This window comes from Labeo rohita, unplaced genomic scaffold (assembly GCF_022985175.1).
Source record: "Labeo rohita strain BAU-BD-2019 unplaced genomic scaffold, IGBB_LRoh.1.0 scaffold_82, whole genome shotgun sequence".
NCBI lineage: Eukaryota > Metazoa > Chordata > Actinopteri > Cypriniformes > Cyprinidae > Labeo > Labeo rohita.
Genome location: NW_026129766.1, coordinates 501,730 through 636,729, shown reverse-complemented (window position 1 = coordinate 636,729; position 135,000 = coordinate 501,730). Strand labels below are relative to the sequence as shown.

General features: G+C 38.4%; 4 protein-coding genes across 4 annotated transcripts in view; 1 reads left to right on the top strand and 3 right to left on the bottom strand.

Annotated features, from left to right (window-relative positions):
* LOC127162050 (NACHT, LRR and PYD domains-containing protein 3) overlaps positions 1–9,970 on the bottom strand; it is a gene marked incomplete at its 3' end in the record, with an annotated part of 21,651 nt that extends 11,681 nt beyond the window's left edge. Inside the window, exons 1-2 of the mRNA XM_051104824.1 lie at positions 9,827–9,970; positions 8,965–9,022 (exon numbers count right to left, since the gene is read on the bottom strand). The remainder of the gene's footprint in view (positions 1–8,964; positions 9,023–9,826) is intronic.
* Positions 4,098–5,420, bottom strand: LOC127162051 (E3 SUMO-protein ligase ZBED1). The gene is made up of 2 exons (XM_051104826.1): positions 4,785–5,420; positions 4,098–4,520 (listed from the first exon to the last, which is right to left on the bottom strand). Exons 1-2 carry the CDS (start codon positions 5,418–5,420, stop codon positions 4,098–4,100), a joined length of 1,059 nt encoding a protein of 352 aa, XP_050960783.1.
* A 58,503-nt stretch (positions 9,971–68,473) lies between the features above and the next one.
* Positions 68,474–69,744, bottom strand: LOC127162049 (uncharacterized). The gene is made up of 4 exons (XM_051104823.1): positions 69,414–69,744; positions 69,172–69,222; positions 68,953–69,084; positions 68,474–68,757 (listed from the first exon to the last, which is right to left on the bottom strand). Exons 1-4 carry the CDS (start codon positions 69,742–69,744, stop codon positions 68,474–68,476), a joined length of 798 nt encoding a protein of 265 aa, XP_050960780.1.
* A 9,903-nt stretch (positions 69,745–79,647) lies between these two features.
* On the top strand, positions 79,648–113,884 carry LOC127162044 (NLR family CARD domain-containing protein 3-like). Its single transcript, XM_051104817.1, is given in 9 exon segments — positions 79,648–79,670; positions 95,576–95,658; positions 95,806–95,916; positions 96,291–97,864; positions 97,867–98,074; positions 109,092–109,262; positions 111,111–111,284; positions 112,701–112,747; positions 112,842–113,884. Coding segments are annotated over 8 exon segments (2,880 nt in total). The 5' UTR covers positions 79,648–79,670; positions 95,576–95,608; the 3' UTR covers positions 113,387–113,884.
* The last annotated feature ends 21,116 nt before the right edge of the window (positions 113,885–135,000 follow it).

Sequence of the window (135,000 nt, the reverse complement as noted above, 5' to 3'; positions counted from 1 at the left end):
ATAGATAGATAGATAGTTAGATAGATAGATAGATAGATAGATTAGTTATTAGTTAGAAAGAACATAGATATCTTAAAGCTTAATTGAGTATCAATGGCTTCTAGCAGTTTACATTAAACATAGTTCAAACAGACATGGACTTTTGGTCAATGAAAGTCTATGGGACTTTTTATGATTTTTAATATTCATTTTTAAGAAAACCGTAACTCAAACCAGTCTGAAAAGATATAGCACACTAAGTCAGAACAGTATGAAGATCTGACCCGAGTTTGGAGTATGTAGCTTGAACGGTCTAGGAGGAGTTAGTGTCCAAAAAATTTGCGCTCAGAAAAATAAGAAGAAGAAGAAGTAAATACTATATAAGTATAAGAAACAAAAGAAGTATCTCCAATATTTAAACAGCTGTTAATAAGAACATTCTTTGTGTAGAATATGTACAGTAATGTATAGGGGTGTGACGAGACACTTGGTCCCACGAGAACGAGACGAGATAAGTTTAAATAAGAATTTCAGTTGTTCCAATAGCAGACTTTAAATATACTAGTTTAGGTTCAACTGCAGGATATTTTTTTCAATGTAAATTTATATCAACTGAAACAAATGCATTTGAAATACATTTTATACAAGCATTATATATATATATATATATATATATTTTTACTAGGGTATCTCCAATATTTAAACAGCTGTTAATAAGAACATTCTTTGTGTAGAATATGTACAGTAATGTATAGGGGTGTGACGAGACACTTATCCCACGAGAACGAGACGAGACGAGATTTTTTAACTTTTCTTAAGAATTCCTCAATGATGAAATATATAGGGAAAATAGTCTTTTATTCAACTGAACACAAGAATGCAAAAAAATTAAGGTGCATTTTGAACTTTAACAAAATTAAACTTCAATTTTAATGAACAATATGTAGTAATAAACAACATTTAAACAAGAGCTTCATGATTCGGGATAAATTGAGAATCCTAGTTGTTTTTAATAAACTGGAGACCACGATTCTCTCACGATTCTGGAGACAAAAAGGTTAGAAAACTAAACAAAATAACAATTTACTAGTGGTTCTGACAAACTGTTCATTGCTTAAGTCTTTTAAATACATATATATTCATTTAAATAAAAAAAAAACATTCAATGAAGGAGTCAGTGTCTCACTTCATTAAGACTTGTTTGATCATTGAAATCTCCTGAATGAATGATTCAATGACATGTTTTAAACGGGCAGTTGTCGCCACCTCCTGGCGGAAGAGGAGAAGCGTTACAATAGATACACGTGTTAAAATACTTTCGTTTTCATCGCTACTGAAGACAGTAAGTGTTTATACACAAACTATGAACTTTTATCCCAGTACTTCTATTATGTAAATGTCTGTAACACAGAAATAATGATTATAATGTGTTTGAAAAGACTGCTCTTTCTGCATTCACATTTACCCCGACCCTCTGATTCATTAACATGAGCAGCGACAAAACCGCCTTCTCACGCTCCACTAACACTCGAATAAGATCGCGTGGGTGTTTGAATCGACACCTCGATATTTTAAGGATTAATAGTGCAGCTCTAATGTAAACACAGCAAAATGTTTTGGGAGGATACTGTCACGAGATCTCGCGAGATTCGACTGGTCTCGCGAGACACATCGGATCTCGTCACATCCCTAGTAATGTAACACCCTTGAAGGTCTATACCATCTGACAGCAAGCCACTTGATTGCAGTTGAGCACATACTGTAGGATATCAGAGCGAATCAGACAATTTGAGATTAGATCAGAACAGCCCTTGTGAAAAAGAAGTCTGCTTAATTGTATTAAAGTGTAATTTTTGTGTACTACAAATCTTAAAAGTATACTTTTTTAAAAAGTGCACTTGCAGATAATATAATATAATTTAAATTAATTGCCACTTAAGTTTACTTAAAGAGTGCACTTTAATGACAATAGATCTTAACATACTTAAGTGCACTTTTTAAAAATGCACTTTATAATAATGTCTAATTAAGTATTACTTAAACATACATTTTACATACTTATGATTTTATTGTGTTTTAAATAAGTACACTTATTTTGATATATTATCAATATACTAAAGCTACTAAAAAAATAATTTATTTTAATTTCAACCTAAGTGTGTTGTCCAAAATTACATTTGTTAATGTATTTTAAATGTATTTAGTCTATAATATATACTATGTGCATTAATGGACTTGAAATGTATTTGTCTTGTAAATGTCAATACACTTTTTTACTATACAGTATACTCCAATAAAACATATTGTTGAAATTTTCATCACCAGCTCCTGCGCTATGAACTCAATGAAGTTTAATTTTCTACATAATATTTGACATACAGTGTCATTTGTGTAGAGTACTGTATTTGTATGTAATAGTACTTGTACTTAACATCTGTGTACAGAATACGTTCAATATCATTATGTTGTTTTAAGTCACTTAAACACACATTTAATTGCATTAATTGCAAGCAAAAGTTTAACAAATCTAAACACAATTAATTCGCATTCAAATACATTTGATTTTAATTAACTTATTAATATAATTAATTTATGTAACCACAAATCTCTTTTGTTTAATGCACATGTGCCAAAAATACTACGTCATGATGACGCACTACTTCAGCAGAGTCCGCAAGTTCGCTTGGGTTTGTGAAATCAACCATTTTGCGTGGCTCTGTGCACAGCATCTTGAGTGAACTGTTCGCGTCACCGCATTGATCACGAAAAATTTTAAAGCTGTTTTGGCTGAACAGGTACGCCTGTACAAACATCTCTATGATCCATCAATGCGTGATCATAGAAATAGATGGCAAATAACTCTTAGAAATCGCGACCAGCATTGAAAAAGATGAAAACTTTTGCAAGAAAGTTTGTGAAACTGCACATTTTAACACTATTGTGTTGGTTTTACTGTTGAAGAATGCTATAATAATATATTTATCATAATTGCTTGTGTTAGTGTTTCACATTACTTATTTTCATAGGCGTAATTTACAGGTGGGATGGGATGGTTTTCAAAACTGGATATTGTCCCACCACTTTTTTTGAACATACTTAATGCTGATTAAACATTCCTTTATGTTAAATAAGGTGCTGACGCTGGAATCTATATATTTTTTTTAATGTTAATTAGTGACGGAACCTTCTCAATGCGGCTCGTGCTCAGTGTTCACACACGAGTGCTTCAATCCATCACTTGTGACTCATTCTGGTTAAAAAAAAAACAAAACAAAATACACACAAATGTGTCTCTGATATAAACTTTTTTTTTTAAGCTAAGGTTTTCTCTTAAACCCTATTCACAAAGCTGCTAAGACAAACTTTTACTAAGGAATAGAGAGAAGTCTTAAGCTAAAAGTAAGGGCGGGGTTGACCTCGTTGTTATGAATGATGTCGACATGCTTACTAACTATGCACACAATGATTGGCTGATAGGGGAGGGGTCTCTGTCAGACATTTATTCATAGAAAAACTGTAACGTGCAATATTATATCATGTTCAAATAAAGGTTTTAAAATAAAAATGTTGGCATATTCAAATAAAGATTTTAAAATGCAGGCTAAGTGTCACTAATTAATAGGGCTATAACGATACACCAAACCCACGATTCGGTTCGTATCACGATTTTTGACCCATGATTTGGTTCATATCACGATTTTTTTTCGTGGGGGGGTGGGAGAAAAAAACTATTTTTAAAACAATATTTTTTTATTAAATAACATTTGAAAAATCTTTATAAACTGAACACCAAAGAACAAGATTAACTTTCCAAATTATTAACAATATAAATAGCCATATATAAAATAAATAAATAGCCAATGCTATAACACTTCTGTTTTCTTTGTAACAAAATACTGTTGAAAAACAAACAGAATTAAACTCCATTGTGGAGATGATTCGAGCATGTTGAAAATTCTTCTTCAATCAAGTTCTCTTACATTTACAAAATAAATTAAATGGCTACTGTTTCACACTGAGGTAACTGAGGCTTACTGCCTGTGCTGCAAACCACAAATCAAGTAAACATTAAACAAATAAACAACTTCTTTCTCTTAAGAAAACCAAACTTGTTTGATTTAAGGGAGTTGAAAATTCTTCTTCAGAAACACCATCATGTCAACATTGTCTGGTGAGAGGCGTGCTCTCTGTGCTGTGACAATGTCACCTGCAGTAGAAAATACTCTCTCACTGGGGACAGATGTGGCTGGGATTCCAAGGTAAATTTTAGCCAACTTGGCTAAATGGGGGAACTGGTTCTGGTTGTCCTTCCACCACACAAGTGGATTTGAGTCCACTGAGAGGCTCTGCACTGCTCTGTAATACTGCACCTCCTCATCCACCACTTCAGACAAAGACTTGGATGATGATGATGCCTGTTCAATTGGAAAGATGTCTCCAAACAGTTCAGCCATTGGTGCTCTTTTGGCTGGAGGAGGACAGTCACTGCTGCTGGAGGCTATCTCTGATTGCTCCTCTGTCTCATCCCTGGAAGTTTGGGCCTGTAAGACCAAATCCATAACATAATTGCAGCATAATGTTAGATACAATGAAGGATATGAAATCCAGGATGAATGAAACTAATTTAATAAAGTTAAGCATTATTATTATCTGACTATATTTAAATACTGACTTTAAATAAATAGGCCTAACTGATTTACACAGCACTTTATTTAATAAAGTTTTTATATTTTTTAATTATATTTTATAATTTAATATTTAAATTAAATTTATTTAATTATATTAATATTAAAACAATCAAATACCTGAACAGTCTGTGAACAATCGTCCAGAATTCTCTCAGTCAGACTCTTGAAGATTGTGTGCCGGGTGGTCTCATCAAGGAAAGGTAGAGATTTGAAACAGGGGTCAAGTGCAGTACTCATATGAAGAAACTGAATTAGTGCCCTATCCGTATCAGGGTATCTGTCCTCGAAGTCATGTGCAATAGCAGCTTTGATGTCTTTCACTACTGTTGAGTCAGAGCCACTGTGCTTCATGGAGGCCAGGATTCTGTGTTTCAATGGCAAGATCATTGAAATAGTTGGAATCTGCTCAATGCTCATGAGGGTTGTCACAGTTTTCAAAGGTTTAAGAACCTGGACCACGTCCTCAGCTAGTTTCACATCATCATCAGATAGAGTGACGATGTCTTTAATGTTCTTCTTGACACTCTTGTCTGTTAATGCCGAGAAAACAGCATCCTGCTGCTCAAGGTAGCACTCAAGCATGTCATGGCTAGAGTTCCACCTAGTAGCCACATCCTGGACCAGCTTGTGTAAGGGCAGCTGTAGCATCACCTGTTTCTCCTTCAACACAGCTGCAGCTGTTGTGTTGCGGTGACAAAACGTGACAACTTTCCTCACTCTGCCGAGGAGTCGGGACATCTGGTGAACGCCCATCCCTCTCTGCGCAGCCAGATTAACAGTGTGAGCAAAGCATCGTATATGCGGTGAAAATCCGGCCGCTTCGACAGCATTGGCAATGTTTCTGGCGTTGTCTGTTGTCACGGGAACGGGACGTTTGATCTGCTGATCTTCCAATCTATCACAGCCTCTTTAAGTATTCCCGATAAATGGTCGCTTGTATGGCTCTCATACACCGGGCGTGTTTGGAGGACGTGGTTTGCTATTTGCCAATTGCCCGTAATATAGTGTGTAGTTATGGTCACGTAGCTGTCTGTGGCACGGGACGTCCATCCATCTGTGGTGATTGCGATGGATTCAGCAGTACTCAACCCTTCCTCCACTTTAGCCTTCATTTTCTCTTGAAGTTTTGGTAGCACATTTTGCGAGAAATGCGCCCGGCTTGGTAATACATAACGGGGCTCGAGCACACTGAGTAAATACTTGAACCCCTCATTATCCACAACCGAAAATGGTCGCATATCCAGTGCCATAAAAATTGCAATTGCATTTGTAATTTTCTGTGCTCGATCTGAATTCGCTGGAAAATTTGCTTGGAAGAAACTAGGTAGCGTAGGCTGCTGCTGGGTTGTTTTCTGTGCTGCTGCTAAATTGATTTCTGGATGGTGCCGTAAGATATGCATCTGCATGTTGGTTGTGTTGCCTGCCACTTGGGGAAGCTTCTTAAAGCACTTACGGCAAATTGTGTGGGTCTTGTCGACTACACAATTGCCATCCTTTATCTCCACCGGGTAGCCGAAATGTTGCCATACTGCTGACTTAAATGAGCAGGGAGGGTCCGCAATCTCTGGGTTGGTTGCCATGTTTCCTCACATTCTTCTTCAACTAGCTCAACTTTTGCAGGCAGGCGTCACATGATTGGAAAGGTAGTCACGGGGTGTGTCGCGATTTTCCCTTATCACACCGGTTTCATATCGCGTATCGTTAGAGCCCTACTAATTAAACATTTATATCTTCAGCCTCTTACACAGCGCTCCTGTATACAGTTAGCGGATATGCATATAAACAGCCTTTTAATTAACTAGAATAATCATAGGTGATAGTAAGGCATGTAAACATAAAAGAAAACCAAACTGGATGCAAGAACAACTCTTACTTCTTGCTCAACTTGTTCATGAAAACAAGGATATAATCAAGGGAAAATTTGGAGTTATTGAAAAAAGATGTCTGGAAAATTACATGTGTGCAAATAAATGCAGCTTTCCCACTTTTGTCCAGATGACTGTGAAAAGCACGGGTATTCTTTGCAAAGTCAGAGAATTCAAGCGATAAACAAATGCCACAGGTGAACGGACATTATTTTCAAGTTGACCACAATGTTTTCATGAAACCTTGTTATGCTATTGCAGATTAAAATCCTTAGCCTCTTTAAAATATTAATTGCATTCATAAGGAGCTGCCATTCGAGGGTTGTCAAACCCTTGATCTGTGGCGTTGTTGGGTTGTTTCTATTTGTTGGTGAAGTGACTGCATCCCTGCAAGTTCTGCAACAGACATAATACCCCTCATTATTTTTAAGATTTTCTCCTACATCGCTAAGTTATGAGATAGGCTACTTTTATCCTTAAGATCTTTTAGGAACAGGGGCCCAGAATTTGGTGATGTGCGCGCGTGGTCAGCACAGGCTTGCGGCGCAGAAGAACGTGTCGAGTATAAATCAGCCTAAATCAGGCTTAAATCATTAAGATCAAATCTCAACTATCCTAATATTGCTGTTGCTGGCAATCTGCCTCAGAATGTAAACTTTTTAGAAACACTCCGCATTTTTTTGAACGTATATTCCCACACAATTTTTTTTTAGTCTTGGAGGTTATCCCAGCTCCAAATTTTAATTTGATTATATCCTTGTTTTCATTAATATGTTGGGCAAGAAGTAACAGCTGTTCTTGCATCCAGTTTGGTTTTGTTTTACGTTTGCATATCTCACTATCAGCCATGATTAATCTGTTAATAAAAAAGCTATTTACGTCAGCAGCGATTGCCCAGTGGTTAGTGCGCTGACATACAGCGTAACTGCGCTCACGGTGACTCGAGGTTGATTCCAGTTTCGAGGTGTTTTGCCGATCCCACCCCCCTCTCTTCACCCAACGATTTCGTGTCAGTTATCCGCTATTCTGTGTCATTAAAAGCATAAAAAGCCCTTTAAAAAAAAAGTCTGTTTAAATGCATATCAGCTAATTGTTTATTATAAGAAGCACACATGTAAAAGGCTGTCAATCATTTGAACATATACTTGTTTAATAAGTTACACTTAGCCTGCATTTTACGTTCTTTATTTGAATGTGGCAACATTTTTTACTAACTTTTTAAAACTTTATTTGAATATGGCAACATTTACAACAATATTTCTATGAATAAATGTCTGACAGAGATCCCTCCCCTATCAGCCAATCACTGTGTGCATGGTTAGTGAGCATGCTGACATCATCCATAGTAACGAGGTCAACCCCGCCCTTACTCTTAGCTTAAGACTTCTCTCTACTCCTTAATAAAGGTTTGTCTCAGCAGCTTTGTTAATAGGTTTTAAGAGAAAACTCTTAGCTAAATACTTTTACTGCTATTTAGGAGAACTCTTAGTGGTAAGATAAAATGTTTTGTGAATACAGGCCCAGAAGTGCTCTCTCTCACGCAGCCTCTTCTGTTCTCAGACAGCGTGCGATCAGTTCTCAGTGCTCAAATGCACACACAGTAGTTCAAATGTGAGTATCTCACGTAAATGATGTACGTTATGGCTTAAGCGAACTTAAACAGGTTGGTAAAAACTGAATGTGTCAGTATTACATTCACACCTCTGTCTTAAAAAACCAGCATTCCTAATGTTAACCAAAAGATTTTAAATAAATGTATAGCCTACATGTTAATAAAACTCATCTGAAAAATGAGTTTAATTTTTATCTCTAGTGTATTTCTCTTATTGTTCATATATATATATATATATATATATATATATAAATAATTATAACTATAACTATAATTATAATAATTATATAATAATAACTAAAAGTACAAGTATAATAAGTACTCTTTTTCCCATACTGTTAAAGGGATAGTACCAAAAAAAGAAAATTGTCAGAATTTATCCAAGTTTTCCCAAATTCAATCCTTGATTTAAATTTATCATAAGCTTTGATTTGGTCTAAAGAATTTATGATTATTTTCTTGAAGACTAAAATAGCTACCAAAATATATGTTGGTAACTGCAGCTTGACTAGAAGTTGACAAAAATGCAATGACTTTTCTTTAGCTAAGACTAGACTAAAACTATGAAAGATGGAATGTGATCAAATTTGGCTGCTGAAAATACTGTTTTATTTTAAATAAATGATTTAAAATTTAATTTAACACTACTGAACAAAATTCAAAGATCTTCATCTGTTTGATCACGATATAAAGAGATTTGAATTAAATCATCAAAATGACTTCAGCACAGCATTAGTCTCAGAAGCACAAAGTGACCAATGACACATCATAAGACAACACACATACCTAAAAAACAACTGGAGAAAGATGAAGCTCTCACCTCAGTGTTTGTACATCTGTCTTTTTCTTCCTCTGAACTGTCGTGTTGATCAACAGCTCTGGAAAAAAGAAGAGGAAGCTGAAGAGAAGAGATGTGATAATGAGAAGAATGAAAGTCAGTCATCTAAACTCTCATCTGCTTTGTTATTCAGTCAGTTAAAATGAAAGTTTCATTCTCAGGAAAGGCTGCTGAACTTACTTAGAAGTTGCTTTTTACAAGTTTGTGAATATGCTTTCAATGTTGGGAGTCAAGTGTCAGTCCCAGATGATGGAGAGGAAATGACACTGCTAGACTCTGGCTCTAACTATATATCAGTATACGCTGCTAAATATCTGTCAGGACACCAAAAACGAGGAGACTGGAGCTTTTTTCCCAAAATGTATTAAATGTTAGCCTAAAATAACAAAACATAATATTAGTATAAAATAAACAGGCGCATATTCACAAATGAGTCGGTCACTTCCTAGTCAAGAATACTAACAGTCAGTATCATCTGTAAATAACAGTTAAAGCTCTAAATATGCAGAGGATGAACAATTGAAGACTATGTAACTATTGGTCTAGTCACACAAAATGACTTAGTAACAGATATTACTAACTTAACGGACTAGGTAATTTACCAAATAACGTAATCAAAGGGCAATAATACTGGTTAATCTGTACGCAGCATCAAAATTGACAGATTACCGATGTTACAATGTATTTGCATAATCCAGCATAATTTAGTGCATCATAATTTAGCATCCTCTCAAGTGATCACACATGTATCATTACATGTCTGTGCTCGCCCATACAAATGTACAAAGTCAAATAATACATTTAAAACATGGTTAAAAATATATAGAAATAGAAGAAAACTTACTTTCTGGTCATGTACTAACACTCTGAACACCAAAACACCAACGAACATACAAACTACAGGCAGGAAGAAACCTCTAGGTACGCTGCTCATCTAGTTGTATATCTCTGTCACCTTAGATTTCCGGTCTAGCGTGTGTGTGCGTAGATGTTTCCTGTTTTGCTAAATACCCGTGTAGAGAACCCATGTTCAGCCCCCACAAAACGATGCAATTTTTTTTAAATGGAAACAATGGTGCGTTTAAGAATCATGTGACACTGAAGACTGGAGTAATGATGCTGAAAATTAAGCTTTGATCAAAGCAATAAATTACATTTTTAAGTATATTAAAATAGAAAACCATTATTTCAATACTTCACAATATGAGTACATACTGTAGGGTTTGGTGAAAAACCTTCATGTATCTTTATCAGTCTTTTCCATACAATGGCATTCAATAATTTTCAAGCTCAGAACGTAACAGCAGACCTGCACAAAGACTACATTTTCAAATTACACTTAAGCGAGCGAAAATATTTTGTATTTAAAAATACAATTACTCTGTCTTTGTTTCCTTTTTTTTGCATCCTAAGAGAGAGGAGCCAGGATGCAAGAAAAGGAAACAAGAATGCACAAATAATAAGGAACTGAGCAGCAACAAGACAGATAAAGAAGTATAGGTTTTTCTCACCCAAGGCTATCATATTTTTTTCAGAAGGCCTAGAATATAGCACATGAGTCATAAGGGTTAATTGTATCATGATTGTTATTCCTTTTAAAGCTTGGAATTTATTGGGCTTTATTGAATGCCATTACATGGAAAGAACAAACTGTGTTCCACAGAAAACAAGCAAAGCAAAAGTAACGCACGTTTGAAACAATGTGAGTAAAGATGACAGAATTACCAACTTTATAGATGTTTATCTATATTTAATTTGCATTGAAATTTGTTTGACAAAAGTTTTTTATAAATTTACTTACCACTAATGCAATTGAATTGCCAACAGAACAGGACAGGTCCTATACGGTAGGCTGCAAAAATAAAAAATAACATTTTAGAATCAAAAATGTGAGATATATGGAAGGTATTTTCTGCCAAATTTAAATAAATAAATTAAATGATAAAAATGAAAATGAAAACCAGATTAACAATTTCATTATAGAAAACTATATGCAAAATATGTGAAAATAAAAATTGAAAATAAAATGAAAAGATTTAACTTTCATTTTATTTTCACTGTGATAACGCATTGTCCCTGTCAAATAGAAAAATAAAATGCAGGTGGTGATTTGTCATTTCATTTTCACTGCAATCTCGAGGCAAGACTGCCAATATTAAAATGGAAAGGCAAACATGAAAAAGAAAATGCAAATACATTTTTTTCAAAGCCTTTTACTAATGCTCACGCAATAATAGTGACACAATTCAAATTAAAATGTAAAGTTTAGTTTTCGTTTTATTGTCTCTTTTGTTTCACAGTTTTCATTGTCGTTTTCATTTTCAAAGTCAACATGTATGCAAATTCTATGTTAATCAGTGGGCGGGGCTAAACTACACTGGAAAATGGTAGTGATGGGAAGTTCGGAACATTTTACCAACTCTGACCTTTGAGTCTCGTTCAGCAAAATGAACAAATTTTTTTTCGCGTCATTTCGTTCATTTTAGCAAAATATAATTAAAATGTTACCTGTTACCTCTCTAACACATCTACTGCTTACACAAACGTTGATCACACTTCAGACAAAACAAAACTATAAAAAGAAACAGAATATATTAATTAATTGTTTACCTGGGTCTTTAGTCTATGATTCGCTCACCTCGCCTCTTATCTGACAAATTTTCGCATTTGAGTCGTTCGTTCATCACCTGACAGCCCTATTAGCTTAACCAACGCAGTCTAAGCCGGAAAAAGAATTGATTAATTCATCTCTCGAGTCTTCGGGTTCGAGTCGTTCGTTCATCACGTGACAGCCCCATAAGATGAACGAATGACTCTAAAAACCGGAAGACTCAAAACAGGTGAACTAATTCCAGTACAGAACCTAATAGGATGTTGCGCATGCGCGACTGAACGAATCACTCCCCGAGACGACTCGTTCATCCCGAGTCACATTAAAGGTTCAAAATGAACGAATCGTTCAAGAACGACCCATCACTAGAAAATGGCTGTTATGACAAATATAGCGGCAGAATTACGTTCTTTCAGACGATGCCGATTTTATTTTACTTCGTGTTGAATCAATTTTAGATTCATTCGGGGACTACGCGGCTTTCACAAACACCCATATCCATCCAACAGTGTCACACAATTTACGTGAGGTTGTGCAGCGTCTTCAGTCAGAAAATTCGGTCGCTCCTCTTGGCCCTGGCTGTCCCACGTACGACAGAAGAATGGCATCTTTGTCAGGTGACGTCACACTCACGAGAATCGAATTGCATTTTGGGTACCGCCGCCATTTGTAAGGTATCAAAGCCGAGGTGTTCTGTAGTTGCAGAATTGTTTTTTTGATTTGCTTCAAAATGGTAACTACGTTTTTGTTGTGTTAAAGTCAGTGATGGTAAATTACATGACAGAAAAGGTTAAAAACTGACCATGAGGAAAGATATTTTAGGTCTCCTACTTGAAGGAAACATTAGACAACATGCAGCGGAAATAACCAAGAAGCGTCGATGGCCTGCATAGCAGCGGTGATATGCAGAATCATCATATTTGCCCTTGACATTTTCATAAAGGTGAGTAAGCGATTTTTTTAGTATGTGCTTATTCTCTATTTTCTTTAGTACTTGTTATATCCACATATTATATGTTATATCCACATGTTGTTTTGGGCTATCAATGCTATTCAGTGGTGTAGTGCAGGTATACAGCCTAATGACAAGTGTGGATAAATGCAAATATTCCCTAAAAGCACCCAGTAAAGACAGTGATGCGGTCAGGAACGTGGCGCCGGTGTTACGAGATTTTTGGTTTCTGAGATTTTCTGTTTCACTGGGTGGGGCATTCATGAATATTCAGAAGTTCCCGGACATTCGCGTGGAACTGAGAATATCAGTTTACGCTCCTTGTATCAACAGGTTTAACGGAATATTTCAAGAAAGGTAACGTTAATTATATTTTCAGCGTTGCACAAACATATGCATGAACTGCATTTGTTCATTATTTTGTGAGAGTTTATAATTTTTTTTTTAGTTTGTGTTTTGTTCACAAACCTTGCACGTTTTTTTTGTAGTCCTCCGTGACTAAATGATTGCAGGCATTCTGTGTAATGTTAGGATAAAGCACAGCAAATATCTGATGTCAGTTCGTTGTGCTGTTCATTTGTAGTGATGATTTAAAAATGTCTTAATTGTTATCATTTGTTGAAAACATCACTGGCTGCAACAAATGAAATAAACCTATATGAATGTATTTGTGGATATATTATTTGTATACTGGTGTGATGATCCATGTCTTAACTTACCCTGTTCAACATTCTCTTGTTTGGTTGTGAACTCTCTGCTTGTAAACTATGATAGTGTCATACACTGCTGCCAAAAATGTGGCTGAAATGTATATATATATATATATATATATATATAGATAGATTTTTCCATGTTTCCAATATATAATACTTAAACATTTGTGCAAACAAATATAAATTTATAAGTGGTGGCCTTGATCAGCTTTTGATAACTAGATGTTATTATAATGTGTGTTGGTGTGGAAGTTTGATATGAGACAGTGTTTTTAAAAAATCAAGAATTTATTTATCAAGATACTTCCGGTGGCGCTGCTCTGCGGGCGACACGGACACACTCAGTCGTTCTGCTGTTTGTTCGTTTGTTTGTTTGTTTGTTTGTATCGGGAGAGTGACTGGATGGCGGCGTATGTTTTGCTGCTTTTTTTGCTGGCGATGGCCCTGGCGCTGGCACTTCCGTATGAACTTCTCTCTACCAGCAAGATCAGTGGGGCTGGGGTTATAGCCTACTCGAGGGATGTGCTTTTGTCGTTGCGACGGTGTGGAGATGCAGGCGATCTTTCTCGATCGTCTATCGAAAGTTTGCCGGAGGGTGTGAGAATTCGGTGTCTGCGGCGACCGCGGAGGAGAGGCCGGCGAGGAGGGGTGCGGCAGCGGTTGAGGAGGAGAGGCAGTCGACCCCCATTGCCATCCATGATCCTAAGTAACGCGAGGTCGCTAAGGAATAAAATGGACGAACTCCGAATTTTATCAAGAGGATGTTTCGAGTATCGTGAGTCTTGCATTATGCTTTTTACTGAGACTTGGTTACATCCAGAGGTCCCCGATGGTTTAATTGAAATAGAGGGGTTCTCACACATTCGCTCCGATAGGAGTGTGACGTCAGGAAAAAGTAAAGGGGGTGGTCTTGTAAATGAAAAGTGGTGCAGACAGCACACTGTTCGGGAGAAAGTCTGCAGCTCTGATGTAGAACTGTTATGTGTAAGTCTCAGGCCATTCTACTTACCCCGTGAGTTTGGTAACATTCTTATCTGTTCTGTTTATGTACCCCTCAATGGCAACGCCTTACAGGCTGCGACACAGGTGGCAGACTGTGTTCATGAACAATTACAACGTACCCCAAATGCCCCTATTTTTATTCTGGGAGACTTCAATCATTGTGACTTAAATATTGCTTTGCCGGGTTTTGAACAGTATATTAACTGTTACACCAGGAAAAATCGGATTTTAGATAAATGCTATGGTAATTTAAAACATGCTTATACAGCCATAGCTAGACCACCCCTGTCTAATTCTGATCACAATACTGTTCATCTAATCCCTACTTACAAGATTGCCCTCAAGAGCTCTAAACCTCTGGTTAAATCTATTAATGTATGGTCAGAAGAGAGCATAGAAATGCTGAAAGGTTGTTTTCTATGCACGAACTGGGATCTATTCTCTGGGGAATCAAGCCTGGACAATGCCACAGAAGTCATTACAGATTACATCAAATACTGTGTTGATATGGTGATTCCTAAAAAGAAAGTCAAAATCTATCCTAATAATAAACCCTTTGTCACAAAGGAGTTGAAGGACTGTATTAAAAAGAAACATCAAGCATTTAAGAACAAGGATCACTTACAACTCAAAACTGTACAAAAGGAGTTAAACCAGAGGCTAAAAGAGGCAAAGGAACATCATAGGAGACTGATAGAGAAACATTTTCATACTATGAACTCTAAAAAACTATGGGACTCTATGAAAACAGCAACTAATATGAAATCAACGGAGAAGTCTTTGCATGTTACAGATGAACTGGCTAAAGCAAATGAGTTGAACTATTTCTATAAGAGATTTGATAATAATGATTTCTCTGCTGAATGTAATATGATGCTAGATAGTATGGTTATTGATGATGCTGATAGGTTGAAGATTGACCTTAAATCCATCAATAAGGTTTTTAAGCAAGTTAATGTAACTAAGGCCACAGGTCCAGATGGCATTTCTCCTTTTTTATTAAGAACTTGCGCAGATGAACTGACATCAGCTTGGTGCCCTATTTTCCAGAGGTCATTATACTCTCACATTGTACCAGCTTTATGGAAGAAGGCGATTATTACTCCTGTTCCTAAAAAATCTTGTCCACAGGAGAATAATGATTTTAGACCTATTGCCTTGACCTCTGTTGTAATGAAGTGCATGGAAAAGCTCATTATGAGCCAATTAATAAAGGAAGTAGGTTCACAGTTGGATCCCTACCAGTTTGCCTATAAACATCAGAGAGGCACTGATGATGCAATCAACAGTTTAGTGCACCTAGTGACTAAACATCTTGAGAATCCTATGGTATATGCTAGACTGTTGTTTGTAGACTTTAGTTCAGCCTTTAATACCTTACAGCCTCATATTCTTTTGAAAACAATGCAGAGGATGAACGTCAATCCCTCTATTATTAAGTGGCTCCATTCGTTTCTGACCAATCGTAGTCAGCAAGTCAGGGTGAATAAGACGTTGTCTGAATCTACGACTATTAGCACTGGTGTCCCACAGGGGTGTGTCAGTTCTCCAGTCCTGTTTACATTATATACTAACCAATGTACATGCAGTACTGGTAATAATTATATGATTAAGTTTTCTGATGACACAGCTATTTTAGGTCTCATATCCGGAACATCAGATGTTGCTATTTATAAAGATGAGGTTCAGAATTTTGTCCAGTGGTGTGATACACATTTTCTTAGCATCAATACGAAGAAAACAGTGGAGATTATTTTTGACCCTAAATCCATTGGAGATCACTTACCATTGGTCATCAGTGGTCAGAATATAGGCCAGGTAGATTCTTATAAATATCTGGGCATTCACATTGATAATAAATTGACATGGAGTGCTCAGGTGGAAAATGTCTGTATTAGGGTCCAACAGCGACTGTATTTTCTTCGTAGGTTGAGGGTCTTTGGTGTTAACCAGAAGGTGTTGCTTCTCTTTTATCACACTGTAATCGAGAGCATTCTCCGATATGGTATTTCAGCCTGGTTTGGCAATCTTAGTGTACATCTAAAGGCCAAAATCACACGGTTAATGCAGAGAGCCATGAAAATAGTGGGAGTTAAGCAGCATCCTGCACTTCAGGCTCTTTTTTGAGGAAACTGTTATTAGACAGGCTCAAAAAATTGTCTCAGATCCCACTCATGTCCTCAACTCTGAGTACCACTTATTACCTTCGGGAAGGCGGTTCAGAGTTCCTCAGTGTAGACTTAACCGTTTTAAGCAATCATTCGTCCCACTGTCCATTAAATTATTAAATGATAAGTTAGCCAGAGGTCAACAACACTAATTATTATTATTATTATTATTATTATTATTTTTTTTTTTTGAATAAAGGTGTGTTGATAATGGGTAGGGTGTAATTTAGTTGCTCACTATATATAGTGAGGTTAGTGATGGGCCACTGTATGTATGTATCACACGAATGTAATATGTTATTTGTATGAAACGGCAGATTATAATGTTCTGTGTGTGTCCAATACGAATTTCCTTCGGGACAATAAAGTTTATCTTATCTTATCTTATCTTAATTTAAGTCTTGTTACAAACAAAAAAGTTGTAAGCACCAAAACAAGACAACACAGGAGAAATGTCCTTGTTGAATATATAAAAATATGACACATAATAAAGTAATTCTAAGATCATATGTAAGATATGTTTAAAAAAAAAAAATACAATAATAAAAACTTGATTCTGGCCTTTGATTCATGACATTACCATTCAAAAGTGTTCCCTGTCTACCATTCCCTGAAGTATTAAACCAATAAACAATAACAGTAAAGGCATTTATAATGTTACAAAAGATTTCTATTTAAAATAAATGCTGTTTATCTGAACTTTTATTTATCAAGAATTCCTGTCACACTTCATTAAGCACAACCATTTTCACCTGTGATAATCAGAATTGTATCTTGAGCAGCAAATAGTTGTTCAATCAGCATATTGGAATGAATTCTGAAAGATCATATGACACTGAAGAGGAAAAATTAAAACTGAAAGTACAGACATAGTGCAGACATACATATATTTTGACTTATAATAAAATTACATTTAATGTATTAAATTATGCTTATTCTATTCCATAAAATGCTGTGATGTATTTGTCTTCTCATTTAAAGCGTACCAAATGTAGACTACTTTTTACATTTTTGTCCATATAATTTTGTTTAATCTAAAATTTTGCTTGTATTTAAGGAACATGTGTGTGCTCTTAAATTCCTGTTCATTTTGTACATACAAGCCAAACTGTTTGAACAATCACACCAGGATAGATAAAAATGATTAGTTCACGCTCCACAGATACAAGTTTATTTCAGCTGTTGCACTCAAAAGATTACAACTAATAACAGACCGTTTTAAAGGGTTGCAAGCTACAACACAACAAACTGAAATCAATGTATACAACTGCTGTGCTTTTTCCTAACATTACACAAAGAATGCCTGCAATCGTTCAGTGAGGGACGACTGCACAAAACGTGCAAACTAATAGAAACATTATAAAAACTTACAAAATATTAAACAAATGTAGTTTAGGCATAAGTCTGCACAACGTTGAAAATATTATTACCTTTTAATATTCCATTAAACCTTCTGATACAAGGAGCGTAAACTGAAATTCTCAGTTCAATGCACATGTCCGGGAACTCATGAATATTCATGTCTGCTCCGCCCACTGAAACCGAAAATCTCGGAAACCAAAAATATCGTAACACCGGGTATACTTGAAATAATAAGGTGATTAAAGATCAGTGTTGCAGATACTTACGTAGTTTTACACAGCTGATTTTCGATTCGATTTTATATAGCTTCAATTTTATTTTTAAATACTAAACATTTTGCTGAGGCCCGGACTTAATCTCTCCGTACATTGCGGATGACACTGTTAAGGTCTGGCAATTGTTTTACCAAGTTCCGAAGATTTCAGTACACACAATGGGTTGATATCACAAGTTAGTCTAAAACATGATTGAACTCGTCAATTATGGTCTAGTAGTGACATGGCCTATGCTGCACCGTTTCTCTGGCCAATGAAGATGCCCGCGACTCCTGAGGGACTGCTGTGGGACGACTGTTGGATCGCTCGATGCTCTGGGAGGTTCTTTGTTCTTGTTGTTCCAGTGCAGCAGCTGCTTCCCGCAAAAGTTGGTTGACAGATTTTGTCATGTTACCTCATTCGACTGAATGTTATATCAGATACATGCTATGCTATTCACTCATGCCCTCAGACACTACACCGCGCTTACGCAAGCCCCACCCACCGATTAACATAGAATTTGCATACACGTTGAATTTGAAAATGAAAACTGTGAAATAAAAGAGACAATCAAACGAAAACTAAACTTTACATTTTAATTTGAATTGTGTCACTATTATTGCGTGAGCATTAGTAAAAGGCTTTGAAAAAAATGTATTTGCATTTTCTTTTTCATGTTTGCCTTTCCATTTTAATATTGGCAGTCTTGCCTCGAGATTGCAGTGAAAATGAAATGACAAATCACCACCTGCATTTTATTTTTCCATTTGACAGGGACAATGCGTTATCACAGTGAAAATAAAATGAAAGTTTTTCAATTTTTCGCACATATTTTGCATATAGTTTTCTATAATGAAATTGTTAATCTGGTTTTCATTTTCATTTTTAGCATGTAATTTATTTATTTAAATTTGGCAGAAAATACCTTCCATATAAAAACATCATAAATAATATTGTTTGTAATAATAGTATTTTACAAATATGTTAAAAGGATTCAAATGAGTAGTAAATAAGAATAATATTTACAATGTACTACCAATAATAACGAAACAGTCACTAATGGCATGATTTGGACAATATATATTCTGAGATTTTTTTATTTTATTTTATTTATTTATTTATTTACCTCAGATTACATTATGAATGATTTTTAAGATGAAGAGACAGTATAACAGCATTATTTTCACATGATATCATCTGAGAAGCGTTTCTGTCAGGACAGTGTGTTTTAGGGTTGGGAATCGATTCCAAAAAGAATCAATTCCGAGACGCTGGGAAACGAGAGTTAAGTTTGGAGTCCGATTAATTTCCAGGAAAGGCTCCTTTTATGTAATTTGTTTCAACGAAATAGTTCAAAACGATTCAGAGGTTCGGTGAAACTGGCTTATAGATGCAGAATTATATATATATATACATATATATATGTATGTATGTATGTATGTATGTATGTATGAATGTGTGTGTGTGTGTGTGTGACTAACCAAATCATGTTTATTAATATTGATTTAGAATATAGACAAAGCCTATATTACGGTAATTGTCTAGATTTGTCTATATTAACCTATTCATTTTATTCTCTTTTTTTTTTTTTTTTTTGACGTAAAAATCATATGAACACTTCCATTCCATTCTTCTGCATTCGATTTTTCCAAGTCTAGAGAACATATTTTGTCAGGAAAGTCTCATTTTACTTTTCTACCCATTAAATTGGTGTTTAGAAGTTATTATTTCACAGCTACATTTTTCATTTTATATGATGTTTCTCTGTCTTCACTCTAATATGACATTTAAATGCAGTCTGTCATTAGCCCCTTTCACACAGCGATCCGGGTAAATTGGCATAAAATTATTAGTATGACTTTACCTGACAAAATTTACTGAACAAATTTACCAGTATTTTTGAAAAGGTTCTGCTCACACATGATTTCTTAATGGTAATTTATCAGTTATTTACCAGTAAAGACTGTATGTGTGAAAAGGGCTATTGATTGTGTCTTTATTAATTTCTGTTCATGACTGCATGTTAATGTAATGCCACATCCGCAATTTTTTTTTTTGTTTTGTTTTTTGTTTGGCTATAATGCTGATCACAGTCCAACCTGAAAATGTTTTAAAAAATCTATTATATAATTTGTTTCAAACATGTATTCTATATAATTCTACAAATGTATTAATTTTACTTTTAATTACAGTAGAGAACACAAATAACTTGTCAAAAGGATTGGTTTTATCATCCTTTAAATTAATTTCCTCTTAATATACAATCAGGTACCATTTCTGTGTGTGTTTGTGTGTGTGTGTGTGTGTAGATATATGTAAGAAGTAAATGTGAGCAATGTGGGAAGAGCAAGGGTAAAAAGGCAGTGCACAAGGGTTAATTGGATATAAACTGTACTTGCTTGATTGAAAATAGCTGCTTCAAAAGGGACATTTTTGCTTTTAGATGAACTAAAGACTGTAGAAACTGTGCATTAAATCAATGTTTATGGGTACTGTTATCATCAGGACAAACACCATTTTCCAGGCACCAACCAATGGGGTGAAGCCCTGTCTTCGATGAGGGCAGCACCTATGTCATCAAGAACTATACTCTCTCATTAAAATATGGGAGGGAGTGCCTCTTTCTGGGTCCAGGAAGCAAAAAGTTTCTGGCTCCTCCACTGGACCTAACGGAGGAGGCTGAAAGTAAGGCGAAGATAGCCCTTAGCCCCCCTTCTACAGAGATGACCGGAAGCGAGGAGGATCTCTATACCAAAGGAGGCTATATGACCCGAAAGGGTAAAATAGAAAAAGTAAGTGAATGTAACCCCTTAACTTTTTTACCATCCTGTAGGGCTGCACAAAATATATCTATAACAATCTAATTCTAAAACAAGAAAAGTAACATTAGCTAGCAATCAACAGATTTGTTTAAATTAATACTTTAATCTAGATTAATTTGTGATGTTATTTTCTCAACTATCTACTCCAAACCAGAGAAAAGCACAATAATTAACTTAATTCTTAAATAAGACAAACTCTGCACGTTAAAATAATTCGAGGTTTAATTAGGTAATACAACAAACTCACAAAATTGTTTGTGAAATGAAACGTTAGCCCAGTTTACCGTGGTAAAGGCAACGTCACCGAGCAAATGCTTACGTTATTTAACAACTGTTGGCAAGTTATTATCAATACACACACACCATTTTTTTTTTACCTTGATTATTGTCACGTTTGGTGTACGGGGAAAAGAGGTCAGGGTCCAAATGCAGGAAAGGAAAATTTTAATGAAACAAAACACAAAAGAACGTAAACCAGAAGGCCAACACGGCACAACACAAACTGGAAACAAGGATCAAAAATCAAAACCGAACCGAACACACACGAGGACAAAAGACAATGCAGACCTCAACAGGAGTGAGAAGTGAGAGTTCTTATACAATAGTCCAGAGTGTGAACAGCTGTGAGCGTAATCAGTGCAAATGACAAGACAGACGTGAACAATCAGGGGAGTGCAGTGCAAGGGGAACAGCGACCTCGAGAGGCTGAGGGAAGACCCACAGCCCCGATCATGACAGTACGCCCTCCCTACGGAACGGCTTCCAGACGTTCCCAAAGTCTGGAGGGAGGAGGTACGGAGGAAGGCAACTCAGGGGGAGGGACGGCGGGCCAGGCCCGTGCAGCGCAGTCACCGCCGCGTCAGGAACAGAGAGAGCGGTCACCGCCGCGTCCGGAACAGAGAGAGCGGTCACCGCCGCGTCCGGAACAGAAGGCACGGTGAGGGCCGCGTCCGGAACAGAGAGCGCGGTCGCCGCCGCGTCCGGAACAGAGAGAGCGGTCGCCGCCGCGTCCGGAACAGAGAGAGCGGTCGCCGCCGCGTCCGGAACAGAGAGAGCGGTCGCCGCCGCGTCCGGAACAGAGAGAGCGGTCGCCGCCGCGTCCGGAACAGAGAGCGCGGTCGCCGCCGCGTCCGGACAGGAGATAGCGGTCGCCGCCGCGTCCGGAACAGAGAGCGCGGTCACCGCCGCGTCCGGAACAGAGAGCGCGGTCACCGCCGCGTCAGGAACAGAGAGAGCGGTCGCCGCCGCCTGCCCGAGGAAGAGCGTCTCCGCCCCCGCCAGAAAGCAGGGCCGCATCTGCGCAGCCTCGGCCCTACAGGCGTCCATCCCTGCCAGACAGGCGTAGATGAGCTCGAAACGGGCGGCCGACGCCGCCTCAAAGGACATTCCCGCCGTGTCGGGAACAGAGCGGGTGGTCGCCGCCCCCAAACGCGCGTCCGCCGTCGCCAAACGGGGAAGCTTCGCCTCCCCGAAAAAAATCCTCCCCGCTGGACCCATCTTGGAGGTCTGCATTCTGTCACGTTCGAAATGCTAGAAATGAGGTGAGGGTCCAAAATGCAGGGAAGGGAAATTTTAATGAAACAAAACACAAAAGAACGTAAACCAGAAGGCCAACACGGCACAACACAAACTGGAAACAAGGATCAAAAATCAAAACCGAACCGAACACACACGAGGACAAAAGACAATGCAGACCTCAACAGGAGTGAGAAGTGAGAGTTCTTATACAATAGTCCAGAGTGTGAACAGCTGTGAGCGTAATCAGTGCAAATGACAAGACAGACGTGAACAATCAGGGGAGTGCAGTGCAAGGGGAACAGCGACCTCGAGAGGCTGAGGGAAGACCCACAGCCCCGATCATGACAGATTATATGCTGGTCTTTCATACTCTTTTAGGCACAAACTTTTCAGCTGTGTCCATCAAGATGTCCTTTTGAAACTCCCTCCTCCTCAGGCCAAACCTGAGGCCCTGCAGTGCTGGTTCCTATTGAAATCGCAAAATAAATCTAGTCAATTAATGTCAAAAATGAAAAAAAGAAATGAGTACTTTATGTCTGAATGAATTAAAAATCGTTCATTGGCATTTGGCACAAATTGACTGCTATGGTAAATACAATATACATTAATTGAAAAAAGAAATACAGTAAATCTCAAACTGCATAAAATGAATCTATAAAAATCTAACGTTAATGTTAAAACAACCACGATGGCTAATTATCAACAGGCTTATTTGAAGTACTAACAGTGTTAATAACCTATAACTCCAGATGTTAAATTTAAGTTAACAAAGTTAAACTTGGCTCATTTAAAATGATTTGGACTTTATTTTGGAAATTGAATAAACTCACAAAATCGTCTGTGAAATGAAATACTAACATTAACGTTACCTCAGTTTATCATAGTAAAGCTTACCCAATGTTGATGAGCACAAATCTAACAACCGCGGGTAACTTAACGTTACCTTAACTTAATGTCAGCATACACTCACACACACACACTTTTTACCTTGCTTGTTTGTTGGTCTTTTTTATTATCTCTGGCATATAAAAATGTTCGTTTGGTGTGTTGATAAAGATGTCCTCTGGAATTGCACCACCCTCCTCAGACAAAACCTAAACAAATCCTGTGGATCCAGATATCAAATCGCTGCTTTGGTGCTAAAGCCGCTGTGGAAAATACAGTATTATACATCCATTTGAAAAAAATAAAGTAAATCCCTGTATTTGATGTTTGACGTCACAGAAAATTCCCATGATGCAAAGGGAAATACAGTTTTTAACTGTAAATAGAATTTGCAGTATTATGCTGGATGAAATACAGTAAATAACTGCAAATTACAGAAATGTCTAACAGTGTGTCTAAAGAATAATTACGGCAGAAGACAGTTATTTTGGTCAAAATTAAATTGTAGCCTTAATTTAATAAATACCATTTAAATTTTAAAATGAATGTGTTTTGCTTGAGGAGTGTGTAAATACAAATGTGAAATCATTGTGTGTCACCTTTTGTCTTTATTGATTGTTGATGCTTCTGCTTCATTTCCTTTAATTTGTGTCTTTGTTCCTGTTAATCAATACCTGCGTTAAATGTGAATGCAGTGACTGAAGGTGAGACTTTTCCTGATTGCTGTGTTATAGTTATGCTGATTGGATTAGAGTTGCTGAAAATCTGGGAAATTTCCTGTAACTGCATCCTTATATTCTTTGCATCCTTTACATGACGACCCTGAAATCAGTATAAAACTACAGTGATTCACTGCTTTAGTCTTGATGAGTGCAGTGCCACACAGTACATCTCAATCAAGAATCTGCTGAAGATTCACTCTGTCTCCTGATCTTCACTTCCGAGTTTACTACAGCATAACTGGATATTGCAGGTATCTTTTTTTTTCTAAAACTGTTAACTTCACTAAACTCATGTAACACTAATATATCTACAACTTTTCTGGTGGACGTACTACCAAATTTTGAGTTTCTAAAAAATGGATATTGTGTCTTGTATTTATTAACTGAATGGTTCACTCTTAATAAGAGATGATGAGGAGTAACCATTCAAAATGTTGTCATACTTTTTGCCAATTAAAGAAACTGAAAATGTCATAATCACTTAACCAAATTCATTTATAAGTCAAAAACTGTAATTAATACGAAACTGCTTATATAAAAGAACATTACCACTGAAATCATTAAGATCAAATACAGACCACCTTTCCATCCAGTTCTTATAGACGACAGATTTGATTATTTTCAGTGTGTATCTGTTATTCATATAGGGCAGATATGGAATGATAAAAGAAAAACGAATTATTAAAAAAAAAAATGCATAAATTGATTATAGTAATGTGAAAACAAATTTGGGGAATCCCCATTAAGACCCTGGAAATCAATAGCGGCAGACAACTGCAGCACGTTAACAGTAGAACATGGGTCCAATATTGTATACAACTATTTTGGATTACAAAACTAAAGGGCAGTATCTGATAAACATTACAAAAAAAAAAAAAACAATGAAATTACACAAAAGACTTCAAAGTCCCGGAAGGTAAGTTTTGGTGAAGATTTAAGGTTTAGCCTAAGAATAGGCCAAGTGATTGTGTTCTGAATTTACATTTATAATTATTTAGCATACACTTTTATCCAAAGAGATTTACATGTTAGCCTAACGCACACGTTAGAACATTTTAGCCTAATGCAGTACATGTAGCAAGGTTTAAAAAGATAAAAAATAAAAAGTAGATAGAAAAGATGTAGTGTCTGAGGGTCATATTTATTTCATTGTATGTCTTAATGCTGATTCTGTGATGTTACATATTTGTTATATATAATATAGATGTTATATATAAATTAATCTTTTTTTTTTTTGTAGATGGAGCACTGTACTACCCAAAAGGCCCCAGAAAGGTCACCAAAACTAAAGTTGTGAGAGGGACAGAGGAGGTTAATGATATTTTCAGGGATTTTCACAACAGCCCAACAGGTGCTCACACAGGTCAGAAAAAAAAAGAGATGCCATTTCTAAAATGTTTTTCTGCCCTGGGATGTCTGCTGACATAGATAAATAGGTAAGGAAGCACTGTTCAGAATATTAATCCCTATAATGCACAAGGCTTGATTTTTATGGTACTGAATCAATTACATACTTAACTCTCTTAAATTCATTAAACTTTGCCACCATTTGAGATAAAGGCTTCAAACCATAATTTGTAAATATTCATAATATTATTTCCTATAATGCACAAGGATTGCACCTTTATTATTTTTATATGATACTGAATCAATAGTTTTTAAATGTTTTATGACCCACTTAAATTCATTAAACTCTGCCACCGTTTGAGATTGTAGTGAATTTTGCTTTTGCCAACCTAGGGAGGTGAAATAGGGTAATGATGGGTACTCATGTCACAGCTGACGTTATGATTCTTGGATCACGTGTCAATTAATGTGTGGTTATGAGTACATCACAAAAGAAAGATTGGTGGGATCTCTAACTTGTAGAACCTCTTCTGTATTATCAACACAAGGAAGACACAAGTTGTAATAAAATAAAATTTATTAACAAAAGATAGACAAGAGTAATCAACAGCTACTAAATGAATACCATGAATGAAGAAGGAATAAAGTGCATAACATGGATAAAATGCAAGTGATTATGTTGGGTGTTGCTATGTCAGAGCTACGTTATCTGCAAAGATAAACTGTTGCTTCTCTGAAACAAATAAGGTGAAGAACTCTATTATGCATCAAACAAATACGTGTAAGATTTGTTATCAACTGCAATCAGCTATATAATATCTAATGTAACTTAGAAAATCATATACTGATAATATACAACAATGCCAAAGTCTCTGGAAGAGGTTTGAAAGTGATATTCATGTTCGCTGCGGTTGAGTGAGCAGTCCGGTGGAGGTGACGACTTCCCCTTATTGCGCTGGTGGCAGTACAGTGGGGAAAGGAGCAGAAATCCGTTTCGACAGCCTTGAACATGAAGCGCTGTAGGATGCTGATCTCCTGGAGCACCAAGGGGTCCTAAGATCTGGAACATGCAAATGTGGCCCTGGAGTAGGTGCTGAAGGTCCTTAGCTTGGAACACACAAGCAAATGTACTTTGAAGTGAAGGTTTGCTCACCAGAGTAACCTTGTTGCAAATGTCTGTGCATCTTCTGCCTCTCTGGGCTAGAGACTCAGAACTTGGTCAATCCACTTAGGCTCTCTAGAATGGAGACCTGTGCTGCATCTGTTGTCTCGCTGGACAAAGACTCTAAACATAGAGTATCTCTTTCCTCACAGGTTGGAGGCTCAGAAAGTGGACGTATCTGTTGCTGCCTCAAAAGCTGTAGACTCAGACTTGGAATCTTTTGTTGTCTCACCCTTGTGGGTCACAGACTCAGAACTAGTGTAACTGTTGTTGTCCCTCCCCTCGCGGGACTCACACTCAGAACCAAAGTTGATCTGCTACCGGATGGGATGGGAATTTCCCACCGGATGGGAAACTTTGGGGAAAAATGGGGATCTTTGCTGATCTGTTATTGTCCTTTCCTCTACAGGACTCAGAACGGGGTGTTTCTGTTACAGTCCCTACTCTTGCGGGTAGCAGACTCAGAACATTGGTGTTTCTGCTATTGTCTTGCCTTCACAGGCTGGGGACTTTCTGAGTGTCTTTTGAAAGGGTACCTTTATCCATTTCCGATTAGGAGGACATTGCAATTTGGCGCTTCTTAATTTCCGTGCTATGATTGTCTGGTTCCATCAGAGCAGGGACACACGTGGTGGCCCACCCTTCTTTCCTCCTGTGGAATTTATTTGTCCAAACACAAAGCTAGAAAAGTGTCACTAAAGTTTTACCGGTGCATTTGGCAATGTTATGAACACAATAAATCCAAACATGATAGGAAAAGATTGAACTGTCATGCATTCATTTGTCCATCAACAACTGAGTTTGTTGCACTACACGTTGCTGTCACTAGGAATACTTATTTCTCTGAATAAGTATAAGATGTGTGTGTTGTAGTGTGCATCAGTTTTAAGGTTTGAAAACATAGTTATGAATGGATTTGGATGGATCTCCATGATTTCTCTTTGCTTCACCCACTGCTGCTGCATCTAGAGGTCCTAAGGAATTTTTATGGTCGGTCACAGGCCAAACCCTTAGGAATCAGTCTCAAGGTGGGTGAAGGGCAGAATTGCTCATACAATTAATTTGTATCCATATTGTATTCTGCTTTAAATTTGTGGGCTTGGCTCTGCACTGCCCTGTCACATAATGATATAACTGAAATCGCTTTCACACCTTGACCTCTCCTGGGGCCTAATTTATAAAATGTTGTGAAGAAACCATTGCAAATTTGATCTTATGATAATTTCTCAAATATGCGCATGTGTGATTCATAGATTGAACGTACGTACAGAAAACGCATGTACATGTCTCTTTCGGATTTGAATGTCTCATGTCCCTTTGGGATCCTTCATCCCAAATTCTTGACTTTGTTGGTGACTGACAAAAATCATGCAACAGATAATGTGTGTTTGTCTCTGTATAGACCAGGGGTGGCAAACTCCAGTCCTGGAGAGCCACAGCCCTGCAGAGTTCAGCTCCAACCCGAATTAAAACTCACCTGCCTGTATCTTTCTAGTAACGCTTAAGACCTTGATTAGCTTGTTCAGGTGCTTTTGATTAGGGTTGAAGCAAAACTGTGCAGGGCTGCGGCTCTCCAGGACCGACGTTCACCACCCCTCTTATAGACCCTTGGCACACTTCCGGGGTTCTCAGAAGTTAAAGTAATCATAGTTAGGTAAAGGAAACCGCAATAAATATATTTATTTGTTCTTATTTGCCACAATAGCAAAATGAAAAACAAACAAAGAAAAAAACAAAACAAAAACAAATTGCTTTCCAAGTGAGGAAAAAAGTGAATAAATAAATAACAAGATAACAAGCATTTAGTCAAAAGAATGAAAGACATCAAATTTGCGTATAGTGTTGTAATTATACATTAATTAAAAAAAAATAAAATATAAAAGTTTCTAAATCTACCATGCTAATAATTGTGGAAAAGCATTATCATATATATATAATAGACACCAATCTGTAAACGGGACTTTTATTTTGGTCGTGTGACTTGACGTCCTAAAGCTGCGCCCCTTCTAGCCCTGCATTTGTTGTGATTCGATTGAAGAAAGGTTTGTGGTTTTTATGTTTTTAAATCAACACAAACTGTTCTGTTTTACAAACTACGTAAAGTAAATGAATCAATCTTAAATACAAGGTTGTAATACTTTAGAGCACATTGTCATATTAATAACAGAAAATGTGCATCTCATTTCGCTCCGTATATGTGAATCAGTACATCGTTCAAGTACGGGAAAGAGTTGAGAGAAACTGTGAATCCGAATCATTTGAAACAAATGATTTGTAAAATGATTCAGTGACTCGTAGCGCTCAAATCAGCTCATGCTGACGACAAACTGTGAAAATGCAAAGAGAACAACAAACCAAAACATCTGTAATGTCAACTTTTACAAACCAACTGCAAATGTTTTCATGAAAGTGTAAGTCTGTTTCATGTTATGTACCAGTAATTTAAACCAAATATAAACAAATACTATTAACTTTATGTATAATTTGTAATATATTTTAATCAGGTCATTTAAGTCCAGTAACTCTCACTCTCACTCCCTTATTAAACACTAGTGTCTTTCATAATTATTACTAGAAACAATTTTTATCTTACTAGTCAGATCTGTTTTTTACTCGTCTTATGTTATGACTAGTCTGAATGGCCACAGTAGAGTACAATTAAACATTTTAATAAAAAATCTTACTAGTAACATTTCAAATAAGTACTAGTATCTAATAAATGTGTACTAGTATATTTTGAGTAATTACTTGTTGCTAATCAATAAGTACTACTATGTAACAAATAAGATCTAGTCAGCACACTCATAAGGGAGTCAGAGTGATAGATGTGCTTGAGAAGACAAAAAAACAACCAAAACTGGCATTCAAATAAACAGAAAGAGTCAAATTACCGAAAGGTTCACATTTGTATTAAGAGTTATATTTAGTATTAATTAAATATAATCTACAAAAAGACATTTGCAGTTTGTTTGTAAAAGTTGTCATTACACATGTTTGTTTTTGTTATTCTCGTTGCATTCCCAGCTAACAATTTTTGATTCCCAGAACGTTCTGGGAACGTTAGGTTTTAGTTCCCACAACGTTCCAAAGAACTTTCCCTATTGGTTAGCCAGGAAAGTTTTCTTAACGTAAATAGAACGTGCCCTGTAGGTTAGGGGAACGTTCTGGGAACCTATCGGGAACATTCCGGGACGGATGTGGACCTCAATAATCACTACTACAAACCATATCTTGTTTTAAACTATTGTTTAATCCTTACAGATATTTAGAGCACATTTAGCCACCATAAGGCGCATTAAATGACATTAAATTATCCTTTAATATCCTAGATTTGTTTTATTCGTTAATATATAAGATTAGAAGTACCATAACCCAGATTTTGTTTATTAAAGCACCAAATAACACTGACTTCAACAAAATATTGGATTTTAAAAATGTGAATTTTATTTTTACAGACATTGAAAACGAATAACATTTATTTGACTTTACTTAGAATAATATTACATTCGTTTCTTACCACTGAATTAACGACGATGTGCTTCTCTCTTTTGGTCAGTACACAAAAACTTCTCCGTTAACATCATATTCTCTTCAATTAGACGTGTTAAATTTCCCTGAAAACACAATATTTACTCTCGTATATATATATATATATATATATTAATTATAAGTAATTATTAAAGAGATCAATCAACGAATGTTAGTCAGTCAGTAAAACGAAATGACCGTTAATTTTTAAATTACGCGAGTGCGCGGCTTTCTGTGGAAGGCAGGATTGAGCGCGTGCTGGAGAAGCGTGTGCAGATCAGAGGCGCGCAGAAAAGAAATATACAGACAAACCCAGTGTTAATGATATGATTTTCTGACTACGCTAAACCTTTGCTTAATTGGAATTATATTATAATTATAACGCGATTTGACCACTTTGATGTCTACACTTTACTAAACGCTTATTTCAGACATGAAATTCTGCAGAAAATAGTTTGTTTATGATGAAAAAGAATACATTTCAGCATTAGAATGATCAGAAAGATCTGCCAAGTTTTTAATAGTTTACACGAATATGACAACTAAAAATAACCTGCAGGGAACGTTCTGGGAAGGTTGTTTTTAGGTTATAAAATTAAAACAAAAAATAACCTGCAGGGAACGTTCTGGGAACGTTCTTTTTAGGTTATAAAATGAAACCAAAAATAACCTGCAGGAAATGTTCTGGGAACGTTCTCTGTAGGTTATAAAAATAAAACCTAAAAATTACCTGCAGGGAACGTTTTGGGAAGGTTCTTTTTAGGTTATAAAATTAAACTAAAAAATAACCTACAGGGAACGTTCCTAGAACGTTCTCATTTGGTTCCCAAAAAAATAACCAAACGGGAACCATAGGGGAATGTTAGGGAAACGTTCTGTGTTTGCTAGATTTGAATTCATTGTAAAATGATGTTAATATTAATAACTTTCATTACTGCAAAAGAAAAAGTAACTTCTGTAATTCAAGATGTCATCAAATCACGAGTGTGTTTTCAGCATTTAAACATCAAAAAAACAAGATACACTTCAATAATGTAACTGACTGTAGACTACAATTAGGCCCTATGTATTCCACATACATAAATAAAATAAGGTTGAATCCCTGAAGAGTGATGAATGCAGCCAAGGAAAACATGACGAATAGAAAAGAAAGTGGAAAACACAGGTAAGACAAAAAAATTAATTCTTACTTTTTAATATTTACATATCAAACTGTTGGTAAGCTGACAAGAAAAGTTATTTAGGAAAATTATTTTTTTAGTTGTTGAATTTAAGACTGCTATAGGTGCAGCACAAAAATAAAAGTGTAATAGCCAATCAAATGAGCTCGTGATCGAGTGACATCACTTTAGGGTATGTGCATGTATCCATGGCAACACTGAGCCGCTGAGTGACAGTTAACGGTCTTACCGGTGATTTCCTCAAACACGGCCTGAGTTTTCGCTTTTGTCCGGTCCAAAAGGTATTTATACTTTCATATTTGTAGACATTAGCTACCGTAACCACTGCGTATCTCGTAATACTTGCATTTTATATATATAAAAAAAGTTTATCTTTTAAAACGTTTGCTGAGGCTGTCGGTCGTGTTCGGCTGCTGGCCGTTAGCCTAAACGCTTTCGAAACTAACGTTAACACGTAAAGTTGAAACGATTAAAGGTATATAATATTCACAGATATTTAACTTAAATATTGAATTTCCATATGGTAAAAACACACACTGAGACTCACACGCGGCAAAAAAAGCCCATTTGGTACAGATATCTTAGTTTGTGCGCTGAATTTCAGACCGCATGGTCTAAATCCAAATTGTCAGCAGTATTTACAAATCTTTTTCAATAGATAAACGATGGTAGACATATAAAATCATACTACTGCTGAATGAGTTCATTTTGTTGTTTTAGGTTAGAGGACAGCGGGAAGAATTGTCATCCTAGCAAACGGACGTTGCGAACATCCTATTAGGTCCACATTTGGTCCGCTTTGTAACATTCGCTGTCGGTACAAACAAACATAAAAACACCCTGAACTGAAATTGTAAAAAAAAAAAAAAGTAAAAAAATTATCAAAAGAAACTGTGTCTCTCCAGTGAGTCTGAGTCTGCAGTACCAAAATTCTACTGAGATATATCAGCATGCAATCTCTGTTAATCATCGGTTAATTTAACTGATCTATAATAGAGAACTGGATTGCTCATGACGTCATAGAAGTGAAGCCACTGCGCCGCCATATTGCTATTCCCTAGTACTCGCAAACATTCTATTGAATGAATAGGAAATTATACGACTTTAATGAGAAAATATCACCTAACAAGTCGGCTTTTTCATATCTGATGTCTCATTGTACATTCTCACAACCCAAACGTCCTAAGCATGTAAACGCTTATTGTTTAATGTCGGGAATTCCCTCTGTTTATTAAAAAGTTACATTCATAGTAGCGAACATCAGATGAACAGGATAAACATCGGACGTTCACCATGTTTACAAATGACAAAATGCTCATTCTGAAAACTGAAGATTTATGCTTTGTATACATATAATTTGCCTTGTACAGTTAATAATTGTTTATGCTGCTTTGTTATAGTGTTTTTATTCGTAACGTTACAGGCTAAATGGATGTTTCAACAATGACTTCGTTAACATAATTTTGAAGCAGGTAATGATTTAAACGTTTGTTAATTCAGCCTACATAACATTCATGTTGAGATAAATTTGAATAATAAACGTTAATAATGCAAAAATGTTAAATGTAACATTTTGAATATAGGAATATCAAATGATTTAAATAACTAGATAAAAAGATAAAATGAAAATGAAACTTTAAAAATGAAACTAAAACTGTCAGCAGATGGCGTTAAGTCACTGATTTTATCACTGAATCATTCATTCAAGAATGAAGCGACTCTCTTTACGAATGTGTAATTGAATCAATGACTCAGATTCGTTTAAAAACGCCCGTTCATTCATAAACGGAACAGCCATGTTTGAATAGAGATGCGGCTGACTTTGTTTCAGACTATTTTCATTGACGAAATTGAGCAAAATCAGGTAGTGTTATAGTCAGATAAATGTAATTTAAGGCATTTAATATAATATAATTTGCGCGAGTTTGAAATAGATGTTGCTTACTTAGGGACATTAAAATATTCACATCATAACATCATAACGCTGACTAATTACATCTGGTACGAATTTAAAGACATCAAGCTTTATTTCCAAGATTTGAATTTCAATTCAATCTATCAATACGTTGAATATGTTGAGCAATATAACAGGCTTGTATTGTATTATTTATTGTATATTCGAATCAATTTCAGATACTAATTCCAGATATATGTTCATGATTACTATTTCCTGCATAATTCCTTACGTTAAGAAATATATTTTGTGTTGGATCAGAACTGTGTTGGCAAGTGCTCAGCTGACACACCCACCTGAACGATTACAAAACATCACTTATCCTGCTCGAAAAGACGATAAACACTGCAAATAAGATTTTAAGTAAAAATTAATTTACATACACATTGCCTAAAAACTAGTCCTGTGTGACTGATACGCTTAAAATCGGGTGATTTTAGGTCAGCGGTTTAGCTGTGAGTCAATGGTGCTCTCTGCCGGTAGGGAATAGTAAGATGGCGGATCGAACACTTCCAGTGGCTTCACTGTCTGACGGCAGTTTAGAACGCGATAAGCAATCCAGTCATTATATATAGATCAGTGGTTAATTTACTTATTACATTGGGAAACTTTACGCAGGTCGCATTCGCACAGATAAAGTGTAGTCAGTTGATTCAGTTTTATAGAATATTATGTCATTATGTGAAAATGAAGTCAAGGTTTAAAACCATTGCTGATTTTTGTTCATTTATATATATATATATTTTTTTAGGTTTCAAACATACGGGTGGAATCAGACCTGGTTAACACCCAACATCTGGAACACAAGACAGACGACAGACAGACGCACACAAACCAAAAAAATAAAAATATTTTAACATAAAAAAGTATTGTTAATGTACTATTGCTTGTGTTTTTATTCCTTGGGTAGTTCAATTTTGTCTGATCTGACTAATGACATGTTTACATATGTTAAAATGACCTGTAGCGAATGTTCACAATAGGTCCCCACAATGTTTTCATGAATGTCCTGTGAACGTCCGTGGTATGTCTTGCGAACGTCTACGTTTTGTCCTTCGCACATTCTGCGAACGTCCCCGGTACGTCCCGCGAACGAACTTGCGACGTCCTCATGACGTCTAAGAAACCCTACACGATGATGTCCAGGGGACGTTCGCAGATGCCATTCAGGGGACGTTGTGGCGAACTTTTTTTGTTAGCTGGGTAGAACGTTCCCTATTGGTTAGCCAGGAAAGTTTTCTTAACGTAAATAGAACGTTCCCTGTAGGTTAGGGGAACGTTCTGGAAACCTACAGGGAACGTTCTCAGAACGTTGCGGGAACGTTCCCGACCTACAGGGAACGTTCTATTTACGTTAAGAAAACTTTCCTGGCTAACCAATAGGGAACAATTTTTGGTTCTGGAAACGTTAGGTTTTGGTTCCCAGAACGTTCTGGGAACCAAAAATTGTTAGCTGGGAAGTGGCTTGTAAACCTGCATCTGCGGTCAGGAGGAGAGTCAGATAATGCGTGTGTGAATGGTTAATAAAAGATACAATAATATTAAGATATAAAGAAATAAACATATACAGGAGTGATATAAAGTGAGTATAGTATATACGTGAGAATACACTCAATGCTTAATGCCACACGTAGATACAATGTAAATAAAATATTATATTTGCAGTTGATTACAATTGAACCTTGCGAGATTGCGATAAATTGAAGTGAGTGACAGCTTTTTAGTGATATGAAAGTGCTATTTGCTCGCTTTCTAGGCTGTAATCAATTCAGAGTTTGAAAAAAAATTTCACATTACATGCTGCTAACAGGACCAATGGCCAAAAACCCTGTACAGCAGTAGTTTTAGGAGTGACATATATCCTGCATCCTTCATATAAATGTGGGAATCACTTTCGAAAGAGTTTGTTTGCTATCAGGGTTACTTGCGTAGCTTATTTCCACCGCCTCGATGACAGGCAACTGAGGCAGGTATGTACATTTAGTTGAAAAATCACTCCTCTTCATAACATAAGGATCACATCCAACATATGTCATTTTATGTTTGTACGTTTTTCTTGTACAGTACAGACATTCCTCCATATCATCCGTTCTGCTTTTTCAGTCACTCCTGAAACTTTGCTGCATGTGCAGGGTTTTGTGGCTATTGGTCCTGTTAGCAACACGTAAAGCGAAACTTTTATTCAAATTCGAACTGATTATAGAAAGCAAGCAAATAGTGCTTCCATATGGTCACTAAAAAGCTCAACTCACTCACTTCAATTTATTGCAATCTCACATTCTTCCATTATAATCAATGACACTCTCGAAACTACAAATATAATAGCTTACATTGTGTCTACGTGTGATGTTTAGGATTAGGTGAATTCTCACTGTCTCACCCTGTATATATTTATACATTTCTTTATTAATATCTTAACATGTTATTATATCTTTTCTTAACCATTTGCACAAAGCATTATCCGACTCTCCTCCTGACCACAGGCGAAGGTTTACAAGCCACTTTTCCCTGCGCTTTTCAGTCAATTTATTGCCTTTCACCCCTTATGAAAAGCAAATTTTCAGACATGATAAAAGATATTTTGTGGTTTCTTGGTTTGACCGATTTGAGCATCCATAAACAACCTAAACATAGGCATTTTTGAGTTTCTGCTAGTGATTCCTATGGAGAAATATCACTTCCTGCCCTACAGCTGCATTTCGCGCCGCGCCACAGCAATGATGTCAGTGCAAACAACCTATTAGGATGGCCATAAGTTGCCTTTGTACAACAAGGTTTTTTTTAGTTATTTCATGTTTGTATGATTAAACTATGTTATCATTTAGTCTACATGTCGACTGCGAATATAGGCTATGCACAAGCAGAAAACAACGTTTATATTTCATACTTTCAGAATTATTCTGAAAGTATGAAATATTCAGTCTTTTGGAGAACTGTGACATTTTATGTCTGACATTTAAGAGACATATAAGAGACATTTTTAGCAATGCAAGATTTGGACAAACTGAATTCTTTTAATGATCATTTTCATGGCGGTAGTGAATCCACAGGAGATCTTGGTATGGGTTTAATTTAAGGTAGGATATCTGGGGGTGTGGCCATACTGTGGAAATAACAGTTAGACTCACTGGTTAAGGTGGTTAGACTGAATGTTAATTGATGTTAACATTATAGTAACAATTATTACAATACAGATTACAATACAGATTACTCATCAAGATAAGAAATGTATACACCTTACGAATGTCATCGTAATGAAGATAAATATTTAAATAGACTAACTTTTATAAGTTCTTTTATTGAAAGTTATCCAATTTCTAGTGTTTATGTCATTGGGGATATGAATGCGGACATTGCAGACAGTAATTCATTATTCTCTAGTCATATTGTTCAGTTTTGCCAAGATAATCTAATTTTGTCAAGTGAAGTGTTTTTGCCTGTAAATAGCTATACCGATGTTAGTGAGGCTTGCAACACAACATCATGGCTGGACCATTGTACTAGCACACCAGATGCACATGCGTCATTGAGGGGTATGAGTATTTTATATGATACAGTAACAACTAATCACATACCTGTTTCTATGGTGATAAATGTGAAGTATTTTATAGCATTGTCTAACAATGAAAATAATATTACTGCAGTAAAAATGGATTGGCCAGCACTTAAAAAGGTGGGCTTTTTAGCTTATTATGTAAGTACGGATAAATGTTTGAGTAATATTTATTTACCTAAGGATGCATTTATGTGTAGCGATGCTAATTGTAAAGATGCTAATCGTCAGAGGGATATCTGCTCAATGTGCAATGATATAGTTAATGCCCTGAACAGATGTAGTAACCCATTTTTTTCAACTGAAGGGTATAATGAATAAGACTAGGCCTGGCTGGAGTAAATATGTAGCTGAATATCATGCTGAAGCCCAGGAAACTTTTAAAACATGGGTTATGGCAGGTAGACTAAGGCAAGGGCCTGAGCTTGAGTTTAAGAAGCTTACAAATGCAAGATTCAAGTATGCCATTAATTTTTATCTGTAAAAATGAGCAAACTTTAAGGGCTGATTCTATGGCTATGAAGTTGTTAAATCATAATATTACTGATTTTTGGAAAGAAGCCAGAACTCTTAATAGTTGTAGAGTATCTCTTCCTTGTACTTTAGATGGAGTTTCTGGGGTAGAAAATATTGCAGAATTATGGAGACAGCATAATGCTAGTCTTTAATTGCACCCAAAATGAATTGTATAATGTGTAAATATTCAAGTTAATGATCCAATAGTAATTATGTCATGTGAAGTGGATCAAGCTATAAGCAAATTGCCTCAAAATAAAGCTAGTGGTCTAGATAATGTTTCTGCTGAACATCTTAAATATGGAAGTAAGAGGATAGCCCCTTTATTAGCCTTCTGTTTTATTAGTCTTTTGATTCATGTTGTGTTACCAGATTCAATGTTGTCGTTTTATTAGTATCAAATATTAAGAACAAAGAACAGAGTTCTGAGAGTGTGCTTCATTGCTGTGCATGTGCAATCTGTTCCAGTGCTGTTTATGGACTGCTATTAAAAGTTATGTAAGGATTATGCTAGTGTAAATTCATCTTATTAAGACACAACAGTAGGTAATTTAGTTAATTATAGACATATAGCTCTAGCTAGTATTCTGTCTAAAGTGTTGGAAAAAATCCTGTTGGATAGGATAGTTAACGAAGTTATCACTGTTTAAAGCATACTGTACAACACTTTATACTGCTCATCTGTGGTTTAACTATAGAACATCTAGTTTACAGAAGCTCCAAGTAGCTTATAATGATGCATTGAGAATTTTACCAAGAAGACCTAGATGGCATAGTGCAGAGTGCAAGAGTAATCACTTTTAAAGCATTATTACAAAATCTGATGTATAGATTTATCTGCCGGGTTAATGCTTCTAATAATGAGATTATTGTGGGTCTATCAAATATAAGGGTTAGTACTGACGGTATCAGTCAAAGTTGTGGAGACATTTAAAGACATCAAGCTTTATTTCCAAGATTTGAATTTCAATTCAATCTATCAATACGTTGAATATGTTGAGCAATATAACAGGCTTGTATTGTATTATTTATTGTATATTCGAATCAATTTCAGATACTAATTCCAGATATATGTTCATGATTACTATTTCCTGCATAATTCCTTACGTTAAGAAATATATTTTGTGTTGGATCAGAACTGTGTTGGCAAGTGCTCAGCTGACACACCCACCTGAACGATTACAAAACATCACTTATCCTGCTCGAAAAGACGATAAACACTGCAAATAAGATTTTAAGTAAAAATTAATTTACATACACATTGCCTAAAAACTAGTCCTGTGTGACTGATACGCTTAAAATCGGGTGATTTTAGGTCAGCGGTTTAGCTGTGAGTCAATGGTGCTCTCTGCCGGTAGGGAATAGTAAGATGGCGGATCGAACACTTCCAGTGGCTTCACTGTCTGACGGCAGTTTAGAACGCGATAAGCAATCCAGTCATTATATATAGATCAGTGGTTAATTTACTTATTACATTGGGAAACTTTACGCAGGTCGCATTCGCACAGATAAAGTGTAGTCAGTTGATTCAGTTTTATAGAATATTATGTCATTATGTGAAAATGAAGTCAAGGTTTAAAACCATTGCTGATTTTTGTTCATTTATATATATTTTTTAGGTTTCGAACATACGGATGGAATCAAACCTGGATAACACCCAACATCTGGAACACAAGACAGACGACAGACAGACGCACACAAACCAAAAAAATAAAAATATTTTAACATAAAAAGTATTGTTAATGTACTATTGCTTGTGTTTTTATTCCTTGGGTAGTTCAATTTTGTCTGATCTGACTAATGACATGTTTACATATGTTAAAATGACCTGTAGCGAATGTTCACAATAGGTCCCCACAATGTTTTCATGAATGTCCTGTGAACGTCCGTGGTATGTCTTGCGAACGTCTACGTTTTGTCCTTCGCACATTCTGCGAACGTCCCCGGTACGTCCCGCGAACGAACTTGCGACGTCCTCATGACGTCTAAGAAACCCTACACGATGATGTCCAGGGGACGTTCGCAGATGCCATTCAGGGACGTTGTGGCGAACTTTTTTGTTAGCTGGGTAGAACGTTCCCTATTGGTTAGCCAGGAAAGTTTTCTTAACGTAAATAGAACGTTCCCTGTAGGTTAGGGGAACGTTCTGAAACCTACAGGGAACGTTCTCAGAACGTTGCGGGAACGTTCCCGACCTACAGGGAACGTTCTATTTACGTTAAGAAAACTTTCCTGGCTAACCAATAGGGAACAATTTTTGGTTCTGGAAACGTTAGGTTTTGGTTCCCAGAACGTTCTGGGAACCAAAAATTGTTAGCTGGGAAGTGGCTTGTAAACCTGCATCTGCGGTCAGGAGGAGAGTCAGATAATGCGTGTGTGAATGGTTAATAAAAGATACAATAATATTAAGATATAAAGAAATAAACATATACAGGAGTGATATAAAGTGAGTATAGTATATACGTGAGAATACACTCAATGCTTAATGCCACACGTAGATACAATGTAAATAAAATATTATATTTGCAGTTGATTACAATTGAACCTTGCGAGATTGCGATAAATTGAAGTGAGTGACAGCTTTTTAGTGATATGAAAGTGCTATTTGCTCGCTTTCTAGGCTGTAATCAATTCAGAGTTTGAAAAAAATTTCACATTACATGCTGCTAACAGGACCAATGGCCAAAAACCCTGTACAGCAGTAGTTTTAGGAGTGACATATATCCTGCATCCTTCATATAAATGTGGGAATCACTTTCGAAAGAGTTTGTTTGCTATCAGGGTTACTTGCGTAGCTTATTTCCACCGCCTCGATGACAGGCAACTGAGGCAGGTATGTACATTTAGTTGAAAAATCACTCCTCTTCATAACATAAGGATCACATCCAACATATGTCATTTTATGTTTGTACGTTTTTCTTGTACAGTACAGACATTCCTCCATATCATCCGTTCTGCTTTTTCAGTCACTCCTGAAACTTTGCTGCATGTGCAGGGTTTTGTGGCTATTGGTCCTGTTAGCAACACGTAAAGCGAAACTTTTATTCAAATTCGAACTGATTATAGAAAGCAAGCAAATAGTGCTTCCATATGGTCACTAAAAAGCTCAACTCACTCACTTCAATTTATTGCAATCTCACATTCTTCCATTATAATCAATGACACTCTCGAAACTACAAATATAATAGCTTACATTGTGTCTACGTGTGATGTTTAGGATTAGGTGAATTCTCACTGTCTCACCCTGTATATATTTATACATTTCTTTATTAATATCTTAACATGTTATTATATCTTTTCTTAACCATTTGCACAAAGCATTATCCGACTCTCCTCCTGACCACAGGCGAAGGTTTACAAGCCACTTTTCCCTGCGCTTTTCAGTCAATTTATTGCCTTTCACCCCTTATGAAAAGCAAATTTTCAGACATGATAAAAGATATTTTGTGGTTTCTTGGTTTGACCGATTTGAGCATCCATAAACAACCTAAACATAGGCATTTTTGAGTTTCTGCTAGTGATTCCTATGGAGAAATATCACTTCCTGCCCTACAGCTGCATTTCGCGCCACAGCAATGATGTCAGTGCAAACAACCTATTAGGATGGCCATAAGTTGCCTTTGTACAACAAGGTTTTTTTTAGTTATTTCATGTTTGTATGATTAAACTATGTTATCATTTAGTCTACATGTCGACTGCGAATATAGGCTATGCACAAGCAGAAAACAACGTTTATATTTCATACTTTCAGAATTATTCTGAAAGTATGAAATATTCAGTCTTTTGGAGAACTGTGACATTTTATGTCTGACATTTAAGAGACATATAAGAGACATTTTTAGCAATGCAAGATTTGGACAAACTGAATTCTTTTAATGATCATTTTCATGGCGGTAGTGAATCCACAGGAGATCTTGGTATGGGTTTAATTTAAGGTAGGATATCTGGGGGTGTGGCCATACTGTGGAAATAACAGTTAGACTCACTGGTTAAGGTGGTTAGACTGAATGTTAATTGATGTTAACATTATAGTAACAATTATTACAATACAGATTACAATACAGATTACTCATCAAGATAAGAAATGTATACACCTTACGAATGTCATCGTAATGAAGATAAATATTTAAATAGACTAACTTTTATAAGTTCTTTTATTGAAAGTTATCCAATTTCTAGTGTTTATGTCATTGGGGATATGAATGCGGACATTGCAGACAGTAATTCATTATTCTCTAGTCATATTGTTCAGTTTTGCCAAGATAATCTAATTTTGTCAAGTGAAGTGTTTTTGCCTGTAAATAGCTATACCGATGTTAGTGAGGCTTGCAACACAACATCATGGCTGGACCATTGTACTAGCACACCAGATGCACATGCGTCATTGAGGGGTATGAGTATTTTATATGATACAGTAACAACTAATCACATACCTGTTTCTATGGTGATAAATGTGAAGTATTTTATAGCATTGTCTAACAATGAAAATAATATTACTGCAGTAAAAATGGATTGGCCAGCACTTAAAAAGGTGGGCTTTTTAGCTTATTATGTAAGTACGGATAAATGTTTGAGTAATATTTATTTACCTAAGGATGCATTTATGTGTAGCGATGCTAATTGTAAAGATGCTAATCGTCAGAGGGATATCTGCTCAATGTGCAATGATATAGTTAATGCCCTGAACAGATGTAGTAACCCATTTTTTCAACTGAAGGGTATAATGAATAAGACTAGGCCTGGCTGGAGTAAATATGTAGCTGAATATCATGCTGAAGCCCAGGAAACTTTTAAAACATGGGTTATGGCAGGTAGACTAAGGCAAGGGCCTGAGCTTGAGTTTAAGAAGCTTACAAATGCAAGATTCAAGTATGCCATTAATTTTTATCTGTAAAAATGAGCAAACTTTAAGGGCTGATTCTATGGCTATGAAGTTGTTAAATCATAATATTACTGATTTTTGGAAAGAAGCCAGAACTCTTAATAGTTGTAGAGTATCTCTTCCTTGTACTTTAGATGGAGTTTCTGGGGTAGAAAATATTGCAGAATTATGGAGACAGCATAATGCTAGTCTTTAATTGCACCCAAAATGAATTGTATAATGTGTAAATATTCAAGTTAATGATCCAATAGTAATTATGTCATGTGAAGTGGATCAAGCTATAAGCAAATTGCCTCAAAATAAAGCTAGTGGTCTAGATAATGTTTCTGCTGAACATCTTAAATATGGAAGTAAGAGGATAGCCCCTTTATTAGCCTTCTGTTTTATTAGTCTTTTGATTCATGTTGTGTTACCAGATTCAATGTTGTCGTTTTATTAGTATCAAATATTAAGAACAAAGAACAGAGTTCTGAGAGTGTGCTTCATTGCTGTGCATGTGCAATCTGTTCCAGTGCTGTTTATGGACTGCTATTAAAAGTTATGTAAGGATTATGCTAGTGTAAATTCATCTTATTAAGACACAACAGTAGGTAATTTAGTTAATTATAGACATATAGCTCTAGCTAGTATTCTGTCTAAAGTGTTGGAAAAAATCCTGTTGGATAGGATAGTTAACAGAAGTTATCACTGTTTAAAGCATACTGTACAACACTTTATACTGCTCATCTGTGGTTTAACTATAGAACATCTAGTTTACAGAAGCTCCAAGTAGCTTATAATGATGCATTGAGAATTTTACCAAGAAGACCTAGATGGCATAGTGCAAGTGAAATGTTTGTGAGTGCAAGAGTAATCACTTTTAAAGCATTATTACAAAATCTGATGTATAGATTTATCTGCCGGGTTAATGCTTCTAATAATGAGATTATTGTGGGTCTATCAAATATAAGGGTTAGTACTATACGGTATCAGTCAAAGTTGTGGAGACATTAGTATTGCTGTATTTTGTAAATGTTTTTTGTGTGTGATTGATGTTATGGGTTGTATTTGTTCAGTGGTCTTTTAAATTTGGACCTTGAGTCTATAATAAAAGATTGATTCATTGATATTCTGCTAGTGAACACAAGTCACAAAGTAACACATTACAACGTGCAGCATTAATATGCAGCTTTTCGACCACAGAAAAGGCTATATTTTATATAATGTTATGATCAAATAAAATACCAGCTATTGAACGCAAATTACAAGTTAACATGTTTATAAAGTAACATTCTAGTTGAAATGCTGCTTATGATTTGATTTCAATCAAGAAATCAAGTCACAAGTCTCAAGTATTTCTATGAGAAAAACAGAACAAGAACGTGGAAATAACATTAAATTTTTATATTAATCAAAGGATGACATCAGGTCTCATCGTACCATGTTTTTTTTTTTTTTTTTTTTTCCTTGCTTTATTTATACATTTTCAAGTATTACAAAATTTTCAAAAACATTTCAAAAATACAGTTTAAATAACTTTTTGCCAAAAATATATACAAAGAAAGGGGATCAGAATAAAAAAAAACAAACGTCTAGCCAGTAGGGATATGAAGGCCACAAAGTCTGCCTTGTAGCCTAGGTGATGAACTGGTAAGGGAAGTGCACCGAAAAGTGCTGTTATCGCTACAGGTTTGATTACTGTCCCAACCACCTGAGATATTGTGTCAAAAATTTGGACCCAATATCCATGTAAACTTGGGCAGGACCAGAACATATGTGTCAGGTTTGCTGGACCCTGACGACAGCGGTCACAGATGGGATCGATATCAGGGTAGATTTTGGAGAGCCTGACCTTAGTCCAGTGAATACGGTGGAGTATTTTGCATTGGATCCAACCATGATTGGCACATAAAGATGAAGAATGCACCCTATTTAGTATACTTTTCCATAGTTCGTCCGGAATATTTTCTGATAGGTCTTCTTCCCACTGTGTTTTTAAAGATGTCAGTGACCTACTATGTAGAGAACATATTTTTTCATAAATGTAGGAAATCATCCCTTTCCCAATAGACCTTGGTTCAAGGAATGAGTCCAAAGGAGTTGTAACCGGAAGACTAGGAAATTGAGGATGCATATCACGAATAAAACTGCGAACCTGCAAATACCGTAAAAAATTATTTCTGGGCATTGAAAACTTATCTGAAAGCTGTTGAAAGGATGCAAAAACATCATCTATATATAAATCTGTAAACTGATATGCCGTATGTTGCCCATTGGGAAAAGGTCCCATCCATCGTGGATCGTGGGAAAACAAAATTCGATGCTATAGGGGCAAACATAGAAAAAGCTTGTAAACCATTAAGTCGTCTAAACTGTCTCCAAATTCGCAGTGAAGTTTTTACAATTATATTTTTGGTAAAGGGAGAGTATGAACAGTTAATAGGGGAATGTAACAGGGCTGTTAATGTGGTGGGCGAACATGAGGTTATTTCCAAGGTAAGCCACATAGGTGAACACTGGGGCTGGAGTTGGTTTAACCAGTACTGAAAGACTCTGAAGTTAGCAGCCCAGTAGTAATACTGAAAGTTGGCAAGGCCATACCTCCAAGAGACTTAGGACGTTGAAGAAGTGATTTACGAATTCTAGCAGTTTTCTTATTCCATATAAACTCTGTGACTAATCCATCAAGTCTTCGAAAAAAGGACTGAGGTAGAAAAATAGGGATACACTGAAACAAATAAGAGAATTTTGGGAGGGTATTCATTTTTACGGTATTTATTCTGCCAGCTAAGGATAAAGGAAGCACTGACCATCTCTCAAAGTCTTTCTGAACTTGGGACAGTAAATTATCAAAGTTAGACTTCAGAAGATCTTTGAATCTATTGGTTATCCAAACCCCAAGATTTAAATTTACGCTGTGCCACTTTAAATGGCGAAGTGTGTAAGGGATATTTTTTGGCAGCCGAGTTTAGTGGGAAAAATTCACTTTTGGCTAGATTTAGTTTATAGCCCGAAATAGAGCCAAACGATTGCAAAATATTAATAACCGCAGGAACTGACACAGTAAAATCAGAAATATAAAGAAGAAGATCGTCTGCGTACAGCGAGACCTTCTGTTCTATACCTTTTCTTGTTATTCCTTTTATTAATGAGTTAACTTTCAAAGCAGCGGAAAGAGGTTCGATAGTGATAGCAAAAAGAAGCGGGCTCAAGGGGCATCCCTGACGAGTGGATCTATGGAGGTTGAAGTATTCAGAACGAGTATTATTAGTTCTGACTGAGGCTTGGCGAGCGGAATACAACAGTTTTACCCATGAAATGAATCTTTCACCAAAACCAAATTTCTTTAAAGTGTAAAAAAGGTATCCCCATTCTACCCGGTCAAAAACTTTCTCAGCATCTAATGATATTACAGCTTCCGGGGTAGAAAGGGAAGAAGAATTATATACCACATTACATAATCATCTAATATTAAAAAAAGAATGTCTATTCTTTATAAAACCGGTCTGATCTGGAGATATAATTGATGGCAATATAGATTCTAGTCGCATTGATAATGTAATGAGCAGGACTCGTAGGAAGCGTGTAAGATCAAATTGCGAGCTTTATATTCTAGATCGTAGTCAAACAGGCAGGGTCAATATCAAAACAAACAGTACATCCAGGGCAAAACAATAGAGTAATCCACAAAACAGGCAGAATGTCAAAAAACCGGAGTGAGCAGTCCAAAGTGACAAATAAACAAGGCTATGAAACTAGACAAAACTATGGCAGTGAACTAGGCAAAACTGTTCACGCCACCAAACAGGAAGTTACCAGTGAAGCAGCAGAGGGAGCAGCAACAGGCAGTCAATGGGTGAGGGCTCCCTCTGCTGGCGTGGCGTTACAGAATCCCCCCCCTAGGAGCGACCCCTGGCGCTCAAATAACAACAACAACAACAGTCCAGGAGGGTGGGGGAACAGAGGCAAAACAGGGGGTGGGATGGAGGGCCAGGTCCATGTAGAGGAGGTGGGCCTGGATCGTAGAGCAGGGACAGACAGTGAAGCACTGGAGGACCTGAACCATGGAGCAGTGGCAGACAGTGAAGCACTGGAGGACCTGGGCCATGGAGCAGTGGCAGACAGTGGAACCCTGGAGGACCAGGGCCGTGGAGTTGTGGCAGATAGTGGAACCTTGGAGGACCTGAACCGTGGAGCTGTGGCAGACAGTGGAACACTGGGGGTCCTGGGCCTTGGAGCAATAACAGACCGTGAAACACTGGAGGGCCTGGGCCGTAGAGCAATGGCAGAGTAGGAAGCCATGGTGAAGTAGGCACAGCAGGGATTCATGGCGAGGCAGGCAGAGTAGGCAGAGCAAGGAGCCATGGCGAGGCAGGCAGAGCAGGCATAACAGGGAGGCATTGCAGGGCAGTCAGAGCAAGGAGCCATGGCGAGGCAGGCAGAGCAGGCATAACAGGGAGCTATTGCAGGGTAGGCAGAGCAGACAGGAGCAGGGATATCCACAGTGGGATTAGTGACATTCATAGCAGAATGGTGTGTTCATGAATGATTTCTTTGGCCGTGGCATGACAGGCAGAGAGCTTATGATAGGCCTTCTTGGCTGTGACATGACAGGCAGAGAGTTTATGGGAGGACGCCACCCCCATGGGAGGATCTACAGCATGTGCTGACACCTCTGGAGGCATGGGCGCAGATTCTTGGGCAGACGTGGCAGTGAGTTCATTAATGGGTGCCACCTCCTTAGGAGGTTCTACAGCGTATGCTGACACCTCAGGAGGTACAGGCGCGAACTCATGGACAAACGAGTCCTCAGGAGCAGACTTGTGGTTAGATGAGGCCTCTGGGGCAGACTCGCAGTCAGCCAAGGCCTCTGGAGCAGACTCGTGGACAGACGAGGCCTCTAGAGCACAGTGTGCAGCCCACACACTGAAAATGGCGACAGCCAGTACAGGCAGCACAGTAGATAGTCGGGTGTCTGTTGGCCTTGAGGGTGTGGATGCTATGGACTTGTGGCTTGGGAGCGTGGGCTCTGCGGTTTCAGCTGATACGTGAGGTTCTGGTAAGACAGCCGTTTCTTGACTTAATTCATGGAGGTCTGCCGTAACTTGACTTGTATCAGGGAGGCCTGCCGTGATTTGACTTGACTCGTGAAGAACAGCGGTGACTTGACCTGGCTCATGCAGTCCAGCTGTGACTTGACTTGTCTCAGGGAGATCAACTCTGGCTTGACTTGGTTCATGAAGGTCAGCTGTGGCTTGACTTGGCTCATGAAGGTCAGCTGTGGCTTGACTTGGCTCGGGAATAACAGCAGCAACTTGACTTGGCTCATTAAAATCTGCTGTAACTTGGCTTGTTCTAACTTGGCTTGGCTCATGAAGATCAACTGTGGTTTGGCTTGGCTTGTGAAGATCGGTAGTGACTTTGCTTGACTTGAGGGCTACAGCTATAGCTTTACTTGACACAGGAGCAATAGCTGTAACTTGATTGGACTTCGGAAGAGCAGCTCTGACCTGACTTGACACAGGAAACACAGCTTTAACTTGACTTGATGCTGGAACAGCAACTGTAGCTTGACTTGACTCTGGAACAACAGCTGTAACGTGACTTGACTCAGGAACAACTGTGACTTGGCTTGACTCGTGGGACACAGCTGTGACTTGGCTTGACTCGTGGGACACAGCTGTGACTTGGCTTGACTCGTGGGACACAGCTGTGACTTGGCTTGACTCGTGGGACACAGCTGTGACTTGGCTTGACTCGTGGGACACAGCTGTGACTTGGCTTGACTCGTGGGGAACAACAGCTGTATCTTGGCTTGACTCGTGGAGAACAACGGCTGTATCTTGGCTTGACTCATGGAGAACAGCAGCTGTGTCGTGGCTTGATTCATGGAGAACAACCGCTGTATCTTGGCATGATTCATGGAGAACAACAGCTGTGTCTTGGCTTGACTCATGGAGAACAGGTGTATCTTGGCTTGGCTCATGGAGAACAGCTTTATCTTGACTTGGCACAGAAAGTGTAGCCCTGACTTGACTTGACACTGGAGGATCAGGCATCACTTGATTTGTTTTGGGTGCAGCAGACATGGCGAGATGAGATTTGGGTGAGATGATTTTGATTTGATGAGGCTCAGGCGTGGCAGCCATCTTGGCCGGGGACTCAGATGGGGCAGCCATCTTGTGAACAGGCTTAGGGATAGCGGCCATCTTGTGGACTGGCTCTGGGATGGCGGCCATCTTGTGAACAGGCTTAGGGATAGCGGCCATCTTGTGGACTGGCTCTGGGATGGCGGCCATGACAGGTGCAGATTCTGGACGGGTGGCCATGACAGGTGCAGACTCTGGATGGGCGGCCAAGACAGGTGCAGTCCCTGGAGCGGCAGGCATGGCGTGAGCAGGCCCTGGAGCGGCAGGCATGGCGTGAGCAGGCCCTGGAGCGGCAGGCATGGCGTGAGCAAACTGTGACTTGGTAGATGTAACGAGTGCAGGCTTTGACTTGGTAGACATGACTTGAGCAGGCTTTGGCTTGGCAGGCTTGGCTTGAGAGGTCTCTGGCTTGGTAGACATGACATGAGCAGGTCTTGGTTTAGCGGGCATGACATGAGCAGGCTTTGAAATTGCGGCCATCTTGCAATGGGGCTCTGGAGTGGTTGGCACAACGTGAACCACTCCAGACATGAAAGTTGGGGTGTGAAAATGTTCTGATTTAATTGGTACAGTAGGATTGCAGGGTTCCTCATCTGCAATCCCCACAGTAAATGAGGATCCACTTAGCCTGAGCGCATAATCAATATACTGTTCCAGAGACCAGTTAATTTTACCTCCAGGCAGGTAGAAACGAATATGTTTATTTAATCCGTGGCGAAAAATGTCCTTAAGCGCCACATCATTGAAAGGTACCAAATAGCACAGGTCACAAAAATCAGTCACATAATTCTCAATGGGCCGGTTACCTTGGTGGAGGTGGAGGAGGCGTGATGCTGCATCCATGGTGATCTGTGTTTTTGAAAGCCGGTGGATCTTTGGGAGGCGAAGTATTCTGTAATGAGCAGGACTCGTAGGAAGCATGTAAGATCCAATTGCGAGCTTTATATTCTAGATCGTAGTCAAACAGGCAGGGTCAATATCCAAACAAACAGTACATCCAGGGCAAAACAATAGAGTAATCCACAAAACAGGCAGAATGTCAAAAAAACGGAGTGAGCAGTCCAAAGTGACAAATAAACAAGGCTATGAAACTAGACAAAACTATGGCAGTGAACTAGGCAAAACTATGGCAGAAAACAAAGACAAAACTATGACCATATAACAAAACCGTGACAACAAACAAGGCAATGAAATCAGAAAAACACTTGGTAGAGCCCACAAGAGCAAAACAATACTTCATGAAGCCTGTTTGGTTTAGGCCTCCTTAAATGGCCACCAAACAGGAAGTTACCAGTGAAGCAGCAGAGGGAGCAGCAACAGGCAGTCAATGGGTGAGGGCTCCCTCTGCTGGCGTGGCGTTACAGATAATAGTTTTGATAACAACTTAAAGTCGACATTAAGCAAACTAACAGGCCTATATAAGGAACATTCCAGAGGGTCTTTATTCTTTTTTAGGATCAGGGAGATTGAGGCTTGATTAAGTGTTTGAGGAAGTTTTAGTGACTTAAATGATTCATTATACATTTCTATTAATATGGGAGCCAATTTACTCATGAACTTCTTATAAAATTCTACTGGATATCCATCTGGTCCAGGACATTTGCCACACTGTAAAGAGGTAGCAGCTTGGGTAAGTTCTACTATGCTAATGGGTGATTCAAGTTGATCGACTGAATCAGAATTAACTGATGGGATATTAAAGGCACTGAAAAAATGATCAAAATCAGAGGAGTTAGCAGTTTGCTCAGAAGTATAAAGCGAAGTATAATAATCCTTAAAATGATCATTGATTAATCTAGGATCTGTTGTTATTCCTGAAGGCGTTCAGATCTGGGGGATAAGGTGGGCAGTTAATTCCTGCCTTATTTGTAGGGCTAATAACCTATCTGCTTTGTCACCCTTTTCATAATACCTAGACTTAGTTCTCAGTAGTAAATTCTCCGCATGACTTGTTGAAAGAATATCAAACTCTGCCTGTAATGACTGCCGCTCCTTATATATATCTGAAGATGGAGTGACTGCATATATATTATCTAACTGAATTATTTTCTGTGTTATCTCAGAATGCCTCCTTTTGTTTAACTTTGTCTTGTGACTAATATTTGAAATGATTTCCCCCCCTAAGGAATGCCTTCAAAGCCTCCCAAAAAAAGAGATGCAGATATCTCTGGACTGCTATTTGTAGATATGAAAAAATCTATTTTATTAGAGACAAACTCCACAAAGCTTTGGTCTAATAGCATACAAGTATTCAGCCTCCATAATGGATGTGTACCATCATGCCCCCCAAACTAAATATTCATGGTACTGGTGCATGGTCTGATATTAAAATAGTGTTATAATCGCATGATTCTACTGACTGAATAAGTCTATTGTCTATTAGAAAATAATCAATGCGTGTGAATGTTTGGTGTACATGGGAAAAAAAAGAGAATGCTTTACCATGTGGACACCAAGGATCTGAGACTGAAAACTCCTCCATAAAAGCTTGAATTGCACGAGCCGATTTTGAGGGCGAATTACGTTTGAGAGACGAACGATCAAGATCCGGGTTAAGCCAACAATTGAAATCCCCTCCCAAAATAAGAGAATATAAAGATATATCTGGCAGAGAGGAAAATAAATGTCTAAAGAATTTGTCATCGTCCCAATTAGGGGCATAAATATTAACCAAGAGAAGTGCAGTATTTCCAATTTTCCCTGTGACAATAACATACCTGCCATTTGGATCTGTTTTAACATCTGAACATACGAATTTCACAGATTTATGTATAAGGATTGCTGTCCCTCTAGCTTTGCCCTGAAATGTGGAATGGTAGACTTGACCGACCCATCTTCTTTTTAATAATAACTGATCTTTGGCTTTAAGATGAGTCTCCTGGAGGTAGACAATATGTGCCCCTAAGTGTTGAAGATGGTGTAACACCTTGCTCCGTTTCACTGGTTCATTTACCCCCTTACAGTTCCAACTTACAAATCTTAGGTTATTACCCCCTGGCCTAGGCTGCACCATATTCACAGTGATTACGTAAAATCAAATGTAAAGAAAGAATAATGATATAATAAAATATAATAAAATAATACTGGTGAAAGCATCTGAAACCAAATAAAATATATCTGTAATTGGCACATCCATAGAACAAGAGAAAGAAAAAAAGAAAAGAAAAAAAAAGCATCCCCCCAAACACGACACATGCATGACCCTTCCTTAACGTTAACTCTCTTACTGAACACATTGAGGCAATGCAAGCTTTAACTGACTCGCAACATGTTGCCCCCAGAGAAGGCAGCAGTATTTGAAATTTAACAGGGAACAATACACAGAACAGTACTCGTAAAATTATGTCAAGCCTGGTCCATCCTTAACATAAAATGTTCCACTTAAATGACAGTAGAAAGACCATTAATAAAAATAAAAAAAAAAAAAAAAACTGAGAAAAAAATTTAACCCTCAGACTACACTTGACAGCTTTTGTGAATTACCTTTAACAGAAGGTCAGTACCACAAGTAGGCATAATGATGTCCAGTAAAGGTACTCAGGTCAGATCAGTCTATGAACTATGTATCATTACCTACAGTTTCTGTAGATTTCACGTTTTTGCGAATGAAGTCTAGTGCCACGGACGGTTCCACAAACTTATGTGAAACTCCATCAGCTGTAGTGATCCTCAGCACCGCGGGGAAGAGTAATCCAAACCTGACTCCAGGACACGAGTGGAGCACACGTTTGAAATCTCTGAATGCAGACCTCTTCTTGGCCACCGCTGTAGTGTAATCAGCAAAGATAGACAGTCTCTTTCCGTCGTAATTAAGAGGAGAGAGTTCCGCAGCCCTTTGAAGAATCTCAGTACGAACGTGAAAGTAATGCACTCTAATGACGAGAGGACGAGGAGGCTGCCCTTTCTTTGGTTTGTCACGCAGTGTACGATTCGCGCGATCTAACAAGGGCTTATCCCGAAGCTGTAGCACCTCCTGCAGAAGTCGGGCGACATATTCAGTCGGACGGGAACCCTCGCTGCCTTCAGGGAGGCCCACTAGGCGAATATTGTTCCTCCTAGAACGACCCTCCAAATCTTTGCACTTGGCATCAAAATGAGTTAGGCGATCGTTGAGAGTCGAAATCAAATTCTCCAGTTCTGTTATGCGATCGCTATGATCAGAAGAAGAGCGCTCCAATTCTTTGATGGTACTAGTGTTGGATTCGACCATCTGTTGTAAAGGTTCCAGCCAGCCTTTAACGTCTGATCGCACTGTGACAATCTCCGAGCGTAAGTCAGTAGATAATGAGTCTATTTTCTGACAGATCTCATTCTTGACAGAGTCCAGCATCATCTGAAGACAAGTAATATTCCCGGATGGGTTATCCGCAGCACCTTCATTCCTCGGGGATCTGTTAGCGTCGTCTGTAGAGATCGGGGCTTTGTTGCGGCTTCCCCTACCCGTATCGACCTTGGAGCGGGACGTCGCCATGTTTACCGCTTATGATTAATGCAAGTGTAATCCTAGAGTCTCTGAATCTAGTTTTAAATCATTTTACGAGAAAAAAACAAATTGTACTGTTAAATAACTGAACAAATCTGCTGCCTTCACTGGAAGCGGTCGAAAACACGTCTTACATGCTTAATGCGCAACCCCCCCCCAAACATGATTTTCAAAAGAAATAAAATACAATAAAATAAAAACACTGAATAATATGATTTTAAATAACTATCTATGATATAAGCCTACAACTTAACTGCATAAGTAGGTTTACATTAATGGCAAGTTAGCTAATGAGCTGACTATAAAAGTAGTGTTTACAGCTATATGAAAGCTTTCAAGTTATTTTCATTCTTTATTTTGTGATGTTTAAGTAAAACGTTCAGTTTCAGGATCACTATATACTCATATATTTCATTCATAATTGTTAATTTATAGAAAATAATGTTTGCACTGCCAGCAGCAATCAATCTGCAGCTCTTGCCTGGTCACCCACTGAAACTAAACAGGATTGAGCCTTATTAGTACCTGTATGGGTCTCCGGTGCATCTACCAACCCAGAAAACATGAAAAAGGACAACCCAGTAATTTTGTTTTGGGAAATCTTTCTCTGCAAACTTGTGATAAAAATGAGTGTGTCAGATTTCGTTCCTCCTGTAACGGAGAAAGGAGATCTTATGTAATATTACCGCCCCATAATCTGCATGTTTCCACCCACAGCACTGCCACTGTGTTTTTCCCAGCCTCAGAGTAGACAAGAGAGGAGTGGATTTATTGATTTATTTACTGTGTATTACGCTGCTGCCACACAGATCTAATATAAACATGCAATTTCTTTCCTAGCTGTTTGCCTTTACAGACATAACCAACTGATTTTGTAACCAGGGCTTGACATTAACACCCGCCAACCCACCAAATGCAGGTGGTTTTCAGCAGTGCTGGGTAAAGCAGTCACTCCCACTAGACACTTTGGCGGGTTGAATTTTATAACAGAGATCGACATTAATGCTTGTCTGGGACACATAAATTCTTTTGAAGTGGCATGTGAAAGAGAATTTTACTATTTACAACTGATCTGATCAAAACATCTAATTAGGGAAGCACTGACATTTTGTCGAGAATGATTCTGATTTTATTACCTTTGGTGTAAACGACGATTGATAATGAATAATGTATTGACAGTAATAAGGTCACGCCGGTTGAGGATCACACAGCCTGTCTGTGTGTGAGACAATCTCTTGGAGAAATCAACACAAGTAAACACAACTGCACACAGAAGAAACAAATATATTTATATTATAACATATAGCCTAGTTATACAATGTGTCATGACCAAGACAGTGCAGTTTTCCCTGAAAACCACACTTGTATATGTGACATTGATTTTGGATAACAAAACTAGTTAAAAACAAAGATCACAACTGAACAGTCACATATCGCTGAGCAACATAGAGCAGTTTCGCTACTGAATGATTCAACGTTTCTGAATCACTTGCGTCAATGATTCAATGGTCCATTCACGAAGACAGGCACTTGCTTCATTCTTTAATGAATCAGTCTGTGCTTGAAGGCATGATACAGTGACTCATTCATTAAAACAGTCACTTGCTGCCACCTATTGGTGGTTTACTTTCATATTTAAAAGTAGTTTTCTTTGTATTTTTATTTCAATATTTCATATTTTTATAATACAAACTGATTTTAAACACCAAGCTCATAACATTATTTATACTGTTGCAATTTTACAATGTAAATTCTTTCATTAAACGTGTAAATGCTTTTAAATGGCACATCAGCTACTTCTGTTTTTCTGCAGTGGAAAGATTGGTTACATTTAATATGGTTAGGGGAAAATGCCCATTAAATAGGCAAAAAAAGAGACCTGGAAATCAATTTAAATACATTTTAGTGTGTAGTAACTTTAGTCATATTAAAGATAATTTCACAACAAAAATGTGTGGCCAGTGAAAATGCTGAGTGGCTAGTACTTATGAAAAGCCACTAGCCACAGTGGCTGGTGAGCAAAAAAGTTAATGTCAAGCCCTGTTTGTAACTCCTGTATTTTTAACATAAACTTGTGTATCTTTGACAGTTTAAACAATGAGACATTAAAGAGAACTTAGTTTAGTACTCACATGCCATGTGACAGATGCTTTCTGTCTGTGTGCTGCAGATTTGTGCACTCAGAAAACCATATATCATAAGTTTAAAAAAGGGAAAGGAAAGAATGGAAAGGACATGACATGTGGCCAAGTATGGTGACCCATACTCGGAATTTGTGCTCTGCATTTAATCCATCCAAGTGCACACACACAGTAGTGTGTAGTGAACAAACACGCGCACACACACACACCCGGAGCAGTGGGCAGCCATATTGCTATCACTGCGGCGCCCGGGGAGGTTCGGTGCCTTGCTCAAGGGACTCGCCTCAGTCGTGGTATCAGTCAAGAGAGTGCTAGTTATTCACTCCCCTCCTCCTTTTACTTCAAACTCGCTAAATTCCAGCCTCAATCAGAAGTACCAGTACTTACATAGAAACCTATACAAAGTAGCCAGAAAGAAATGCTACCTTAAAAGAAATACGTCGAGGGATTTAGAGGCTTTTGCATCTAAACTCTTCATATAGTTCTGATGTGCAGCAAAAGATTGTTAAGCCTCACAAATTAGAATGTGGCTATAGGAAAAGAGCTCCAATCTATAGAAAAATATAGAAAAATCCCCAATAATTAAGTTCTAATCAGCTAAAGATGTTACAAATCTGCCTGGAAGAGGATGTGTGTCTGTATCATCCTAATGCATGATGAGAAGGAGAGTTTGTACCAAAGATCAAATGAATAAACAATGCAGATTTATTTTTACAGCCTTTTTGATCATATTTACTGAGGGTACCAACAATTCTGACCACGACTGTATATTTTTCTCATATTGTAGTTGTGATGACGGAAGTTTCAGGAATGTTTAATATTGTGTGCAAAACAATCCTGCAACATTATCATGTGTGTTGTTGTACAGTGAACACAAACAGTCGCCTGTTAGTTTGTTTTGTCTGTAAAGTTAGTATATTACTGCCTTGAAACCAATAATGGCATCTCTTTTGATGATAAGTGCGTTTTGCTCTCGTCCAGGTTCTAAGTACAAAGTACAAAGTAGCTGCACAACCAAATAATCAGTAATAGCTCACAGCGCCTCTGCTGGTGAAGAAAATCACAATCACACGATTACCAGCTGCTGATATTGGTCGAGCTTTTACAGAGCATTTGCAGGTTGTTTTGAACGTGCTGTAAAACAGGGACATTTCTTGGGACAGATCCAGTTAGGGACAGGAAAACAAAAACGGGATGTCTGGTCACCCTACTGAATGTGAGATATATGGAGATACACAGCCCTACTAGCAACCACCCCATGTACCCTAGCAACTGCAGAACAACACCATAGCAACCACCTTGTGTACCTTGGCAACAACATAGCAGCAGCCTATCCACCACCACCCAAGTACCCTGGCGACTGCATAGCAACAGTCTAGCAACCACCGTAAGTATCTTAGCAACTTCATAACAACCACATCCAGGACTTTAGCGACAGCCTAGCAACCACCCTGAGCAACACCATGGCAACAGTTAGTTGACTGTCTGAATGCGTGTGTGTGTGTGTGTGTGTGCACCTGGTATTCATCACGTTATGGGGACCAAATGTCCCCACAAGGATAGTAATACCAGTAAATTTTGACCTTGTGGGGACATTTGTGAGGTCCCCATGAGGAAACAGGCTTATAAATCATGCAGAATGAGTTTTTTTGAGAAAGTAAAAGTGTGCACAGTCTCCTGTGAGGGCTAGGTTTAGGTGTAGGGTAGGTGTAGGGTGATAGAAAATATGGTTTGTACAGTATAAAAACCATCACGCCTATGGAATGTCCCCATAAAACATGTAAACTCAACATGTGTGTGTGTGTGTGTGTGTGTTTTCTAGTGTGGATCATGGAGGAGAATCCAGGATTACAGCAGGACCGAAGAAATGTACGTCTACAAACACACACACACACACACACACACACACACACAGCTGTAGTGATTGTTGTTGTGTTATAAATGTGTCTGTTCTTGTGTTCAGATGCCTGTTTTCTCACACTGGATCCAAACACACAAACACTGAACTCAGACTGTCTGAAGAGAATAGAATGGTGACACGTGTGGAAGAGTATCAGTCGTATCCTGATCATCCAGACAGATTTGGTGTGTATCATCAGGTGTTGTGTAGAGAGAGTGTGTGTGGACGCTGTTACTGGGAGATTGAGTGGAGTGGAGATTTTGGGGTGTGTATATCAATGTCATATAAGAGCATCAGGAGGAAGGGACAAGGTGATGAGTGTGAGTTTGGATCTAATGATCAGTCCTGGAGTTTGATCTGCACTTTCTTAGGTTACTCATTCATGCACAATAACATAGTGACTGTTCTCCCTGTGAAGCCCATCAGCAGGAGAGTAGGAGTGTATGTGGATGTGAGTGCAGGAACTCTGTCCTTCTACAGCGTCTCTGACACAATGAGTCTCATCCACACAGTCCAGACTACATTCACTCAGCTGCTCTATCCTGGGTTTAGGGTTTGGTCTGGATCAGTGAAACTGTGTTGATGAATCAGAATAGACTGATGAGACTGATTTTTCTACCCAAAATCCCAACTTAAAAAAGTTAGGAGCACCAAAAATTTTTTAGAAGCACCAAATGAATATTAAGGAGCACCACAACTGCCAACTGAGGAGAATAGCCAGTACTCGGCCGATCTTTTTTAGTACTTTTTTAGTAATGCACCGATCTTGATTCTTCATGGCCGATTCTGATTGCCTATGTTTTTTACAAGCAAAGGGCTGATTCTGAAAGCCTTTTATATATATATATATATATATATATATATATATATATATATATATATATATATATATATATATATATATATATATATTACGCCTTAAGCAAGGGACAAGAATGAATGAAAATATGAGTACATGAATAAGATGTTTATTTTCTCGATTACATGTAGAGCCTTTTTTTATTAGAGGCAACCACTGCATTTTTAAACAATCTACAGTATAAATAACAAAAAATAAACGACACGTATTATTAAGTGCAAACAATAAATGCAGTCATAATCAAAGTAGGCTAGTCTCTCATTCAAAGTCTAAATAGAGACCAAAATTTTTCAAGCATGATACAGAGCTATAGACAACTTCACAACCTATTATAGCCTGCAGCCTAGATATGTTATGTAGCCTAATTTGCGCACATCTCTGAACGTGTGGTATTAAATTTGCTTTTGAAGGCGCGTGCACGTTTTACTTTCGGTTTCGTTTTAAGATGGCGCGAAACTCTCGGCGGTGCTGAGCGTGCATTCTACAATACAATACGTTAATTTAACAAAACAAATATAGTATATTCTTCAAAAGCACATTGTGGAGATATTTTAATTGTCCACAATCAAAAATCGTCATATCACACACCCCTAATTTCAATGTAGTTTTTAAAAGACTCTTAGGACGAGGCTTATAGTTGTAAAAAGTATCTTCAGTAACGTATAGAACAATTTGTTTTAATGTAAATATATACATATATATATATATATATATTTACAGGACAAAAAAATAAATAAACGTATATAGAAGAGTGTTGTGAAAAAAATATGAGCTGCATTACAAAAAATTACACATTGTAATGTACAAATTGTACATAATTACCTCTTTTATTTACATGTGAATATACAATACAAAATGTACAAAAATTATTAATTTCATTCTTATCTTACATTACAAATATAAACTAATAAACTGTTTCATTGATAAAGTGACAAAAAAAAGATATAAAAAATTTGTAATGTACGTATTTTTTCTACTGGTTTTTCCAGTGTTTTTTTTTTTTTTTTTTTTTTTACTTGCCCGGTCAAAATTTTCACTGGCCCTGAATAAAAAAAAAAGTTGCTGTTATCTTTATTTTTAACCCATGTTATCTTTTATTTGAATAAATAAGCTTATATGACATCAACATTTTACATACCAATGAAATTGTACAATTCTCGATTCCAATTTCGATATCACAGCAAAACCTACTAGCCTAACCAATATAAAGTTCAAACATTATTTGTTTGTTCAAAAATTATTTTATTATTATTTTTATTACAAATGAAAATACGCTTTAGGGGAAAACAGCAGACTGACTGAATGAACGCAAATCCAGCCTCTTCCAGCAGGTGGTGCTTATGGAATAATGATACAGCGTTTCCCTGCTTACCACTGTAAACAAAGCAGTGCAGTGCTTATGAACGCAACTTCAAATGCATTATAAACAGAAGCAAATTAAAAGAAAACACATTGTAAACATTTCTTAAAACAGTCAGTTCCCCTCAGAGATACATTCATATAATCCCCATTTCAGTATTTAGCATAATATTTCCAATATATTTTGCGCATTGTGAACCGTGATCTTGTTCTGCCTACTACAGTATTTTTTCCTGTTTGCATTTGTCTTCAGTGTCTTTGGTCTTTGTTAACAGGCGTTTAAAGAGTTTGTTTCCACAGGCATGACATTTTGAAAAAAAAAAAAAAAAAACTACTTGTTGTAACACTTGTTTTCGCTAGGTGAAATGAAAAACACAATACTTACATTTCAGTGTGAATTCCCCTACAGAACTCTCACCCCTCATGTTCTTTGAATATAAATTCCATGGTCGTCTGTGCGCAAGTGATGCTGGGATATGGTAGGGTGCGAAGTGTCCATCAGATGTACACTTCATTTTCCTGGGAATCGGAGACCGCATTTGAAGTCGGTTTCGATTTACGGCAGCATTCGTCGCGCCGCGGTGACGCATTGGGCCTTGGAATGCGCACTTCGGAGTCCACGCACTTCAGTTTGGGACACAGCTTATGTCAGAGAGATTTTCAAAATTTGTTTGTTGCAAACGTTTGTGCAAATCCGGAACAGAGGTTGGTTGAGAGAGAGAGAGAGAAAAAAACGGCCTGTTCCGAGTTTCAGCGGAGCACAGTGTCATTGACAGGGAGTGACTGAAGGGTAATATCTAAAATCTGCATTAAAGTTAAGAATGTAAAGATCAAGCTTAGTTATGTAATGTTGCAGAGAACGGCGAACCTGACACTGTATCAGCTCACAGCAGTCTGGGCAGTAGTTAGGCTAGCACATTTTTTGTAAAGAAATTAAAAGTCGCACCACAACAATTTCTTGCACTGGCACAAATGCTTCCAAATATATTTTGAGGTCGGGCAGATTAAATTTTGGGAGCATATGCGACCAAAACGGTCGCAATTTCGAGTCCTGAGTTTCTGACATTATAAAATATGAGATTAATCCCAACATTTTGTAACTACAGTAAAGCTGTATTAACTGATTATAAGATCTCTTTTAATAAGTGAAAGAAGCTACAAAGCTAAATTATTTTGTGTATTTTTATAATGTAAATTAAAACATATTATAAGAAAAAAGAAACTGATTGCAATAATCATAATAACAAAATTATCAATAATATTAATTCTAATTCAATTATTCAAATTACAAAAACAAAACGTATTAATGCAATAATGCTACTTTACTACTTCAATATTTTATTCAATGAAAAGTCAATAGATCTTCTTTTTTATTCAGTAAAAGCCCAATTATTATAAGATAATAAAGTAAAGCTTTTGTAATTGCAATAATAATATTGTAATATAAAGTAAAAACTAAATATTCGTTAATAATAATAATAATAATAAGAGAATTTAAATAGATTTGTTTTTTACTTTACAGCAAATACAATTTTTATGAATCTAAATTGTAATAATAGGCAAAATAACTGTAAAATAAAATGTCAGTATTATACACAATAATAATAATAAATTTATTGTTTTATTATAACAACAAAGAAATGTTATGATTGCAGTAATCCTATGACACTGTAAAATAAAAAGGGAATATAACAGTTACTATTACAATAATCCTGCTGCACTCTAAAATAAAGTCAGTATTGTTATTATTTACTGACCTTTTCTTTACAGTACAATATAATTATTGCAAAAAAAAAAAAAAAAAAAAAAAAAAAAAAAAAATTACTATTGCAGTAATCATTTTGCACTTAAAAAAACAGTATTTAACAACAACAACAACAATAATAATGTATTATTATTTAAATAACAATACAACATTATTTGGTACTTTAAATGGTATTTTAATTCTATTTGTAACAAGGACGCTTAGAATCCATATGCGGAAGTTTATTGCAAAGCACAGAAAACATACACGTGTAACCAGGCAGTGGTCGGTAACCAGAAAGCAGTCCAATCTTTCGACAGTCCAGGGGTAATCCGATAAACGTAGTGAGAAACCAGGCAATAATGTCAAACCGTGATATCAGTCCACACAGGCAAACAATCCAATAGGGGAAATCCAAGAAAACGGTAGTCAGAAAACAAAGCAGAATCATACACGTGTAAACAAATCAGGATAATCAGAAAACGCTCGGTAAGGCAGGTAAACTGGCAATACTTCACGAAGGTGTGAGCACATGGTGAGTCCTTAAGTACTGCCAAACAGGAAGTGGCAGTAGAAGCAGCAGAGGGAGCGTGCAGTCAGTATTCGGGTGATGGCTCCCTCTGCTGGCTTGGCATTACACTATTATTATTGTTGTTATTATTATTAATGCATATTAAGGTTTTTATATATTATAATAGTAATATTACAAATGGTACAATTGCTGTAAAATAAAGTCAGCATTTTAATTCTATTATTATTGTTGTTATTATTATTATTAATGCATATTAAGGGTTTTATATATTATAATAGTAATATTACATTTTTAATAGGGATGCACCAATACCACTTTTTTTCAGTACTCAACCAATAACAATACTTTTATTTTTGGTACTTGGTGATTCCGAGTACCGATACCAATATTTTAAAATTTACCGGTAGATTTGTAAAATATAGGGTGTAGAAACTAAAAGGATATGTATAATGTTAGTTGGTCAACTTCATTTATCAAATAGATACAGTCAAACCTAAATTTATTTAGATCACATTATCATAAACTGTGTCCTGCACCCACTAGTAAAATATGTACATATATATATATATATATGGTTAAAGGACCATAGTATCCCTGTTCTTCATTGGCCAGGGAACTCGCCTGACCTTAACCCCACAGAAAATCTATGGGGTATTATATATATATATATATATATATATATATATATACATATATGTACAGGTGCTGGTCATATAATTAGAATATCTTTGAATTGAAAAATATCTTTGATTGAAAATGTTGATTTATTTCACTAATTCCGTTCAAGAAGTGAAACTTGTATAATGCATACATTCATTCCACACAGACTGATATATTTCAAGTGTTTATTTCTTTTAATTTTGATGATTATAACTGACAACTAATGAAAACCCCAAATTCAGTATCTCAGAAAATTAGAATATTGTGAAAAGGTTCAGTATTGAAGACACCTGGTGCCACACTCTAATCAGCTAATTAACTCAAAACACCTGCAAAGGCCTTTAAATAGTCTCTCAGTCTAGTTCTGTAGGCTACACAATCATGGGGAAGACTGCTGATTTGACAGTTGTCCAAAAGATGACCATTGACACCTTGCACAAGGAGGGCAAGACACAAAAGGTCATTGCAAAAGAGGCTGGCTGTTCACAGAGCTCTGTGTCCAAGCACATTAATAGAGAGACGAAGGGAAGGAAAAGATGTGGTAGAAAAAAGTGTACAAGCAATAGGAATAACCGCACCCTGCAAAGAATTGTGAAACAAAACGCATTCAAAAATGTGGGGAGATTCAGAAAGAGTGGACTGCAGCTGGAGTCAGTGCTTCAAGAACCACTACGCACAGACGTATGCAAGACATGGGTTTCAGCTGTTCCTTGTGTCAAGCCACTCTTGAACAACAGACAGCGTCAGAAGCGTCTCGCCTGGGCTAAAGACAAAAAGGACTGGACTGCTGCTGAGTGGTCCAAAGTTATGTTCTCTGATGAAAGTAAATTTTGCATTTCCTTTGGAAATCAGGGTCCCAGAGTCTGGAGGAAGAGAGGAGAGGCACAGGATCCACGTTGCTTGAGGTCCAGTGTAAAGTTTCCACCGTCATTGATGGTTTGGGGTGCCATGTCATCTGCTGGTGTTAGTCCACTGTGTTTTCTGAGGTCCAAGGTCAACGCAGCTGTATACCAGGACGTTTTAGAGCACTTCATGCTTCCTGCTGCTGATCAACTTTATGGAGATACAGATTTCATTTTCCAACAGGACTTGGCACCTGCACACTGTGCCAAAGCTACCAGTACCTGGTTTAAGGACCATGGTATCCCTGTTCTTCATTGGCCAGCAAACTCGCCTGACCTTAACCCCACAGAAAATCTATGGGGTATTGTGAAGAGGAAGATGTGATATGCCAGACCCAGCAATGCAGAAGAGCTGAAGGCCACTATCAGAGCAACCTGGGCTCTCATAACACCTGAGCAGTGCCACAGACTGATCGACTCTATGCCACGCTACATTGCTGCAGTTCAGGCAAATGGAGCCCCAACTAAGTATTGAGTGCTGTACATGCTCATACTTTTCATGTTCATACTTTTCAGTTGGCCAAGATTTCTAAAAATCCTTTCTTTGTATTGGTCTTAAGTAATATTCTAATTTTCTGAGATACTGAATTTGGGGTTTTCATTAGTTGTCAGTTATAATCATCAAAATTAAAAGAAATAAACACTTGAAATATATCAGTCTGTGTGGATTGAATGCGTATATTATACAAGTTTCACTTCTTGAATGGAATTAGTGAAATAAATCAACTTTTTGAAGATATTCTAATTATATGACCAGCACCTGTACATGTGGAATTAACAAGTATTAAGACAGGACAGAAAGAACATAAAATTGCGTTATTCACTGATGATGTCACTCTTCTCTTGGCCCTTCAGCTCTCTTTTTAGTGGGGTTTACGTTTGTCTTGCATGTGATTGCTTAAAGAAATACACATTTTTAATATTATAAACTATATCATTTTTTTTGTTTACTTCTCAACTTTACATTTATGCTTTGTTTTTGTGAATATTTTGTACTTTTATACCTATTTACTGCACAAATACTCAACTACATCACCAAAAAATCACTTTGATGATGATCTAAATCGAATCTAAATTGCTTTTAGACATTGCTCTATGGTGTTAGGAATAGAATACTGCCATCTGCAGGTTAGTGGAATAACTATAGAAATTATAGTTGAAGGGGTCATCGGATGCAAATGTAGCATCTGGACCAATCAGACATACAGTTATTTGTTACATTTAACAAATAGTATTTAAACCCAAAAAAGCCAGCTACATGCTGGAGCTCTGGAGACAACACCCCAAAAGGGCTCAGTTGCCAGGATGACTATCTGATATGAGGTTTAATTTCCCAGAGGAATGCACACTTGCCCATGCTACATTTGCTCATAGGAAAGACACAATGCCTATAGAAATAGACTCTTTCCTATTCATTCTTTTACAAACATTTCTTTGACCTTCCTAAAACATGGTGTAGGTCATTGTGTACAGTATTACTGCATTGTATTTTAATTTTGTTTGTTGTATTTGTATTTGTCTTTCTACTGTTTTATGCATGCATTATGATAGATGACTAGTGATGATCTAAAAGGTGGTGTATATTAGATGTTGATACCTATGTAACATATTAGTGTTTTAAAGGCATCAAATGATTGACCGCCTCCCTCCCTCCCTCACTTCGCTCTCTTCTGCAAAACCCTCCGATTGCAGCCCATGTGGAGGTCCCCACAGGGAGCCTGAGCCGGCACAGGGCGTGCCCGGCGGGCCCGACAGGCCCCAACATACAGAGCTGTGACTCGAGACCACAAAGAGCCAGACATTTTCACTCAACCCTGGAATTCATCCTCATGAAATGTCCTTGAACAGACATTTCTCTCTTCCTCGTTTTTTTTAGCTTTCCTCACTCGTCTCACATGAGTTCTTTCAGAACCTAAGAGGATGAGAAGGATGAGCTAGAACTCGTCAGGACTTCTCTAAGCTGCGCCAGGCCTTGCGGCCTTGTCTTTCCATTCCCCAAAGATCACAGGACTTCAGCTGGGTCCCTCTCAGCTCTTGGTTCTTCTTCACTTTTCACATGGGAAGAAACTCCCAGTCACCGTCGAGACAGAACATCTTTGGAGCTCATCACTCTTCAGACCCGGAAGAATGTGACTGCAATTCCAAAACCACCACTGCTCCAAACCATCAAGACTTTCACCCGAGACTGCATTCGGACACTTGTTCATCGACCAAGGCAATGCAAGTATCGTACATTTAACTAAACAAAACAGAGGTTTAGTATAAGCTGTAGACAGCACTGATGGTTTCACAGCAGGTGGTTAACTGACTCTTTTCATAGCTACATTCTCTGGTCTCTCTAACTGCTTCTCACTGACCCTTCCCCCATTGTTTAGATTATGTTATGTGTTAGTCCTTTGTTAATAAACTCTTGTGCACAAATTACATAAGCCTTGATTTTGATTCTGCTATGCAAATTAATGTCCCTTTACGATTCCGATTCGAGTTACATGCTCTAATGCAATGATACTTTAAGAAAGTTATTTTCTGTGACAAAGAAAATATCATTTCTTAGAGTTGATATATAAATTATACTGAATGTTCGCTGGACGAACAGATTAGTTGATGGAAAATTAATTCTGCTACAGTTACTACTGGCAGCTGATATTTAATAATTGTAATTAATCATAATTGATTGTAATTATTTATATATATTTTCCTCTTAAGTTAAATCGCTACACAAAGTTCACTTTTTTTTTTATGTTGTTTGAACATTAATGTGTGTTGGCAGTGTATGTACAAATCTACCCTATAATGATAAAAATCCATGCAGTGGTTTTTAATTAATCATTAAAAATAATATCCCCTTTTTCAAATCGAGCCATTCTCAGATGCCTGTCGTTGTGCCGTCACACCCACAGAGGCCGCTCCCACGATAGTTGATTGACATCAGCGTCTTACCTCAGATCAGCTGTCAACCTCCACTGTTTCAATGCCGGAGCAGGGATGTAAATTAGACAAGAATATCTCCGATTGAGCGATTGAGGTGTTGTGTTGCTGGATGTAATAATGAACATAGTGGTCGTCATTTACTCTCGACATCTGAGCCGCTGAAGATGCAGTGGATTACGTTTGTTTGTGAATGGAATGTGCCTCCCGATCTACATATATCCGTCTATGTTCGCGCGAATCATTCTCAATCCAGCTTCACTTACAGCAGAAGTGAGTATAAGCAATTTTTATGAATCTTTGCGATCGTCTTTCCTAATAACGTGCTAGTTATGAAGTTTAGTGGCTAAATGTGGCTAAAGTAAACAGGCTCGTCACTCCACAGAGAGAAGAGAGAAGAGAGGGGCAGGGCAAGCAGAGCGCATAAACATTTAAAGGAACAACCCCTTAGAATGAGATGATTTTTGCAAAGCTGATTTTGGCTAGGTAAAAAGTGTTTTACACAACCATTGAGAATTTCTAACCATAGTACATTATAGACTTTTCATTAAGACCCTAAAGAATCATATCAACTTGTGGAAAATGGGCATCTGATGACCCCTTTAAAGAAAGAAACTGCAGTGACCACATATATTCAGCAGAGGCCCATGCTTCAACTTCTCCTCACAACTTTAATATATATTTTGTAAATATATATATTTAAACATCCTAAAATAAACATTTGTATTTTATTTAAAGGATAGAATTTGTTGTTGTTGTCTTTCATCAGCACTTTTCTCCTCTCTGTCTCTCTTTCTTTGTCTGTTTGTGTGAACATTTGTGTGAACATGCTTGTTTCAAGTTGCATTTGTGCTTTAGTACCAGTCCTTCATTTATGTATGGAATTTTTCAGATTTATGCCAGATTTGTTGATTTTATATGCCAATTTCTATAAAAATGCTCTTTGTTGCAGTCACACACGTTTGTGTTTGAGTGAGTGTGTAAGATTAAAAGTTTCGTTCCACTTTGAGTTTATGCTCTGGGACCAGGCCTTTATTTAAATGTAAATTATTTTAGATTTAAACTGGATTTACAAAGTTTTTTTCACTTTTCCCATTTATTTTCAACGTGGGGTCAATCTGACCCTAATGAGAATGAATGGTATTTTTTTTCTACACACTTTTAGAACAACTAAATCAAGTCCATATTTTTTAATTCTAAATTTTAATTCTTAATTTCAGTTCTAAAAGTTGCAAGCTTCAGTATAGTTGACTGTTTTACATTCTTGTTAGTAGCACTATAGAAAGATGGATGCCCTTACCCATATCTTTAATTGGTTAAATAAATATTTTAAAAATGAATATTTTGCCAATTTTTTTATATTTATTCCAGAACATTCCTTTGCCTCCCCCTAATCATCTATTTCAAAGACTTAAAAAATGTTCACTAAATTTATTTGGAATAACAGATGTTCCAGACTCCATCTGACACTTCTGTGTTCTGTGCCATATGGTGGAGGAGGTCTACAGTGTCCTAATTTTCATTGGTATTATTGGGCTGTGCAACTTAGAACAATTATGTTTTTTTTGTTTGTTTTTTGCCTGTCTTGGGTGCATATGGAATCGGCTGCCATTAAGTCTGGCCTGCCTTTTAACTTGTGTTTATATTCATTACAATTGAAAATTTTAAAAAAATTAAATTTGGATTAAAAAAAAAAAAGTTTCCAATCCCATATGATTGCCGTATGGCTTGACGTGAAAAAAATATTTAGGTGCCTTTTACGCTTTATCTTGTTTTAGTCCCATTTGGGGCAATGAAAAATTTAAACCAGGCATCATTTTGACAAGGTAAAAAGGGTGTTGTTTTACAAAACCATTGGGAATTTTTAATCAAAGTATATTAGAGACTTTTCATTAAGACCCTAAAGAATCATATCAACTTGTGGAAAATGGGCATCTGATGACCCCTTTAACAATACTCTTACGTCATTTAAGGAAATAGTTAATGCATACAATATTCCTACAAAACATTTTTTTAAGATGCAGTGACTTTATAGGAATACTGTAAATAATAATGTGACCATTAGTCTCTCTGTCCAAGAGGATGGAGCTTTCTACCAGGTTTGCTAATTTTTTCTACTTTGTTTCTCTGTTCCTTTCTATCACATCACATTTGTCTTTGTGTTTTTACTATTGTTTTTTATCCTAAAATTTTAGATTTTACAGACATGCTGTAAATAACATGATGACTACATGTCATAAATTACATGAAAGCACTACTATTATACCACATAAACATGATATGACTGTAAAGCAAGCATTGATGACCTAACATTAATGTACTATTGGTTTGTTTGGGAAATGCCACAAATGTTCTTTATTTTTCATTTATGTAAAACAAAGAGATACAGATAAAGGTTCAGTAACAAGCTACACTTTTTGGTGTACATTTTTTGTACACATTTTTTGGATTACTACTTTAACAAAACACTTTTGTAAAATCCATGTGCCCTTCCAGTGCTGAAACTCTTTATACAAAGTTACATGTATAGACATCTCAGAACTTAAAAGTGTAGTGTGTTATACTGACTTTTATACAATCTATTTTAATCTACTGCAAATTTCATAAAGACATAAGCTCTCATTAATACAGGTTTATATGTCAATGATTCTTCTTGATTTTCACCTAAAATCATACTCTAAAGGTTCAGAATTATTAGAATAATTGTCTGAAAAGCTCATATTCTATAAGGGAAACAGTAGGTATCCACTGAATATGTTGTTGTTATAGTGGTTATCATATATCCTCCTGTTAGACCAAAGTCTCACATAAATAACATCTCCAACCTCTAAGAGCAACACGACTCCATTCGAAGCATTTACAGCATATCCAGCCTGATGACCATGTGCTATAGCCACATGCTCTCCATTCTTAGTAATGGAGACAGTTGATGGAGCTGAATCACTACCATGACCATAGACAGAGATTCTGAACATATACGCTCCTTTCAGTGGGGCTGTGAAAATACCTAAATCAAATAACAAGAGATACAGAAAAGAATCAGTTGTTTCTTGTGTGAATGCTAAATTACAAAACATACTGTGTAATAGTTTTGAAACATGGCAGATTATTTCTCTTATACACATTATACAACTGCAGATAGGTTTGAAAGGTTCTCATTACAATAAACTAAGTTTAATGACTGCATTTCATTAATAATTACCTGTAATTGGGTTGTAGGCGTTTTCTGTGTTTGAGAAGACATTCCTGTAGGTTAGTGTGATATCAGTGGTAAAAGGGCCAATATATCCCTTGCCAGATTGCATCAGTCCAGCTGAAAAAGCTATCTGCCTGTCTGTTAATGAAAACCACAAGCAATTCTATAATATAGTATTTGTGATAGACTAGACAAGAATTTAACATCATTCAAACATTACTACACCTCTATTTTCCTTTCTCAACTGCTCCACTTGACTTTTGCAATTTGCAATTTCTGTGAAGGAATAAAGATTTGGTTAAATGACATTTACACTGATTATTGATATACACAGATAACATAGATAACAATTTAAAAAATGTACACTCATTTGTATGCAACATTTAAATTTACATTTACACGATGTAATGTACTGCACTGATTCTTTGAGGATCACTGATAATAGAGTGAATGTTTTGGTGTGGTACCATTATTTTTCTTGTTCAGCTCTTCCAGGATAAACGTCTGTTGTTCAGTCAGTCGCATTTCTAAAGCTCTGATATTTGCTTTCTGCTCTATAACAATGGTGGTCAGTTCTCTCAGTGCTGCATGGATGTCAGGGAAGCACAGTTGGCAGTTTTGCTGACAGTCTGTTGAAGTTTCAGTTCTCACAGTGTGAGTTTTAGGTGGATTCTGTCTTCCGTCCTCAGAGCTGAGCTGTTGACTGATCTCATTGTTAGTGAGTCCTTCATCTACCTGCTGCTGTACGACAAATACAGAGGTTTCCAGCAGCAGCAGTATACAAACTAAACCCTTCATCTTCACTGATGTTTGCTCCCAGCACTTGCTCTGTTATCACAGCCTCTCATGTTATTTTTATAGTGTCCTGATTCACTTTCTTCTGTATATGATTTATAGTTCTACAGATAAACAAATAGATCACAGAGTTAATTGCTAATCATAATTAACCCTTTGACGCGTACGATCACACCAGTGTGATAATTCTTGGCTGGCCCCTGGAGCGTACGATCACACCGGTGTAATTCGAACGTTCAGCGCGTCACGTGATCAGCCGCTCAATTCAAATCCGCTTTCCCGCATTAATTTGCGCTGATCCATAGACTGACGCGTTCAGTGTTTTTAAGTATGTTTATTTCATTTTCCTTACATTACATAAGCACATAAACAGTAGGAAAAAACATATGTATTGTATAATTGCACACTGCCCTCTACAACGGAAGCAAAATAACTTTTCAAACATAACGCGAGGTTTTATTCACATCAAACACACAATGTTTAGATATAGCTATGTCTATTCCTTTGCCAGTTAGCCAGCAACTTGCGTGTTTTTCGGAAAAAGTGGGTGATTTTGTGTTGTATATCCAGCAGGCTTTTACCTCCTGACAGAGTTGTAAACAAATAATGGCGGCGCCCATAGCCCGTGAGAACCGATCAACTAACAGAACTTGACTTGCATATATTTAACAGTCCTAATGCTAAATATTTAACAATGTATTTAAAAATTTGGAAATGTTTTGTAAAAAAAAATAAAAAAATAAAATAAAATATATAAAACGGTCATGCATTGCAGTCTTTTTTTTTTTCACTAAGGAGTGACGTCAAGCTGACGTCACTTTTACCTCACACTCGCAACGCCTTATTTGACATCGAATTTACATACATTCAAAAAAGTTTTTTATTAATTTAATAAGAAAAAATGTCTACCAATCAATTTAAAAGAAGAAAACTCACAAACGAGGAAATTGTGGAGATTTTGTTTTATTCTGATGAGGAATTTGACAGTGAAGCAGACAGTGACAGCGATGAGGATCTTCCCGCAAACCTTGAAGCTCTTGACAGGACTGAAGATGAAGAGACTTCCACAACATCAGCCCATGTTTTTGCTGAGGCAGATGGCACAAATTCATCATCCTGGAAGGTAACAAACCTTTTTAATCCTCCAGGCCCAGGGGAGTTCAGTGACCAACTGTGTGGAGTGCAAAATCCTCCAGAATCCCCCAGTGAGGTGAACTGTTTTAAAATGTTCCTCACAGAAGATGTCGTCAAAGAAATTGTTGAGGAAACAAACCGCTATGCCTCAGAAATTCAAGAAGAGGAGACAAAAGGGAAAATGGTTAAATGGGCTCCTACAAGCATACCTGAAATGTACACATTTCTGGCATCAATTATGCTAATGGGAATGGTAAAAAAACCATCGCTCCGTGATTATTGGAGCACAGACCCCATGCTCTTGACACCATTCTTCTGGTCTTTATTTTCACAGGACCGCTTTCTCATCCTCCTCCTCTGCCTTCACTTTGCAAACAACACAACAGAAATGTTTAATGACCCTCTGAAAAAAATCAGAAAAGTATTCAGTGCCCTCACCTCCTCTTTTCGTCGCAACTTCTTGCCATATAGAGATCTCTGCGTGGATGAGTCCCTGATGAAGTGGAAAGGCTGGGTGGCATTTCGTCAGTTCATTCCATCTAAAAGGAACCGATTTGGGGTTAAATTTTTTGTTCTGTGTGATGTGCTCACTGGCTACGTGCAGGACATGATCATCTACTCTGGATCTACCACTGACATCCAACACTACCAAGGGCTTGGAATTTCTGGGTCTGTCGTAATGACACTGCTAGCACCATACCTCAGAAAGGGCCATGTCCTTTATGTGGACAACTGGTACAGCAGTCCCACACTTTTCCAGTATCTCCTGTCTCTTGGCACTGGAGCCTGTGGGACTGTGCGTCCAAAGAGGAAAGGGATGCCAACGTTCACCAAAAAAATGACAAAGGGAGAAGTAGATTTCAGAGAAAATGGATCACAGTTGGCAGTCAAATGGCATGATAAGAGGAATGTTCATGTCCTTACCACAGTCCACCCAACTGGAATGGCAGCCACAGGGAAGATTGATCACATCACTGGGCAACCAAAGATGAAGCCAGTGTGTGTGCTGGAGTACAACAAAAAAATGGGGGCTGTTGACAAAGCTGATATGATGACTGGTTTTCTTGAGTGCACCAGAAAGTCCACCAAGTGGTACAAGAAGGTTTTCTTTCACCTGCTTGACACAGTTGTACTCAACAGCCAAATCGTCTACCGGCAACTTACTGGTGAGAAATGTACACAAATTAAAGAATAACTATAAAACAAGATAGATCTGTGTTAATGACATCAAGGTATTTTTATTGTTGTTAGCATTACTGTTGCAAAAAACATATATTTTATATTTTTAAAAAAAAGGCTATATAATATATAAAAATGTTTTCAAATATAAAATGCTTTTTTTACACATTTACACCCTACTGTCAACTGATGTAAACTAAACTGTAATAAACAAATTCACAATAATAAATAAAATATGTGACCCTGGACCACAAAACTAGTCATAAGTGTACATTTTTCGAAACTGAGATTTATTTAAGCTGAATATGTAAGTTTTCCATTGATGTATGGTTTGTTAGGAAAGGGCACTATTTGGCTGAGATACAACTGTTTGAAAATCTGGAATCTGAGGGTGCAAAAAAAAAAAGAGTCAAAATATTGAGAAAATCTCCTTTAAACTTGTCCAAATGAAGTTCATAGCAATGCATATTACTAATCAAAAATTACGTTTTGATACATTTACGGTAGGAAATTTACAAAATATCTTCAAGGAACATGATAAATAAAATCCTAATGATTTTTGGCATAAAAAAAAAAATCCAAATTTGACCCATCGGATGTATTTTTGGCTATAGCTACAGATATACCCGCGCAACATAGGACTTGTTTTGTGGTCCGGGGCCACATATACTGTCACATACTATTATACCCTCCTCGCGCAACATTGATGTGCTTTACTATTAATAGGGAAGGAAATCACCTCCATGCAATTCAGGATTAACCTAATGAGAGGGCTGCTGGAGGAGTACAGCACATCCCGATGTCCATCCAAAGGGGGCCGTCCTGCTTTGGACACTCCTCTGCGCCTTACAGCCAGGCATTTTCCATCTGAAGTACCTCAGACCACTTCCCAGGGCAGCCGGACCAGGCGACACTGCAAGGTCTGCCTGTCCAGTACACGCAAGAGCAAGCAGAGGCGCCTCACCAAATACATGTGTGTGCCATGCAACACTCCCTTGTGTGCTGTCCCATGTTTTGAGGAGTACCACACACTGAAGCATTATTAAGCCTGTAAATAAAGAAAAGATTGTGAAGAGTTAGTAATTAAATTTGTATGTTTAATTTTTTGTAAATGTTATCAATTTAAAAAAACAAAAAAACATTAACTATACTTTACAAACAAGAAGAATTCTAGATTGAAAGAAATGTAATAAAACATTTATGAAAAGTGTAAATTTTGTTATTTATAAACAACATGAATTCTAGATTTAAAGAAATATAATAAAATATCTATAGAATGTGTACATTTTGTGATTTACAAACTACAGGAATTCTACATTGAAAGAAATGTAATAAAACATTTATGAAATTTGTACATTTTGTGATTTATAAACTACAGGAACTCTGGATTGAAAGAAATGTAATAAAACATCTATGAAATTTGTACATTTTGTGATTTATAAACAACAGGAATTCTAGACTGAAAGAAATGAATGAATAATGCTAAACTTATACACATATTTCTTAGTAACAACGCAGAAAACAGCTACATTTACGTCGTGGATTTCTTGGGACGGGGAGAGGTGGAAGTTGTAAGCAGTAGGTGGATGGCTGGAGAAAATGATTGCTACTGGCCTCCATACAAATTTCCCAGTTACATAAAAAGAGCACAACTGCAACATGAGAAACCAGGAGCTGACTGGGAAACATACAAAGTGCGCTCACTCTATAAAACAAGTAAGCAATTTAGAAAATGTTATTTGAAGTGGATTCACCACAGCATTACATTTTTGAAGTAATTTGAAATTTGTAACCCCCAAATTAGATATGTTCAACCTGACTGGGCAATAGTTGAATGATATTGTGCCATTCCCACAATATGAATGTGGAGCCATATGGAATTAAAGGGGTCATAGTATGTCTAACTAATCAATTTTTCAGTAAACAGACTATAAAGGATGAAATGAGTATTAATGCCCCTGCTTTTTGCCTACTGTCCGTAGCCTGTATAGAAAGGGTCATTGATTATGGGTACTATGCTTATGAGGAGATTCAAAAGCAAAGAGAGGTCTAAGAGCAGATTTATATTTATTTTTTTCCAAACACTCACACTCCATCCACTGACTGAATGTTGTGGTTATGTGTATGTATGATCCAGTCATTTGATTACACTTGATTACATTCTATTGGTCATACTCCATGGCACACCAGGCTCAGGGCAGCGTAACATAAATGAGCAAACACACAAAGGAAAAACTCAGTCATTTTTGACAAGTGTGACTTTGTGTAAAACATTTAAAAGTAAAAAATGAGTGCCTACTTTCGGATAAATGAGGCCTACGACTAATCAGATGCAAATAGAAACACAAAATCAGTCCTAAATGAAAGAAAACAGGTTGACAAAAAGATTTAATCCAATATTTGATGGTAATATAGCATAATGAGAGATTTATAAGCACTTGTTTGGAGTCACAAGTGTGACAGGAATCCGAACACAACCAAAGGGTTAAGAGCGCCAAAATCGTATTGTTTGAATTTCTTTATGAATTTGCCATGATTTTAAAGCTGATACTTTGTTTATTAAAAGGTAACTAAACTTATTTCGATTAATGGACGGCAAGTGCACTACAAATGATATGAAGTCCACGCATGAACAGAACACAGAGTATAGATCTTATAACAAGTTCTAATTTAATGTTTGCAACAAAGAAATGTAGCCTATACCGTGTATCCTGCTTGTGAAGCTTGTTTAAACATAAAGCTTAACTTACATGACCAGAGCTCTCTCTGGATCAGCGGTTGCGGGAAAGCAGGTTTAAATATTCCGATGTGTTTGCGATTTCAAATGTTTTATAGACATGGCAAAGTCATAATTATAGCAATAAGATTGTGTGTGTTTGAATCAAGCAAACTTATAATGAATAATCCATATGCATCTATAGCCTATGTATGTCATAATTTGTACCAGACCTCAAAAGTTACCCGGGCCCAGATTATATATATATAATCTGTTACACTGGATTAATAAATAACTTCTAAAATGACAATGCATTATCTCTGTTGCAAACATAATGTTAACTTTCTCTATACATACAGGCTACCTTTAAAAAGACTCTGACCAAGGCATGGAGTTTCTTTAAACAATATACTGAGGTCACTAGGGTGATAACAACCACCCAACATTTTTTAGGAGGAACAAAAGAAGTTTGCGAAATTTTTTTTTTTTTACATATATGACTAAATTAATAATTACTGTACATACTTGCGCGTGCATACACAGATACATACATACATAGAATACACCTCATACATACACCTCCACCTCGACGGCCTCGCTCAGCGCCTTCTCCGACGCAACAGGGCTACTTGGGCGCGTATCACCAGCCGACTGGGCGGCCTCACCATCATCCGCATCTGGCAATACAAGCACGTTTAGTTCAACCAGCTTTTGATAAAGAACACTTTTAATTGTTTTCTTTAACGCTTGCCTCACCACAGAGATCCCATAATGGTCAGCAATTTTCAATAAATCATCCTTCCTACACCTGTCGAATTTGTCTAATGTTGGATTATCAATAAATGACTGTAAATCAAAGGTATTCATGTTTTCTTTTATGCCACTTTCACTATATCCGATAGTACTGTACACAAGCGTTTTCCCTTTGTTACAGCGCAAACCAACATAAAGGCATAAGCACACACACAAAATTAATAACCGGGAAGGATCAAATTGTTTGGATCCCGGACGAGCCCCCATAAATGTTACGCCCCTTAGATTTTTAGATTTTTGCGGGACTAGGGGTAAAGGGGAAAATAACATTTAAGTGTGTGTGTGAATATGCAATGGTGCTGGCAGGCAAATAGAGAGCAAGATTTTTTATATTAATGACCGTTTATCGTGCACAGTGCTCAGTGAAAACCAGTGGTATCAAAGTATTTACAATATTTACAGTATGTACAAAAAAAACCAAACAATCAAACATCGACAAAACAAAAAAGAGAAGGTGGGAAGGGGGAGCACGAGAGGTGCCAAATAAAAGAAATAAACAAAACAAAACACAGCTAGCTAATGTTGGTAATCTAAGATAACTACCCAAAAGAAAATGTAGAAAAAAAAAGGTCTTCGGCGTAACAACGCCCTAACTAAACTATTCTAACTAAGGGAAAAAACAAAAACGTACAGCGGGCAGCACTCTCTCCTAATCAGTGGCGATTTCTTTAAGACTGCAAGGGAAGCTCAGCTTCCCCCTATAATGTCACAAAATTAATGGTCAAATTATGTACTATTGTATTAACATTTTATTGACTAAAAATGCGTTAGAAAACGTTCATCTCAAAGACGAGTTCGTTCAGAATCAGTTAGATATAGCAGGTCGGCTGACTTGATTTTCTTCTCATACATTCCCGTAGCGTCACAGTGCATTTCCCCGTTGAAGCCCAGCGTCCATTGACTTCAATGCGGCTGCTTTGAACGTTTTTTTTCAGTGCTTTGAAACTAGACGGTCATTGGATAAACGCTGCGATTATGTCCCGCCCACGGACGCTCAGCGTCTCTGGGGGTGAATGAGGAGCAAATGAGGAGTGGGCTGGCCTGGACTCCGAGCTTCTGCGTGATGATTGGAGGGTCTGTCGAAAGATTGCATCTCCTTTTGACTGACAGCGATTTTGTACTATAAGGAATCGCTGAAGCTATTCGCTCTCAGTCCCATCGCGGATTTCTCAAGTTCAGTCAAAATAAAAACTGCTGCAACCTATTTCTTTATATTTGCTTGGCGAAATTGCTTGATTTTCATCATACATTTCACACAATTATACACCACATTACTTGTTTCACTTTTACAGAGTTTAATATTTTTTTTAGATCGTTCATTCATTCATTCATTCATGTTAATATTTAATGTAGTAATCAATATATATATATAGATTACTACATTAAATATTAACATGGAGGATGACTATAAATTAATATATATATATATATATATATATATATATAGTAATCTTGAAAAATTTTAACATAACATAATGAAACCTTATATTTCTATTAAAATACTTTATAAATAAATAAATAAATCTCCATAATAACCTTATTTAAATTGCAAAATATTTATACTATATAGTAGCATCTGACTAAAAGAAAAAATACATCATATTTTGCATAATAAAACTAAAGCTTTTTTTTTACGATTGTTTGCATTGTAAAATTTGCATTGACTTGCTTATGACAATAAGGCACATTCTTGTGAATAAATAAATAGACAATTTTATGATGTAGGCCGAAAATGAGCTTCCCCTATTTGACAGACCAGTAGCCGCCACTGCTCCTAATCTAGTGTATCTAATACATCCAGAATGTTGTGCAATGTATGTCGCGCGACCTACTTACCTGCTCACGCCTTCCCAGCCTAGCGTACAGTGGGGAACAGACGGAACAGTAAACGAAAGACTGTACACTGTACAAACACTATAACAACGAAGGACTTTTCAGGACATATAAACACACAGCGAACAAAGCAATCTCAGATAGTATAACAAAATAACAAGAAAGGAGCGTACAAACGTAGCAAAGAAAAGGTACAAGGTGAGCGAAAAGCTGGAGCGCGCGGGACAGTAGTGGGACTTTAAACCGGCCGGGGTGAGATGATTGGATAACGTAAACCGGGGCGTCATCATCCAGGTGGAAGAGTGACAGACTGGTGGGCCAATGGGAATCTGCAACACACACACCAGGCTAACACACACAAACTTTACGCAACTTACGTACTGGTACGTAACAACCAGTATGTACACAGCCGATATATGCAGCTGCCATCAGGAATTATCCTTAACAGATAAAAGGATAACCTATCGGACATTCAAACGTTTCAGAATAAATGCTGTATCAGGTGCAGGTTACCACACTCGTTCAGTCAATCTCTCTCATAATACAGTGAGCTTTTTAATGAAGCAAAAGAGGGACACTACATTGTTATTTTGTTTATGCATATACACACTCATGCCGTCGAACTGTTGTGTAAACGCAATATCACACTTGAAGACATGAGATATGGCTGTATATCAGCACGCTGTGATTACCTGTGGCACTCTGCCAAATTATGCTGTGCCAATATACAGTCATATCTCACGTCTACAAACGTGATATATGGGCAATATTACACGAGAAAATGGAAGATATGAGATATGGCTGTTTATCGGCTATATATTGCGTTTATACAACAGTTTGACGGCACGAGTGTGTGTGCGTGTGTGTTTGTGTTTTTTGCACTCTTTTAGAAAGAGAGGCTATTGATTCGCCAGTGGTGGTGTATTCAGTTGATGGAGAGGTTTTTGCCTAGATATATTATATTATATTATATTATATTATATTATATTATATTATTATATTTTATTATATTATATTGTTCACCAGTATAATACTTTTCACCAGGTGCAACAGCCAACCATTTTAAGAGACTTTCATAAAGCTTGGTACTGGGTAAACAATCACAGAGACTTATTCTGTAGAGAAGTGACAGAGCCTGCTTTTCTTCAGATGAACAGTGAAGATCAACAAAATGTGCTCAGGAAGGCCCAGTGGAGTGAATTCTCTGAGGCAATGGATGCCTTTTTGTTTATATTTTAGTCTCAATGTGACATGGAAACATTTTTGGCATACTGTGTCGATGAACAAGGCCTGAAGGTCAATGCCATGTTCCTCAGTCAGAAATTGTAGTAGACGAATGAGTGGGTGAGAGAGAAAGACTAGGGGAGGGTAGGAATGAATTAATGAAGAATGGAAGCAGTGAATTTGTTTGTGTTATTTTTTCAGATGACATTTGTTAAAGTATGCTGAAATAAGAACATAAATGAAGGATGTAAGGAATTCATTCATTTATGAATAAATAAATTGAATGAATAAATATCTTGTATTTCAAAGCAGACATTTTTATGTTATGTTTAAGTATGCTGAATAAAGTAGAACATATCTTTAGAAAATTAAAACATTTATATACACATATGGATTACCCAAATGGGGTCTACTAGGGAATCACTAGTAAATAACTATTTCCGGTACAGATCGTGTAGTGTCACCAACACATTATATTATTAGTATTAAGACAACAGTATTATATATATATATATATATATATATATATATATATTTATTATTATTTCATTTTTAATTATTATTGTACTGTATATTTATTTTGTTAGTTATTATTTATACATTTGTTTTATGTTTAACTTAATACACTTAATCCCTCGCAATAGGTTGTTTTACTCACTGTTACAATTGTCACTGTACGTTAATAATTTGTTTTGTAAAAGTCAGATGATATATACATATAAATAAATCCTATATATATATATGTATTTCAAAGTGTTTAAAAAATTTTAATAAAAGAAAAATATTGTGGGAAAAAAAACACTTTGTAGGAAGTTCAGCACTGTTTCCTGAGAATGAGCATTTCTAAATAACAAACCAGAGCAGAGGAAGTGCATGTGCTGACATGTCAAATGGTCATTCTTCTGATTCTTATGCCTTTATCTAAAAAAAACTTGTTTTAACTTGTTCTGTAGAAGTTTAAAAAAAATCAGAGCTGTTCAACACTACAGTTCAGAGGAGGAAAAAGAAAGATCAACACATATTACCTAAGGTGAGTGTTTCATCTTTCTTTGGTTATTTTTATTGGCAATTTTGTGCTTCTGAAACTTCAAGGTTGTGAAGTAATTTTCATGATTTTATTTATTTAAAATTATGACATGATCAACCAATGATCAAGTGTTTATACTTAATGGAATCACCAAAATCTGCACATTGTCATTTTGTTGTCGCATGAGTATTTCTTATCATGTGCTCTTAACTCTTTGAGTTTTGATGTAATACAGCATTTTTGTGTCTTGTATGGTGTATAGAGTAATTCAATAAAAAGAAGCAGTATTTCTGTTCCTTTACATTAACATGCCCCGATGTGTGCAAAACTGCTGTGTAGTGTCAATGTTCAAAATACATTATAAAGTATTACGGTTTTGAGTGTCATGAACTTAAGCATTTACTAATGTGGGGGATCACTATCATAGATTAAACTTACCTGATCATTAATAGAATAATATTGATTACTATTACAATATGAAATAAGTGAAATAAACGTACATACTGAATGAATAATCAAAACTTAGGGATGAGCACAATGCCTGATGGATGCCAAATATGTCCCCTGTAGACATCATTTTATGTGGGATGTCACGACTTTCACACTTGCACAATTCTACTTTGATAAAGTTTGATTCTGTTATTTCACACTATAGTTGTTAATAATTAAATGGGATGATTTTATGTTATGAAGCTTTGAATAAAGAAGAGTTAACACAGGTTACCTATGGTTACGATCCAACCAGACATGATCAAATGGTTAGGCATATTAAATCATCTGATGCTGCTACGTGATCTTATGATAATTCGTATGTATTTCACGTAAAATGTGGTTCTAAAAAAATGTACATTTACTTATGTTTTTCTAGACACTAAAATGTACAATACTGACGTATTTACAGCATCTTAATGTACAAATACCTATGTATTTATTTTTAGCATTTAAATGTACAATACTGATGTATTGACAACATTAAAATCGTGTCATTAATTTCATTATTGTTGTTTTTAGTTGTCAAATCAATGGCCTTGTTTTCAGTTGCATTATTAAATTGTATAATCATATAATTAATATAAAAAATAACATTTTGTTCTGTTCTATGTGATTTCTGCTGCCAGTTCATTTCCAAGAATAGGCTGGAATGTTAATCAAAACTGCACATTAACCCCTTTAAACAATACATTTCTGCAATCGTTTAACAATTCATGTAATATTTACTTTGTTTGCCATGGTGGGACACAAAAGGGGTTTTCTCTGACATGCAGTGACTAACAATAGAATCATAAAATATACCAAACACAACATAATTACAAAATGAAACAATTTTATTTGTGTGCCGTATTCCAATTCTTCAGAATCACAAAGAACAGACCCAAATTCAAGCCTTTATCTGGCGATCTTCATCTCCAACCAGAGCAGTGGAAAGCATCTGCTGTGTACAAACATCTGGCAGATGTCTGTAAGATGTAAGTTTTACATACATTCTAAATCATAAACATCTTAAAGATATCTAATAGATGTCTATTTGACATCTGATAGGAAACGTCCAATAGACGTATTGCAGATGAGCAAACCACATCTTGCAGATGTAAATGCAGACGTGAGACAGACTCATAGTCTCCGAGATGTACGTGTGCTATCAGGGTAGGTTTAGAGGTAGGAGTGGGATTAGCGACAATAAAAATATTTTTATGCTATGTTATTACTAAAATGGTCATTTCCCTCAATATATTCGCTATAAAATGGGTAGGTTTAAGTTTGGGGGTGGGTTAAGGGGGCTAAAAATATAAATCGCTTATTGATAAAATGATAAAAAGGCATTGATAAGAATATTTTAAATGATAAAAAGATACCGAAATATTGTATGTTTTTTAGCTAAAAATACGTAGCAATTTGTATGTTTTTTAAATGTTAAAATACGTCTAAATAGCACATTTTAGCATAGAAGGTCATTACTGAATGGGGTGGCTGTTTACAGAGTGCTGTATCAAATTTGACTGGAAGGAAGAAATTGGCAGGAAAAGGTGCACAAGCAACAGGGATGACCACAAGCTTGAGAATACTGTCAAGCAAAGCTGATTCAAACACTTGGGAGAGCTTCACATGGAGTGTAATGAAGCTGGAGTTAGCGCATCAAGAGTCACCACGCTCAGACGTCTTCAGAAAAAGGGCTACCAAGCTACTTCTGAAACAAAAACAACATCAGAAGCATCTTAGCTGGGCTAAGGAGAAAATGAACTGGACTGTTGCTCAGTGGTCCAAAGTTCTCTTTTCAGATAAAAGTAAATTTAGCATTTCATGTTGAAATTATGCTCCCAGAGTCTGGAGGAGAACTGGAAAGGCACAGAATCCAAGCTACTTGAAGTCCAGTGTGAAGTTTCTGAAGTCTGTGATGATTTGGGGTGCCGTGACATCTGCTGGTGTTGGTCCATTGTGTTTTATCAAGTCCAAAGTCAATGCAGCCATCTACCAGGAGATTTTGCAACACTTTATGCTTCCATCTGCTGACAAGCTTTATGGAGATGCTGATTTCTTTTTTCAACAGGACATTAGCACCTGCCCACAGTGCAAAAACCACTTCCAAGTGGTTTGCTGACCCTGATAATACTGTGCTTGATTGGCCAGCCAACATGCCTGACCTGAACTCCTTAGAGAATCTATGGGATATTTTCAAGAGAAAGATGAGAAACAGTCGATCCAACAATATACAGACAATCTGAAGGTTAATAGTGCCTCAGCAGTGCCACAGGCTGATCGCTTACATCTCACTGATGCTGTAATTTGTGGCAGGAGAAAGTAATTTGTTGTAAGTTGTGCTGCCAACCAAGTATTGAGTGCATGAATTAACATACTTTAAAGAACTTGAACTTTTCTTTTTTGCAATTCTGTTTTTTTTTTTTTTGATTGACCTTAGGAAATATTCTAATATTCTAAGATACTGGATTTTGACTTTCATGAGCTGTAAACTCTAATTATCAAACTTAAAACAGAAACACTTTAGAAATGTTTTACTTTACATGAAATGAATCTATAATATATAAAAGTTTCAGTTTTTGAAGTAAGTTACAAACAAAAGGGTTTACATAACAAAAATATACAATGAACTTCTACCAAATAATAAACAGAATAAGAAGTTACTATTCTATGATACAGACTTTATTAAAGCACTTGTATCATATTTGAAAGAGAATATAAACCGTAATATATGAACATGTTTACCTGTGACATAAAATGATTACAAACAATCGACTACATTTTTTTGTTTTGTTTTGTTTTTTATTTTTTTTTAAATTGTATTAAAATATTTTTAAATATTGGAGATAAAGTACTGCAGTGCAGTGGTAAAAATCACACATTTATGTATAAAAAGAGCATTAAGTAACTTGTTCCACTGTAAAACTGTTTTATCTCTACAGAAATTAACAGTATGTTTATAAAATAAATAAACATAAATGTACACTACATTTACATTGTAACGTGGCAAGGGAGACGTGAAGCGGGCAGATCCATCTCCATAACTTTATTGGCTTTATACAGAGACATGGTCGTAAAACAGGCAGGGTCAGACATCGGCAAGCAAGCAGATATTATGGACAAAACACAAGAATAATCCTCGATACAGGCAGGGGTTGATCAATGGCGAATGTTATCCAAGGGGCTAAGAAAAAAGGGGTAGTCCGAAAAAACAGGCTAGAGTTCCGAAAGGCAGGCAGTGAGACAGAACAAATGATATCACAAGGCTAAAAAACAAGACAAGGAAAAACTGAACTAGAAACACGATTGAACTAGGCTAAGATTGACAAGGTAGCTCTGTAAAGATGCTAAACAATACAATATTCTGCAAATCACAAGGGGAAATCCAAGGCTTATATACAGTGTCTGATTGGATGCATGTGATCAGCGCAATGGAAGGTGGGGAAGGTAGTCCGAGGTGTGGTGCAACAGTTTGTGTAATGTGAATGTAATGAGAGGGCGACATCTGTTGGTGAGCAGACTGAAGGTCACCGGCCAGATTCGTGACATACATCTTGTTTGGTCAGCAAAGCAAATAAACATGGCTTAGTAGTGCACCTTTAAATACACAGTATCATACAGCCTACATCCCTAAAATGTTTTCAAACACATCTGACACTAGCAAAAGCAGATGTTTGCACTCTATAATGTACATCCCACATAACAGATCCCACTGACAATATTCATTTTAATAACATTATTAAAAAAGTAATGAGGTTCCTTTCATTTAAACAACACAAAATGTATTTACAAGAAATAAATAGTCATTTTAAGAATGTTTAAAATGGGCAGATGAAGACCAGCTGAGTACTTCACACTTTTTCTCTGTAAAGGTGATCTGTGCTTTCAAAAATATGTGCATGATGCTGCATCCATTCCAGTAGTTGTCAGTAAAAAGTCCAATGAAGAATGTCACATCAGCCAGTAGGTTACAGTCCAGATTAGGCTGCACAGTTGTGTATTTTTCACCCCATATGGACTCAAGACCTAAAAAAGGAGAAGAATATATAATATTAATACACAGCAATTATTTACTTGCATGGCTACTTTTGTGACGATATGAAATGAGGGAGGAAGCAAATGCAGGTGAAAATGGTGGTTTATTGTGGGAACAGAATGAAAACACAAAATTAAGAAATCTCTCGGCTGGGTGAGGCAGGGGCTAGATGGCAGATGGTGAAGTGGCGTGAGTCCCGTGGTGGTTGAAGTCCAGGTGGTGCAGATACAAAGACACGACGAAATCCAACACGAAGATAATCCCAACCAACGACTGACACACACGAAGACAAATCCAACACTGCGACATCCAGATGAACTATCGGACGAGGGGAGAGAGAATGAGGTGAGTATTTATGGGCTGAGGTAATGGGAAACACCTGTGCCGGACTGATTGGCAGCTCAGCTGAGCGAGCACACGATCACATGACAAACCAACAGATCACGAGACGTGAGAACACGGCAGATCTGTGAACCGTGACAGTACCCCCTCCCCTAGGAACGTCCCATGACGTTCCCAGAGCCCCTTACCTGTTGATTGTAATCATCAATAAGAGAGTGATCCAGGATGTCCCTGGCAGGTACCCAACTTCTCTCCTCCGGACCGTAACCTTCCCAGTCCACCAAGTACTGGTATCCGCGTCCCCTCCGCCTAGAGTCCAGAATGCGATTGACCGAATAGGTGGTTTCCCCGTCTACGAGTCGCGGCGGTGGGGGAACCGGGACTGGCGGATTAATATGTGCGAAAAACACGGGTTTAATTTTGGAAACATGGAAGACGGGATGGATCCTCCTGTATACTGGAGGAAGTTTGAGGCGGACTGCCACCGGACTAATGATCTTGGTGACAGGAAATGGGCCAATGAATTTAGGAGCAAGTTTATTCGACACGGATCGGAGCGGAATGTTCTTGGTAGAAAGCCACACTTTAGAGCCGACGACGTATACGGGAGGCCTCGACCGGTGGCGATCAGCTTTGGCCTTGGTGCGTGCTCCCACTTGGAGTAGAGTCTCGCGGGCTCTAGTCCAAGTGCGATGACACCTCTGAACAAAAGCGTGGGCAGAGGGGACCGCGACTTCGGATTCCAGACTAGGAAAAATTGGTGAAATGGTGATAGGCCCGTAGATGATACTGGTAATGAATTGTGGGCATACTCCACCATTGAGAGTTGTTGGCTCCAGGAGGAAGGATTTCTGGTGACCATACATCGCAACGTTCTCTCCAAATCTTGGTTGGCTCTCTCAGTTTGACCATTGGTCTGAGGGTGGAATCCTGAAGAGAGACTAACAGTTGCCCCCAATAATTTACAAAATTCTTGCCAAAATTTGGACACAAATTGGGGACCCCTGTCGGAGACCACGTCCGTCGGGAGGCCATGTAACCGAAAAATGTGGTCAACGACAGTCACTGCCGTCTCCTTGGCTGAGGGTAATTTGGGCAAGGGAATAAAGTGGGCCGCCTTCGAGAATCGGTCCACCACGGTCAAAACTACCGCGTTGCCCTGGGAGGGCGGGAGGGCGGTGACAAAATCTAGCACGATGTGGGACCAGGGTCTCGAAGGGACCGGCAGCGGTTGAAGGAGCCCATCAGGGGGTCTGTTAGAAGTCTTACCAATGGCACAAATTGAGCAAGCCAAGACAAAACTGCGAACGTCACGAGCCATGAGCGGCCACCAAAATCGTTGCTTAACCACATGTAAGGTTCGATTAACTCCTGGGTGACAAGCCACATTAGAACAATGTCCCCACTGAATAACCTCGGACCGTAATTCCTCTGGCACAAATAAGCGGTTCGGTGGACAAGCGACCGGAGGCGTTACCCCTTCTAAGGCTGTTTTAACCCTCGTTTCGACCTCCCATGTGAGAGTTGAAACGATAAGCGTTTCTGGAAAAATGCTCTCGGCAGTGGACGGGCGATCGGAATGGTCAAAAATTCGCGATAAAGAATCGGGTTTGACATTTTTGGAACCCGGACGGTACGAAAGTGTAAAGTTAAAACGTCCGAAAAACAATGCCTACCGAGCCTGCCTAGAGTTCAATCTTTTAGCAGTTCTGATGTATTCGAGGTTTTTATGATCGGTCCATACAATGAAAGGTACCCCCGACCCCTCTAACCAGTGACGCCATTCTTCCAATGCCAACTTGACTGCCAACAACTCTCGATTACCAATATCATAATTTGACTCTGCAGGTGACAGACGATGAGAGTAAAACGCGCAGGGATGCATCTTGTCGTCCGTGGCCGAACGTTGGGACAGGACTGCTCCTACCCCCACCTCTGACGCGTCAACCTCTACCACGAACTGATGTGATGGATCAGGGGTCACTAGAATGGGGGCCGAAACAAAGCGGCTCTTTAGTTTGGCAAACGCAGCTTCCGCTGCGTCTGACCACCTGAACGTAGTTCTGGGGGAGGTCAAGGCGGTCAGAGGTGAGGCTAGTTGGCTGAAATTGCGAACAAAGCGCCGATAGAAATTGGCAATCCCCAGAAACCTCTGTAGGGCCTTACGGGAATCTGGAGTTGGCCAATCCACCACAGCCTTAACTTTCTCTGGATCCACACGAACTCCCTCAGCCGACAAGATGTACCCTAAAAAAGGAACGGACTGTGCATGAAAAACGCATTTCTCCGCCTTGACAAAAAGCCCATTCTCTAGCAGCCTCTGGAGCACTCGTCGAACGTGCTGCACATGTTCCTGGAGAGATGAGGAAAAAATCAATATGTCATCCAGGTAGACATATATGAACTGATCGACCATGTCTCGCAGCACGTCATTGACGAGTGCCTGAAAGACCCCTGGGGAGTTGGACAACCCGAAGGGCATGACCAAGTATTCAAAGTGCCCCCTGGGGGTATTAAAGGCGGTCTTCCATTCATCTCCCCTCCTGATGCGGACCAAATGATATGCATTTCTTAAGTCCAATTTAGTGAAGACTGACGCTCCCTGCAACCTCTCGAAAGCTGAAGATATCAACGGCAAAGGATAGGTATTCTTTACCGTGATATTATTCAGCCCTCGGTAATCAATGCAAGGTCGCAGAGATCCGTTCTTCTTCCCCACAAAAAAGAACCCCGCCCCCGCTGGAGAAGAGGAGGGTCGAATGAACCCGGCTGCTAGAGAATCAGAAATGTATTTCTCCATAGCCTCTCTCTCAGGAATGGAGAGCGAATATAATTTGCCCTTAGGCGGAGACGTACCTGGCAATAACTCTATCGCACAGTCATAGGGACGATGAGGAGGAAGAGAAGCAGCCCGAGACTTACTGAACACTTCCTTCAGGTCGAGATACTCTACGGGCACGTTACACAGATCCACCGCCTTCTCCTGAAACATAGAAGTAGAAACAGAGGGACAAGCAGACACAAGACAAGACTCATGACATTTAATGCTCCACTAAGACACAGACTTTAGCTGCCAATCAATCCGGGGATTGTGCTTGACTAGCCACGGGTGTCCCAAAACAACGGGTGCATGAGGGGAGTCCAAGATGTAAGAGGGGATACTCTCACTGTGGTTGCCAGATACAGTGAGAGTGATGGGGTCTGTGGTGAGAGTGATCTTGGGTAGAATCTGGCCATTGAGTGCGGAGACGGCGATGGTATTGGTGAGGGGACAGAGGGGAACATGATTACGGAGTGCAAAACTGTAGTCCATAAAATTACCTTCAGCCCCAGAGTCCAGAAGTGCAGTGCAGTGATGATCATAATTCTGCCATCTTAACCTGACCGGGAGGAGCGTGGAGGTCGAGCTGGATGAGGTCTTCTTAGCGGAGATCCCACCCGACAGTAGCCTCAAATCTACTGTCGGGCTGGCCCTTTTACCGGGCAGTTAAATGCAAAATGACCTCCCGCACCACAGTACAGGCAAAGACCTTGGGATCTCCGCCTCTCCTTCTCCTCCCGAGAAAGCCGAGCTCGACCCACCTGCATGGGCTCGTGTTCGTCGTACTGGCTGATCGCGTCGCGGCCGCTGGCTCGAGGTGGAACTCCCTCCCCAGGGGGAAGCCGAGCGGATAATCCCCGCCGCTCGGCTCGGGAGAGACGAGTCTACCGGCAAAGCAAGGTCTATGAGTCCGTTGAGGTCGGCGGGTAGATCCAGGGCGTAGATCTCCTTTTGGACGCGATCAGCCAACCCATGCAGGAACCTATCCCACTGCGCCTCCTCGTTCCATTGGCACTCTGCCGCCAGGGTGCGAAACTCGATGGAATAGTCTGAGACGGATCTCTCCCCCTGTCGGAGATCCATCAATGTCCGCGCAGCCTCCCTTCCTGAAGCCGCGCGGTCAAACACCCTCTTCATCTCGGCGGAGAGAGCCGCAAACGAGGCACAACAGGGATCTTGATTTTCCCACACCGCCGTACCCCAAAGTGCCGCCCTCCCCGTCAATAGGGTGAGCACGAACGCCACCTTGCTCTCCTCACTAAGGAACGTGCGCGGTTGGAGAGCGAAATGCATAGAGCATTTAGTGAGGAAAGCTCAGCAGAAGTTCGGCTCACCACTATAGACCTCCAGCGGGGGAAGGCGGGGCTCCGGTTGAAGAGCCGCGGCAGATGATCCGACCGCAGCGAGAGGGGCGGGCGGCGTGGGTGGTGTGGCTGGCGCAGCGGGAGGTTGCAGCTGTTGCATACGCTCGGTCAACTCGGACACCTGCCCCACAAGTGCACGGATCGCGGAACCAACATCGCTCGTGCACTTCTCCTGTTTCTCCAGCCGAGAGATACAGTCCTGAACATAATCCTCCAGAGTGGGTTGTGGGGTGCCTGCTGCTTCCATGAGTGGTCCGATAGTTCTGTGACGATATGAAATGAGGGAGGAAGCAAATGCAGGTGAAAATGGTGGTTTATTGTGGGAACAGAATGAAAACACAAAATGAAGAAATCTCTCGGCTGGGTGAGGCAGGGGCTAGATGGCAGATGGTGAAGTGGCGTGAGTCCCGTGGTGGTTGAAGTCCAGGTGGTGCAGACACGAAGACACGACGAAATCCAACACGAAAATAATCCCAACCAACGACTGACACACACGAAGACAAATCCAACACTGCGACATCCAGATGAACTATCGGACGAGGGGAGAGAGAATGAGGTGAGTATTTATGGGCTGAGGTAATGGGAAACACCTGTGCCGGACTGATTGGCAGCTCAGCTGAGCGAGCACACGATCACATGACAAACCAACAGATCACGAGCCGTGAGAACACGGCAGATCTGTGAACCGTGACAACTTTTACTTTCCATGTAATAACTGTCCATTCAGATGATGTTATCACAAAATAAACCCTAACAGGGTGATCAGGACCCTAAAGCAAAGTATAAAGAATGTAGATTATATGACTGGCTGAATGTATTATCCTTTAAGTAGACACTTGCTAGTCTCACACAAACCAGTACATTGTTTAATTAAACAGAAATTGGGTTAAATTCATGGGAAAGAGATGGAGAAAGAATTGGATTGAGACAATTGTCTTCGAAGCCCAAGATCGACCTGAGGGTCATTCTTCAGGCTAAGAAGGCCTTGGCAACGAAGTCCTGACACCTCAGGACTTCCGAGAGCAGCCCCCTCTGGGGAAGAGCAAGCACCACACCCTCACATGTTGTCTGTCTCTCCTCAGTGCCCTCACAAGATTTATCTGTTAACCCTGCCACCACCGGTGCTTCGGTGCACAGCAGTCTCCAGCGGGCACATCTCACCAGAGGTCAGTCTCCAGAGGCTGATTCCCTTAGTAAAATGGCTGGCAGCGTGGAGGCTTCTGCCAAATGTGTTTCATTGGGTCCTGCATACTGTAGAGAAAGGTTACAGAATTCAGTTTGGCACTCCGCCGCCTCCTTTCAACGGGGTTCTTCCCACACTCGTGTGCCCGAGCAGGCTCTGGTCATGGAGCAAGAAGTGGAAGCTCTCCTGAGGTACGAGGCCATCGAGGTGGTCCCTCCTCACGACAGAGAGTCCAGATTCTACAGCCGGTACTTCATTGTTCCAAAGAAGGATGGGGGGTTGCGTCCGATTTTAGATCTTCGTCTTTTGAACCGCAAAGTTATGCGTCTCAAGTTCAGGATGTTTACTCTGAAGCAGGTCGTGTCTCAGATCAGGTCAGAGAACTGGTTTGTCACGATAGATCTCAAGGACGCATACTTTCACATCTCCATCCTTCCTCAACACAGGAGGTTTCTGAGGTTCGCTTTTGGGGGCAAAGCTTACCAATACAGAGTTCTTCCTTTTGGCCTAGCACTCTCGCCCCGAACTTTCACCAAGTGTGTGGATGCTGCGCTGGCTCCTCTGTGACTCCAGGGCATTTGCGTTTTCAATTACATAGACGATTGGTTGATTTTAGCTCAATCAGAGCATATGGTGGCTCGGCATCAAGATGTTGTTCTCGCCCATATGAAGGAGTTGGGGTTAATACTAAACGCCAAGAAGAGTGTGTTTGTCCAGTTCAGAGGACCACTTATCTAGGTGTGGTATGGGATTTAACCACAATGCAGAGGAGTTTCCCCTGGGCCCACAAGAGGATCTGGTGCACCAGCCTGTTCAGGGGGCGTGACCGCAGACCTCCCTGGTGATTGATATAAGAGACTACCACTGTGTTGTCGGTGTGCACCAACACATGATGGCCTCTCAGATCTGGGAGAAAGTGGTTTAATGCTTGAAACACGGCCATCTCAATCAGGGAGCAGATGTTTTGTTGAGACAGGGGCCAAGGCACAAGGTGGTGGAGCTCATTTGGACCCAATTTGGTCAAGCTCAAGCAGTAAGCAGCTGTACTTCATTACTGTACTTAAGTAAATTTTTCAAGTATCTGTACTTTACTGGAGTAGTTTTATTTTGAGTAACTTTCACTTTTACTTCACTACATTTCATAAAACATGTCGTTACTCATTATAATATATCACGTGCTCTGAGATGCACAAGCGGTGTCTGATTCATGAACTAATTCTTTTCAATGAACCTGTTAAATGACTAGTTAATCGCACCAAACGATTCATTCACAAATTGGAATGATCCGATTGCAGCTGTTCTCGAGTCGACAACTCATTGATTCAAATGATCCATTTAGATCATTTAGAGTCTCCAGTCAACTGAATTCACAGGTAAGAACCAGGAGATCTTGTGCGTGCACGACTGATGCTGCGAAAAGTAAGTTACTAATGTTGAATTTTAGGATTAATTATTATAACTGAAAATCATATTTAGGTCAAAGCTGTCCGTTGTTTGTGAATTACATCTGCTTTAAAAGGTGACCTGTTTAAGCGCACTGAAATGCTTGAATTCAGACACACCAAAAACGAAAAATTTAAATAACAGCTTAAAATAACTCATGCACGTTCATATTCCTCACTGATGTAACGTTAGCAGTTTTATTAAAATGCTACGCATATATGTTACGTGCAGTGCTGGTCGAACGAGACTGGAGACGAGATACGATACAAACAAATAATTTAATATAAATCTTCAGGCAGGAACAGGCAGGAACACAACGAGACATCCACACACTTCCATATAACGTTAAGGACCGACAGCAAACTCAAAACACAAACAGACTTATAAAGGGTGGGACTAATTACAGACAGGTGTCGATAATCATTAGGGAGAAACCAAAGTAAATACAACAACAGGGGGAGACAATGGGAGAAACCAATGACAAACACAGACATGAATGTGACATTACGCCCCCCTCCGAATAGGCGCGTCTCGCGCCGTACAACATACAACAAAAAACAAGAGAGTAGGTGGGCGGTTCAGGAGGCCATGGCCGGACAGACAGTTCAAATAAACATAACATAGTCCAGGGGGGTGACGAAGGTGGAAGGAGCCAAGGAGGAAACAGGAGGGACCCGGAGCAGGAGAAGCAGAGGGAGACCCAGACCGCAGCCATGATGACGACCCACGGTGGAGCCGACGGAGGGAGGAGCCATGGTGGAGGAAAGGCTGACGACTCCAGGGGGCTGACCGACGGAGGCGGAGCCGCTGGCGGAGGAGCCCGAGGCGGAGACGGAGAGCCGAAGATCCAGAGCGACACCGAGGATCCGGAGGGCCAAGGCGGAGCCCTAGGCTCTGGCGACCAAGGCGTAGGCGGAGATCCGGAGGTCCGCGGCGGAGCCGGAGCGACAGAGGATGGAGGCTGTGCCGGAGGGAGGGAGGAGTCCTTAGAAGCCGGTGGGACGGCGTGACGAGGCGCAGCCGGAGGAACAGAGTCCTGAGGTGATGGAGGGACGACGACCGACCAGGGCGGAGCCGAAAAGACGAGGGAGCCCGGTGGAGCTGGTGGACCGACGGGTGACGATGGAGACGAGGACGCTGAGAGCCGTGGTGGAGCCGCAGGGTCGGAGGGCCAAGCGGAGTTCTGGACTCTGAGGCTGGAGGCGGAGATGAGGGATCCTCCAGCCCTGACGCCGATGGAAGCTGGCAGACCCGCGGCGAGCCCACTGCACAGGTGGAAGACTGAGGGTGAGCAGAGGGGATGTCAGGGGACAGCGGTGAGCAGACAGACGTTGACATAGGCAGAAGAGGGAGGGTGGGTGGGGATTCCATACAGGCAGGCATAACGTGACAGGTAGATATTTCTGTACAGAAGTCTATTAAATCCCCAGAGTCATTTTCTAGAACTTCCAAAAAAATAAAAAAAAATCAATTAAGTCCCCAGAGTTTTCTTCCAGCTCACCCCCAGCAGTGGTGCAGTGGGCAGGGCTCTCCATAGCCCTTACTTGCTCCATCTTGCACTCCCCCGTCACAGTAGTTGTGGCCGGCTCTCGCACCTGATCGGACGTGTAGGGCTCTGGCTCTGTGGCGATCTTTGACTCTGTCGCTCGTGGCTCTGGCTCGTCATCCGCGGTGGGCTCGGGCTCAAACTCCGCATGTCGGGATGCTGGTTGGCAGGGCTCTGGGTCTAGAGTGGGGCTGGTGTCATCCTCCGCGGTCAGTGAAGATCTGCAGGACACCAGCACCCACTCGATGTAGTCGGCAAAGCTCTCTCGTGGACCCTCCCCGGACAGCAGCGCTTTCGTGGCGATGTTTAGTCCTGCACGGTAGAAAGTGCAAAGGCTGCTATCCGGGTAGTGTGTGAGTGGTACGAGGTGAACGAAGTCTCTAGTGTGGTCCACGAGAGAGCAATTCCCCTGCTCCAGGAGAAGGAGGAGGACGGCGGGGTTATCCATAACAAAAAACCAAAACAAAACACTCAGAAAAAAATAAAAGCAGGGAAACACCGGGGAAAAACTGTATCGGTCGGTCCTTCTGTTACGTGCAGTGCTGGTCGAACGAGACTGGAGAAGAGATACGATATAAACAAATAACAATTTAATATAAATCTTCAGGCAGGAACAGGCAGGAACACAACGAGACATCCACACACTTCCATATAACGTTAAGGACCGACAGCAAACTCAAAACACAAACAGACTTATAAAGGGTGGGACTAATTACAGACAGGTGTCGATAATCATTAGGGAGAAACCAAAGTAAATACAACAACAGGGGGAGACAATGGGAGAAACCAATGACAAACACAGACATGAATGTGACAATATAGCCCTACGTGACGTCTGTTTTTATATTGTTTAGCAAAAGTATACATTTTTATATTGTTTGGATCAGCTAGAGTAGACAGATGAATGTTTATTCAACCATACTGAAAATAAGTAAATATTGTTAGCTGATGCTAACTGTCTAGCTGCTTGCTGGTGCTAAGTTGAGATAATTTTTAGATATAAAGTCCACATATTTTTTTTTCAACCACCTAGATAGATTACACCCGAGAGAAAAAGAAAGGATGTCATGCTCAGAACATGGTAACTACAGTAATTATCAAAGTGGAAAGTGATGCCCTCTGGGGGCATTTGGCCAGGGGTGTTTTTACACAGACAATATTTGAAAGGAAAAAATCATTATGGAAATATAATTGTATTTTCCTTAAAATGTTCTTGCTAACTTCAGGCCTTATTCTCATGTCATATATAACTGTGACATTATGCAAAACAAGCTTTAAAACACTTTTTTCTTACTGGTGAAAATGTAATGGTCAAATCTGTTTTCTCTCAGGCACATTGCAGTGTAAGGTTCACATTGAATATTACTACATCACTCTCATCAACATAGTCCATATCAACAACAAAAATGTGCTTTTTTGGGAAAATCCCAGGTATTTTGAGCAGTAGGATTATAAAAAAATATGTGCTAATATAAAATTCAATTAAGAACCCTATATAAAAATCGCAAAATAAATCTATCAGTACTTTTTTACTTAAGTACATAAAAAATCGGGTACTTTTGTACTTTCACTCAAGTAAAATTGAAAGAGGAGCACTTTTACTGGAGTAATATTTTATTATACGTATCTGTACTTTTACTCAAGTACTCAGCTTGTGTACTTTGTCCACCACTGAGCTCAAGTGGATCTATTTGTGACTCAGGAGACTTCACAATGTCCCCTTTGGTTCTCTCTTACCCCACCATAAAGTCATCCTTACCCCACCATAATGCTTTCTTATGTCTTCACATAGGGTTTGAGCTAAACTCCTCCTGTACTGGATTTGAGATACCCTGTTATACAGTATTACCAAAAATTTTATCAAAACAGTCTTTAGCCACTATCACATCCAGACTTTAAAAACTATGATGCGTTTTTTTTTTTTTCTCCAAACAGATTTTACAACCTTGGTGACAAAATGAAAGTGAAAGCAGATTGTTAAATGTGCAACATTTACACCTGGTCGTAAGATTTTAAGATTTTTTTTTTTCTCCATTTAGAAAAACTGAAAAGCTTTTTATTTGTTTATGTGGGAAGTTACATATACACAATAGTAGACCAAGGACATTTTGAGAACTTGTCTAGCAGCCAAACTTTGTGATCAAAACAAGTCTTAAAAGTAGCCTGTTTTTTTTAAAGGCCGTAATAAGGTTGTTACGCTGGTTGTGTTACACTTACCCTATAAGTAATATAAAATATAATAAATGCATTTCATATATTACTAATGCTTTCTCATGTCTTTACTAATTAGTGTAAGAAGATATCTTGCCTTTATGTTCTTTGAGTCAGATTCACTTCACTTATTCAGCACAGTAGCGTCTTCAGACCCTTTTCAGACTGACCAATATATCATCAACCACCAAATGAGTCCATCATCGTCTGTCATTGCGCTGTCTATGCTAAACCATTAACTACTGACCATCATTAACTAGTGTACTGCAGCAATTTAATCATCTGAATTTGGATTGAAATTGAGTTGTGATATGACAAGAATGGTATAAAAGTGAATGTAAATGTAGAGTTGATGTTTTGTTTATTTTATACAGACAGAATTCATTCTTTACAATACAGAACATCTTAAAATGTATAATGGAATGATTTATAACAATATTAGATTGCTTAATTACTATAGATTTTGTGATTGTCAATTCCATGTACAGTCAGTGGTGAAGATCCAACTTTTCGGATCCATCATGGATGAAACACAAACATCTGGAGATGAAGATTTTATTCCAAGACACAGGTACTTTGAGTAACACAATAAAGCTTTTCTTTTATAGAAATAAAATTATAAAGATTCCTTAAAAACTCTTAAGTATATTAAGATCATTGTATTATATTGATGATAAGATGAGTCTTATTATAAAGGAATAAATCTGTTATGTTTTAGTTTAGTTCATCAGAAAATATCAGAACAGGAGCCCCGCTGTGTGTCTATGAAGAGTGACTGGTCTATGGGCGAGCCAATAAATCTGAGTGGAGATTCACAGTCTGGTCTCAGGTATAACATTTCTATAATATATGATTATAGCATGACATTTTATATTATCATACATTATCAAAGTTCAGCTCACAAGTTTTGTATAAATAAATTAATGAAATGATTATTAAGCGCTCTTTAAAATAAATTTGATAATAATCAATGAATAGGTAATTTGTTACATACAGTAATTTAAATGATTAACTTTTGATTTAGACCAAAAGCAGAGTCCAGCTGTGTGTCTATGAAGAGTAATGTGTCTGTGATTCAGCCATTAGTTTTTAAGAGTAGAGATAAACGGCCTATTTTTAGGTAAAACATTTCTGTAAGAGATATGATATGAAGATATGAAACAGAATACAAAGCATTATGCTTATTAACTTTTCACTTTACAGCAATGAAGTCCTCAACTCATTTAAATCAAATTTGAAAAAGACGTTTGAGCGCCTGTATGAGGGAACAGCGACACAGGGAAACCCAATGCTGCTGAATGAGATCTACACAGAGCTCTACATCACAGAGAGTGAGAATGGAGAGATCAATAATGAGCATAAGGTGAGACAGATTGAGACACAATCCAGGAGAGCAGCAACAGAGGACAGAGTGATCAAATGCAGTGACATCTTTAGACCTTTACCTGGACAAAACAAACCCATCAGAACTGTGCTGACAAAGGGAGTCGCTGGCATTGAAAAAACAGTCTCTGTGCAGAAGTTCATCCTGGACTGGGCTGAAGGAAAAGAGAATCAGGACGTCCGACTCATATTTCCACTACCATTCAGAGAAATCAACTTAATGAAGGGCAAAAAACTCAGTCTTTCAGATCTTCTTACATTCTTTTTCCCTGAAACAATAGAAATGGAAATATCCAGTGACGAATATAAAGTGTTGTTCATCTTTGATGGTCTGGATGAGTGTCGTCTGTCTCTGGACTTTAGGAGTGAAGTGAAACTGTGTAATATATCTGAATCAGCCTCAGTGGACGTGCTGCTGATTAACCTCATTGTGGGGAATCTGCTTCCCTCTGCTCTCATCTGGATCACCTCCAGACCAGCAGCAGCTGATCTCATTCCCTCTGAGTGTGTCCATCGAGTGACAGAGGTACGAGGCTTCAATGAGCCACAGAAGGAGGAATTCTTCAGGAAGAGAATCAGTGATCAGAGTCTGGCCACCAGAATCATCTCACACCTGAAGTCATCAAGGAGCCTCTACATCATGTGTCACATCCAAGTGTTCTGCTGGATCTCAGCCGCTGTTCTAGAAAAGATGTTGAGTCAAGCAGAGAGTGGAGAGATTCCCAAGACCCTCACTCAAATGTACACACACTTCCTGATCCTTCAGACCAACATCAAACATGAGAAGGACTATGACGAGAACGTGACAGATGAAGACATGATCTTTAAACTGGGGAAACTGGCTTTTCAGCAGCTTCTGAAAGGAAATCTGATATTCTATGATGAAGACCTGAGAGAGAGTGGCATTGATATGACAGAAGCATCAGTGTACTCAGGATTGTGCACTCAGATCTTCAGAGAGGAGTTGGGCTTGTATCAGGGTAAAGTCTTCTGCTTTGTTCATCTGAGCCTTCAGGAACATCTAGCAGCTCTATATGTGCACCTCTCCTTTACAATCAACAACATCAATGTGTTTGACCAAACCAAACCAAGTTTTTTGTCTAAGATTTTTAACCAGAAGAAATCTAATTCATTATCTGAGCTGCATCAGAGAGCTGTGGATGAGGCTTTACAGAGTAAGAATGGACATCTGGATCTTTTCCTGCAGTTTCTTCTGGGTCTCTCAGTGGAGTCCAATCAGACTCTCTTACGAAAACTACTGACACAGACAGGAAACTGCTCCTACAACACAGAGGAAACAGTTCAGTACATCAAACAGAAAATAAGGAAGAATCGCTCTACTGAAAAATCCATCAATCTGTTCCACTGTCTGAATGAACTGGGTGATGATTCGCTGATGAGGAGATCCAAGATTATCTGAAATCTGGAAAAATAAGAAAATCCAAACTTTCCTTTTCACAGTGGTCAGCTCTGGTTTATGTGTTGCTGACATCAGAGCAGAAGATGGATGTTTTTGATCTAAAACAGTTTATTGGAAAACAACATAAACCAGATGAAGTTCTTCAGTATTTGTTACCTGTGGTTAAAGAATCCAGATCAGTTCAGTAAGTAATGTTAAAAACAATCACTCCACTTTAAAACCTGACCACATTCATGATTTTAGCATGTGCTTTTTTAACAAATTAAAATGTAGAATAAATATAAACTCTTAATTAAAATAACATAAACAGTTAATGGTTACACTACCAATTCTCACTATTAAATAGCTGCTTATTAGAATGCCTATTAAAAACATACTGGCTGTTTATTAGTACTTACTAAGCACTGTGGTTGTTTTGTCAGTTTGACCTAAAGCCAACATGTACGCCCATGGGGCTAGGCATTCAGAAAATGTAAAAAGCAGGTGTATATATATATATATATATATATATATATATATATATATATATATATATATATATATAAATGCAATACAACTCTTAGTATTAATTGTGAACATTGTCTTGAGATGTTGAAAAAGAAAATGAAGTCATATGTTCTTCATGTTATTTATACTTTGAAATGTGAGTATCCCCTGAGTATTAGCCTCAATATTGACAATGAATGGTATCACTAGGTAAACTGTTCACCCTGTTCTGGTTATTTCATTATTGTGCATTCTGGGGAGGTCTACCACATCCCATCTAGAAGCCAGACATACAGGTCCACAGATCGGGATGCGGGTGCCAGACTGTGCCCATCCCTGAGAAGAAGGTTCTGGGGGCTGTCGCGAGGAGCATGAATGTCAGCTACCCAGGTTCAGGTGGGACAGTAAGACGCACCAGCAGAATCTGCTCCTCGTCCTCCCTGATCTAGCACAGGGTCTGTGCAGGGAGGCTCACTGGGGAAGGCGTACTTGTTCGTAGACCGGATCCAACTGTGTGCCAGTGGGTGCCTGCTGAGCCCTCGGTCAGGAAGAAGCCGGCAGTGGGAGGATTTAGAGGAAGCAAAACAGGTCTACTTGAGCTTTGCCAAATTGACTCCAGATGAGCTGGACACCTGGGGTTGGAGTTGCTAGAGTGTTTTTATTTATTTTTTGGTCACAACTCAACTCTCTGAAAAAGTGAATGGCATGCTGCGATTTGAGCCGCATTGACTGCAGAGGAGGGTAAGCCGGGCAAGTTGCAACATCAGGGGTAGGTGTACGCTACCGTGGCTATGGTGTCCTTATGGACTAGCGTGCACTTGTCCCGCAGCATTGGTAGGAACCGGCAGAGGGCAAAGCACTGCTTGCAACTTGAAAGGGCATCCCAGCTCATGCCGGAGGCTTCCGAGATGACTGCCTTGTGCCTGGCCTAAGAGCACAGCTCCCTGTAGGAAACACAGGGTCTGACCAGTGGCTGAATAGGGGACGCCAACCCTAAGTGTGCCACGGTGTCATGCCCATCTCAGGATCAGGTTGTATAGTCAGTGCTGAAGCGATCTCATATGGAACAGTCGAATGCCCAAACCGCGGCTATGGCCGCCATATGCCACATGAGACTCTGAAAAGTTTAGAGGGACCGCTGTCCTGTGCCTGAAAAGAATCAAGCAGTTCAGCACCGATCCCTTTTAGCTGATATGTCTCGACCGGACTGAACTCCATACCAAGAAAAGAGAGAGTGCCATTCTCTTTTTAAAAGCTCACCCTTCTCCCAGTTGACCCGAACTCCCAACGGCTGAGGTGCGAAGGCACCAAGGGATCCAACAAATCTCACAAGTGAGGTATTCATACTCCAGTTGTGAGATGGTTGAGGATCTCCCAAGTGGGGCCAGGGCACCCCCCGTGAGTTTGTAAGATCACTCCGAAAAGCAGGGAAGCCAAGGGGAGAACTGTACTGATATGTCTGACCCCTGAAGCAGACCGAAAAACGATCTTCATCAGGGCATAACAGCAAGTGTCCTACAGGTCAAAGCTGTAACCCAACCCTGGTGCTGAAAATTAGAAATATGTGTTTCAGTTTCAGCCACCCAAAAGGTAGACCGAAGAGGGGACTGATTCAGAACTCAAGAACCAGGAATGGGCGAAGCCCACTGCTCTTTTCAAGGTATAGGGACTGACCAAATCGACCAGCAGACAGGCTAGGTAGAATAATTAGTAAACGGGCTGCTGCCTGCATTAAATAGTGATTATAGGTGTAGTGGACAGCACATTCCAGGGCCCAGTTTATGGCAGGAGCCCTCCCTGACCACAATACTGGACATGGGTTCGCTACATTTTGATTGGATCTTGGTGAACTAACATAAACAGACTGTCCAACGGCATCAGATAAAGATGCCAGGACAACAGCCAGACACCTCTTAGAGCACAAGAAGACCACCTTTGGTGCAAAGCCCGGGAAGGACAGAACTTCCTATTGGTCAAAATGCAGTTTGTGCCCTTCACCCACCTTGAGACTGTTCCTAAGGGTTTGGCCTGTGACCGACCATAAAAATTCCTTAGGACCTCCAGATGCAGCAGCAGTGGGTGAAACTAAGAGAGATCATGGAGATCCATCCAAATCCATTCATAACTGTTTTCAAACCTTAAAACTGATGCACACTACAACACACACATCTTATACTTATTCAGAGAAATAAGTATTCCTTGTGACAGCAATGTGTAGTGCAACACCTTACACAAACTTAGCTGTTAATGTACAAATGAATGCATGCATGACAGTTCAATCTTCTCCCACCATGTTTGGACTTAATGTGTTCGTAACATTGCCAAATGCATTCTGGTTATGGTTTGGAAAGTGATAAATGCACCAGTAAAACTTTAGTGACACTTTTCTAGCTTTGTGTTTGGACTATGCAAATAAATTCCACAGGAGGAAAGAAGGGTGGACCACCACGTGTCCCCCCACTCTGATGGAACCAGCCAGTCACAGCATGGAAATGGAGAAGCGCCAAACTGCAATCTCCTCCTCATCAGAAAGGGATAAATGTACCCTTCCAAAAGACACTGCTTGTTCTGAGTCTCCCGTTCAGAGAGACAGTAACAGATACACAGTTCTGAGTCTGAGTCTTGTGTAGCGAATTTTAGCTCAAAGGGAAATGTATATAAATAATTACAATTAATTATGATTAATTACAATTACTTATATCAGCTGCCAGTAGTAACTGTAGCAGAATCAATTTTCCATCAACTAATCTGTTCGCTCAGCGAACATTCAGTATAATCTTTATATCAACTATAAGAAGTGATATTTTCTTAGCCACAGAAAATAACTTTCTTAAAGTACCATTGCATTAGAGCATGTAGCTCGAATCGGAATCGTAAAGGGACATTAATTTGCAAAGCAGAATCAGAATCAACACTCATGTAATTTGTGCACAAGAGTTTTATTAACGAAGGACTAACACATAACTAATCTAAACAACAAACATAAAAGCACTCATACATAGGAGAAGGGTCAGTGAGAAGCAGTTAGAGAGAGAGAAGGAACATGAAGCTATGAAAAGAGTCAGTTAACCACCTGCTGTGAAACCATCAGTGCTGTCTACAGCTTATACCAAACCTCTGTATGTTTAGTTAAGTGTACGATACTTGCATTGCCTTGGTCGTCGAACAAGTGTCCAAATGCAGTCTCTGAACGTCTTGATGGTTTGAAGCAGTGGTGGTTTTGGAATTGCAATCACGTTCTTCCGGGTCTGAAGAGTGATGAATTCCAAAGATGTCCTGACTCGTTGGTGACTGGGAGTTTCTTCCCATGTGAAAAGTGAAGAAGAACCAAGAGCTGAGAGGGACTCAGCTGAAGTCCTGTGATCTTTGGGGAATGGAAAGACAAGGCCGCAAGGCCTGGCACACGCTTAGGGAAGTCCTGAAGAGTTCTAGCCCATCTTCTTAGGTTCTCCAAGAACCACCGACTGGCTGAGACGAGTCATGAAGATGAATTCCAGAGTTGAGTGGAACTGTCTGGCTCTTTGTGGTCGAGAGCCACAGCTTTGTGTGTTGGGCCTGTCGGGCCCGCCGGGCACGCCCTGTGCCGGCTCAGGCTCCCCGTGGGTTCCTCCACACGGGCAGCAATCAGAAGATGTTGCAGACGAAGGAGAAAGTGAAGAGAGAGAGAAGAGAGAGGGGTCGATGCCTTTAAACTCTCTGGAGGCTGTGCCTCCAGGAGGTCCATGAACCAATGGTAACTTTCACCTTTGGAGAGAAAGTTTACGACTCTTTGTCTGTGAGCATGGTAATTTGCATATGTAATTCGATTGGGTGTTGATGCAAAAACTACTAAGGTTTCTTAAAACACTAACATGTTGCAAAGGTATCAACATCTAATTTACACCATCTTTTAGATCATTAAAATACGAACTCAAAGAGTCCAAGCATGACATAGGTGGGTTATACTACTAGTCATCTATCATAATACATGCATAAAACAGTAGAAAGACAAATACAAATACAACAGACAAAATTAAAATACATTGCAGTAATACTGTACACAATAACCTGGGCTATGTGTGATAGGAAGGTCAAAGAAAGGTTTGTCTGTGAATGAATAGGAAGGAGTCTATCTCTATAGGCATTGTGTCTTTCCTATGGCAAATGTAGCATGGGCAGATGTGCATTCCTTGAAGCAATAAAACCTGTGGTATCAGATCGTTGTCCTGGCAACTGAGCCCTTTTGGGGTGTTAGTTGCTTTGGGGGGGTTTGTCTCCAGAGCTCCAGCATGTAGCTGGCCTGTTGTGTTTAAAGACTATTTGTTAAATGTAACAATTAATGTATGTCTGATTGGTCCAGACGCTACACTTGTAAAAGAAAAGACACTAACAGAACAACCTTCGTTCTGAGTCTCCGGCATGTCTAAGAGACACAAACAGGACAACCAATGTTCTGAGTCTGAGTCCTGTGAAGGAAAAGACACCAACAGAACAAACCGCCGTTCTGAGTCTGCGGCCAGTCGAGGAAACACACGTTCTGAGTCTGCCACCCGCAAAGGAAAGGACTGTAACAGAACAACAACTTTCTCTCCCGTTCAGAGAGACAGTAACAGATATGAAGTTCTGAGTCTCGGTTCTGTAAGGGATCAGACAAAAACAGATCAACCCCCATTCTGAGTCTCCAGCCTGCATCCTACAGTGCTACACCTTCAAGGCTGTTGAAACGTTTTTCAACATCTAATTCCTGCTCCTTTCCCCACTGTACTGCCACCAGCACAACCAGTGGAAGAAGTCGCCGCCACCGGACTGCTCATTCAACCACGGCGAACATAAATATCACTTCCAAACCTCTTCCAGAGACCTTGGCATTGTTGTATATTATCAGTATATGATTTTCTAATTTACATTAGATATTATATTGCTGATTGCAGTTGATAACAAATCTTACATGTATTTGTTTGATGCATAATAAGGTTCTTCACCTTATTTGTTTCAGGGTAGCAACAGTTTGTCTGTCCAGATAACGTAGCTCCGACATAGCAACTCCCAACATAATCACTTGCTTCTTATGCATCTTATGCACTTTATTCCTTCTTCATTCATGGTATTCATTTAGTAGTTGTTGATTACTCTTGTCTATCTTTTGTTAATAAAATTTATTTTATTACAACTTGTGTCTTCCTTGTGTTGATAATACAGAAGAGGTTCTACAAGTTAGAGATCCCACCAATCTTTCTTATGTGATGTACTCATAACCACACATTAACTGACGCAATCCAAGAATCATAACGTCAGCTGTGACATGAGTACCCATCACTACCCTATTTCACCTCCCTAGGTTGGCGAAAGTTAAATTCACTACCTTAACTGGCGTCCCTAGTTTGGCGAAAGCGGAATTTATTACATTAATTGGCGTCCCTGGGTGGGCGAAAGCTAAATTTATTACATAGGAATGGTAGGCTCAACCCAGAAAGCAAGCATCCCAAAGTAGCAGCAGGCTGCTTACCACAATCCCACGTTGTCGCAACTGGTGCAAAGAAGCAACGCGTCCTGCATCCCCAGCTTAGACGGCGAGACCATGTGTTGGGCTTGGGTGTGAGTAAGACATGCATCACTCACAGACAAACCCAACATGTTTTAAGAAACCCAAAAGACATAGAGAAAATTTCTCTTTTGTTGAAAGGGTGAGTACCTGCTGACCCATAGGTCAGAGGCGGCAGCAGTGGAGAAAGACCCTGTCTTTCCCAAGGGTATTGCCAGAGCACTCCTCCAATCCCCGGGTAGTCCGCTTCCAGGAAGCCCCGCTTCATGCAAGGCAACCCAAATGGCAGACTGCCACCCCCTTGGTGTGGCCAGCTCGACGCCCCCGAAGGGAAGAGGAGCATTTCCTGATGGGCCCACCGGGGGTGCCTTCAGCAACAGGCAGAAGATGCTGGCCTGAGAGATGGAACACCAAGCAAGTGAACTTTATCTACATCATACATCTCCACTAGGTTCAGCCAGAATAGCACTTTTAGGCCACAAAAATGGACATCACCTGACTGAGGGACTGCACCGAGACTTTTCAGTCACCGTACATAGTTCCTGCATCAACCTCGAGTCAGAACTACCCTTGTGCACTTCAGGATCAAGGCCTGATATAATGCAGGAGGTTCCATGGTGTGCAGGGTGGAGGCGGCATGGCCTGCAGCACTGTGAGCCCCGCTTTACAGGCAGGGCTGGCAAATGCTTACAGGCTTAGGTGGGAAGCACGGACAGCCCCACTAGGTGGCGGCGTTGCGAGCATAAATGCACTGCAATGGCACACACATAAGGGAAGTGTGGAGGGAAGAGCCAAACATGTAGCTAAGCTCTTCATGAACCTCCAGGAGGAAAGGCGTGGAACGCACAGGGGAAGGTGGGGAACCCAAACTCCAGCTTGGCGGTCGAGGCTACCTGGGGGAACATGGCCATCAACTTAGCCTCAGACTCCAGCTGTGCAGCTGCCACAACAGGGGGCTGCTAAGCAGAATCTCCGGCATCAGAAAACGATAGCCCCTTCACTGATTGCTGAAATGACGGAGCAATCCAGACTATAATCCTTAGGTCAGTGCAGCCAATGCAGCCTTGAAAGACCGGAAAGAGTAGAGTGCAAAGGCAGGCTATGGGCCTGTTTAGTGCTTCTCCTTATTTTTATAATATAGAGACCTACCAATTATGATAAAAAAAAATTCTGCACTTGTAGAAACAACACGAGACATCACTTTCGCTTTCACTTTCACTTTTGAGACCAGCTTGAAAGGGATTTAGTGTCTCAGTCAACAGCAGCGAATGCGCCTTCAGCACAGCATGAACAGTTCTATGTTTTGTTGAGATGACAGGAAATGGACCATGTTTATTTTTTTTATTTTATAAAAGCACCATTTGCAACATTTTATTGATTTTATGAGTGCACAATAATAAAAGTAGACCATCTCAATGTGCATTTGTTTACATCCCAGTCATGAGGAATAAGGTAACTATCGCTCACTAAAAGCACACGATCGGAGATGCATCTTGAAAAAGACACTCTCAACGATCGTGTATGCTGTAGGAAATTGCTCTTTAGGCTGGATTGCCCAGGGGAGGATTGTAGCAGAGCAATCTCTCCACACTGACTGCTAAGAAAGAATGTTTCACACAGCCAAGAAACTCCTCCAGAGATGAAAGGTATTTTCTTTCTTAATTGTAGAAGCGGCTCACGAAGCGATTGGATCTAAAGCAAAAATCTGAATGAGCAGATGCATGCCGCCGTCTTATATACCCGTATGTACAGGGGAGTGGCTTGGCATTAAAATTCCACTCGTCAATGTTCATTGGCCTTTTCTTTTTAAGCTCAGAGGTAATTGGACCTCCAAGTAGGACCCCAAATACATCAGTTATGACTTAACGTTGAGTATGACTGAAGGGAACTTCCTTTAGTAACTTCAAATTAAACACTTAAATCATGGAAAAACACCCCATTGATATATCTGCCTCCATGTCCTGCAAAGCGGCTTTAGCTTCCACTCTCCACACAAATGATTTGATATGCGCCTAATAGCACACATTTATCTAGGTTTAACATATAAACTAACATTGTTTTATACTTGAACTGTTTAATATATATAGATTTTATTTTAGGCAAGTAGTGATAATTTGAGAAGATGAAATTGTTCAAACAGACTATGACTATGGGACAGTTTTGGACAATATTGGCATGAATCCTTTTTAATTTGTGATAATTTTGCACTGATAACAGAAAAGTACAAAAACATATTTTGTCACATAAACAGTTTATACATAGAAAAAACTTAAATTTTCGATTAATCAAAATATCCACCGTTAGCAGCTATTACAGCTCTGCATAATCTGGGCCTATAAATTCATTATTTTCTAAACTTAATTGGCAACCAATTTTTGAAGCTATTAAGGTGTACTGACCCAAAAATGTTTTAAAAATCTGGGCCAAGTTAACCAGTAACCAGGCATCACAGCTGTCAAAGGGGCATGTCTTACTTTGACATGCATATATTTCCATTATTATGTAATCAAAATGAAAATTATTATTGCCTGTCTTTAATGATAATATCAAGTTACTTTAATGTATTTGCACCAAAAAAAAACTAAGGCGCTCTAGCTCCAGGTCGCTCTCCTTTGCGATGGCTCGTGTGTCACGGTGGGCTTTGGGTCTCCGTCTGCGGTGGGCTCGGGTACCTCTGTGTAGCAGGGTGATGGTGGGCTGGGCTCTGGGTCCTGAGTGGGGCTGGTGTAATTTTCCACAATGTCCACAGTCAGATGTGAATTGCAGGACACCAGCACCCACTCGATGGAGGCAGTGAGGCTCTCTCAAGGATCATCCTCGGACAACTGCGCTCGTGTGGTGATGTTTAGTCAAGCAAAATAAAAAAAGCAGAGGCAGTTGTCCGGGTAGTGCATGTAGTTGGCCAGAAACACAAAGTCTTTGGTGTGGTCCTCGAGAGAGCGGTCTCCCTGCTCCAGCAGGAGGACATGGACAGCAGAATCATTCATAAAGGAATAAATAAATAAATAAACAAATAAATAAAACACTGATCAAAACAAAACAAAACAAAAAAAAATGCGGAGTAAACACGCCCCTATTTTTTTTTATTGGGCTGGTCTTCTGTCACAATTACGTGTGAAGGATAAGCACGAAAATGAAGGTCAATGAAATCAAAAGTCTAATGCAGGGGTGCTCAACCCTGGTCCTGGAGATCGACTCTCCTGCAGAGTTCAGCTTTAACCCTGACCAAACACACCTGAACCAGCTAATTAGGATCTCAAAGAGCACTTGATAATTACAGACAGGTGTGTTTGATTAGGGCTGGAACTAAACTCTGCAGGAAAGTCGATCTCCAGGACCAGGGTTGGGCACCCCTGGTCTAATATATTCCAAACAGGTAAATCCACAAGCAGGGCAAAAATACACATACACATAAATGAGACCGGATGGCAAACACTGAACTGAAACCAACTTATAAAGACAGGTGATTACAATGAACTTCATTAAGACACAGGTGATACAAGGTTAACTAATAATGACATAATGAGGGCAGGAACAGGAAAACCATATATGGGCACAAGAGGGAAAAACCAATACAAAGAGTTCAGGGGTGTGACAATAACCAGCTATTCAATATTTTTTAAAAATTTTTTGTACAACAGCTTGAATATTATTATTTCCCCTGTCCCTAAATTTTTTGTAATAGTTTTGCAAAGTATGTGATTTCCCTTTTGACTGGAATATTATAAATTAAATGTTGTGTATGAATAGTCTAAATCTCACATCAAATATTTCTTGTCACAATCGTCAGCTGGTGTGCCCAGGATGGCCACCAGAGGACACTGTTTGTGTAAGCACATGGCTTGTGTTGTGTTTGTTTGGTGCCATGTGTATCTCCTGCTTATTGTTTGACCCCACCCATTTTGTTACCTCATTATTGTTTCAGTGATTTCACCCGTGTCTCCCTCCAGCTGTTTCTCGTTTCCCATTTTCACATTCACACCTGTTTTCATTCTCTGCTAATTTCTCCCTCTCTATTTAAACTCTCGTCCCCATCTGTCCGGTGTTAGTCCATTTTGATTTCTTGCTGAGTCCACTTTGATTTCTTGCCGTGTCCGTTTTGATCTCTTGCCAAGTCTAGTCTAGTCCGGTTTATTCTCTGCAATTTTTCTCCTCGCCTTTGGCTTTTGGTATTTTTTGCTCTTTGCCCATAGTACCCGCTGGCATTCGGCTTTGTCAGCTTGATGGTGTTGCAGCTCTGCATTCCGTGCCGTGTCATCCTCAGTGTGCTTCCTCGCGTCTGGTTGAGATCGCTCTCCGAGGATTCTCTGTTTGTTACTGCTGTGATTATTCTACGTTGGGTTGAGATCGCTCCCCGCAGATTCTCCGTTTGTTACTGCCGTGATTGTTCTACATCGGGTTGAGATTGCTCCCCCGAGGATTTTCCATTCATTACTGCTGTGAGTGTTCTACGTCGGGTTGAGATCGCTCCCCGAGGATTTTCCATTCATTACTGCTGTGATTGTTCAACGCTGGGTTGAGATTGCTTCCCAGGGATTCTCTGTTTGTTGTGGTTGGGATTGTTCTACGCCGGGACGAGATTCTCTCCCCGCGCCTCGTCATCCTCCGTGAGTTTTGCCTAACGGGTCGAGTTCCTCCCCGTGTGCTTTTGGACTGTGAGTTTTCAGTTTTGTTTTTTGCTTTTCCCAGATTTCCTCCAGGGTGGAGCGCTGGGAGGACTATTTTCCTTGAATATTGTTTTTTTTTGTGTGTGTGTTTTTTTCAATAAACCTATTTTGCCCCACATTTGAGTCTTTCCTAGTCAATCATGACAATTTATTATGTATTTCCCTTCTCAAGGGAAAATCTGAACATTTTCTATGAACCCAAAAGGCCTCTGAAGTATGCTCTTTTCTTCTGATCTCTTGCCTCTTTAATCTTTGGCCACAACAGCGCCTCTGCCATCTTGTCTTCCTTGGTAAGATCCTCTGTGAATCGAATGCCAGCATGTTTGCATACTTCACATTCTTTGGAGAGCTTCCAGATTTCATTTCTGCAAGATTAAAAAGGGCTCGGGTTGGACTCGGGCTGAGAATTCTGATAAGCTGTCAGACAAGGGCTGGACTAGAGCTTATATTTAAGGCCCATGCAGGGCTCTAAAAGGAAGGCAATTTACTTGTTTTCAATATAGTTGTTTGTTTTGTTCTTTACACAGGCTATGTGGATGTAATCTCACTGCACAGTCCTGTGAAAGTTTTTGTTCAGCTCTGCAATCCTCAAACATCCTGAGAGAGCTGGACCTGAGTAACAGTGACCTACAGGATTCTGGAGTGAAGCATCTTACCGATGGACTGAAGAGTCCAACCTGTCAGCTGGAGATTCTGAGGTAAATGATTTTAATAAAAAAAAAAATAAAGTGTGTTTATCAAATTGTAAAGCTTGCAGTGTAATTTGATATACTTATACAGTGCAACACTATGTTTGTTTACATGCAAAAAGCTCATGATCCATTGTTTTCAATGTCTTTCTGGATTTGAAAATGCAACATGCATCAGACAACTGTCCTTTTATTTGATTGGCCATCCTAATCACCAGTTGACTTTGACATGTACTGTTAGACAGCTGAGGCAGACCAGCCTTAAAAAAATGAATTTTTTATTTTAAATGTTTTTGTTATCCAAACAAATGGCTAATAGGTGCATAATGGAGTGCAGCAGAACAGCATGAAGAATATGAAATATTAACCCCTTAGCATTCCTGTAAAATGTAACTAAACTCAAGTACAATGGGCATGATAACATGATAACATAAAATCAGGGCTCTATGCTTTTCTTTTTAGCAGCACTTGTACTAGTAATTAAAAAACAAAAAAACAAAAACTTTTTCTAACTTTTTTTTTCTAACTTCATTAAAAGTGTCATCTTTTATGTCAAATTCAAAGTTTTATAAGTTTCATCAAAATTTCTAATTAAAACAATAGAACAAAATAAGTTACCAATAAAATGAAATGAAAATTTACAGAATTTGCACTACAGAGGTGGCAAAGAACAACACAAAAGTGGCAGGTGTGTTTTGTGTGAACACAAAAATGTAGGTGTGTTTACAGACATTTAATGAGGCTCAAAGGTAACATGAGCGTAGGTTGATATATGAAAATTTCAATGTAATATATTAAATTATTTAGTAATAAAAATATTCATATTTAATAATAGAAATATTAAATGATTGTACTTTGAAAATAAAATTAAAACTGCCTGTAGGTGGCAGCAAGTCACTGATTTTATCCTTGAATCATTCAGTTGATTTCTTCTAACAGCTGATTCATTCAGAAATGAATGTCTTTATGAATGGGTAACTGAATCATTGACTCACTAGATTTGTTTAAAACACACTCATTTATAAACAAAACAACTGCGTTTGCGTGGAGATGTGCTGCGGCTTAGCTGTTACTTTGTTTGAAACTATTTTCGTTAATGAAATAGAGCAAAAATTATTGAACTTGCTTATTGAACTTTACATTAAATCAATATCAGATTTGCAAACTCCCTTAATAGTTAAGTTAATAAAAGCTGTCACTCTTCTTAGTTCATCATGAGCTCACAAAGTTATGTTATGATGAATGAAGCTGATTACACTGCACAATGAATCTCTTATTTACACCCTGTCTACATTTAGTTTTTTATAATGAGAGGATTTGTGAGTTTGCATAACCCAGCACTGAACAAAACTCTGGTGTTTTGAGCAGTGAGTGGATTCTGATTAACACTGCGATCAGTGAATTAGATATAAGAGAAATATCTGTTATACATTACCTAACGCTGCAAAAACATGGTGTAAGTAGAAACCTTTAAAGAAAGAAAAAAAGACATGAACATCTTCGATGACAAGGGGGTGAGTACATTATCTGTAAACTGTTGTTTTGGAAAGGAGTTCTCCTTTATTACAAATTAGAGAATGTAGAAAATGACATCAAATAGATGAAAACAGAAAGTGATGTTAAACTATGATTTGAAGTGATGTTTTTCCAGTAACACCAGTGACACAACTCCACTGGACAGCATTTCCATCATATGATTTATAATGTGTACATGCATTTCAGATTTTTTCCATATACATTTATTTTTAACACTGACCTTAAGTTATGACCATATAGGAATAATTCATGGCTGAAACTGGTATAAATGTGTAAAAGAGATTTGTCTGATTGTCACATGGACTATTGCTGTGTTTTCAGATTGTCTGGCTGTATGGTGACAGAGAAGGGCTGTCGTTATGTGTTTTCAGCTCTAAGTTCAAACCCCTCACACCTGAGAGAGCTGGATCTGAACTACAATCACCCAGGAGATTCAGGAGTCAAACTACTTACTGAAAAACTGTTGGATTCAACCTGCTCACTGGACAAACTCAAGTATGGCTAGCAAGAAGATTTTACATTTTTGTATTTCAACTCCTCAGTGGCTATGTGCTATATACTGTACACTTATACACATATTTACACACACACACATACACATACGTACATACATACATATATATATGTGATATATATATATATATATATATATATATATATATATATATATATATATATACATGCATAACATACATAACTGACATTAAACTATTTTAGCTGATGAAAATACTACAAAGCACGGAAATGGTACAGGTGTCTTCAGTAGCAGTACAGGAGCTTCAGTAGAACAACAGTGAACTGTGGTCAGATGAGACAGACCATCAGTCAGACATGGTCAGACCAAATGTCAGTAAAAATTAATTTTCCTGTTCTGTCAGCCGTTGTACTGTGCTTGTAGCGCATACTCTTCAACTGCACACACAAATATATATATTTTTATTTATTTTATTACTACAGCATAGCAAGACCCAATGAACTAGGGCTGTGTTTGATACATATGACAATGTACTACTTGATAAGGGTATGGATATAGCAGTTTCTGTATCAGTTCCACAGCAGGTGCACAGCAGTGGACTGCACTTAATTTGAATGCAAAAAATAAAATAAAATAAAATAAAAAATAAAAAAAACAAGATTAAAACAGTGAACAGAGTATAGTATAGGCTACAACAAAGTTTAATCTGGCCACAGAGGAACACATCTGAGGTTGCCTGATATAAATAGACATAATCACTGAATCAGAGCTTCACATGTGTAATACTGAAATATCTGCTTATAAGTGTGTTACCTATTTTTGTCAACCTGGCAACCATGTGAACGTGTTCTCTCTCCACTGTGGATAAAAGTGCTGCTTTCTGAAAACACCAGTAAACCAGGTTTAGTGATCTTTACTCCATATTCTATTCTCAGAAAAGTGTCATTCATCAAGTGTTCATTTACAAGAAAGAGAGAGAGAGAATGGGTATGTGAAGATGATAGAAACAGCAGCTTCACTCATTTCTGCTGAGGAGAAATTCAGTGCAGTCCCATATCTAGATACACAGCTCTACTAGCAACCACACCATGTACCCTAGCAACTGCACAGCAACACCCTAGCAACCATCTTGTGTACCTTGGCAACTACATATCAACAGCCTAGCCACCACTCTAAGTTCCCTAGCAACCATATAGCAACAGCCTATCAACCACCCTAAGCACCTTAGCAACTGTATAGAAACACTCTAGAAACCACATAGAACACCCTAGCCACTACATAGCAACACCCTAGCAACCACCCCAAGTACCTTACCAACTGCATAGCAACCACCCATGTATCCTGGAAACTAAGTAGTAACTCCCTAGCAACCACCCTGAGTACCTTTGAGAGCGTCTTCTTGACTAACTGAATGTGTGTCTGTATGTGTTTTCTAGTGTGGATCATGGAGGAGAATCCAGGATTACAGCAGGAATAAAGAAATGTACGTCTACACACACACATACACACACACACACACACACACACAGCTGTAGTGATTGTTATTGTGTTATAAATGTTTCTGTTCTTGTGTTCAGATGCCTGTTTTCTCACACTGGATCCAAACATAGCATACACTGAACTAATTCTGTCTGAGGAAAACAGAAAGGTGAAATATGCAAGGAATCAGTTGTATCCTGATCATCCAGACAGATTTGATTATTATCCTCAGCTGTTGTGTAGAGAGAGTGTGTGTGGACGCTGTTACTGGGAGATTGAGTGGAGTGGACGTGTGTGTATATCAGTGTCATATAAGAGCATCAGCAGGAAGGGAGACAGTGATGAGTGTTTGTTTGGATATAATGATCAATCCTGGGGTTTGTTCTGCTCTGCTGACAGTTATTCATTCATGCACAATAAGATACAGACTGATCTCCCTGTGAAGCCCAACAGTCGTAGAATAGGAGTGTTTGATGATTATATCAGGAGAATCGGAGTGTATGTGGATGTGAGTGCAGGAACTCTGTCCTTCTACAGCGTCTCTGACACAATGAGTCTCATCCACACAGTCCAGACCACATTCACTCAGACGCTCTATCCTGGGTTTAGTGTTGATTATTGGTCATCAGTGAAACTGTGTTAAGAAATCAGAATAGACTGATGAGAGATTGTACCCATAATGCTTTGAGCTGCATGATAAATCAGTAACAGTGAGATGTTCTGGAGTCTCTTCATGACATTAATACTGCAGCCCAACTTCTGTCACTCAAATAACAGTCAAAATATATATGTGTCAGAAATCACTGTATAGTCAGTAAGATCAGTCTATATGTGTCTATATTTGTGATTGTGATTTTGTGATTGTTGTCTCATCAATCATTTGTTTTATTAGTGTCAAAATGTAAAAATGTCACAATCATGACTGATGAAGAACATGTAATTTATTTCTGTCTTGTTTTTGTACAGAAATAATAAAACACAATCTCAACAAATCAAGTTGAGATCAGATTTTAATTGATGTTTGTATCATGAATATAATCGATTCCTCACAAGACTGAAATGAGTTTCTGACATTATAAAATATGACATTAATCACAGCATTTCATAAAATATATAATTTTAACTACCGTAAAGGTTTATTAAATGATTATAAGATCTCATTTAATAAGTGAAAGAATCTGTCCAAATACATTTTAAAATATTTTCTGAGATTCATGTTTTAATCACAGTATATTTATAGACAAAAATCATATTTTTGATTTACTGTTTTTTATTTACTTATTTGTACATTTAACCGATACGAACAAGTATTATATTATAGTTTTAAATGGTAAATTTAAATGGTCAATTATAAAAATAAATAATAATAATAATAATAATAGCAACCGAAATATGAATTTAAATGTAATTAAATGTTAACAATTCAATAAAAATTATAATAATACTTGTGTAATCTTAAAAAACAGTATGCATGCATGTAATAAAGTATTTGTTAATAATAATAATCCTAATAATAAAAATAACAATAATACAGATATATTTTATTTTATTTTATTTAAATTTTAAACCAAGTTTAAAAATATATATATATTTGTAACATGGGTTTTTGGGGGGGTTTTGTTTCACGTTCATGTTTTCATGTCTTTTATTTTGAAGTTTAGCCATGTTCCCTTTCTAGTCTTGCTTCCCTTGCCCTCATCTATTCCTGCTATTGGTTCCCTTGTTCAATGTGTCATGTTCTAATTGGTTGTTCAAGTCATGTGCCTGTTTGCTCATTAGTTTGTTCTTGTCATGTGACCCTCTTTGTTTGCTATAAGTAGCCCTCATGTTGCCATTGTCTTTTATCGTGTATTGATGTTGTAACCTGCTGTTGGTGAGGCTTTTTTGTTCATGCCAAGTCTGTTCAAGTCTGTTCATGCCAAGTTTGTCAAGTCAAGTCTCTGTTTGGATTTCACTGTGGATTAATAAAACTGCACTAGGGTTTATCACAACTTGCCTTCAGTGGACGTATTTGTTACAGCAGGGTTTTCCAACCTTTGTTGTAGGGGGAGGGGGGGTGTTGGTTCTAAGTTTAGACAATTATCCACAAGTTTCCTACGCCCCATGAGGCTTTGCGTCAAAAGTGCGTCTTCCCATTCGTAGTAAACAGGTGAGACGTGACATTTCTGTCTGATGAATTAATTTACCCATTAAATGCTAGTACAAATATCTATTTAATGTAATAGAAAAATAATGTAAGTGCATACAGTATGGCAAATATTTAATTTTTCTGAAATAATTTGTATTTTTCACATTACTTGTATGACTCTGTATTTAAAAATATATATGAATAAGTAAGATCTGGGGGGTTCAAACCAACACACAAATTGAATTGCACATGGGACTGGAGAGAAAGTGAGGCTTCGTTTGTCACTGTTTTTTTGTGATTTCTACTTAACACAAGCTTTGAAAGGAGGTTTCATCTCCGATGCCTCGGTTCAAATATCACTCCACTAGGTAACAGTCATTCAAGTTAGTCATTCATTTAGTCATTCATATAGCTTTGAACAGCACATGTTGTCCCTGAGTACCGTAATGACATCTCTCATAAAGGTTTGCAACTTTATAAAGTAAACAAAGATCTGAAAAACATTAACCTCTCGCTAATTAGCACACAAAATACCACTGATATAATACTACTGTCACCTTACTGGAGTTGTTCTCATGTTGTTTTTTACAGTTGCGCCCCTCCGAAACAGGTGGATACACTGTTATCAACATTAAGAAGTAGATTCGTCTTTCGAGGACATGCACCGTTAATGCAGCATTACAAATTTTTTTTACTTTTGCTTGCTGTATAGTGAATTGACAGAAGTTAAAACAAAAATAATTCCAATATTGCGTTGTAACCACAAACCCCCATGCGTATGTATCTTAAATGCGGGGAGACATAAAAGAGGAATCAACTTGGTATGCCGCGCTGTCTGAAACACGTCTCAATGCTTGTGCGCACTTTGGGTGTGTCCAAGAACAGAGTGTAAGTAACGAATTGAGTTCTGTTTTCTTCTGTTTTCTTCTTGTGGTTTTAAATAGCTTAAACGTGTAGATTGGCAAATTAATCTGCAAATCACATGCCGAACGGTGGGGGCTGGACCTGGGGTGCGTTTCCCAAATGCATCGTTTATGGAGTTAGAATTGTTGCATAATTCCAAATAAATACATTATGATCCACAAATAAATGTAAAGTGATTGACAAAAACAAAGCATATTCACAAAATAAATAGAATGAGATCCACAAATAAATCTTAGAGTTCCACAAACATGAATTATATTCACAAGTAAAAAAAAAATTAGAATTGCAAATAAAAAACATACTCACAAATATTTTTTTTATTTTACAAACACAACTTTGCCCGGCATTTATATGTGAATCACGTACTGTGCATTTGTAGATCGCTGCGCGTATTTGTGGATTTTGAAACATTTCAAGCGTCAAGGCGCACACTGATCCACAAATGGATGGACTCCACCCACCTTCTACTTAAGCCAATCAGATACCGGCCACGTGGGGCTCGTTGCATGTTCTCGCTCCAACCAATCACATTTTGCCTTACAATCAGTGCGGGACCAGCCGTAATTCAGGACAATTAACCAGTCTCTTCAAAATGGACGACCAGGACAGTGGTGCTCATCACAGCATTATTGTAATAATATCTAAAATAAAACAAGTAATGTTATGTGTAATGTAATCAGTGTTTCATGTATCACTGAGTCGATGCGTGTTTTGACCGTGAGTGTGTTTAGCAAACTGGTATTCTACGGTGACCGGGAGGGGTGGTCTTCGGTTCACTTAGTTTTGTCGAGATCGTTTTGTCGAGGTAACGACTTCTTATGATGAGGGAACGGCATATTTTTCTTGTGCATAAACAAACCTTCGTGACCATAGCAACCTGGGATTATCAGAGTTGTTTAAAACATTTTTACTAACATTAAACATTTAATTTAATATTTGTATATTCTTCTTCTTCTTCTTCTTATTAATAAGAACGTTATGTAAGATCGAAATGAAGGGAAAATATAAAAATATAATAATAGGCTAATAATAATGATGTTGATGAAGATGATGGTGATAATAATGGCCTAATAATAATATACAAATATTTTGAAGACGATTGAGGGATGGGTAAAAATGTTTTCTTGTATGCCTATGTTATTTAGACTACTTTAGGTAACGTTTATTCATTATTAAACTTATGAATTATTATAATATATATAATTATTATAACATTATAAATGCTGTTTACATTGCATGCGATATAATAATTTATATTATAAAACAATAAAAGAAATTATGAAATAATCTATAATAATTAATATAATTTATTAATTCAAAATAAAATAATAATGAATCCATCTCTGATAATCCCAGGTTGCTATGGTCACGCAGGTTTGTTTATGCAATAAACTCGTGGCCACGAGAAAAATATGTGGTTCCCTCAACATAAGAAGTCGTGGCATAAGTATGTCGTTACCTCGACAAAACGTTCTCGTGGCCACGATGTAATATCACGTTCCCACGAATTAATATCTCATGGCCGTGTTATATTATCACGTTGCCATGAGTTTATATGTCGTGGCCACGACAAAACTAAGTGAGCCGAAGACCTCCCCTCCCGGTCACCGTAAGATTGACACCATGGTTGAAAGAAATGTATTGCTATACGGACTTTATAATTCAGAAAAAAATGTGTGTAGATTCTGTGTGGGCCTGGTAATTAGTAATAGGGTTGCCAACTGCCCTATATTATGTAATCGATTTTTAGTTCCAAAGGCGACCAAGCAAGAGGGTAAAGACGCTTTGTGACACAGCCAAGACACACAAACACACAAATCAAAACAACTGAACTCCAGATATATGTTTTAGCTGAACCGGCTGCTGCAAACACACCCAAACTCACTCCAAACAGTTCTGAAGAACTTGTTTTGGCACATGCCGGACTTGGCAAGTGACTCATTACATTTAAAGACTCTGCCAAACATGATGAGGTAAGATGATTAATTGTCTTTTAAATGGGTCCCATTATGCCCTTTTACAAAGTATTTTTTTTTTTTTTTTGGAATGTACTAGAATATGTTTTCAAGCTTGATTGTTCCCAAAAAGGCATTTTTTTGTCACATATTTTACATCAGGAATTTGCAAACACTGTCCTGGAGGGCCACTGTCCTGCCGAGATTAGCTCCAACCTGACTGCCTATAGCTTTCTAGTGATCTTAAAGACACCAAGCTCATTTCAAGATGCACTGCACAGACAGATTGGTGTTTGACATCAAAGCACCACAAGAGCAATTTGAGAGTAGATGATTCTTTATGCTTTTAAGTTTCTCTTGCGGTACGTAGATGTTGGTCTGTGCAGCGGTTGGTTTGTATATTTTCATACAAAAATGTAAGATGCACTTTTTTTTATAAGGTTTTTACTTCTGATTGTATAAGAATACAATGATACCTCAAACATTTTAGAATTATAATTAGGCACTGCATGTTGTGCATAATCTTTAGACATTATTACAGATATTTATAAATGATATAAGTAACAGAATAACAAATGGTAAGTGATTATATTTTTAGATTTTAGATTTTTGATCAACTGGAGGATGAGTTTCCGAAGTTGAGAAGCCTGAAGAGAAGCTGCACTGCAAAAAATCAACATGCAAAAATAAGAAAATAAAACATAAATGAAGAAAAAAAAAAAAACCTCAAATCAAGCAAAATTATCTGCCAATGGGGTGAGAAAATTGGACTTGGTAAGATGTCTTGAAACAAGACAAAAAATCTTGTGACAAAGAAAGTTCTTACCGTCTTAAAATAAGAAAAAAACTAAGTAAATTTAGAGGGGCGGTTTCCCGGACAGAGATTAAGCCTAGTCCTAGACTAAAGTGGCCCTTTAAACCAGATTAACAGTAATCTGCTTAGTCTAGTCAGGAATTTAATAGGCTGATTTCCTGAAGGAAGACTAGAGCTACTTCAGGACTAAATTGAATCTTAAATTAAACCTACCAGAAGGCAGGTTTAACTTCAGATTAACATTGTGTTTCCAGTCTTCATATATCAAAATTATTGGTATCCTTGGTGGATGTAAACAAAGAAGCCTGTGAAAATAAATCTGCACTGGTAATTATTTTGATGTTTTATTTAAAAAAAAAAAAAAAGCCTTTTACTTTAAGTATAATGAAAAGGAATGGAAATGTCACTATGAAAGTTTTTTTTTTTTTTTCTCTCACACATTGGCCACAATTAATAGCACCCTTTTATTCAATACTTTTTGCAACCTCCTTTGGCCAATTTAACAGCTATGGTCTATCCTATAATGCCTGATGACTCTGAAAAACACTTGACAAGAGATCATATACCATTCCTTCATCCAGATTCACTCCAGACCCTTCAGATTCCCAACTCCATGATAAACTCTCTTGTCTTCAGTTTTCTATAGGGTTTAGGTCAGGGAACTGGGACATCCATGGCAGAACCTTCATTTTGTGCTCAGTGTCCCATTTTTTTTTTTTTTTTTTTTTTTTTTGTTAATTTTGATGGTCCTTTTGATTCATTGTTCTGCTGGAAGATCCAACCATAGCTCATTATGACTCCAAGACTATTTTCTGCAATTCTCCAGCTGTGATCCTTGGAAAGTCTTGTGCCACTCAAACTTTCTTCCTCACATTGCATTAAGACAGTTTAGACACAGACAAATCACTGTAGGCAGATTGTTAACATTTCCTGTTGATTGGAACTATCTGCAGAACTCTTTTTTTGTGTGTCATTATGATGGATGATAAAGGGAATTGACCTTTGTGTTCCCTCATATTTATATTCCTGTATATATTTAGTCACCCTGGTGTCCTAAAATGTAAATGTAAATGGGAATGTACAGTAGATCTTCAAAGATTTTACTCATAATAATTTCTAGGCTAATGTGTATTAGAGAAAAAAAAATTTTCATAATGTGATTTTGTTAAAAAAAGAAAAGATTTTTGTGATATATATATATATATATATATATATATATATATATATATATATATATATATATATATATATATATATATAAAATTTACTTTTACTTTTTTTTATTTTTTTTTTTTTTAAGAAAGATCAGAAAGACAAACAATAAATACAGATTTATGTTCCCAAAGCTCTTATTTTTATACTATTTTTTTAGGGTGCCAATATAATTCTGACAATGTCTCTCTCTCTCAAACAGCTATTCTCTTTACTGTTTTCATGGGGATATTGTTAAAATATGTAATTCTAACAACAAATAATAACAATACTAATGTTGCAAAACTAACAACAACAGCTGATTGCAATAATTTATGCAAGAATTCATTACAAAGCGATTCCTAGACATTCCTAATTTTATATTTTGACACCTGTTGTGTGCAGTTTACATTGCTTGCTTTTAAAAAGCTTTCTCTTGTTTAAACACTTGTTTGTGTGTTAATTAATTAATTAATTTGTTTGTTTTTTGATTGCAGTGCTTTTTCTGCTGCTATTGTTTTTCTTGGATTTGCTTCTCAGTTACATACAATTTTAACCTTTTCTTGGTTCATTCCATGTTTTATAGGGAACCTCAATCCAGCTAATCCTGATTTGCACAGGTGGTATTAAATTAATCGAGTGTATTTTAGTTGAGGACTCCATAGTCCAGGTGTTAGTAATCTGTACTTAATCTGTGTTTCAGAAAGCCATTTTTTAAAACATAATTAACTATTCTAGATTAAGGCCTACTCCTGTCTTAATTTAATCTTGGTCCGGGAAACCACCCCAGATAGTTTAACTAGATTTAAGCAGTACATACGTCTTGAAAACAATGCAAAAATAGTAAAACCTAGCATTTTTATCTTTTTATTTTTGGTTGGTCTTAAAAACTCTTGGTAAGAATGTCTTGATATGAGAATATATATAAACATTCTAAGAGTGTCAGGCTTATTCTAAGAGAACGTTTCAGTTTAAAATAAGTATTTAAAGTCTTAAAATAAGATGGAGGTCCTCTTTCAGTCTAGACTATGGTGCTAAAAATAAGATGATAAATGTGAAAAAGAAACAAAAGCAATAAATCAGGTACAACAAATATGCTCTTAACATTGCTTTATTAACTCAAACTGCAAGTAACACAAATGACTGTCCAAAACTGCAATCCAATGCATCACATTACAGCAATTAGAATGCCTATAAAACAGAGCTTAGTAGATGTATAGGTACATCACTGAGACATTACTTAATATAAAAAGAAAAGAAAAAAACAGCATTTTTATTCTTGTTTTAAGTTAAGAGCCTGTAAGAGCCTGAAGAAAATAACTGCAGTGAGCGATAACTTGTCAAGACCTAAGTCTGATTTAGAACTTTTTCACTACTCCCCAATGAACTTTTTCCACTCTGAAATGGCTTTCTTGTAGGATGAAGTTGCATCACGGGCATGGATTGCATCTGAAATCACTTCTGTCTGAAGCACAGACAGGACAGTTGCAACACACTTTGGGTACATAAGATGAAATGCATAATAGTATGCCATAAGGTAGAGCACACCTTCATGGAGGTCTTCTTTTGGAAAAGCTGTAACAGGTGTAGTACCAACGGCCAGCATGCAGTTGTTCTCAGACACAATCAGAACGGGACAGGAGAGTGGTCTCCCCTTGAGGAAGGAATCTGGGTTTTCTGTTGGCTAGAAACACAAACACAAAAATAAATGAGCAGTGCATAAACACTCCACTATTCCTGTTGGTCTTGTACAAGTATAAAAGTTAATGCATGTCTTACCTCAAGGATGTGCAGCATTGCTTTACTTGCTTGTCCCATCTTTTTTGGCGGGGCTACAGGTGACGGAAACATCTCTGGAAGAGCCTTCATCATAGCTATGGAGTGTTTCACTATTAAAGAGAACAAACAGTCTTGATTAATTTGTATACAATTCTGCATAAAAAATAAATAAATAAAAAGTTATAGAAAGTACTGGACTTGTTTTTAGTTGAAAGGAGATTCCTTTGAAGACATCTCAGTATGCATTTTTGAAATAGAATAATTTGTTTAAAAGGAATGAACAAAGCAAACCAACAAGAAACACACCATGATAACGGCCATTAACTCTCATATAGTAGTTACAAATTTATGTATTAAACTCAAATTTTTCAAAGTAATTTGTTTCAGTCTTTTACTGATTTCAAATCTGACACTGACAGCAAGCAAGTTAAAGTAAACTATTGGTTGATTTTGCATATTTCAAGTCTTCAAGTAGCAAAGGCAGGTAGTTTACCTCCATCCAGTGTCATTGGTGGCTTCAAAACTTTTTTGTAAACACCATAGAATTGAGCTTTGCTGTAGAAGTTCTCCCAATGAGCTTTTAGTTTTGGGATGAATCTGGGGTTTCCTTTGTCAAGAATCCGGCCAAGTTCATTCATCACCTGAAATAATCCCACACACACATTTGTACATACAATTGAAGCAAATACGACCTAAATATATATTATCAAATACTTACATGATCTAATTCTCTGAAACATGGATATGCTTGCAGTAGTTTTGACGGTCTGTCCTGATCCTTCAAAGTATCTGAGTTGATGAAGGCTCTCCGAGAATCAAACTCGAGGTCAAGTAGGTGAGCAACTGCCTCCTTGTTGGGCTTTGGTCTTTTATAGATCTCTTGGAGAGTACAGTAATGTCTTGCCTGACTTTGTTGAATATCAGTGTCAGAATGGTCTTCATCTTTTCTGTGGTCAGCCTGACTGAATGATCTTGGTCAGCTGATCCTCCTTGTTAAAAAAGAAACCAGTATAAAACTTCTGATCTACAAACTTTTTAAAGTGTATTCTTAATATTTGGTACACTTACCAGCAGGGGATTTTGTGCTCTCTGATGGTGATGTGCTGCTCTCTCCTGTGTCCAACATTACAGTTGAAGCACTGCTGCTTTCTGCTGAATCTAATGTGCAAGTGCTTGAATCACCTTCATAGCTCTCAAAATCAAGGCGCTTTTTCTTTCTTCTTTGTGGTGTTGGACCCTGTTTCTTCTTTGGGGTTCTTACGTTGTGGAGTCTTTTCAATAATTGCTTGAAGACAGAATCCTGTTTAAATATGATACAAGGTTGTACAAACAGAATAATTACAACAGAAAATACATACATACAGATACACACACACACATACATATATATATATATATATATATATATATATATATATATATACACATTAATATATATACATATATATATATTAATGTAAATATTCAGCATCATTACTCCTGTCACATGATCCTTTAGAAATTTCCATAATCAGACATTATAGAAATGAATACTTATATACTTATAATATACATATTTAGCAAAGATGCTTTAAATTGATCAAAAGTGATGATAAAGACATTTATAATGTTACAAAAGATTTCTATCTCAAATAAATGCTGTTCTTCTGAACTTTCTACTAATCAAAGAAACCTGAAAACATTTTGCTCAGCTGTTTTAACATAATAATAATAATAATAATAATAATAATAAATGTTTTTTTGAGAAGGAAATCAGAATTCAAAATGTCTTTTTTTTTTTTTTTTGCTGTACTTCGGATCAAATAAATGCAGGCTTGGTGAGCAAAAGAGACTTAAAAAAAACATTAAAAATCTTACTGTTTAAAAAAACTTCTACATATATTCTATATATATGCACACACACACACACACATATACATATAAAAATCACGACCCCTTAAACACTTACCGAACTATGTTTGCAGTTTACAGAGTCATCTCGAAGCATGGGATAATACTCAACCAGTCACTTTGCCATTGCAAGGACATCGTTTTTGGATGGATACATATAGTCAGTACTTGATGCTCTCATGATAGACACCATGTTGGTCACCGTGTTCCTCACTAATCGACAACGAAGTTCTTTCGAAAGTGTGCAACCTCTTTCTTGCCCAACGCGCTGCAGATCAAAATACTCTTTTCTAACATGTTCTAGTTCACTATCTGTGTAAAGAACATATTCAGGGTTTGGCAACCGCAAGGTTCTTGGAGGATCCAATGTATTATGACCACTGGGCTCTTCAGAGGTGCTGTGGCTTGTAGTCGCTGGGATGTCAGGCAGAGTGTGTGCTTGAGCTGTAGCCAGAACTCTGTCATCCTGCTCCTTGTTTTAAATGAGGTATTCTGTCTCCTGTCCCTGCTGAATTCAGATTAAATTTATTACAATTATTATAAACACCAACTTCAAACTTGTTATTAGAACACTCAGGAGTTAAATAATAACAACAAAATATTTCTTCTTGACCACTGCACCAATACAAGTCACTCAGTTAAATAGCTAATTCGGTTACTTACACTAGAAAACAGTAAACTGTTACTCAGACAGCCACTATAAATCATTAAGATGTTTAGTCTGATTGTATAAAATTATGTAAACACTGCTATCCATCACCTTTAATTTTTGTACACTAATATTTAATTAAAAAATAATATTATTGTTTGAAAAATTGAGCAAAGCTTTACCTCCTTGTCTTTATGAAACATTTCCCATTTAGTTTTTCGTCGTAAAAAGTGTTCTGGTCCCGGGAAAAGATCACGAATGTCGTCACATGACAATGTCGGTAACACTGCAGCGCTGATGTTTGCGACTAAGATGATTAAAAACACACACACACACACACACATATATATATATTGAACAATTGTGTAATACAACAGTTTTTATACACATGTAAAAAATAAAATAAAAAAGGTGTGTATATATATATATATATATATATATACACCTTTTTTATTTTTTTTTTACACAATCCCACAAAAGTCTAATTACAGTTAATATCAAAATGAAGGTTATATAAAGCATTTTTGGTAAAGACCAAACATTCCTAAGACTTTTTATAAATGCACTTAAATATATTCAAAGTAATGTAACTTACATATCTAATTTCGGAAGTTAAGTTAATGTGTACCTTGTAAAGTGGACCGAGCCACTGAATCAAGCTGCTCCATAAATGCCATCTGAATGAAAAAAACATAATAAAAGGACTGCAGGTTACTTTTTTTCTTGAGACATCAATTAGCAAAATAAAAGGAATAAGCACAATAACCTGTAGTTTTTTTAATATTTCTACCGCACAATTTGATTATGCGGTAGAAATTATGAAATCTAAATAATTTGGTTAACCTAAAACGAAATTACATGCAAAATAATACTAATAATAATAATAATAATAAAAATATTTTTCGTCTCACATACCTTTGAGGCGCTCAAAATGGTGAAAACCGCAAAAAACTGGTGTGACTATAACGGTCGCACATTCAAGTGACTTAAATTTAAGGACGAATCCATAATACTACATCCATAGGGTTTTGCATAAAACCTGTTAAATGATAACAATATAGCATTTCAAAATATAATTTATTTGAATTTGCTAATATTTCTCTTAGTACTACTTTCCGTAAGTATTTTACAACTTAAAAAAAAAAAAATTTAAAGGAAAAATGCTTTATGATTTCACCTCCGTATTTTATGTACGATGGAATATTCCGCCACCTTGATTGGACTAAAAGTTTTAATCACTTCCTTTCTGCTGATTGCTTTCAGTGGGACGGACGTGTACAGAGAATCTGGTAAAAATCGTAAGACTGATTCGCTTTTTCCACATAAAATGATTTGGCGTTGTGTTATTTGCTGCCTGTTTGTGGCATTGTCATTAAGAGCTTTGCTGAGTCACATAAACACTGTAGTTCTAGCCCGGATTTTCATGTGGTCTGTGGGATTGATGGTTGCTCTCAGGAGTACAGAGTGTACAACTCATTTTACTATCATGTCAAACGGAGGCATTCTTCGCATTTTATCAGTCACAAATCCAGGTCAAGTGGAAGCCAAAATGCAGATAAAGCTAAAGGGAACAATTCCCATGCATCTACATCCGCAGATACTGGAATCAAAGTGGTAGGGAGGCTTTTCGAAAATTTCGGTGTCCCAATACAGCCAGAATGTGTGCCAAGTGAGGATGATGCGTCTAGCATCCCAGGCACTTCGAACCTCGAGGAAGCTTTTAACTGCAGCTGCGACCCAGCACCAGACATCACCGCTTCCGCCAGCTCTGATGATGACGCTGCGTTTACACTTTGGACTGAACTAGACGAAGAAGTCATGCACGATAAAAAGATAGTAAATCGTTAATAGTATTTATTATTGTTTACTTCATTACCACTTGCCAAATAAATAAATACATACAGATACATGAATAAATCATGAATTTTGTCATAATAGTAACACTAAACAGGATACTTCTAGAACCAAGGCCACTAAAAAAAGTGTATGGGCACTGTTGCACTTTATTGCATTATAGTAGATTTATTAAGTTATATTTTAAATTAAATAAATAGGTAATTCATGCCCTGCAGCTTATCCTATATACTGATGAGATAGAACTCTGCAATCCTCTTGGTTCTCGTGCCTCAAAAAAAAAACTTCTTATGGTGTACTATACACTGGCCAATATAAATCCAAAACAAAGGTCTAAGTTAGCTGCCATCCGTCTACTCGCTATTGCTAAATCAAGTGACATCTCTCAGTGTGGTGTAGATGTCATTTTGCAGAGAATATGTGAAGATTTGAATTTGTTGTATAATGGTGTGAACATCAAAACTGCTAAGGGGGGAGAGAACAGTATACGGTGCAGTAGTTTCTCTCTGTGGTGACACCCTGGCTCAGCATGAGCTAACAGGCTTTAAAGAGGGAGTTGGGTTTGCATTCAGCAAATGCTGGCACTGTGAGTGTAATTTCGAAGACATGAAAGTTTACTTTGATTCAGACAATTTTGTCAAACGATCTTTAGATAGACATGTCAGACAATGTAATGAAATTAAGAGGGCTGCTACAGACTTCTTGAGAAACAGTTTAAGAACTACTTATGAAATTAATAGGAAAAGCAAACTGATTGAATTTCCAGCCGTTGATCTCATCAGGCAAACACCACAGGATATTATGCATGTGATATTACAAGGAGTGGCACCACTGGAAGTCAAAACTGTACTGAAACATCTTGTGCTGTCAGGGCAACTGGACTTGGACACATTGAACAGTGCTATTCTAGGATACCCATACTCAACTGATGTCAGAGACAAACCTTGCCCTATTACTGTCACCATATTGTCATCAAATGATAACAAACTAAAGCAATCATCTGGGCAAATGCTTGTCCTCCTACAGATCCTACCATTTATATTGGACAGCAGTGAAAGAGATGAATACTTTCACATCATCATTGAGTTAATAGAGATTGTTTAGATCTTATTTGCACCAGTTATTTCTTTAGCAACTATAGGAAAGCTTAAGTTGCTTATTAAGCAGCATTTGAGTAATGTGAAACAGTTATTTCCTAAGAATATAACACCAAAGCAACATTATTTGATACATATTCCTGAGCAGATTAAAGATTTGGGTCCAATGTTGAGACACATGTGTATGAGGTTTGAATCTAAACACTGTTTTTTTTAAACAGTGGTCTTCTAAGTTAAATTTCAATAATGTTTGCAAGTCTTTGGTTAAACACAATCAGATGTTTGAGAGTTGTCAAAATACCAGCCGTGAGAATCACACAATTTTTTCAAAAGATCTACTAATTGGTCCTGCCTCTGAAGTGGAAAATTTGAAGTATGTGCAGGATAAAATGAGAGATTTTTTGGATGTAGAAAACGTGCATCATGTGATATCTGTAAAATGGCAACAAGTACTCGTCTCAGAAGTCAGTGATCGTAACCGATGTAATTGAAGGTGTTCCTGTGTTTGGGCTCATAAAAAACATATACATTGCACATTCTTCATTGTATTGCTTTGAATGTCAGGTTTATATAACAGTGGGTTTCAGTTGTGATTTTGCATCTTATGAAACTGAGGTTCCAAACCTTGCTCAAGCCACTGAGATTGTGGATGCAGATAAAATTGTGGATTATACATCATATTATGCAGTCAGTTGTAAGAACTGTACCTACATTCCTCTCAAGTATTATCTGGGCGATGTGTGTGAGATGTACAAGTGCACCACTGACTATTAATTTACAGAAAAACAAAGAAAAGTTGAGCCATTTGTAACGGAGACGCTGAGACGCTCCCTCTGCTGGTTTGGCAGACTGGAGCGACTCCTGGAGCTCGGCGAGGACGTCCCCGTGGTCGTGGTGCTGGACGGTCGGGTCTGGCTCGATGGAACTCCTCCGTGAGAGATGGATCCAGAATGTCATTGGCGGCCACCCATGACCTCTCCTCAGGTCCATAGCCCTCCCAGTCCACCAGATATTGGAGCTGACCCCCTCTACGCCGAGAGTCCAGTAACTCCTTTACCTGATAGGCGGGCATACCGCCTACATCCAGGGGTGGTGGTGGTTCTGGGGCCATCTGGCTGAGGTCAGCCTCCGGGTGGACCGGTTTGAGGAGGGACACATGGAAAGAGGGAGAGATACGATAGTTAGCAGGAAGCTCAAGCTGGTATGTTACGTCATTAATTCTCTTAAGAATCTTGAAAGGGCCTACATACCTAGGGCTGAGCTTCCTGCTGGGCAGCCGCAGCTTGATGTCCCTCGTAGAGAGCCAGACCCGTTGTCCAGGTTGGTAGGGAGGGTGTGGACGGCGGCGTCTGTTGGCTTGAATCTCCTGATTCCGTATAGCCTGCTGGAGACGCACATGAGCACTGTCCCACACCCTCTCACTACGCTTAATCAAGTTGTCGACAGCCGGAACCGATGAAGGTTCCCCCGACCACGGGAACATGGGGGGCTGAAACCCCAGGACGCACTGAAAGGGGGTGAGGCCTGTAGAGGAATGGGTAAGTGAATTTTGGGCATATTCTGCCCAGGGGAGAAATTCTGACCACCTATGTTGTTCACGGCTGCAATAGGTGCGTAGGTATCGGCTGATCTCTTGATTTAATCTCTCCACCTAGCCACTGCTCTGTGGATGATATCCTGAGGTGAGGCTGATGTTGATGTCTAGTTGCTTACAAAAAGCTTTCCAGACCTGGGAGGTGAATTGTGTTCCTCGGTCACTGACAATATCCTCGGGTAGACCATAGACACGGAAGACATGATTGAAGAGAGCTAATGCAGTTTCCATGGCTGTGGGTAAACCCTTCATGGGAATCAGACGACATGACTTGGAGAATCGGTCAATGATTACGAGAATGGTTGTAAATTCATCGGAATGTGGCAGATCAGTGACGAAATCGATGGAGAGATGAGACCAGGGCCGTTGTGGAATGGGTAATGGTTGAAGTAAACCAGAGGGTAATTCTTTGGGGGTCTTAGATTGGGCGCAGACTTGGCATGATTTAACGAATGTGGTTGTGTCCTTGGTCATTGATGGCCACCAGAATGAGTTCTTTAACAGGTGCAGGGTGCGTGATATACCTGGGTGACCGGTACTGAGGGATGTATGAACCCACTGTAAAACCTGTTGACGCATGTCTTGAGGCACATAATGCTTGTTTGGGGGACATTGTGGTGGTGGTGGATCTTGTTCTTTTCTGCGCTGAATTTCTTCCATGAGATCCCATGCGATAGGTGCTAGAATGACAGTGGGTGGCAGAATGGGTTCAGGTTTGAGATTATCCGTAGGGGGGTCATGCTTACGGGAGAAAGCGTCAGCCTTACTGTTCTTGCTTCCAGGTCTGTAAGTGACTGTGAAATCGAAACGAGTGAAGAAGAGGGCCCATCTGGCTTGACGTGGGTTGAGTCTTTTGGCTTCTTTTATATACTCAAGGTTCTTGTGGTCAGTGATGACCTGGAAAGGATGGGGAGCGCCCTCTAGCCAGTGTCACCATTCCTCTATAGTGGCTTTCATGGATAGTAGTTCCTTATTACCCACGTCGTAGTTCCTTTCTGCACTCGTGAGTTTCCTGGAGTAAAAAGCACATGGGTGAAGTTTGCCTGGTTGACCATGACGTTGGGACAGCACAGCTCCTATTCCGCAGTCAGATGCATCCACCTCCACAACAAAGGGCAGATCCGGGTCAGGGTGTTTAAGAATGGGTGCTGAAGTGAAACTGGTTTTGAGAGTGTTAAATGCATGACTTGCCTCTTCAGTCCAACAGAGCTTCTTGGGTTTGTTTTTGAGGAGCGAGGTAAGAGGAGAAGCTATGGTACTGTAATCTCGAATGAAGCGGCGGTAGAAATTGGCGAAGCCCAAGAATCGTTGAAGCTCCTTGATAGTGGTAGGTTGAGGCCAATCCGTGACTGCTTGAACCTTGGATGAGTCCATTTTAACCCCCTGGTGGCTAACTTGATAGCCAAGGAATGAAGTTTGGTGGACATGGAACTCACATTTTTCAGCCTTGACAAAAAGTTGGGTCTTCAGCAACCGGGACAGTACAGCACGCACATGGGCAACATGTTCGTTTTCAGTCTTGGAATATATCAGAATATCGTCTATGTAGGCGAACTTGTTTATGAACTCCTTGAGAACTTTGTTGATGAAGGACTGAAATACAGCTGGGGCGTTGGCTAACCCATACGGCATCACCTGGCACTCATAGTGCCCCCTAGTGGTGAGAAATGCAGTCTTCCATTCGTCTCCCTCCTTGATCCTTATGAGATTGTATGCACTTCTTAAGTCTAGCTTGGTGTAGATGGTTGCTTCCCGTAATTGTTCCAAAGCAGGGGGTACTAAAGGTAAGGGGTAGCGGAACTTTACCGTGACGTTGTTGAGGCCACGATAGTCAATACAAGATCTTAAACCACCATCCTTCTTGCTCACAAAGAAGAAACCAGCTGCAGCAGGGGATGTGGACGGACGAATGAAGCCTGAGTCTACAGCCTCGTCAATGTATTCCTCCATAGCCTGCTCCTCCGTCCTGGATAGTGGGTAAATTCGGCTTTTAGGGGGCATGGCGTTGGGAAGCAAATCAATAGCGCAGTCCCAGGGGCTGGAGGGAGTTGATGTGGAGGGAGTTGTGTGGCCTTGGTTTTACTGAAAACTTCAGATAAGTCTTGACAGTGACTGGGGATGGTTACTTTTACCTGAGTTTCTGGACTTTCGATGCTTGTGGTGAGACAGGGTTGTGGTTGAATGGAGAAACAGTTCTTCATACAGAATGGTGACCAATGAGTTAACTCCCCTCGAAACCAGGAAATGGCAGGATCGTGGATGGAGAGCCAGGGAAATCCTAGGACGACTTCATACTTGGGTGAGTCAACCACATATAATGTGATGTTTTCCTGGTGAAGCAGACCAATTTGAAGTTTCAAGGTTTTCGTCTGGCAGTGGATACCATGATCGATGAGAGTGTCGTTGACGGCTTTAATCTGGATGGGTGGACTGCATGGCTGGGTTGGGATGTTATATCCATTGACAGTGTCTTTATTGATTAGATTCAGTGCGGCTCCAGAGTCAATCATCGCTGTCAGATCAAGGGACAGAGTATCAGTTCTTACTGTAACAGATAATATAAGTAACTTGTTTTGAAGAACATAGAAATTGTGGATATTTACCCCTGAGGTAGGCTTGAGCTTGAGAGGACATCCCATACTACGATGGCCTGGTTCACCGCAGTAGTAACAGAAATTATTTTGTCGACGTCTTGTTCGCTCTTCCTCCGTCAACCGTGAAGCATTCAGTTGCATGGGTTCAGCTGGGGATTGTTCGATGGCTGGACCGCAGATCAGGGAATTGCGATGATTACTCTTGTTGATACACTGCCTGGGTGTCTGCCTCATGAGATTGTCGATCTTGATGGTAAGATTAATGAGTTCGGAGAACGGGGAATCCTCTCGTCGACAGGCTCAGTTTGCAGATCGACATTCAGACTGTTGTAAAAAATGGCTTTAAGAGCCACATCGTTCCACCCACTCTGGGCTGCCAGAGTACGAAACTCAATAGCATAATCAGCTGCAGTGCGGTTACCTTGTTTAGCGTGAATAATTTGTGTCGAGATATCCCTGCCCCCTGCAGGATATTCGAAAACCTCATGGATTTGTTGTAAAAAATAGTCGACAGATATCTTAAACTGTGGATTGGTATCCCACACTGCTGAAGCCCAATCGAGCACTCTTCCCGTAAGCAAAGTCATGATAGATGCACATCTCTTCTCCTCAGACTCAAATCGATCCTTCTGATGATCCAAATACAGCTTAACTTGACGAACGAATCCCTTGCATTGCTCAGCAGTTCCATCGAACTTATTAGGAAGTGCAAAGCTTACCATTGATGGCATGGGAGGAGGAAGAGATCGTACGTAGTGCGTTAGATGCTCGTTGACTGATTGTAGTTTTGTAAGCTGCTCCTGATAACTCTTCATTAATTCGCTTTGGTAGGCGAAAGCTGCTTGCAAGTTGGAAACCTCCGCTGGATTCAAGGTAGGCAAAGTATTCTGTAACGGAGACGCTGAGGCGGCGTTAGAATCCATGTGCGGAAGTTTATTACAATCAGCAGTAAACATACACGTGTAAACAGGCAGAGGGTCAATAACCATAAAGCAGTCCAATCGTTCATCAATCCAATGGGTAATCCAAGTATCGTAACTGAGAAACCAGGCAATGAAGTCAAACCATGAAAGCAGTCCACACAAGCAAACAGTCCAGCAAGGGTAATCCAAGAAATCAGTGGTCAAAGAACAAGGCAGAATCATACACGTGTAATCAAACAGAATAATCAGGAAAACGCTCGGTAAGGCAGGTAAACTGGCAATACTTCACAATGTGCAAGCACATGGTCACAGCTTAAGTAGTCCCAAACAGGAAGTGAACGTAGAAGCAGCAGAGGGAGCGCGCAGTCAGTATTCGGGTGATGGCTCCCTCTGCTGGTTTGGCATTACACCATTAAACAGAAACATGTGGTTTAAACATCTTGTTTTATTTATTTTACATTGTAGTCCCCATTCCACTAAATGACTGCATGGATCTAATAGAAAATATTAAGGATCCAAACTCTAATTTAATGTACATACATTTGGCTTCTGTTGTAAAGGAAAAAAAAAAAAATAACGGCACATGTTCAATTTTTGAGATTTATACTGGACACTGTTTTGTCTACAAGAGGTTATCTCAATAGAAATGTACATTGTCAGCATCAAATAAAGTGTTATGCTTCTCTGATTTGCAGTTTTTGTTCTCATTTGGTTCAAAAGTAAAGTAATGTAAAATTAAAAATATATATTTTAATTACTTAATAAAAATAATAATTAAAATTGTGTCAGGAGTCCTAAATAAGAAATATTGTGTTCTCAAAATAGGAAAATTTTACTTGAAATGTCTTGTTTCAGGATATAGCGTGTTAAAATATAATGCTCACTTTAAAAAGTTACTTAATTCATTGAAAAAAATCATTATAATTAGCATTTTTTTCTAAGTAAGAAAATTCAAGTCCTATTTTCTCGAAACAAGCAAAATAATCTTTTACATTTAATTCTAGGCTATTTTATTTATCCTGGAAGAAAAAAACAAGATTTATTGGCTAATTTTAAGATTTTTTGGCTTGTCAAGATTTCATTTTTTTGCAGTGTAGGGTCATTGCATCTAAAAAAGGACACACTTCTGCAATATATTTTTTCATTTTATCCTTTATCAAAGTTCAAAGAATACAGTTACGTTAGTTTGACATCTGAATAATCTCCTCTAATGTTGCTGTCTTTGCGGTCACGGGAGAGCTCGTAGGTTTAGCCGGCTGAGGTGCACTCTAACATGGCGGCGCTTGTCTCTCGCTCCCCTGGCCACGGCCTTGAGACTGGAGCGTGCAGTTTTCTTACCCAAAGCACTGCCTGCTGCTGTTTCTGTTTGCTTTTAAAGAGAAAAGTTAACCCATAACGGGGGCAGTGTTAGGTGTAAGTAATCTAATTAATGTCATTTAATTTTCCTTGAAAAAGACTAAACGATGGATGGGACTAAACGATTATTTGACAATCATTTAATCTCAGTTGACCTAATGTAAGGGCCTGTAATAACACAGTTTGACCAATGTGGTGCTGTAGCGCAAGACTATAATTCAGCTGTCCGAGATGTAATTCAAGCGAAGAATAAATATACAGCACTTGCGATGCAGCTGAATCAGACGTGGCTGAGATCAGCATTTGGATAAATATCTAAATATATGCTGCATGCTTTCCTGTAGGGCTGTCACAATTTAATTATTTACATGCATGATGGTCACGGACGTGTGTGTTGGAGCACCTCTGTTCACAGTAAATGCTGCTACACACCAACTGTTTTTTGTATAAAGTAATGTTAACTATGAATATGAGGAACTGAGTTTAAAAAGCAGTCCTATTCAAACACAAAGCATTACCCAATTCTTTAAGTTAAGTCCTTTATTATTACACTGTTTATCTGTAAAGATTGACATGATATTTTGTAGTGAGTCTGAGATGTCGGACCAGAGGACCAAATCCTCTAAAAGATGCAGAAATCCATGTAAAAATGTGGAAGGACAAAGACATAGTAACTGCGAGATACATTAATCCCATAAAGGGTAAGTTTTTTGTTGTTGTTGTTTTTGTTTCCCATCAACCTTACCTCTTAATTGGTTAACTTCTATTATACTAGATACTATGTGATGTGATGTGTACAGTGTAACATGCATGCCTGGGGTAATCTAATAATGGAGTATAATACATTTCAAAATAGACCAAAGTGTTGGATCTAACAACAAAGATGGGACCTAGGAATGTACTCACACTAGACGATCTGAACCGTGCCCGACTGTGTTTGACCCACAAAGCCCAGTTCTTTTGACTAGTGTGATCGCTCTGTACAGCGCTCAGGCACAGTTTGTTTAGCCATTCCTGGCTCTGTTTGGAAGAGGTGGGCCAGAGCAAGGTTCAGTTGGTTTCGAGCACAGTATGCACGTAGTGTGAGTAGGGCTGGGCGTTATGGGCGAAAAAATGATCACAATAATTTTTTTTTCATATCAGTCAATATTGATAATTATCACGATAAATGTCAAATCTTTATTTCTTTCAAGTTTGAAGTCAGATTTTTGCTCCAAAGTAAAAGTTGTAGAAACCACACTATTGACACACATTAATTTTCCTTAACAAAATAAATATCTACATAGAAAAATTAATTTCTGCATGTTCTAATGAGTTATATTGTTTCAAATCAAAAAACAGGTTTGGGCTGTCTGATAATGATAACGATAATAATAATAATAATAATAATATCACTTTTTTGTTTCTTAGAAATGCACATTTGATAGTAGCTTCAGGATGCAGAGGTAAATTTTTGTTCATTATCATTCAATAACATCTGTAAAAACTGTAGCAACCTCATTTTCATAT

Excerpts from the sequence above, each read along its gene's own strand:
- LOC127162049 (XM_051104823.1), bottom strand. The coding sequence starts at position 69,744 with ATGAAGGGTTTAGTTTGTATACTGCTGCTGCTGGAAACCTCTGTATTT. Across the intron at positions 69,085-69,171 it reads GTTGAGAAAGGAAAATAGAG|ACAGGCAGATAGCTTTTTCA; the intron begins GTGTAGTAATGT and ends TTTCATTAACAG. Across the intron at positions 68,758-68,952 it reads CGCCTACAACCCAATTACAG|GTATTTTCACAGCCCCACTG; the intron begins GTAATTATTAAT and ends TATTTGATTTAG.
- LOC127162051 (XM_051104826.1), bottom strand. The coding sequence starts at position 5,420 with ATGGGCGTTCACCAGATGTCCCGACTCCTCGGCAGAGTGAGGAAAGTT. Across the intron at positions 4,521-4,784 it reads ATTGTTCACAGACTGTTCAG|GCCCAAACTTCCAGGGATGA; the intron begins GTATTTGATTGT and ends TTGGTCTTACAG.